The following is a 142,655-nucleotide window of genomic DNA, read 5'->3' as shown; positions in this document are numbered from 1 at the left end:
AATTGTGGTATTTTAACAATCCAACTACAAGATAAAGCATATATATATGTTGCTCAATAATTAAAGACAAAATGTGCTGGTTTTGTTGACCAACCACTTCATTTCCGGCTCATACAATTGGTGTATATATGTAGGTAAAATGACAACATCATTTATATTCAAATCTAGCCATACAAGGGTGGTACCTTTTGACTATCCCATATTGTTTAATCTATAGAATATTATTGGTACTTTGTATTCCTTATATATAATAATTGATATTTGTTAGATATATATAATAATAACTATTGCTTCAACAAAAAAAAATTAAAAAATTAATAACTAAGGAATATCTAAAACAATATAAATAATGTTTTCTAGATATTTATACTAATTTTATCATAATCGATGTTTATGTTTATTTGAATCTAAATATTTTCATCGAAGTAATTTTTTCAGAGTAGTTTAGGTCATAATCCTAGCTAGTGCACTATTTGGAGTACTCAATTTTTAGTGAAAGGTGGAAAATGATGGTGCATTAGAGATGGAGTTCTATTTCTATGTGGAATGATCATCGACTTAAAGATGACTTTACCTTAATACCTCTATACGATTTACATTCTTAATTCTTTAGCTTGTATGAAAGTTTCGGATTTGATGCTCGCGGAAATAGTAAAGTTTTTATTGAGGAGTCTAAGAGAGTGTCGTAAGTAATATTCAGTTAATGTTTCATGATCATAAGAGAAATACATCACATAACTCAAATTCTTAAACATTAAGTATGAGAATTGTTGGAAAAAGAGTACAATGTTGTGTGAATTAAAAATAAAATATGAATTAAAAATAAATTTTTAAGTGTCCCACATCGGTAGTAGAGCATGCTAGTATGTATAGCATACTAATGTTAATCGAAAAAATATTGTGTCATCATGATAATCTGATCTCAATCTTTATAGGGAATCCTATTAAGAAGAAGCATTACATGTTCCTATTAAGAAGCATATTAGTTATTTTCTTTTCCTATATATGTGTTAAGTCTTTTAAGATAAACCCTAGTTTTAAGAACATCACAAGTTTGAGCTGTGAAAAGGAAAAAATAAGCTCGAGACCTTTTTCTTAATAAGGTAATTGAGAATTGAGAATTTTGTCATTCAAAATAAAATTTTTTTTTTGGTACATCATTCAAAATATTAATCTTGTACATGATGAGAATGATTAAATTAATTTATATATGGAAAACTATAGAGTTTGGCTGGTGCTTTTCTAGTTCTGATTTTGGGATATAAGTCTAAATATATGATCTAATTAATCACATGATGTTAGCCTTTCCTCACATCATTCACAACGATAATTTGATCACCACCTGTGTTTCATTTGCAAATTTTATGTTTAAGACTCTTTGCAGTGGGGTCGTTTAGAGAAGATTATGTTTATTTTATGTATTGGGTAATACTAACATCAGTATTAATCTATTTTAATTATCATAGTCCGCAACCTAGTTTGCGACTCTTCCCAATAATCTTTTCGATGGTTGAAAATTATTTTTAACGGTATTTAACTCCGGTAACAACCATTTTAAGACGTTTCATATTGTGATGTTGCTAACTACGACAAACCATTTCGATTTGAAGGGAATTACTTCAAATATTGGCAACAAAAAATATATTTTTTAACAACATAAGAGTTGCTAATATTTTGAAGGAGTAGATTTCAGTTTACTTGAAACAGACGAATAAGCTAAAAAGGATAAAAAAAAATTAGAGAATATACCCTTAAAAGTCTGATAACATGTCTTCTCATCGAAGAAGAAACTAGAAAGGAATATCAGAAAAATGAAGTGTTTGTTTGTCTAAAACAACAATATTAGAAAGAAATCCATAGGTGATGTTCTAAAGTCAACTGTCAAACCTTTCAAGAATCATAAACACACCGTGAAAGGGATGAGATGGGTAACTCAACTGGTTAAACTAGTTGAGTTAAGGGTTAAGAAGCAGGAGGTCCAGGGTTCAAGTCTTGACAAAGGAGAAAAAACTAACATTGTAATACTAACAACTAACGTTGCTTATAAAAAAAAAACGTACGTGAATAAAAACTCAAGATCTTTGGAACAATAAAATGCGATATGAGACAACGAGAAAAATGAGTATATTGTCTGCAAAAATGCATTTCAAGGACAATTTATATTTGAAACAATTAGTGGATCATTTTACCTTTTTCACAAGGGATGTTTTGGAGTTTGACGCCATTTTTTTAACAACTCTAGAGTCAAGTTTACTAATAGGCAAACCAATGAAATAACTTATGCTTTAGCTAGAGCGTCCACATCTTTAGCTAGCTACCACCTCTTTACTAAGAGTCCTTATTGTATTGATTATATTAGAGAGGGTGATTATGTATGATGTTTGGAGGTATATTATAATTTATGTGATGACTATACCGCAACACTTTGAAAGTGACTTGAGTGAGCATTTTCACACCCTACGGATAATGCCTTATCGCAATTGTAAAAGATGAATATGTAAGAGAGAATAAAAAATTGGCATGTGATTCGCCATAGTAGAGATTTTCTTGATATACTACAAAACTTACAAGAGAGATGAAGTGAAGAAACATATGCTAGAATTCGAACTGAGTTCGCATTCTAGGATGAAGAGGGGAAGGATGGGCCTTCCATTGTCAATGTAGTATCCTTCATCAACGTCAACAGTGAGGTAAGCAGCATCTTTGAGGCTTGATAGACGACATGTTCAGGCCTTCCTGCTCCGTCCGCCAAGAAATGATAGCAGCGATAAGCAAAGACAGCTAAATGATAAGGAGTTGGATAGATTTGAAATATCTTTTATATTTCCCGAAAGCACATGAAACTTCCCTCTTATTCGATCTTATTGGCTTAGCCTGGAGAGTTAGACAAATCTTATATAATAGGGGCGAAAAATGGTGAAAGATACAAAAATATTAGATTCTATAAGGTTTGCATCCTAAAATCTAAACTATTTTTCTTCAGATTATATGCACCCTCTGAATTTGGTATTTAAGTAACGAGAATGATATTTTTGAAATTTATGGGACAAACAAACACCCGGGGCGAAAAAGAAAAAGTCCCATAATTATTATTATTACTATTATTATGTGATGTTTTCTCTCTAGGCCTCCCATGTATCTTTTATACCCCAAATATTTTAATTTTGTCCTTGCTAAAAACTTCGGTTCGCAGAAACTGAAATTTTTTCTAGTTCAAATTCAGGAAAAATTTGGTTAACAGAAACCAAATTTTATTTTCAAGGCAAAAAAATTCGGTTCGTAGCAACCAAATTTTTTATTAAAAGGCAAAAAAGTAAAATTCAGGAGAAAAAAAGAATCAAAGAGAGCCTAAAGAGAAAATATCATGCCGTATAATTAATGAAGTTATTGATGAACACGAAAGCCCAACTAGTCCATTACTCAAACAGTGAATTATAGTGGCCCCATATGGCCCACATCAAGCAACCAAAAAACGTGGCTGAAGATGAAGAGCCCGCCACCACACATCGCGTCAGAAAAGCCTACGCTACAAGTCGGCACAACAAGAATTTCACGTACATGCTATTATTAGCCTCACAATATCTTAATCTGCCACTTGGCACCAGCACGTGACACCATAGCGTACGTCATAGTACACCGCAAATCAGCGTATCCAAAACGCTTTGGCCAGTTAGGGCGGTTACGACATTCGTTGGCGCCTTGGTGTCTTCCACGTGGCGGTTCCGTTCCTCCCGCGATTTTTTTTCTTTCAATTCAATCAATTATTATTAAATAAACCTTACATCAATTAATTTTATAATATGCTTTAGATTGAATTATTGTGATGATTAATGATGAGTAATTATTTATTTTATTCTATAAAGTGGCTTTTTCTGTGGTTAAATGATTCATTTTTGTGAATACTGATTTTTAATTTTCTGGATTCCCTATTTGATTTTTACTCATTCACATTTCACGTCACACATTTTCGGTGGTGTGAAAGAGAAATATAAATAGTGGTTAGGAAAAATCGAAAATAATCACAAAACTTAGGGTTTTTGATTTTCGTTTGTTGCATTTTTGAATCAATTATTTGCACAAACGCACGTTCTTGTGAAGTAGAAGCAACGCGCGAGCCTTTGAATTTTAACTTTTAAGCCTCACTTTCTTCGTTTGCTTTTTCATTCAGCATTTTCTTATTCGCTTCTTCAACTAACTCTTTTTTCTCTCACTTTCATCCACACGAATTGTTCTGGTACGTTTTTCTTTCTCATTCTCTGAATTTTGTTGCTTTGAGTTTTGATTATTGCTTCATCATTTTTTATAATTGTTTTGATTATTGTGTTCGTGTTGTGTTAATTTGAATCTGTTTTCGGTTATGTGTGTTAATCTTTTCTTGTTTAGAGAGATAAGTATATAATTATATAATTTCAATTTTGTTTAATTTTAGTTGTTACTGTAGTGATAGTGATTTACTGAACTGCTTTTTAGTTATATTGATTTTTGTTCAATTTATGGTATGGAAATTGGAAATTGAGTAGTGTATTGCAAATTCGAGTAATCGATATTGTGTTTTGCAATTTATTGTGTTAATTTTTAGAATTGGCCTTTTCCATAAAATTAATGTAGTTGATTTTTGATGCGTTTTGAATATGGAATTTTGATTTGTAAATCAATTTAAAATATCAAGTTTCTCTGTTTCAAAAAAGCTGCTACATGAAAAATGAATTTGAATTCACTTGAATGCGATTGGTGATTCCAAAGACTATGTTAAGTGGGATATGGAATTTGTATAATTTATGTAATGGATGATGTCAAGTAGCGTTGCATCCTTGTATGAGCCGTCTTTTAAGCCATCCATAATTTGCATTGGGTTATGGACTTGGAATGTGGTTGACAATTTCATCACCAGTCAGTATCATTATTACTTTAAAATTTTATCTCAAGAACAAGTTGTATACTGGAATCTTCATAGGGTTGTACCTGAGATTTTGAGTGCCCTGTGCGAAATATAAACTTGTTATCCTATTTATTTATAAGCCATGCGCACATTTTAAGGTCTATTTGGGAGTTTAGGAAGGTAGGGAAGGGCTTTTGAAATAAGGGTGAAGTGGAAAGAATGGAGGACTTTGGGAGATGAGGGATTTGGGAAGTTAATTTTTCTCCATAATACAAAATCCCCTATATCGGAGGAGAATTTTAAAGGGTTTGGATAAATTTTTCAAATCCAATTTATGTTGTTACATTACTCACAAAATTAAAATATATTAATCATAAGCATTCATTCATCATTCTCTACAAAATCACTCTCTCAGATAATATGTAAATATATAAGATTTTTCTATATTTTGTTCTCCACTGCAAACTCCCAAACAAAGCCTTAAGCTTCATTTCTTTATCTCTCAGCATGTGTCTGTTAGCTTTTGACGTTGAATTTAACCGTAGTCCTTTTTCACTTCTGTCCTTTACATCTCTGTTCTGTAGCTTATTATTTCATGGTGAAAATTATCTCTAGTTACGGATAGACCTTTTGCTGCACCTTAATCAAAGAAAAAACAAATTTTCCAACGGTGCATTCCTGTATTTGTGTCCAGAGAAACCATTTTTTACTGAGGCATTGATTTGATTTTAACTCTTTCAGGTGATCGACACGATTTCGATTTCAAATGTCTTTCTTCATGGGTAATGAATGATATTTCACAGTACCAGGAGCAGGGATGGACATTGTTGCTCTTTTAACTTCTGCTGGAATTAACATTGCTGTATGTCTGGTGCTCTTTTCACTTTATTCTATATTAAGAAAACAGCCCAGCAATGTTAATGTGTACTTTGGACGGAGACTAGCATCTCAGCATTCAAGACACATTGATTTCTGGCTGGAAAGATTTGTTCCCACTCCCGGCTGGATGTTAAAAGCATGGGAACCATCTGAGAGTGAGATATTGACTATTGGTGGCTTGGATGCTGTAGTTTTTGTAAGGATAGTTTTGTTCAGGTTGTTCGGTCCTTCTAAAATTTGATTAATTTAAGTTCTTTGCCTTGAGTTATCTTGAGGAATATTGCATTAGTGAATTTGATTTGCTTTGTTATCTGAATCATATGTCAAGAATAAATATTTGATAGTATTCACATGCATCATGCACCATAAAAATATTCTGGTCAATGTTAGTTAACATGCTACTGCTGCACAACAATTTTATCACTTTGTAATGATTTTATGTTGTTTCGTTTTCATTAATAATAATTTCTCATGAGAGTCAATCTTTTGAGTGGTTGCGGCAAAGAGCAGACAAACATTGAAATTGGTTTGGAAATAAAAGATCCATCTAAAAAGCATACTTGATTGGATATTGTGTTTCTAGCTCTTGGATGGTACAAGTACTAAAAATCCAATATAATATAATTAAATTTTATGCTTTGATTTTATGATCTGTGGCAAATGTGTTTCTAGCTGTCTATCACCAATAATGATGATTTTCTGCATGAACAAGAATGCTTTTGCATCGTTAACCATTTATATATCCGTCACCACCATTATCAAGATTTGTGCTCACAGAGAAAGGAGCAACATTGTTGTTGAGTATGCATAATGCTTAATTGATATAGATATGCCAGTTGACTCATCAATTAACTAAAATAGTGATGCTAAGTTTGAGTTTGTATTGTATTCTGTATGGAATTTATGCATTTTTAACTTGATTACAGCAAATCATTATACCCAACCTTTGTTTACTTGCCTTGGTTTTACTGTGTTTGGTTTCACTCCATTATATGTTATTTCAAATCAAAATTCAGTTGCCATCTTGAGCCTATACTAACTGTCAATGATGCTCTTGACTTGAACAGTATTCGAGTTTTTTTCATTGCTGCTGTCATCTGCACTGTTCTAGTGCTTCCTGTGAATTACTATGGTACATACCAAGTGGATAAGAAAACTCAAAGAAGGTCACTGGAAGTATTTACCATTGAGAATGTCAAACAAGGTTCAACATGGTAAGAGTTATATCTTATTTTTCGATGTAAGTGCTAATTATGTGATGGAAATTCATACAACAATCATGTAAACCTGTAACTTCACCGCAAAAAAGATTACACAGTGAACTATTTCTGAACAATCTGAAAAAAGAAATGATAAAATTGAAAGTAAATATCCCACATCTCATGATTCCCTCCCACATATCCACCGCCTTGTTAGAAATAATTCTCCCTGTCTCCCATTCTCCCTCCCGCACCTTTTGCATGATTATCAGCCCTTGTACCTCCTTAACACATGAATATAACTCTTCTCGTTGTAGTAAACATTACAGAGCGTGGTGAATGACTTAGTTGATCCACTCCCTCCCCTCACTGTCACGAATATCAAGGCCTAACTCATCCTTACAAAACCGGCTTGTAAGGTGGGGATTTCCTCCTCTTTATAAACTCTTCTCAAGAGTCCTATCTATCCGATGTGGGACTAAATCCCACCGAGTGTTGGCCGCTAACACACCCCCTCACGCTTCAGCCCGGCCCAATGGGCCTGAAGCGTGAACGATGTCGGAAACCCAACGATAGACCCGATAGGCTCTGATACCATGTCACGAAAATCGAGGCCTAACTCATCCTTACAAAACCGCCTTGTAAGGTGGGGATTGCCTCCTCTTTATAAACTCTTCTCAAGAGTCCTATCTATCCGATGTGGGACTAAATCCCACCGAGTGTTGGCCGCTAACACTCACTTGGATATCTATCATTATATAATATTAATTTAATCAGAATATCCAATAGCATGTACAAGCTGACAAAGGAATAGAATATAAAAGGTAACTCGAAGTTTCATAGGCAGGAATGAACAATGCTCAAAGAAAATTGTAGCGCTGCTATGTTCTTTAATGGCAACTTTTTTCGTTTTCTCGTTTGACATTTCTTTGTCGCTGAATAAATTACTCAAGTCTCCTTTATTTGGAGTTCTTATGCTAATTTTTTCTCCACAATATGGAAGAGTTAGTTATACAAAAAAAAAATGTGAAATTGTAGTTACTATAGGCCCGAGTCATTCTACTTTACTTATTTTGTTATTTGTTTTTAAAATTATATGTTGATGAAGTAATAATTCATGTTTTATTCAGGAATACATGAGCAATCTGCAATTGATTACTTATTTGTGGTTTTTCTTATTTTGTATGTTAGGCTTTGGGCTCACTGTCTTGCATTATACATCATAACACTTGCAGCCTGCACTCTTCTTTACTTTGTAAGGAGCTTTCTCTAACTGTTTTAGCATAATATTGACCCACAAGTTTCTTTTTTTAGTTTTCTTTTCCAATTTTTAAATATGACTAATCAATTAGTGTTTTTGTTTAGGAATTCAAGAAAATTACTAAGTTGAGGCTACAGCATATTAGTGAATCTCCTCCAAGTCCAAGTCATTTTACTATTCTTGTCCGATCAATTCCCTGGTCTGCAGACGAATCGTACTGTGACACAGTGAACAAATTCTTCTCATATTACCACGCATCAACATATTTGTCTCACCAGATGATTTATGACTATGGCAAAGTTCAGAAACTGAAGGTGTGCTTCTTACCTTTTTCAAATATTTTTATATTGTCATTTTGTCATCATACTGTTTTTCTTTTTGTTGAAGTTATGGTGTTTTAAATAAAAGGAGAAGAGAAATATTAAGGAATTTGAATATGATATTTGTGTAATATATGATCAAGGTAGTTAAAATTGAGATTCCAGCATGGATCATAAGATCCTACAAAATTCGAAAGATAGTATATATATTTATATTAATCCATATAAATGTATATTTTTGGTGTAAACCTGGTATGCTTCACAGCACGTGCAACCGTTGAGACAAATCCCTCGGGTCGGTTGGACCACAAAACACAATGGATGGAAAAGCCTCAGTAGTTTTATTGCTGCTGCATTTCCATATAAATGTATAGCACCAATAAGAAAAAGACCATTTAAATCAATACTATAAACACTTAATTAAACTTTGTCAAGACATTGGTTTCTAAATCTATTTTTAATTTTACTGTTTTAACTTACATTCAATGAAATATTATTCTATTCAAAGCATCTCAACTCCTCCCCGGTTTGGGCTCGGATTATGATTCTTAATGTTTGAGTATACAACTTTTCTCAATTTTTATTTTTCATTAATATAAACTTGTATTACTATTCTTGTTGAGAGAACAGATTTATATATTTATTTATTTTATCTGGATCTTCTTTCCCCAGGACGATGCTGAACAAATGTGCAAGGTACTTAGAGATGCTTCATTGGAAAAGTCTTGTAAGCCAAGTTTTGTGCCATGTTGCTGTTTGGGATCTACAGATTCTTTTAAGTTGGGTTCCAAAGATATGGGTAGTATTCATGGGAAAACATGCTACACTGACATAGATGCAAGGAAAAAGGTATCAGTTCCACCTGAATTGGTTTATATAAATTTATATAATTACAACAAATGTGAATTTTCCTTTCCATGATTGGCATTGAACTACTGCATTTAGAACTTTAATATGTGATCAAGATCAGTTGATATTGTTGTATGAGAAGAGAATATAAACATATTTTCAACCATTCATTGTTGGATAATTTGTTACACAACTATCCATATATTTATTCTTGACTTGTCTCTCAACTCAATATAATTAGTGTTATCTTCTTCTGTGTGATGTACCATTATTTATTATCTAATGAAATGCAGGTTATTAATTACGATCCTTGTTGTCATTTAGTAGTTACATGAAGCATGCAAATAATTTCAGATTATTTGGTAACATTTTTTTTATGCTCACTAATTTATGCTAAAAGTTTGGATCTCTGACAGCACGAATTCCCAGCTGCTTTTGTGTTCTTTAAAAGTCGGTATGGTGCTCATATGGCTGCACAGACCATACAAACATCAAATCCTATGGTATGGGTGACAGAAGCAGCTCCCGAGCCACATGATGTTCACTGGTCCCACATTCGTGTACCATATAGGCAGATTTGGATCCGTAAGATGGCTACTTTTGCGGCTTCGGTTGCCTTCATGCTTGTGTTCCTTATCCCTGTTACATTTGTACAAGGATTGACCCAACTAGAAAAGCTTCAGAAAATGTTCCCTTTTTTGACAGGGGTACTTACAAAGTAAGGCATTTCTGCATATATGAGGAATGAGCATCATGGACTTATGTTGAATTCACATTTTTTAACCATTCGCATTGATCAGGAAGGACTTTGAGAAAAAGAATTATGCATGATATACAGTCTTGTACCATTTAAATGATGGTGTAAATAAGAAAATTACAGTCTTGTACCATGTAAATGATGGTGTAAATGATAGGGAAAAATAATGTCCCTACTCCTACAAAATAACAAAACCCATTTACGTTAAAATATACTGAAGTGAAAAAACATATTCATCTTTTTCTGGGGAGGAAATTATAATTTTCAAAATTAGATCGGAGGACGGTGTAATTTAAGCATTTTTCAAAAGAGAAATGTAATTTACCATAATAACTCAGACATGGAATATGGAGTTTTAGATAGGTATTTTTTTAATTTTTGAATTGCTATGAAGTTCACTGTAAATTGATTCTTTCAATCCTCTTTTGCAGTTCATATGTGAAACAGGTGGTGATTGGTTACCTACCAAGTGTGATATTGGTTTTATTTTTGTTGGCAGTTCCACCTGTGATGATGCTATTTTCAACAGTCGAGGGTTCTATTTCCCGCAGTGGAAGGAAGAAAAGTGCTTGTTGGAAAGTTTTGTACTTCACAATCTGGAATGTGTTTTTTGTTAATGTTTTTACTGGTTCTCTTATCAATCAAATTCTAGTATTTTCTAGCATAAAAGACCTGCCTGCACAACTTGCGAAGGCAGTGCCCTCTCAGGTGATTTATCTAGGCTCCTAGATGACAGCGTGTACTTTAAATCACATACCCTTTATTTCAATCTATTTTGTTATGCTTTAGGGTATTGTTGTATTTTCTTGTTGAATTTATTTTGTGTGCTTGAATGCATTAGAGATCTGAGTAACACTCGACAATGAACACTCTTTTTAACTTTTAGAAGAGATACAAGGACAGCTCTTCTGTGATTCATATGATTTACTAGGTTTTTTCATCGCATGCAGGCTACCTTCTTCACGACTTATGTTTTGTCATCTGGTTGGGCAAGTTTGGGATTTGAACTTCTGCAAATTTGTCCTCTTTTATACAATCTATTCCAGAGATTCCTACTCAGGGTTAAGGATGATACACTTAGTGGCATATCTTTTCCATACCATACAGAAGTCCCAAGGATATTACTGTTTGGATTTCTTGGGTTCACCTGTTCTATTCTGGCACCTCTAATGCTTCCCTTCTTAGTGGTCTACTTTTTGCTTGCGTACGTTGTTTACCGAAACCAGGTTAGTATTTTTATCACATGTTTGTCTTCTCTTTCTTCGTTATGGAATTCGTTGTTCTTAATTTTCCATTATGCACAATAAAACACTCCCTAATTTGTGCTTGGGGATTCTTTTTTATTTATGTTTTGTATTTTATTTTAAGAATTAAGGGGAGTTTGGGTAGATAGTTTAATTAAGTATTATTCAATATATATACTTATCATTTATTTTTTTTATCGAAAAGGCTATAATTTATAATCACTTACAATATAAGAGCTAATATATAAGATGTGAAGAGAAAATGGGGTAATCTCCGCATAAGCTTTGTATAAGATGTTTTCATAAGCTATCTTAGGGAGTTTAATGTAAATAAGATGAAAATGGTGCTCATGTGATAAGCTAAATAAACTCTTCCAAACACTTCCTTAATATCTAAAAAATTGGTCATACACAATTACTAGATTTAAGTAGTAATCATTTCTCACAGTTTTAGAGAATAGTGGGTTGCAGCATGGTTCACGTCACTTTGTTTTAACAAATGAAATGATACAATAAAGGAATTGTTAAAAGATGTTGAGAACTTGAACTTAATGCCTAGCTCTCATGGAACCCTACTAGTAAGGATATTTTACTTCCTTTTGGCTGAAATGGTCATACTGCTAGTGTACAAAATTTTTTGTCAAGGTCTTGAGTGCATGTTTGAGAATTAGAAAATGTGTGACTTGATTCTCATATTCTTATCTATCCTGGCAGTTTCTCTGCTTAAATCCACCTAGTCCTGTCAGTTTTCTAGCGATAGTCGGATGGAAATATAAAAAAAAAAAACTGTGATGTACATATCCATGCAATGATATGTGATCACATTTGATTTGTTTCTAGGATAATTTGCTAAGCAAAATACATGATGCAGTCTACTTTACCTCATTGAATGAATATCTCCATGATTTGTTTCAACATTTGGGAAAAGCTTCTGTAATGACATTACCCTTTTTTCAGATTCTTAACGTGTACGTTACAAAATACGATAGTGGGGGACAGTACTGGCCTATTGCACACAACACAACGGTCTTCTCTTTGCTAGTTGCTCAACTTATCGCACTTGGGGTGTTTGGACTAAAACGCTCTACAGTTGCATCTGGATTTACCATTCCCTTGATCATTGTTACCCTTCTTTTTCACCAGTATTGTAGGCAACGATTTATCCCCGTATTTAAAAGCAATTCAGCACAGGTAAATCTCCCTTTCTCACGGCTCCTTCTTCACTTCCTAGTCTTTCATTCACTGCTTTAAACTTAACTCTTTGTTTTAGATTCTTATTGATATGGATAAGAAAGATGAACAATGTGGAAAGTTGGAAGAGATTTATGAACAATTACGTTCAGCCTACCACCAACCCATGTTAGTGCCGCATGCCCCGACCCCATCCGACTGCCCCAGCCCACAAGAGGACAAGCGGTTTATTGAGAGTTCAGAAGATATTGAGAAAGGTTTGTTTACTTTATATAACGGTTGAGGTTTCAATTTTCAGGCAATGTTTTTTAATTTGGCTATGTTTTCTTTTCAATTTTCAGGCAAAGAAGTTGGTCAACAACTTAGACCGGGGCCTATCCATCGCACGGTGAGTTCGAGCTCAAATAAATCGGTACTTGGTGCAAATCAAATGAGCGATCCGGCTTGTACATTGAATAAGAATATTCCTGATGTGTCTGATCCAGTGCATCAACATCTAATTAATGATGGATTATGATGGTCTCTTGATTCATTGTTCATAAAATTTATTCAAATGTAAATTGTAAATAGTTTTTCCCTAAAATAATCTCCAATTAAAGATAAATAGACAAATCAAATAGACGTAATTAAAATTTTCCCGGATAAAATGTTTTGTAGTTGCAAACGATATTGTAAATTGAAAGCTGAAGTGGTTATCGAGGAGGTGATATACTTTCTTCATTTCTCCATCCATGTCTATAGTTCAAGGGTTTGAAGAATATTTGGAGTTTTTACAGTCATATTATCATGTTTATATCACTTAAACTGTGGTGATGAATAGAGGAAATGCAAGCGACCAGCAGCAGGAGTTCCCTGAAGTTTGGAACTTGTGATGAGTATGTTACCGGCGGTTAGGGGTGGAAATAAGTTAGACCGGCCTACATGGGCCTAAGGTTTGGCCTAATGAAACTGAATGGCTAGATTGTTGTTTAGCTTCAATTTAGTTTGTACATTTATTACAATTACAACGACAAAAATGAGAATGCACTGTTATTACAAGTGTGTTTGTTTCGAAGGTTGAAATTACAATTTTGTGAATATTATTCTTTGGAACAAATGTTATCAGAAATTATATTCTTGTCAACGTATTTGATAAATAGTTTATTCTCAAAAAAAAAAAATTATTGACAGAGGGCCGAAGCCCTTCTCAAGATATTTTAGAGGTATGAATAAATTGTATTCTTGAAATTAAAAAAGAAAACCTAAACGTATTTTGTTAAAATTTAAAACAACCATAAAATTGAAATATTCAATATTCATTAAATTCTAAATCTATAATATGTAATAAGCCAGACATATTTCTCTTTCTCTCTCCTCTCCTCATTCAACCTCATTCCTCACATTTATTTCCCTTTCTCATTCTCATTCACGTTAATTGATCATTCCTCACATTTATTTCCCTTTCTCATTCTCATTCACGTTAATTGATTCAACATTTAATAGTGGATTTGTCTAATTACTCATTCCCCTATTCAATTTTGTCCATATCATGTTATCGTTTACTATTATTAAGGATCGCATCAATTTACCATTTAATAGTGGATTTGTCCATATCATGTTATCGTTTCCTATTAAATATATTTCAGGAAACATATTTTTAACGTATGCTGAGTTTCCTGAAAAATATGTTATCGTTTCCTATTAAATGGATTTCTCTTTTAACGTATGCTGAGTTTCCTGAAAAATATGTTTCAGGAAAAATATATTAGTTGTCCAATTACTCATTCCCCTATTCAATTTTGTCCATATCATGTTATTGTTTACTATTATTAAGGATCGCATCAATTTACCATTTAATAGTGGATTTGTCCATATCATGTTATCGTTTCCTATTATTAAGGATCGCACCAATTTTGACTAATAATATTAATGATAGTTTTTGTATATATGTTAATTAAAATAATGAGTAAACCATTCAAGTTGGTCAAACTATCATTAATCTCTCCAATTCCGTTTATGGTATTAGTATTACTATTTTACTATTATTATTATTATAGTAGGATTTTATTTTTTGACAAATATTAAAGATTTAATTGACTAGCAAACACTAAATAAAAAAATTATGAGTTTATAATGATGCATGTTTTGGTTGTTATTGTCACGCAGCCTTGATATATGGTATTTATGCCACACAAAATTCAAATATTCTCATAAAATTGTCACATGGTATAAGGAAATGAATTTTCTTCTATGAATGATTTGACATTAATTTCTCATATGCAAATTTATTAAATGGTTGATCAATGTATAGTTGTGACCAAATTGTTCCTCTTCATGATTATATTTATCACATTAATTATTTGATCTTCATTTTTTTTGTTTTTTGTAACCGGATAACTTTTTAGCAACTTGAGGGGTACCAATCATTATAGCATTTTTTTGCATTCACATGAATAAAGGGGATTTTTTTTTTTACAATATAAATGAAGGCATTTTTTTTAAAACAAAATAAAGGATAAAGGGATGTTAAAACTTTTTTTTAAGCAAAAGGGAAGTTAAAACTTAAAACCGTGTATAACGAAAAAAAACTTAAAACCGTGTATATATTATAATTATAAAAGAAATTATAATAAAAGAAATAAAATGAATATGCCAAATTCATTGTGAATAAGTAATAAGTAATTAGCCTTTATTAGTTTATTACCATTTATCTCTTACCATTGATATGTGATATGATCCACAAATCACGATCAATTAAATATTAAATAGTTAATTTTTTTTATTGTGTTGTTTTCATCATGTCTCTATTAACCTTATTTTGCTATAAATATAGCTTTTAATCGTAAACATTTGTTGCAAAATATTGATCTTGCTTTAACCAATTTCAATTTTTCTTTCTCACAAATTTCATTTTTTTTCTTGCTTTTTAATTCTATCTATAATTATTTTTTGTGTATTGATTCTTTGTTTTGAGTTTGTTTGTTTATTTGATCTTTTATTAGAATGTTCAAAGTTGCAGGTTAAAATCGACCAACATGACACAATGAAAGATCTATCATAAGGTAAGTGGTGATAGTTTAGTGTCAATAATTAAGATTATTATATGCATCGGTTATTAAGATCATCACACATGAAATAAATGGTGATAGTTTAGTGTCAATAGTGATAGTTTTAATCCTTCTAAAAGTAATACCCATGAAGTTTTCTTCATTCAAGGATCCCAGGACCACTTGATCAAGCTAAATGCTTTATGATTTATATATGTTCCTATAAGATCAATATTTTCTTTATCAGTGTGTAATCTTCATTTTCAAAGGATTGTTTTAAAAAAAATACCAACGATTTTGACTTTCTCTTGCTTTAAAGAGAAATTTATATTTTCATACAAAAAAACTTATAACTAAATTAAGAGAATGAATAAACGGCAATGTAAATTTATAAAATAGCCGTTCAAATAAGGTACTAATTTTAATTTATGAATATATATGTATAATTTTTTATTTATTTAAAATATAATTAATGACATTGATCATTAAGGTACTAATTTTAATTTTTAATTCTATTTTATATGCAGATTCGTTTGCTAGAATGATGATGGTCTCATCTAAGGCACGAATTCAAGACACTGAATAGTAGTCCTTTACCTTCTTTTTTTTTAGTTGTGTACATGTTTTTCAATTTACTACTTATACATTTTAGAGATTTATGTTCAACTGTTGCAATGTAATGTAACTTGATTAATGATGTAGACATATATAACTTTTCTTTAATTTCAATGCTTTTGTCGAATGCATTATTTATGATAATTTTTTATGGCATAAGGTAATTTTATTAATCAAGACATAAGGTATATATGCTAAAATCGTAACACACACCATCCAATAAGGTCATATAATAGAAAATTAAAAGAAAAGGATCCCATCACAGTACACCGTGTTGCTGGAGCTAAACAACAATAACCCCAAATCTCTTAAAAACTCAAAATTAGAAAATTATGTCGCGCAATTAAATAACTGAAGACTATTAATGTGTACGATTAAATAATAAAAAATTATGTCCGAAATTTGTGACTAATTTTTTGGGTCGTGTTAACCTTAGAGTACATGTTAAGAATTCAAAGATCAAAATATTCTCTTCCGTTTGTGCATTTCATTTATGAAAATTTAAAAGTTGAATTAACTGCATGAATTCAACAACAGACGTTCAGCTCATTAAAAGTCCTGTAATCGCTCCATTTTTTCAATCGGATGGTCCATATCAAACTAACAGTTGACCGATCCTATAATCCTGCTATTTTCATTTTGGTCTGTCATTCATTTGATATTAATTGCCAATATTGAAATAATTAATAGTTAATTCTAAAAACAAGGTGATAAAATATACAATGAAACCGTGTCAATTAAAGAATGCATATTTCTCTTGATTCTTCTATACATTTTTTAACGCATGACATCTCAAAAAAAGGTATTAGAACATTTATCAATTATAGAAATATATGTATTATAGATGTATATATGTTGTTTATTTACAAGACCAAATACAAAAAATACAAAATAAACATAGTAATAATTTAGCGAACTAATTAGTAATATCAAAAACAGATCTTTATTAAGAAAAAATGCAAACATTTGAATGATCCGGTCTAATTTAATGACTATAAATAAATAAATTTTGGTCTAATTTAAAAATATTCAAATTAAAATGATTTGATACACCACAATTTTAAGTAGTGAACAAAACATTTTAAATTGAAAAAACAAGAAAAAAAATGTATCACTACTATTTAGGTAACTTATCAATACTTGATTCAATAATTTAAGAACAATTAATCTTTAATTTTGAATTTGTGAATTTGAAATGTATCCTTCCTTTTTTCAAAAAAAGAGAAGAAGTTGTATCCTTCCTAATATATATCTTTGCGCATAATATATACGTCTGGTGCTCATGTTTTTCTATCCCTTCTCTTTTTTTCTTTCTTTGATTTCTAAAATTTATTCTAATTTCTGATTTCTATTTCTAATTTTTCATTGTTTCTTTTGTAGGAGTTGCCGATCTATTCCACATCAACACCTCCAATGTGCTATAGGTTGTTTATCATCGATTATCAAAATTTTCCTCATCTTTGTTTTGTGTTTTTTATTATTTAATTATTTAATTTGTCCATAAAAATTATGTGTATTTCTTCTTTCTTTTTTGAGGAGATGTGTATTTCTTTTTTTATTGTGGAATTTTGTGGTTTGCATGTGTGCTATGTATATCTAATTATGGGTTGATTTTTCATTTTTTATATTGGTAGTCTTTTTTAACACTGATCTTATTTTTGGGATCATATTGGTTGATTTCATGCATATTAACAGTTATTTGGTAATTTGCTTAGAGATGATTATACATGTATCCACAAACATATGTAGCTTATGCCTATAAATATATATACACACACGTGTATCTGACCGAAATATGGAACAAAGAAACAAAATATAGATGTAATCAGTTAATGTTAGCATGTCTCTTTAGTTTTTCTACTACTTTGTTTAAGTGTCTAAACTCAATTTTTATTCCATTATTTTTACCGCATTCAGTTTATAACAAATACTATTTAATAACATTTTGCTGTTTAAAAAAAAAAAATTCTAACAAGCCAGCTATAATATAATGTGCAATGGTAGAGAGCTCCTACCTGGCTAACTTTGAGCCAATTAAGTATAGATGAACTTGAATACGCTCATATGCAACGGTAGAGAGCCACTAACTTTTAAATTGTTATTTGAGGACACACTTCCAAAATATGTATATACTGGTATTTGAGTCTTCATTTACCTTTGTTGTACCTCTTCCTTTGATAATGTATATTGTGCTTTTTTAATTGTTTCAATGTCTTTGAATTGGAAATAGAACCAATTCTCAGTAATGATGGGCTATACACTAACATGGAAACAAGGTAGATGACATGTAAATAAAAATGCATTCCATGATGCTTTAGGTAAATAAAAATGCATTTCATGATGGGCTATACACCGGATGATTTCATATCATGCTACTGCCATTTAGATATATTCTTTTGTTTTCTTCTTTCCTTTTTTTAAAACATGATTTGTATTTTTTTTATTTGCGCAACCTTGACTATTTTTTTAGAGATATACAATAACATATTTCTAATTCCACAACAATCACGGGTTATGGAACATTTGATTAAAATAATATTAAATTTGTTAATTTCGTGCTAACTTAATTCTTTTTGAAATGTGTAGCTTTGTTCCACATGAAACTTTTTTGCTGTGCGAGTAAATCTTATGTATCAACTAATAGGAAAGTTTCAAAAGTATATTGTCAAATGATAGTGCTATATCTTTAATATATATATGAGATGACCCTCCCATTTTCAATTTTCAAGGATTTACTCATATTCTATCCATGACTCAATTTCAGATTTTAATGGCATTTTAGATTTTACTGTTGTTGTTTCTCAAGTTTAATGCAAAGGGCTCGCCGATGTTATTTTCAAATACATTCAAGCCTGACGAGGAATTCATTTTTGGTCTAGCATTGTTTCTGAATGTTAGTATATGTCTATAAAATATTTGTGGTATTATTAAGTGGTTGACTGATGTCACTAGATTTACCCTATGTGAAGTTGTTTTTCCTATTGAATATATAAGTGAAGTGATAATATATGAGAACTACATATTGTAATGTCTCCGCGTATATTTATTATGAGTTATCGATTTTGGCTTACTTTTTACATTTAAAATTTATTGATCAATGCAAAGTTGTAAAAAGAAAATTATTGCAAACCATATTTTTAAAATTGACAGTGATTAAGCTAAAGTGGTTAATCAACTTCATCTAAAATGAAAACATTTGGAAAAATTTAAGTTGGATTCCTATATTTTTAAAATTGATAGTGATTTCAATTTTGTCATATAAACTTGCAAAAATATATATGATGATGATGTCAACATCGATCTACAGCGATGATAATTTCATAATTTGTGAAAAATTTAACTATAGAATTGATTGATGAGCAGACATGATTTCCTATTTCTCAAAAAATGAATAGAACAAAACCATTGTTGCACCAAACATCTTTGAGTGAGCTCCTTTGTCTCTATTTTTTTTTTTACAATCCCGTTTACCCCTTTTTATTTAAAATAAAATATAGTAATGCATGTTTTTTTTTTTTTTTTGATAAGTATAGTAATGCATGTTTAATTAAACTCTCTTAATAAAACAAAGTCTAGCTCAGTCTTCATAAAAATAAAAATTTGGTCCGTCTATTCCAAAATATCATTTTTTTTGTCACAAATTAATTTTTGTTTTGGAATTTTAGTCATTTTTTAATGATATGAGATGTCATTTCTAATGTGAAAAGAGGGTTCATGTTGCTTCTTATATATATATAACAAACATTGTATTAATAAGGAGTACAAATTTTACACTAATTTTACGTTATAATTTTCTTTTTTAAAACTAATTTTATACCGTTAATCAATTTTAACCATGTATTTCACCAAATCATTCCACTACATCCCACTTCAATTATATGACATGGAAAAATTTTAGATTCCTATTAGATGTCAATGTAAAATTAATTTACACCGACATAGCATATTCGTTAAACTCTTTTTAATTATAAAAAATTTAATATTAATATGTTATTTTTTAATTGCATTTTTACCCGTGCTTGGCACGGGTCCGGATACTAGTTTGCAAAACATACTAATAAAACATGTGATGAATATGAATGCTCTAGCATTACTTTATACATGTTTAAATGTCAAAACATACTAATAAAACATCACAAGTCGCTGCACATATAGGTTACACGAATAATACTGATAAATTGCACCATTAGGTTTGTTTCATTCACTTGAATAAGAAGGGAATAAATAAAACAAGATGATTGAAAGTGGTTATTGATGTATGATAAACAAATGAAGACCGATGAAACAAGTTCAAAAGATTAACCCAACCACACTGTTTACATATTTTTAGAAACTTAGAACTCTACTATTTGTCTACCTCCTCGAACCAAAAGGTGTGCCATGTACTCATTCAGTGTTTGTTCTTTGCTTCTTCGAAAAAATTTCTCCAATACCATAGTAACTGCATTAGTCCACCATTTCCAACATGCCAAAGAAACAACTTTTGTTCTTCTGAGAACCATTCTGTAGTAAACTTGAGCAACACTTTCCATTTCATAGTAAACTGGAGCAACACAAAAAAGCCACACAAACCCAAACGCCGCCATTTTAAATCATTCACCTGTCAAGTGGCAACACATGAGCATATACAACACAAACAAGATAGTGATAGAAAGTAATCAACCAAGAAATTGTGGAACAATAAAATAATAATGCAACAATATACCTCAGATCGATGACACAAATCTAGGGACATCTCCTTCAAAAAATGAGCCACCATGCAGCCACTAAAGAGGCCAAGAATTGGTTGCCCACTTGTAAATAATGCATATGAAACATCGAATAAAAAGTTAAAGATGAAATATCCGAAAAGCAACCACTTTAATGCATCTTGAACAAGAAATTGAAGTCTATCTAGGAGTGTATACTGAACTTTTCTCCCTTGAAATTCTTGAACCAGACTTGGCATTGCTTCTTTGAATTTCTCTACCTTAAACTCATTAGGCTCGTTATGGTCTGCTGCCGATGCTTTAATTGAAGTGGTATGAGTATAAATTGTTTGATGAGGAAGATAAATTTCTGAGCGTTTATGGAAATAACAAGGTTGACATCGAAACGGCAGAAGCTACACAAAAAAATGACATAAGTAGATTGACTTGCACATACATGAAGAATAACATGTGTATTCAATATTTCCATCTAAAAGACATCTCCATTAATGTTGCTCTCAATTGATAGCACCAATTATAAAATTATTCTATTTTGTACCTTTACCACTTCCAAGTTATACCTCTTAACAACTAATCACCCAATGCTTATCCCCAGTGCCGTGCTCCTGACAACAACAAAATTGTTACCGTTCTCCTAAGCCAATATCTCCTTTTAACTTTTAAGTATCAGCTTATCCCTCTTCTTACACTATAACACAACTCCATAGAAACAAATAGTTGGGGTGCTCTAATGTTCTTTCAAAACTGAATTTGACAGTATTTTTTATCATTCATTTCTCTCAAAACTGAAGTTAGGGTGCTCTATCAGTGTTAAGAAGTCTCACATCAGTTGCGAGATGGCCTGAATACGTGTTTATAAAGTAGAGGTAATACTCACCTTACAAACTGGTTTTGTAAGGTTAAGTTAGACTCAACCCTCAATTCTAAGATGGTATCAGAGCCTCTCTATGATCCGTTGGGCCACCTGCTATCAAGTTTCTGATCGGGTCATCACCCATTTATATCCACGCTCTAAGCCCAATAGTGATGGGCGCGAGGGTGTATTAAGAAGTCTCACATCGGTTGTGAGATGACATGAATATGTGTTTATAGAGTAGAGACAATCTTCACCTTACAACCCGATTTTGTAGGGTTGAGTTAGACCCAACTTTCGATTCTAAGAATTGGTTATCATTCATTACTTGATATACCTATCCTACATGTTATACTCCAGTTTACCGATGATATGAGAGCAAGTCTAAGACCTAAGTAGACACGAGGCACGACGCGGACATCGACACGTCAAAATCGATAAAATTACATAATTCAACATAATTATGTGTGTTGGTATCGGACACAGACACATGTTTGACTCTGGAACACGTTAAGAGTTTCGAGCTTCATAGCCATATACACATAGTTCAACCTTCTCTCTAATCTAAATATCAATTGTAACCAAATTTTTCTAGCTTGTGAAAGCAAGTGGCATTTCCTTTTTAACCCTTTGCATCAATATTTTCATCATGCCAAAACTTCAACACCCTTAATCTGAATCAATGCCTCTCATATATCAATATTTTCCTAACTTTTAATTTGTTCACTCAATTACTAAAAAAAATAGTTATTGATTTTTATGACACAATTTTTATTTTTGAAATCCATATCCTTAGGGCACAAGTTACACGACACAAATATAAAACCCTAAAAGAAAAAACCAACAGAAACGTAGGTAGGTAGACAGCTAGACAAAACCTAAAATCATACCCGAAATAGAATGTTTAAGGTTGAGAAGAAGAAGAAGAAGAAGAAGAAAATTATACCCGAAACCTTAGAGGTGAAGGAATTGCAAGCAAAGACTGAGTCGCCATCCTTAATTTTTTCTTCACGGCCTAAAACCCTGTCATCATCGTGTTCTACTTCTATTGAGTGGACAATATATGGGCCTGGCCCAATTCCTTGTTGTAATTTTTTTAATTTTTTATAAAGGTGAATTGGATTGAGATTTTATAAGAGAGATTTACTTTTATCACCCTATGTCTTTCCCATTTTATGTTATAAAAATGATTTTTTTTTTTGAAAAATGTCGTTCCCTACTTAAGTAGCGGACGTTATAAAGGTAGGACTTTTTGGGGGGTGTTCGCTAAATAGCGGATAAAGGTATTTTAATAATTTCATAGGGCACGCGACAAATGAAGTAGGTTGGCAAAAGTGAATCTCTTTAAAAGATTATTTTGAAGATTTTAAATTATATTTTGTGAAATTGTATTTGTTTTGTGGAATTTTAACAAAAATTGTACCAGATTTGTAATCTATTCAGAACACATACAAGGAGGTCCCGACTTCTTACCACAAGCCATTGTCAGGATAAGAATTTAATCTCAACAACCACCTATGAAACTGTTGCCCAATATTTGAATTAATTTTTCCTAGCCTTCCAAATCAACCAAAGAACCGTATGTCAAACCAACAACAAACCTTTCAACCCGAGAACAGATCCTCTCCCGTCACATTTTTGTACAGTGAAATCCTAACCATTTATTCATTTTAATTATTGTAGCATTAATATTAAAAGAATAAATAAAGGGTGTGGATGAGCACTAGACCTCATCCCGTGAATAACTCACGGGAGAGGATATATACGAAAAGTACCTAAAAAAATGCACGTAAGTTTTTTCCGTTGATTGATCAGTCCTAAAAAGAAACTACTCATTGGCATTTCAATCTAATTATCACAACATAATAAATATAATCGACAATGAATAATAAATTAATAACGTAAGGAATTACTTCACTTATGAGATGACCTAAGGTTTATTTAAATGCGATGCATCAATAACTTGGTAGAAAGGACCACGGTTCGATCCCCTGCAACTGCATTTGGGAGGGGACTGAAACCACTTGATACCAGAACTCGCCCCAAACTCTGGACTACTAGGGCCCCCTTCCCCTAGGAACCAGAGGGTGAAAACCCAAACAAAAAAAAAAATGCTTCGTTTCTTCTTTTTGTCAAAAATTTAGGACTAAACCAAGATATTTAAATGTCAAAACAAACTAACAAAACATCACAAGTCGCTGAACATATATGGTTACATGAATAATGCTCATAAATTGCAACATTGAGTTTGTTTCATCAACTTGAATAAGAAGGGAATAAATAAAACAAGTTCATATGAAGAAGATGATTGAAAGCAGTTAGTTGTTGTATGATAAACTAATGAATGATGGATTAAACAAGTTCAAAAGATTAACCCAACCACACCACCTACATATCTGTAGAAAATTGGAAGCTGTACGTTGTATTCGTTTCTTGTTGTCTTTTTTTTGCATCTTTCAGAAAATTTCTCCAATACCAGAGTAGCTGCAGTAGTCCACCAATTCCAACAGAATAAAAAAAATGCTTCGGTTCTTCTGGTAACGATGTCGATATAAACTTGACCAACACAAAAAAGCCACATAAGCCCAAACGAATCCATTTCAAAGCATTCTCCTGTCAAGTGGTAAGGTAACACATAAGCATATACAACACAAACCAAATTATTAATTATTAATAGAAAGTAATAAATCAAATAACAGTGGAACAATAACATAATAGTACAAAAATGTACCTCGGATCGATGAAACCATTCTAGCGATATCTCTTTCATGAAATGAGCCACAACGCAGCCACCAAAGAGGCCAACGGGAATTACTAGTTCGCGATTTACTGAGAACAAATATATAGTAGCGAAAAAGGTAACGAAGAAATTTAGAAAAAGTAACCACTTTACAAGAAGTTGAAGTCCATCTAGAAGTGTATGCAGAGCTTTTCTCCAAGTAAATTCTTGAACTGCGTTTGGCATTGCTTCTTCTTCTTCTTCTTCGTGTTTTTCCTTCGTGACCACAATCTGCATCTTAAACTCAATAGGCTCATTATGGTCTGCCAACGATGCTTTAATTGAAGTGGTACGAATAGAACTTGTTTGATGCGGAAGATAAACTTCTGGCCGTCTACGGAAATAACAAGGTTGACATTGAAATGGCTTCGCCTGCACAAAAAAATGAAAAGTATTGCTACAAATGAACAAACATTGGGATGAATCAATGCAAGTTTGCAAAAATTCCATCAATTTCCTGCATCAAGTTAAGTAACAAAATTGTGGAACTACAACTTAAGTGAATTCACTGGCACATACATAAGGATAACCATGTATTCAAATTGACACAAACTTGAATTAATTAATATTATATGTTAATAGTCTTTCTTTCTTTTCTTTTTCATTGATCAAACACTAACCTAAGCACAAGATGTGTAAAAATTAGGTAGTCTTGTATATCCGGGGACTAAATAAAACAAACTAAATCCATACATAGGAACCATTACAAAGATCACTGTCAAAACATTCCTGCTGAGAAATTGTCCACTAAGTCATAGAAACAAACAGATGGGTGCTCTAATGTTCTTTCATAACTTAATTTGACAATATTTTTAATCATTCAATTATATATCCTACATGTTACCAATTGTTAGTTGGTTCAGTGGTGATTGACATTGGACTTAGTAAGGAGGACCACGGTTCAATCACCCCACTTGATGCTAGAACTAACCCCAAACCATATTAGGCGGTCTAGTGGTGGTGAAATATATATATCCTACATGTTATACTTTGGTTTACAGATGATTGAGAGCAAGCTCAAGACTTAGGAATTAAGCACCAACACCGACACCGGGCAATACATCGATACTGACACATTGAGACCGATAATAATTTTAAAAAATTACATAATTCAATATAATCGAATGAGTTGGTGTCATATCTGGTGTTACGCACCAACACGTGTTCAACACCAAAATACACCTATTCCGAAAAGTATTCATCGAATAGGACACATAGTTCAACCTTCACTATAATCTAAATAAATCTCAATTGTGTATAGCAATATGAAAGAGGTTTTTATTAAGGACAAATTTTTTGCCAAATAACTGCTTATAATCCAAGGGATTTACTACTTATGAGATAGTACTGGTTAATTTAAATGGAATCAAGAGAAAATATAAAATAAATAAAAAAATTATACTTTTGTTCTCTTTAAGTTAATCTAAAATTTTGTTTCATTTTAGTCATTTAACTTACAAACGTTAGGTCTAGTGAAAATAGCTCAATTGGTAGGAAGATTATATGTAAAATGCCGAGACTATTTCACCTTAAAATAAAATTTTAGCCACTAGACCTAAAGTATAAAGAGTCGCTTAGTACATGTTAGTATGCTAAATAAAAAAATAAAAAAAAAACTCAGGAAATTATTTGAGTTGTTTTTTGTTGTCGATAATAGAATGTTTATTAAGGTTGAAAAGAAGAGAAAGAAGAAAATCATACCCGAAACTTGAGAGAAGGAATTGAAAGAAAAGACTGAGTCGCCATCCTTAATCCTAAAACCCTGCCATGCATAAATTCATCAATATATATATATATATATATCATCGTGTTTCTATTGGGTGGAAAATATACGGGCATGACCCTAGTGTTTTTTACGAATAGTTGTTGTAACTTTTTTTTTTATTAAACATTGTTGTAACATTTTGAATGGGTTGAGATTTTGAAAGATTATTTTGAAGAAAAAAAAAAGATTTTAAAATATATTATGGAATTTTAACATAAATTTTTAAAAAGGTTAAATATAATTTTAGTCCTTTAAATATTCAAAATTTCACTTTTAGTCATCTAATTTTTTTTCTTTCGAATAATTGTCCCTCTAAAATTTTCTATTTTCAAAATTTGTCCCTATTGTCAAGTAAGGCTAACGGAAGCTCACGTGACAAACTGACTAGACCAATTTTAAATGACTTGGATCTGACTTGTCATGTTTGGGTGGCATATCCTACTAAAAATTATATTTTTTATTAATTAAAAATGTTAGAGTTTTTTTTTTTGTCTTAGATGAATTGGTAATTTACTGAAAACAAAGTCACATATAATTGTGAGATCCTGGGTTCGAACCCGGATCACGACGTCCGGCCTAACAATTTTGATATTTTTGCGAGTTGAGTTAGGAGTTATAAGACTTTAAAATGTTAAAGTTATTAAATAAAAAATGAAATGAATCCATAAGTTTCTGAAATCGAACAAAATTTTGTTTTTTGTAACCAAAAGAACAAAATTTTCTTTTTCCAATGGATCTTTCCTATTGTCTACTACAATCTCTCAATTGCCCGGATTTAAACGTTGAGAGCTAAAAGAAAAAGAAAAGAAAAAATACAAAAAACAAAATCAATGTTTTTTTTTTAAGGAATATTTCTTCATCCCTAAGTGTTAATGTTGTGATATTTCTTCATCTCATCATCTCTTGCCCATTTAGAAACCAGAATCATCATTCTCACGAAAAAGAAATTAGAATCATTGTTGTTTATTGCAATAATAACAACTAGGTTTTAGGAATTAGGATTGATTTTTTGTTCTTAAAATGCTAATTTTGAGTAGTAACCTAGGAAGCACCGACACTCCTTAGATTTAGGCGTGTCCGTGGACACGTGTCGGTGTCCGACACTGAGACCTACGATTACACTAAATTATATCATTTTTCCAAATTTTTATCGGTGTCGGCGTGTCAGTGTCCATGTCGTGTCTGGTGTCCGTGCTTCATAGGTAGTAACCACATAATACAAGCACAACTAAGACGAAAGATTCTCATATAAAGATTCTCATATAAAAATGTTCAAAGCTTGTGAAGATACTATTTGAAGTCATTGCGGTGTTAAAGACTCCAATTACAATGGTTTTCTACCTTAGAAAAGACGTTGAAAACATTGTAACTGAGTCTATTAATTGAATGAATTTCTATTAGAGGCACACAAGAAACACTAATATCAATTTCTAGATTTTTAAATGGCAATACATATCATCAAAACAGCACAATTTGTTCCTCATCTATGGTTACATGAATGATGCTCATAATTTGCTCCATTAAGTTTGTTTCATCCACTTGAATCAAAAGGGAATAAATACAACAAGTTCATATGAACATGATGATCGAAAGTGATTAGTTGCTGCGTCTAATACTACTGAAGGATATACGAAACAAGCTCAAAAGATTACCTAATCACATGAACTACATATTTGTGGAAAATTGAAGTTTATGTCAAAAACTTAGAACTCCAATATCCATCTATGCTTCCAAACCCGAAGGTGTACTCATTTCTTGTCTATTTTTTGCATCTTCCATAAAATTTCTCCAATGCCAAAGTAGCTGCATCAATCCGCCATTTGCAACATGCAAAAGAAACACCCCGGGTTGTGTTGAGAACCATTTCGATGTAAACTTGACAAGTACAAAAAGACCACACAAGCCCAAACGATGCCATTTCAAATCATTCTCCTGTCAAGTGAAAACCCATCAGCAGATACAATATAGCACAAACAAGATCATTAATAAAATGTAACAAACAAAGAAACAAGTAACGTGATGGAAGTGTGGAACATTAACACGATAATGCAAATTTTACCTCGGATCCACGAAACAATTCTAGTGATATTTCCTTCAAGAAATCCGCTATAAGGCAGCCGACAAAGAGGCCAACGGGAATAATCAATTCTCGATTTATAGATAATGTATATACAACATCTGATAAGGTGCTAAAGATGAAATATACAACAAGAGACCACTTTAATGCCTCTGGCACAAGAAGTAGTAGTCTGTCTAGAAGTGTATGTTGAGCATTTCTCCAAGGAAATTCTTGAACCGAGCTTGGCATTGCTTCTGTGAGTTTTGGTATTGCTTCCCTGAGTTTCTCCTTCATGATCCCAATCTGCATCTTCACTTCATTAGGCTCATTGTGGTCCGCTGCTGATGCTTTAATTAAAGTTGTATTAGTATAAAATGTATGACGAGGAAAATAAGTTTCTGAGCATCTACGGAAAGGACAGGGTTGACATCGAAATGGTTGACCCTGCACAATAAAATGAACGAACATTGGGATGATGTCAACTTACAAAATTCCAATAATTCCATCCTATGCTAAGTTATAACATACTCCCTCCAGACTCCAGTCCTACGTATTTGAGAAAGTTGGGTCAATTGGACCAAATACATTAACTTTTGTTGGCCCAACTTTCTCTTATAGGACCAAAGGGAGTAATTCATAAACTGTTGGAATTGCAACTTAAGTGGAATCACTTTTACAAACAATATGGATAACCATGTGTATTCAAGATGACACTGCATTATATTTAAGAAGTAAAGAGTCACTTTGGTTTTTAATATAAGACGCTATCACAACAGTCCTTAAAACCATGTATCGAAATTACAAAAATATACATTAATGTGTCTTCTGTTAGTCCGTTTGGTCCTCGAATATGTCTTATATTAGTCAACTTGGTCCGTATATATAATTACTAATAAAAGATACAGTTATGGATGTTTTTGTAATTTTAATGCATTTAAAGACTATAGTGACATCGCCTCATAAATTAAGGGATTAAAATGATTGTTTACTCTATATTTGCCATATATTTACTCGTGATATGGTTAAAACTCAATTTCCCCCAAATTTTCCTAGCTTGTGAATTTAAGTGGCATTTCCTACTTAACCCTTTGCATCAATATTTTTCATTATACCAACCAAAACTTCAACACCTTTATTGAATCAATGTTTCTGAATTCTATGAAGTACAAACAGTCCTTGGATTAGGCATGTGTCCGACACCGACCTAACACTTATGATTACATTGAATTATGTCATTGTATCATTTTCTCAAATTATTATCAGTGTCAATGTATCAGTGTCCGTGTTGTGTCCGGTGTCCGTGCTTCATAGCTTACATATCTTTTTAGGATACTTGGATTAGGCGTGTGTCCGACACCGACCTGACACTTATGATTACATTGAATTATGTCATTGTATCATTTTCTCAAATTATTATCAGTGTCAATGTATCAAGTGTCAATGTATCAGTGTCCGTGTTGTGTCTGGGGTCCGTGCTTCATAGCTTACATATCTTTTTAGGATAATATTGCTAATCAGTCCTAAAAAGACACTACCCACTTGCATTTCCATCTATCCACCATTGTATCAAAACTAATATAGATGACAATGACAATTCATAATAATGCAAGGAATTCACTACTTTTTTTTTTTTTTTCTTTTCTAGTAGCCTAGTGGCTAGTGGCTAAACCCACACACTATAAGTGTGGGAATTCCGAGTTTGAACCCCCGTGTGCCAGCAATAATGTCACTGTAGCTACAAATTGAGCTACACTTACGGACGGAATTCACTACTTATGACCTAAAGGTTAATTTAAATGGAATCATAGAGAAAAAAAAACAACACAGAAAGAACTTAATTTCAATAATACAATTTTGTATGAACAACAGAAACTTCAAACATTATTTGACTTGATTTTTGTTCTCAATAATACAATGTTTTAAGGTTGAAAAAAAGACATAAGGAAAACATACCCGAAATTTGGGATTTGAAGGAAGTGTAAGAGAAGAGAGAGTCAGCATCCTTAGCTTCTTCAGCAACAAAGTCTGCAACGCAATTCATCAGTATCGTGTTTCTATCGTCTTTGGTGACAAGATATGGGCCTGGCCCAATTTAACTGCTCTATGTCTAAAAAAACATATGCTAATTGTTATACACACACCCTACAATATTTAATGACACCCCGTGCTATTTTTTTTGATAAGTTAGTATAATTCACACGTGACTGATCGAGGTAAATGAGAAATCTCTCTACAAATTTTCTTTCATATGCACTGATTAAGATATAAACACTGAATCAAATGATTAAGGGATAATATTTACTATGTGTGTTACACATTTGTTGGTTACCTCATGTTTTTATTAAACTAACGGTCCATTTAATTAGTAAAATGATCATGTTTACATGTGTTATAAGCGCACATGTTAAAAATACTTGAAATAGTAATTAAGTTTTGGATAAGACAATCTTTGACTTCTAAAGTGATAAAGTTAGGGGTGGCAAAACGGGTCAGGCCCGCCGGGCCGACCCGTTTGACCCGCCATTTTTTGCGGGCCGGGCTGAGGTTTTCGGCTCGCTACCTTAAGGTGGCCCGCCCCCGCCTAACCCGCCTAAAAAACGGGGCGGGAGGGGCGGGGCGGGTTAGCCCGCGGGCTTTTAAATTTTTTTTATAATTTTTTGCTTTAATTGAAAATTGGGCTTGGAATGAAAGTCCAAATCTCAATCCAATGTTCTCTCATATAAAACTTCACTTCCACCGTATGCTCCCTTCTTCCAAAATTAGGTTTCATTCATTTCATCCGCCGTTTTCTCCCTTCTTCCACTTCGCCCCGTGATACTCAATCCACTCCACCGTCGTTCTATTCCATCAAGCCACCGCTTTTGTTTTGTTCTTCTTCCTTCTCCCTTCTATCACTACGACATCAACTGAAGCATCATATGTTTATGACATAGATGATGATGAAGATAATTGATGAAGTGTTTGTGATGGAGAGCTTTTGAGATTGATTAATTGCTGCTAGTTTTTTATGTTTTGTGTCCCTGAATTTCCTTAACTATGTTGTGGTCTTTGGCTTTTTGGTATTGACATAGTTGTAATTTTTTGAGCCATGTTTTGGTGGAACTGGATGCATCACAGGCTGTTTGCTTGTTTCAAATGGGAATTATCACTTGCTAGTATTTATCTTTTTATCTTATATTGTAATGAATTATTTATTAACTTAGTTGATGTTTCTATTAGTTTAATTAAGGGTAATTGTAAGAAATTACTTATTAACGTTTCTTGTAGTATTTTTTTTAACATCAACTAGGAGGTAAGAATTGTGAAGTTATAATTCAAATAGTTAAAAAAAATATATATATTTGGCGGGCCGGCCCGCCAACCCGCCAATAAACGGGCGGGCTTGAGTTGTTGAGCCCGGACACCTAAGTTGCCCCGCCCCGCCCCACTTTTGGGCGGGCTTAAACGGGGCGGGCCTAAACGGGGCGGGCATGCCCACTTTGCCACCCCTAGATAAAGTGCACAATTTTTGATATAAAACTACTATATTTATACACTAACAAGTGCCTTAAGGACACATGTTAATTTTTCCCTTAGTAAATATATATTTCTCCCAATTTGTTTTAATTTTACTTAAATGCATAATCTCAAAAGAGCTAATTTTTTTTATAATTTCCTTAAATACATAATTTCAATTTGATGTGAATGTATATGTCCCTTTTCCTGTGGGAGAGTTTTATAGTCATTGTGCTACTAATCGTTGCGAGAGATTGATCTTTATAGTTGTGTGTATCAAATATCTAGATTACATAGAAAAAATTAGTAAATTTTAACAATATCGCCTAAGGTAAAGTTTGATTAATGACAAAACTGGGAGAATAGAATAGAACCTTTATATATTCTCTATGCTAGAAATAAATTTCCTTCTGTTTAATTACTTTTTTCTAAATTAAAGTTCATTTCATTAATATCATTGATAGTCTATATTAATTGTTCTCTTAAATTCTTTTGTGTTACTTTGTCCAAACTAATTCAATTTTTGTATTTGTTAAGTAGTTTAGTGCTTAAATTTTCTAACTCTTAAAATGAATAAATAAATAAATAATTCATATTTAAATTCTAACTCTATATACTATAATATTCATACCAACTGCGTTATGGTTGACGACCAATTGCATAAATAAAAATATTTATAAACAAAACAACCAAATAAACCAAATCACATGTGCCATCGTTCTCTGAACTTAAAACCATCTACTTCATGCCTATGACATAAGAACACAATTTATTTAAATTTTAGCATGCATAAATGTAAAATATTCACATAAATACAAAAATCAGAATGACACAGTGTTGAAATTCTTACTCTATTCTCCTGTACCTTTCTGTGTTAATTATATTTTAAAGACAAATATCCATCAGGTCTTTATATTTTAGATTTTAAGTCATTATAATGGTGGAGATACGAATCAATCACAATTTTAATTTAGGTGTTATATATTTTAATATTTTTTGTAAAAATGGCACTTGGCACAACAAATAGAGTGGACCACGGTTGGTAACGGTACAGTGCTGACAATGTAGAAGATGATTTGGATTTCCCACCGTTAGGGAAATTTGCCATCAAAGACACTGTTGAATTAAAATAGGAATGATGATTAGAGTTTTACTTAGAAGTTAGAACTCTATTATTTGATTACCTAAAGCACTACTCTCTTCGTCCCAAAATGAGTGAGTCATTTTGACTATATGCATTATTCATATATATTTTTTTGGCCCTATTTTTATACTAATAAATAAAAATAAATATTAGCATATAAGATGTTGTTGGATTCTTCTCGATGAGTATTTTCAAAATATAATATTTTTATAATTTTTACTATTATACAATTAAAAATATTAATCGTCAAAGTTATCCATTGACATGCGTGACGCAGTCAACTGAGTCACTCATTGTGGGACGGAGGGAGTATAGTAGTTTATAATGGAGAGTTTATGATCGGTAATGTCGATGATCATTTAAAGGTTATTGGATATTTCTAAACAAAAATTATATATTTTTTAATTAATTGATAAACTATCATAGTTATAAGAAATTGTTAAGTTAATCTATAAGTTTTTATATCCAACTGTCATAAATCTTAGAATTGAGTATTGAACCTAACTCAATTTTACAAAATTGAATTGTAAGATGAGGATTACCTCTACTTTATAATAGATGTTATATGTCTACTTTTAGGTTTAAGTAATGTTGTTTCTATTTCGTATTGGGTCAATGTCCATTTTTGTATTGGAGCATGTCACACGAGCAACTGAAGTTTAGGTTAACTACTATAATATAGACATGTCTTGTAGACACATTGAAATCTTCTTTAGAAATAAACTTAGATTAATCGAGAGTCTTATTTATCATTACTTACAATGTAATGGCCATGCCCACACCAACACGGAAAAAATCGAGAGAGAAGAATACAAGATAGCCAATCTATAGTTTTACCACAGCCGTTTGACGAACGAATATATAAGTATCTTTAAAAGAGAGAAAACTTAAAATCATAGGGTTCGATATGAACTTGTCCTGACAAGGGAATGTTTTGTTGAAGAACTTCCCCGGTCAACCATCGATACTTATGCCTGAGGATTAGGCACAAGACAGATCAAAGCACCAAAAGTTTGATGATAGGATGCGTAAAATTCAATGTTTAAAATAAAATTGTTAAACAAGCTAAATCATTTTTTTTGTCAGTGTAGATAAAGTGGTAAACACAATCCTTTTTTGTCGGTGTAGATGAAGTAGCAAACACAACCTAAAATTCAAAGACACAACTACGAATCCAAATAAAAATATCCAACATCCCATTTTTCTCTATGAGAATAATTTTGAATAGGATTTATTCAGAGTAATACAAGGTAAGGTAGAATTGGGAAATTAAGAGGAATAATTTAGAGGCCCAATTAGTAGTTAGTGTTTTATAGGTAAATAGGATTAGAATTAAAAAGAGTTAAATATTTGTCCAATAAAACACGTATGTCAGGTCTAAAGGCCAACTCCTAAAGTTTGAAGAATGTGCATGCTAGTTAGTGTCATATAGAAGAGTATCACACACAAACATGAAAAGTCACTCCAATTTACTAATAATTTTCTTGTTTCAGTGTTTGATTATATAATTATATCATTAAGTGCTAACTCACTTGTATTTCTAGTTTTGAAGTATATGGTATTTTGTGGTAGGATTGTTCTTTCCCGTTTGTTCTGCCTTTGGGATATTCCCTTCTACTTTACAGAGTAAAATTATTCACACATTAATAATTTAACTAACTTTTTCTTATCATATAATTATTATATGATATGATACTATTATATTTGGATTAAGCTTAGAAGTTTCTGTTTATAGCTGTCTGGTGGGCTACAACAAAGTAACGTGTTTAAATAATTAACAGTTAATTAACCAAGTTAGTTTAAGGCTACAACAAAGTTAATTAACCAAGTTACTGATAGCTATAGTGAACTTGCATGTGCACACGTTAGTAGGCCTAGTTTTACCCATGTCCAAAAAAAAACATTTAGATAAAGAATAAAATATTACTATTACTAATAATAATTAGCAAATGATGGGGCCTAAGTCCTTGCCTAGTTTGCCTTGATTGAGTAGGTATGAGTATGACAATGGAATTGTATTAAGTGCGGTCAGTTAAGTATAATCAACACTTCTGAATCATTCAATCAAGATATTTAGATTTAATAACAATTTTTTATTTTTGTTTAACATAACATTTTTGAGGTTGAAATTTGAATCATTCGATATTGATCAATCGGATGATCATGAGATGATTGACTACATTGCACCGACATTGGATCGCACTCAAATTCTATCTGAATGACAACGGTGTGAGGGTAAGTTTACCTCCCCACCCTGTCCCCGACTTTGGATATCGAAGAAAACTCTAAGCCCACGTCAAATCAAAGTATGATTTCTCCCGTCAATGTCAAGCCGGATACAAGAGATATTCCCGAAGTTAAATTATATACTACCACGATATCTAGGTTAAGTGGTTGATGTGCAAGATATATATGTATATTATGAAGTATCGAATTTGGTTCCTAATGGTAAAAAGAATCTTTTTAAAAATGACATAATTACACTCTAACATATATTATTATTTTTTTGACTAATTACACTCAACATATTAAGTAGAAAATAAAACTACAATTTTTGAGTGGCAAACTAATCATGATCATACCTTACCAAACTATCAAAATAAGTCAACTATAATTCATGTAAAATATTACAACCTGTAATCAACCATACATATAGTAGCAGCCAATTCATACATATATTCTGACAATGACTTATTTCACCTCTTGATCAAATTAACAGTCAAATTGAGAGGTCTACATAGACTATACATCTTAGGGGGGTTGGACAAACTTAAATGTGATAATATAAACCTAAATAACTAATTTTTCTCTTTCACACTTAATTTAGAAACTAAAATAAGATCAAGTGAAGTCATTAGAAATGAAAGAAACTAAAGTATGTATGATTATCTTAAGTTGTTTTTTTAGAGACTAAAAAAAAAAATTATTTTTTTTATTGACCAAATTAAGTTTCATATAGTTTTTACATAGAGACTAAAATATTGACTCTTCACTCTATTTTTATTTTTTAATTTCATCATACATTCCCCTGTTTTCTTAAGAGATACTAATTATTTATGGTGATCTCAAGACCATGACATATAAGTCATTAAGAACACATTGAGACATTGTAGACCAAAATAGAACGAAAAAAAAAACAACACATTGGATTCCAATATATTCCATTCCCACGATTTATTTATTATTTTTTTTTAAAAAAAAAAGGGGTATATGTAGACCATATATAGGAAGACTTTAGACATTAATTTTCAAATAATTTCAACAAATAAAATTGCAAAACATATGCATTGGATGGGACTAAGATTTAATCAAACTTGTCGTTAGGATACATGCCAACTATATTTGACCAAAATTGACGACTTCACTATAAGTAAAAAATTCAATGATATCGCAATATAAAATTGATATGAACATTTTTCATTGTTATTTATGGTTATTAGTTTTGAACATATGGTTAAAGGTCAAAAGGTGTGGTAATTAAACAACATTACTTTAAGTAATGCAAAGCTGTGTCGTTCTTTTGTGATATTGATGGAAACCAACTGTTGGAATTGTGATACTCAATACTCATGCAACTTTTTTACTATATTATTGGTACGAGATTTCAACTATTGTTTAGCAGTAATTAATTTTCATCGGAAATCTGTAAGATACAAATGCATTCTTTACTTTCAACAAATTTTTTTGATACACGAGTGAATTATCGAACTCAAAATCACTTGTTTAAGAAGCTCAAATCCTTTACCACACTTGCACCAATTCATTATTATTAGTGTCATGTGACTTAATTCATTGATATGTGAAGTAATGTGACTCAAAATCACTTCAAGAGAATTTTCATACAATGAGTTTGAACTTTATGCCTTAAAATTTCAAGATTAATTTTTTACCACTAAATTAATACTTTAAGGCTCTGTTTGGTAACACAAATAAGCTAGCTTATAGCTTATTATATGAGCTTATAAGCTTGTTTCAAAAATTTAGAGGTGTTTGGTAACAAGCTTTTTGTACTAGCTTATAGCTTTTTTCCAGATGCTATTTCAAGTAGCATTTGAGCTTATAGCTTATAGCTTTTTACACTTTATTCCATTTTTACCCTTTAATTTAATAACTACCCACTCTAAAAAATAAACTACCCACTATCAATTATGTAATTTTATATTTAATAATCACTTTAAAAGATAATTTTACCAAACACTTTAATTTCAATAAGCTAGCTTTTCAGCTATCAGCTATAAGCTAGCTTTTCAGCTATCAGCTAGCTTATCAGCTATCAGCTAGCTTATAGCTTATTTTTACCAAACAGACCCTAAGTATATATACATTATTAAATGGATATACTTGCCACTTAAATTATGATAATTTTGGACCATGGCTTTTCATTGTTTTGACGAAACCAAATTCAAAGCTTTCAACTAAATTAATTAATACTGATCTATATAGGATCTATAAGCCTTACTCCAAGCTAGACCTACCTAGGGAGAGAGTGGTGGCTAATAAAGGGAGAGGGAAAATAAGAAATAGTCTTTGAGTTATAATTCCGGCTTAATCAATACTATTATATGGTGAATGCATTGTTAGATTACTGTTGATCAAGAGTAATTGAAGTATTACTCAGGAACTACAAGTGAATATATATTCACTTCCTAGCAAATGGAGATATAATATAATTAATGATCACTAAATCAATTGCAATTTGATTTTGCAAAAGAATATAACAAGATAAATATTTAAGGTATTGTGCGATGGAAATTGAATTTCCGTCTGTTGCAACATGCCGCTAGCTGTAATCGATCGAGATCGTCTAATTTTAAACTATGATTGTGATCTCTTAGAGTGTCAAATAATGTGATCATGTTGTTCTGCTATCTTAGAACTGGAAGTTGGGTCTAACTCAACCCAACAAATCGGCTTGTAAGGTAAAAATTGTCTCTTACTTATAAACTCTTGTCCAGATATGGTGATATCACCTTAAAATTGAGAGTTGTACCTAACCCAACCTTACAAAACCAGCAAGTAAGGTACTTATAAATTATTGTTCATGCCAATTCACATCCTGATGTGGGACTCCTTAACATGCTATAGCGGGCAATCCACATCCTTGCACAATTTATTTTATTATACTTTATTTGATCGACAAAATGTTATTTGGTATAACTTGAGATAAAAAGTTGCCTCCACAATTCTTCTTTTCTTTCTATCACATATCTCAGCCACATCTTTATCGTCATCACACTTTTTTTTTTTTTACAATGAAGTTGATGATCGAACTCAAAACATCTAACATACTACTGAAATCTCTTACTACTGAATCAGACTTAATGGCTTATAGTCTCCATTCACGCAATTTTGGTTACAAATATTTTGGACCAGTGCATTTCAGTCCATGATCTTTATTTAAAAACATCAAATGAAGATCGACCATAGCCATGCATGTTATTATTTGGTGTCTCTTAATTACAGTGTATGCTATATTAATTAATACAATCAAATGTCTCAAGTTCTTTTGAATGGTATAGATTGAAATTACACAATTTCACACTGTTTTGTACTATGGCATTTGGATCTTCTATTGAATGGTATAGATTGCAACGTCAGATCATCATCTTGTAATATAAATTGATCTAATAGTTGATAATAAAAATGTTAGATTTTCTACCGCACCAATTCCATTTCCGTATACAAAATTCATTACTCAAAAATACATCAACAGAGTTTGTACATCATTTTTAGAATGACGTACACTTTAATTTACTCACCCAACCTCAAATCACCATCTACCAAATTGTAGATGTCTCACTTTTTCTTTTTCAAATATCCCATACAACTAAGTGCCACAAATGAGGGGACAAACCCTTCCTCCCCGTACTTCATTAGTAATTACAATAACTCTAGGTCTCTAGCTGTTATATGCCATGGCACCCCATTCTAATTTATAAGTCAATTCATACATTGTAATTATCAAACTATATGTAAAAGAGCCTCAATTTTTTTTTTCAAAGGGGAGTAAAAACACTAGTACTTCATTATTTAAGTAAGTAATTTAATTAATTTATGCAAATTAATGTTCCGTTTCAAACAAGACTTCTTGAATCAACCCAAAAGAAATCTCAAGGCTCCTTTATCTCCATAAATAATAGAGAAATTTTATGTGTAATAAATGCTGCTACCTTAGGCATATGTAGTAGAAAGTGACTCCACAAAGCAATCATATTAACAAGATAATGATGGAGATAAATTATTTTCATGGCATGTGCCTCTCTATTTTCTCAAGATGAATCATTCATATATATACACACCAACCACATCTAATGCATAGAGAACACTATGTTAGATATTGATATTGATATTGATATTGCCTTCATTTCCTGTCACCATTTCTTTCTCTTTTTTTTTACAACGGAGCAAATGATCGAACTTAGGACCTCTGGTATATTACTCTAATCTTTCACCACTAGAGCAAACCTAGTGACTTCGATTTCTATATCATGTGTCAAGTCCAACATTGAATAAGAGACGACATGAATATGAATTTATAAGTAAAGACAATTTTTATCTTATAAATTTACTTTGTACGGTTAAATTAGATTCAACTTAAATCTTTAAAATGATATCGAAACAGCAAAAACTATTTTTAGTCAAATAGTTGATTTTATTATAAAAATATAGAAAATGATAAAATATTTTATTAAAATTTATTAAAACTAGTTAGAATCCAACTTTAAATTTTTTTAGAGATCCATACACTTAAAATTGGCTCAAAATATAACATATAGTGCCAGAAATTCTCTTAAGTCTTAAGTACAGTGGTGCCAACATTTCAAATTATAATCGGAGGATAATTTAATAGCAACCAAAACAAATATACAAAACAATAGTCAGAGACAACACACTGCCACTAACGGATTAAAGACTAATAAAGAAGAACATAAATATGAGTAGACATATATCCAATTTTATTGTTTGTAATAATAAACTTCAAGCAAACAATATAATGATGACCAGTACCAGAAATTAACAATAATGTACACAATATTATTAATTACTCCGAATTTATAGTCTAATTGCAGTATGCAACTATTGCGACAGCAAAATAAAAGATTTTGAAGTCTCTGCAACGGCATATATTGTAATTGCAATTTCAACCACATCAGTTGCATGCATTTTTTTCATAATATAAAAGTTTACAGCGTAACTGTTTAATTGCAACCGCAAATTAAAACCTTAACTCATAAATCACAACTTAATTAACCTTGGTATTTTGAATCAAGAGGATGATGATAACTTGAAGTTGTAGCTTCATCACCCCAATTAGTACTTGAACCTTCTATCTTATTGTTAATACTCATGTCTTCTTCACCAAAAAAGAATTCCAACCCATCAAATCTTTGTGGAAAATTATTAGTAGATACCATATGATCAATTTCTTGAATAAATTTTCCTTGTTCTTCTTGCACCGAGTCAAAGTATTGACCATTTTGTACAAATTGTACTTGGTTGTTATTATTGTTACCATTGGAAGAATTAACACAAGTAGAAGATCCAATATGTTCTTGATCATAAACTTGTTCATGAGATGAAGAAGTAGCATTTGAGAATGGAAGATTCAAACCATCAAAGTTATTATTAGTACTAGGATGATAATCACCTGAAAATCTTCCTCCAAGCTTGATAAGTAGTTTTCTAATAGAATCTTGATCATTGAAGCCTTGGTTTGTGTATGATGACAACATTGGCGGCTGTGGCTGTGGCTGCAGCTGCGGCGGCGGTGGAGGTGTTGATAGCATATTTTGCATTACATGTGGCAAAAATGATTGTTCTTGAACCAAATTTGACAAGGAATATTGATCACTACGATTCATATTGCATTCTTGCTTAATCATAACACCATTGTTGCCTCTATTACGCGCTTGTTGTTGTTGTTCTTTACGATGTTTTCCCAAAAGCTTCTTTTTCAACCTTGTGTTCCAATAATTTTTTATGTCATTATCTGTTCTTCCTGGCAATTGTGCTGCAATTATCGACCACCTGCTTTCCAACCAAACCAAAAAGGCAATTAACTTTTCACATCTACATATATAAATAATTATCTATATAGCTATAGTTAAAGAAAAATCAAACTCTACTATTGGTACGTTGCACCAAAACAAAAAGTAACATAGCTAGCATAAGGTTTGAAATTACATAGTATCCTTGAATTTAAGACAAGGTTTTAAATTACAGTTACAATTACGTCCTGATCATTCTTAATACAATGGATAAATACGAGTGAGATTAATTGCAGCTTCGATTACGGTTCAAACTATATTATATAAAGAAAGCCTATATATTTATATGAGATTATATATGCATATGTACCTGCTTCCAATACTAATGTAAAGACTACAAATAATGTTATCTTCTTCTTCGGAGAAACCACCATGTTTGAGATTAGGGCGAAGATAGTTTAGCCACCTTAGACGACAACTCTTTCCACAACGCTTCAAACCTAAGAACACCCAAAAAAATGAGAAGAAAAAATTAAATCTTAAAAAAAAAAAAAAAATCTTAGTTGGAAAAATCATAAGCTTCTAGCTATCTTATAAGTGGAAGAATAACAAATTAATCAAGGAAAAGAAATGATATACTATATAAACATATGATGATAAAAAAAATTAGGGTTAAGAATTAATGAGAGAAATATGAATAATATTACCAATTTTTTGTGGAAGAGCAATCCAATTACCACCAGTACCATGTTGTTCTATGTAAGATTTGAGCTTAGTATCTTCTTCTGGAGACCAAGGACCTTTCTTCACGTTTGCTTTGTCACAACAAGGAGCTCTACCCATGTTGTTGTCTTTTTTTTTTTTTGGTTTGTGTGTCAATGTTTTGAGAGCTTTTTGATTGATTGAGGTAAGCTATACTCTATCTTTACAACCCTTAGAGTTAGAATTATAGGAGAGAGAGTAAGATTTATTAATTAATATTTAATATTATTGTTTAATAATGTGAGAGGATAAAGATGTTACTAATTTTATATTTAGTGTGGCAGGAAAAAAGAAAAGTATTTGTATAGAAAATACAAGGAATTTAGTATTGCCAGAACAGGAGAATAAGGTTTGTTCTTCTTGTCTTTCTTAAACTGGAATCATTTATATATGGGTTGTGTTTTTTTTAATTTACAACTTTTTGCCTTTTGGTACGTTCACTAATCTAGGATGAGAAACTAAATTAATTCTCTTATTATTTTATTTTTTATGTCGGTAAATTTAACTAAATATATACGGATTTGAATTGTGCAGTGTGACTACATGCGGTCAACAAATCTGGACCATCCGATCAAGGTCAGATGGCTCAAATTTTAAGATCAACGGACATTTTCATTTTCCAAACACAATTCCAAAACATACATATTGTTTAAATCTCCACACAATAAAGTGTTTATATCAAAACTAAATTTACATATTAAAGTGATAGTCTAATATATAATTTTATATAAACTAAATTTACACAATAAAGGAGTAGTTGTTATAGTATTTAGAGTTTAAAGTGATCAAGACTCGGATGTCTCAGCTCAACCCCATAGAGATTCCATTGTATGTTTAGTACTCTCGAAAGCAGTTTAAAAGCATGTAGTTTAAGTCTTAATTAAAGCAAATTAAACAGGTATTTTAGAGCTAATAATAGCTGACATGAAAGTAAAAAGTTTGCAAAAAATAAAATGAAACCAAGCTAAAGTTGGTTTCAACTTTCAAAATAACCAAATCATAGAAGGGAGTACTAGGTGTAATTTTATAAAATAAAGCTAATACCATAAAATTAGTAGAATGAGTGGGACATGATCAAATGTCCAAAAAAGTTCAATACTATTATACTTTTTTTTTAAGGAAACAAACTTATAGCATTTAATTACTTATCAAGTGTTCAATACAATTTGGTATATCAATCAAGATTTAGGCTTTGTTTGGATTGGTGGTATGAGATGGAATGGAGTGGTATGTGGTGGTATGAAGTGAAGTTCCATTGTTTGGATTCTTTAAAAATGAATGGAATGGAGTGGTATGTGATGGTATGGATTCCATCCCATTCCATCATTTTCTCTTATTTTTCTTCCCCTCCAATTTGGGGTGTATGGGATGGAATACAAAATGCCCAAACAATGGAATACATTTTATGCTCCATTCCATCCCGCTCCGCTCCATTCCATTTTATTCCATTCTGTTCCATTCCGTTATGTACCATCAATCCAAACATAGCCTAGGGACTAGCTACACATGTGGCCGCCTTAACTAAGCTATGAGCAACCTCATTTGCTTCCCGTCTGACAAACTCAACACTAGAGTTATTATAATGAGAGAATAACAGACTTTTACAATGAGCAATGATTTCACCAAACTCGGTATTATCAACCTTATTTGAGTGAAAATTATCCACCACTTATTTCGAGTATAATTCAAAATCAACCGGACCAAGGTTTAACACGTGCACCCAGTTGAGAGCCGATAACAAACCAAGAGCTTCTCCGATCCGAATATCACATATGGGCGTATATTGATCATACTTGGCAGCCACATAAACACCAAACTCATCTCGAATGCAAATTCCAATTCCTACTGGATTAAAATTGGACGAAAAAGCTGCATCTATATTGTACTTGACTCGGCCACTAGAAGGCTTTCTCCATATGTTCAGTCTTTGTCTGTTGCACTGTCGCAATACCTCTAGCTTCCTGAACAGCCCGCCACTCTGTCAAAACTGTAGCAGCACGCGAGTAAAATTAGTAGAATGAGCGGGACATGATCAAATGTCCAAAAAAGTTCAATACTATTATACTGTTTTCCCTAAATATTTTTCCCTCAACTTAGGTCACAAGCGAGCGTTACCAAGTTATGCTCCCTTTATACTTATAACTAATATCTCTATTGTTATTACTTATTAGTAAAGCTAAAGCATAAGAAAAGAAGCTAATTAAAAACATGCATTCCGTGCAGTCGTGCAGTCACGATATTTTTGACCATCCAATTAAGATTGGACGATTAAAATAAATGCATGTTATTTAATATATATATTGTTCTTAAATCAAAACCGTCCGATTAACGCTCTTAATCGGACAGTCTGTGATATCTAACTGCTTGTTGACTGCATTGAATTTTCGACTGCACTGAATCATGAACCCATGCATGAAGCCTAAGTATGTTTTGGTTATGCGGTAAGTTTTCAGCATTAGCTCTCAAAACCACGCCAACATTTTCATGTCTGTGTAGAAACTCTGGTTTCTATTGTTTCATAAAATCAAAGCAAGTTTGAATTGTAACGCGATAAAACCAATTTTATATTGGATTTCAAATTTCAATTAAGCAAATTATATTGTAGGAGAATATTTTGTGTAATTTTATAAAAATAAAGGTGAAACCATTAGTAGAAAGAGGGGGTTGAGTGTGATGGGATATATATATGAATGTCTAAAAAAGGAAGCAAAATATAAATATCCATGTTTTTTTAATGTGTTTTCTTTCTTTTTTTCCTCAAAATTGGAATAAAGTGGAAATTGCTTGCACACATCTTAGACTTTATTACCACTAACTCTATTTTTTTATGATAGTAGAGTTCTAGCATAAGAAAAAGCTAACACGATGTGATAAATTTTACACATTTCCTTTTGCACATTATTCAATTATGATTTAGTTTTTGTCAACATTTTGAAAAATTTGTTAAAATGAAGACTGTCTAACTGTCTTAGTTAATGGTACATAAACATATTCCCAACTTCTAAGTTGACTGGCTGATCAGGAAAAGAAGATTGTACGAAATCCTTGACAAAGGTACAATATGTAGGCACCACCGCTCCTTAACGTTCAAAAGCAAAATTAATTTACTCTTTTATTCAAGATTTTTGAAAAAACAAAAGACATATACTAGTATTACCTCCCTCCCTACAAAAATTTATTATTCATTTATTATAGTTTGACCGTATTTTTTTAATAATATATAAACGTAAATATTAATATATAAGATCTTGTTCAATTTGTTTTGATAAGTATTTTTCAAATATTAAATTTTTATAATTTTTATTAATAGACAACTAAAGATATTAGTGATCAAAATTGTGCATTGGCGTACGTGCAGTGGTCAAACAGAGTCTTATAATTAGGAACGGATATAGTATAAATTTACATAAATATCTCTCATCAATCGTCTTAATCTTAAGATACAAACTTTTACCAATATAATGACAAACTTTTTTATGTAATGTTTCTTTATTCCATCCTCAATAAAATGTATGTTTCTTTATTCCATCCTCAATAAAATTGTGTTAACCTGTTATAACATGTTGTCTGAGCACACATTTTAACATATTTGTTATTTTGACACTTTTTTCTACGCATATTTCAGCAGAGTCAACTTAAACAAATTCTACGAGAGCAGATCCTCTCCCGTATGATTTCCATGGGAGGGAGTAAATTTTTCATCCTGACCATTGATTCATTTTATAATTATTAAATATTTATCTTGCAAAAGTAACAAACATATGATCAAGATTAAACTGCAGGAAATTTACACAGCAAAGAATCCACTCAAATTCTACTATATGCATGAGACCTTTTTGTCTACATATTGGATCATTTTGTCTAATAATAAAAATAAAAATAAGTGAAAACCTAAAGCAAGAGATTCCCTTACTATTAAACTGACTCTATTTTTTTTTTTTTTTACACAAATCGACTCTAATTTTATCAAGTGGTGTTTGTCGCTCTGTTTACATATAAACCAATATGTGGTCAATAAAGTGAAGTCATGAGAAGGGTGATAACATTGTCAATGTTTAAGAATATGGGGAGTGCGAAACAAAAGTAGTACTGTACTTTGGTTTAATTTATGTGGAACAATTGTTGTAGTAGTTGCTGGTTTTTTGGTTGGTGAACAAATTAACGACCAACAATAAGATAATAAAATTGCCGTGAGAACCGATGTAGTAGGCAGCCAAGTAGGCATGCACTAATAATATGCTGTTAATTTCCGTTTCCTACTTCACTTCAAGCCATAAATCATAATAATAGAGCATGTTTCATGTTTGAACTTGACCATTGACCAGAAATATAATAGATCATGTTTCAATTTTTGTTTGAGGACGAATTTGAGTTAGTCTGGACAATGATTTATAAGTAAGAGACAAAGGAAAAACGGTTTGTAAGGTAAAGATTGTCTCTTACTTATAAACTCTTGTTAGGACAATTCATATCCGATGTGAGACTTCTTAATAGTAAATTGACTCCCTCCCTCTAATTCTAAATTTAGAAGAAAGTGTGATAAATAAAAGTGAATTAATTTTATTTAAAATTTAGAATATAGTGTATTTAAATCTAAAATTGAAAAGTGTAGTATATTAAAATCTAAATAATTTATTCTAAACTTTTAGCCAAAAATTAATACTCCTATATCGCAGAAAAACGGGATGAGAGACGAATAATATTTCTCTTCCCACTCCCCGTGTTTATTTTTTACCTGTTTTTTTCATTTTTGTCCTTGTATAAAAACATTGGAACGCATTTTCCGAAATTTCTGAAGTTTTTCTAGCTCAAATTTGAAAAAAAAAATTGGAAAACACATTCCGAATTTTATTTACTAGGCACAAAAAATTCAAAAAATGTGTTCCAAAATATTTATTTAAGGGTAAAAATGAAAATCTGGGGGTAAAATAGAAACATGGGAAGTGGGAAGAGAAAACTTTCAAAGACAAAGAAAATGAGTCGGCCTTATTTGTTGTAGACTTGTAGTCGAAAGATAGAAGTTTTGGGCTTGATTGAATAGCTTATTGGGCTTCCACGAAGATACATCTTTTTACCCCTTAAATTGTAGTTTTTCACCAATTTCTTTTTTAAATCAACCCCCAAAATTTCTTAAAAGTTAAAACCTAAATTTGTATCGACAGACTCAAGTGGAACTATACTATTGACAAACTCATAAAAATTGTTAAAAAAAAATTGTTATTTTCAATTGAAAATATAAATGATAATGCATGCAGGTAGGGATCATGTTCCCTGTCGTCCAAATCATACATAAAAAATCAGCTTTTTTTTTTGAAGAAACTAAAATGGAATATATTAACACAAACAGCCTCCCCAGTACAAGGCATACCGAAGTAGACTACAACAAGTTTACAATAGAGTTAAATAGATGCAATCACAATCAGATCAAACAAAACCCAAACACAACAATGGACTAGACAACCAACTATGGTAGTTTAAAGCTAACGTGATACTCGTCATCCTCAACCATTTAGGTAGGAATGATTTTATTTTTTTTGTAATGTATGTCTGATATTTTTTACGCAATAATGTATGTATAAATCTTGCTAATTACTAGTAGTTTCTTTTAACGAAGATTGGCATAAATCAGAGAATAATTTTTCGAACTTTGTGAGACTTAAATGAGCACCAAACTCTTTCTAAAAGTTTTAATGTGATGCATGTTCAAGTCAGAGATCGAACTCAAGACTTTGATTAAGTTAGAATAAACATGCATCACATTTCTTTAAATTTAGAATTCAAGATTTTTTTATTAGGTCCAATTATAAATTTTTTTACTAATTAATTTTTGAATTTTCGGTGTTTCATTTCATAAAAATATAATATTTTAAAGGGTAAATAGTGTTATACCCCCTGCAAAATAGACGAGTTTTGCGTTACCCCCCCTGCAAAATATTTTTTTGAGATTACCCCCTGCAATGTCAAGATTCTTTGCGTTACCCCCTGGCTTAACAAGTGGGCATATGACATGGGAAGAATATTGACGTGGCATGACACGTGGAAATTAATTTATTTTTTATTTATTTTTAATTGCCAACTCATTAATTAATGTGGGTTTTTAATTAAAAAAATGAAAAAAAAAACTTAAAATTTTTTATATTTTTATGAACTTACTTAAAAGAAAGTTTTGTTTTTTTTTTTTGACTAAAAGTTGTTATTATATATAAACAAAAATTCTTATATATATATATATATATATAATAACTAATAATAGAGTAACAAAAAAAAAAAAACGAAGATGAAAAAAAACTAATAATAATAATAGTAACCAAAAAACTAATAAAAATAATAATAGAGTAACCAAAAAAAAAAACTGCAATCACATATTTTAACTAATAATAATATTAGTTATTATTATTATTATTAGTTTTTTGGTTACTATTATTATTATTAGTTTTTTTTCATCTTCGTTTTTTTTTTTGTTACTATATTATTAGTTATTATATATATATATATATATAAGAATATTTTTTTATATATATATATAATAACAACTTTTAGTCAAAAAAAAAAAAACAAAACTTTTTTTTAAGTAAGTTCATAAAAATATAACAACTTTTAAGTTTTTTTTTCATTTTTTTAATTAAAAACCCACATTAATTAATGAGTTGGCAATTAAAAATAAATAAAAAATAAATTAATTTCCACGTGTCATGCCACATCAAGATTCTTCCATGTCATATGCCCACTTGTTAAGCCAGGGGGGTAACGCAAAGAATCTTGACATTGCAGGGGGGTAATCTCAAAAAAATATTTTGCAGGGGGGGTAACGCAAAACTCGCCTATTTTGCAGGGGGGTATAACACTATTTACCCTATTTTAAAATAATTTGAGACCCAAGTACAATTTTTTTAATTAGGATTTAATTTTTAAGATTAAAACTTAATGTTCAAAAATATTTAAGCAGCTAGTAAAATTGTGAGAGCAACATATATGAAGCTAAGTCTAAGGGGTAGGGATCCTGATCTGCCATCTAAATTGTTTGAAGTGGAATCTGATCAATCCCTTATTTATGTCACATGTTTATTTAAAGAGATTTAAGAGGTGGATGTGATAGCTTAATTCTTCCTTTCTCTGTTTATGAACAAATAAATTCAAAAAGAAGCATGATGTATTCTAAAAGGATATGGATTCAGTGAATTCATAAATATATTGACTGCAGTGCAGTCGGCCACATATAAACCGTCCGATCAAGATCGGACGGTTCAGATTTTAAAATAAGATTTTATAATTAAAATCTGACCTTAAAATCTGAGCCGTCTGATCTTGATCAGACGGTCCAAATTTACTAACTGTATGCAGTCGACATCAGACGGTCCAAATCTACTGACTGTATGCAGTCGACTTCACATAATCCAAATCTATTCTAAAATGATGTGAGACAACATTTTGGTAATAAGTAGTTCCAAGAAGAATGATCTGACCTCAGTGTGTTTTTGCTTTTGATAAAGATGCTACCCAGCGCTGGTGCAGTACTCTTGTGTTTTTCTGACTAGACCTTCTTGTCTCACTTTCAATTAACATATATATATATATATATATATATATATATATATATATATATATATATATATATATATATATATATATATATATATATATATGTATGTATGTATTCCATCAATAAAAATTTGTTCACATATATTCTCTATAATTAATGCTTAACCGCAGTATTGATCGGTCTCTTAATTTCAACCACTCATAAAATTGATCCTTCTGATTTTAAAATTTTAGTTTTAGTCAAAAAAAAAAAATTTTAGTTTTAGTCTCTCACGTTTTTTTAATTTTAAAATGGTGATGTAACATATTTTAAATAACATAAAATAAACATAGTCAAAAAAATTGTTTTAAATAACATGATGAAATACATAAAATTATCAACACCATAAAATAAACATTTATGACTTTTGTTTAGAGAGAAAGAAAAAAAATGTATAACTTTAATTGCTAAGCAAAACTTAAAATCGTTAAGCAAACAACATTAAAATTCTTAGGAGAGTTTACCGTTCATTTGAGTTTCACAAAATTTGAGAAAGTAATCTTTGCAGTTACACATTGCCTTTTTGGGTGAGATACAATATTGTCTCAGTTTTGTTAGACGGAGCTTCCTTGATAGAGCAGGAATTGAGGTCAAACCAAATTCTCAAGAAGGGATAAACGCAGGACAATCGACAATTATTGTTTCTGCTATTTATGTTTATGTTTTATGTTTTTATTGTAAATCTTGATTGAAAATTTTGTGAATATTAACATAGTTTACATTTTTGTAATTTTAAAATTAAACAAATTATAACTGAAATTGTATGGTACAATTACTTATTATTTAAACAAATAAAATCCACTTGAATAGATGAAAGAAAAATACTTGAATGATCACAAATATTTGAACACTTAATTTAGTCACACATAATGATACATATCATTTAACTAATTTAATTTAAACGTACACAAATTGAGTGTCTAAATGTTTGTGACCATGCAAATATTAGTCGAGAGTTATTTTTTCTGTCCCATTTTTTCTTTAATAAGAATAGTTGTTTTAATTTTTCAGTTGTGAATCACGTCTCTTAAAGGAAATTTAGGGGTTACAAGTTAATTATTTGCAACTAATTTATCCTAGTTGCATTGCCATATCCTGTTAAACTCAATAAATGAAAAGGTCAATAAACTCCAAATTAAGATAGAGAATCTTCTAATGCTAGCTGATCAGAGGCAACAAGGCATGGTAGTAAAATGAATGATTACGTATAGATTAGACTCAAAACTAATTAATTAATTATGTGTATTCTAAATGCAGACAAAAGTGTTGGCTTTGAGTTGACATGGGCGGTTTGGTAAGGAAGAAAAGAAAAGAAAATAAAAGGATGTGGAAAGGCCAAACAAAGAGCACAAACAAATATTCCAACTGGTCGATTGCCCTTAAAGCACGGAACACATCACAAACCTTATCATCAACACCATTTTCACACCTCTTAAGAGTTAAGAGTGTACTAATTATACAATACTTTCCTCTGCATTATCATAACTTCAACTTTCCATAATCATCATCTTAATAATCAAATACCTAATCATACCATATTATTTGTTGGTCCACTTTGCCAACCAGCTGGCACCCTTTAATTGACACATATATAGTTATAGACTATAGTGGTTGTCTCCAAAGGATGGCCGGAGTGATGGTTGGCGATAGTCATAGTAGTACGTAATTGGTGGTGCTTGAAATGGTGATTAAATTTAGATGGAATATTGATTGACGATAATCAGAGTGATGGTCGGATTAGTGATCAAAGGTGGTCACTGGTCCGATTAGTGAGTGGTGGTGGTCATAATGGTAATAGCAAAGTTATATTGGAGACTAGAAGGGGTTGTATTGGTGATTGTCAACCGTTACATAGGTGAATAGGAGTGATCAAAGTGGTAGCCAGAGTGGTGGTCGATGATTAGAGTGATAGCCAATCATAATTAGTCAATTGCGGTATGGGCTCGATAATGCTTCCTCGTAGTTGATTGTGGTTTTACTCATAATTTAGTACATGGACAATTTAGGGTCAATAATATATATGGTCCATAACATTACCGTAGATAAATAGTTGATTGTTTCCTACCAAAAAAAAAAAGTTGATTGTTGATACCACAATGTCATTTCTACTTTGTCACAGCCACCATCACCACCATACTCATGATGTTTTGTGTTGTATGTCGCACTGGCACGTTTTAGCACCCCTCTCTTGTTTTAGATAGCTATCTTGTCTTTGTGAAATCTACTTTTATCGACATTTATCAATCAGCCAATATGTGGTGTATCAATATCCAAACACGAAAATTGGACCCAAGGTCAACCTAACTGTCATAAAATAATAAATTTGTTAGAGAGATATTCGTCCCAATTCAATTAGTTAGTATGAGAGCTCATATTCTCTTGATCCATGTTTAAACTTTAGACTCAATTAAGATTTAATTTGAGATATTTTTTTATTTATTTTAACAAATTTTAGTATTTAAATTATTTTAAATCTCTAAACATGTTAGACCAACACATGCAAAAGAAAAAAATTAAGTGACTGGATTTCAATTCCATTGTGTAGTACGTGTAGCTACATTACTGCAGCCATGGCTGAGTCCTTATAAATATTTCACTATTAAATCCAATGACTTTGCAATCACTCGTACGTGCACATATCCAAATATAGTCTAAAGTTGATGAGAGCAAGCAAAAAATTAATTAATTGGAAGCACCGTCCTTAGTAGAGTCATGGATAGGGACATCCTTTCAATTTTAAGCTCTTTTTTTCTCTTAATTAACTAATTGACGTCTTTCTTGTCTACCAAGTGACTACTATTTGTGCAATCGAAGTCCTAAATACTAATTGCATTTTCTACTTTTTTCTTTATTCATTTTTCAAAATTATAAATTTATTTGAAAACAATTTAATCAGTAGTATTGTTCGTTTGTCTTTGGATATTGTCTATTTTATACGTAATTCTTTCATGGTTTATTTTTTATAAAAAGTGTTATCTATAAATTACTATTGCCTTCGATTTTCAAAAAATGTGAAGATTAAAAAAAAGTAAGAAACTTTTAAGGTCTATGCAGAACATTAACCCTCCATTGAGGTTAAGGGTGAGTTTGATATTTATAAATTATCATTGATATCGATTTTCGGCCAATTTTAAACTTTCAAAATGTACCTCAATAATATATTTTTTTTACCAACCTCAATAATATTTTGAAAACTACGATAAGTTTATTGGACATGTTACATTAATGTAAAATATTTTTATACGAACGTTCAATAAAAATTAATTATTTTTCACATTATATTATTAGAGTGAGGTATAATAGAGTAATTTTGCGGAATATATAGTTGATATTAAAAGGTAGAGAAATAATTGTCTCATTTTCTCAAATAGAGATTAATCAAAAGCACAAAAGATTAAAAAAATATTGAAGGTAAGTGAAAAAAAGAAAGATTAAAAGGCTTGAAATATTCTCTCCGATTATATGTTCTACCCACTTTTCACGTGATTCCACGTATCCCATATACAATGTACACTTCATCATGCTTGTTATTATGCACAACTTGTTCTCCTTGTAAAAAGGGGTGACTCATTAACTTTCACTTAGTCAACCCATGAGCCAAAATAAAGTAGAAATGGTAATTTCACAACTTCCACAAAAGCTAAAAAAAACACATTTAGATTCTATTTATGAATATATTTATTCTTTTAGTTCATGCCTAATACTAATATAATAAACAAATAAATGAGTCCCCACTAAATCCTAATAATCATAAAAGAAAAAATCTTCATTTAATTCACACATTCACACCATCTTAAAATTCTCTATCATCCATTCCAATCATTTCCTATTTCACATCTTTTTTTATTTATTTATAACTTAGAATCGAACCTACAACCTCCAACATATATACTAGTGAAATCTATCACCAGATAGACATCTTTTTTCATATTATATATATAACATACTCAAAAAGATTGCAAACTACAAACTCCTTCAAAAAAAAATATATCAATGATGAATTTTGATGATAGCTCCAACACAAGTTTTCATGTTGATCTTGATCTTGGTCTTGCCCTTCATGATCAATATTTTGATGGCCATAGGAAGAGAGAAAGCAAGAAAAAAGAAGAGAATCCATCAAAATATAATATAGCTTATCCATCTCTTACATTAGGACCATCAAATGAAGAGGATGAAGAAAATACTAATTATATTATTCTAGATTCAGCTTCAAAGATCGAGTCTTGTGATCAAAATTTACTTACTTCACTAAGCATAGAGTCTTCATTTTCGAACTCAACAAGCATGAAGAAGGAAACATGTGAGGAACTTGAGGTTGAGATTGAGAAGGTTCCAATTCCAAAGGTTGGAAATGTTGATGAAGATGGTAATCCAAGGAAGAAACTTAGACTCACAAAAGAACAATCAGAAGTGTTGGAGGAAAATTTTAAAGAGCATTCTACTCTTAATCCGGTACCTTAATTCATAAATATTCATCGAAATTTTTATTGTTTCAAATAACTCTTTATTTCTTATACCATGTACTTTTTTCTTTCTTCTATTTTTTTTATGAACCCTCTGGATTTTTGGGAAGGAGTTCCGATAATTCACAGTTGGACGAATAGTTGTTTTCACTAGAAATCGAACTCGGGTTCTCTTGAAATATTCGTCTAATGTGTTGGGTAAATTTTTACATATCATGTCAGATTATAACTTAATTTTAACATTAAAAAAATATAACTTTGTACTTTTTTTATATAAATCAAAGGTATCCTCCGTACGGCGGAGACTAATCCCTTTGAAAATTGAGATTTAAGGTCCGACAAATGTTTTTTATATAACTTTGTACTTTATTGGATAGACATATCGTTTTGCTTATATAAAAAATTATTTGGATTTTTAAGTTTACAAATTATTGGATAAATATAACGTTTTGCTTATTAAAAAAACTTTGTGCGGAGAATATACTAAGGCCCCGTTTGACCCTACTTTTTTTTCACTTTTTTTTTCTCCTTAAAATAGTAAATAAGGAAAAAATTGTGTGTCAAATACAATTTACTACTTCTCTATTTCTTTTAAGGAGAAATAGAAAAATAGAAAATAAGTAAGGACAATCGGGACCTAAGTAAGATTAAAATCACTTTAAAGCAGCTAGTTTTTATTTCTTTATGATGATATTTGATTTGATTAAATTAGATCTTTGTCATATGGTTGATTGTTGTGTTTGGTGGTTTGGGTTTAATTGTTTCTTATTAGTGCAATTGTTACATCCAATCCAAATCCAAATGTATTAAAACTTGTGTCGATATTTTCTCTCGCCACCCCCCATGAATCTTTTATCCCCATTGAATTTCCAATTTTGCCCTTGAAAAAACTTCGGTTCGTAGAAACCGAAGTTTTTTTTTGCCTTGAAAACAAATTTCGGTTTCTAAAAACCAAAATTTACTCTGAATTTGCACTAGAAAAATTTTGGTTTCTGCTAACTGAATGTTTCTGCAAGGGCAAAATTAAAATATTAGGGGTATAAAAGATTCATTGGGAAGGGGAAGAGAAAATATCAACTTGTGTAGCATGAGTTTATGTTGTTTAGTTGTGTCGACATGTTGAAGCACCTCTAATGTTCTCTTCAAAGCATTTTTATTAATTAAAAAAATCTTTCTCATTTTCTTCAGAAGCAAAAGCAAGCATTAGCACAAAAGCTAAATCTCCAGGCAAGGCAAGTAGAGGTGTGGTTTCAAAATCGGAGAGCCAGGTAACTTAACTTACTAAGTACATGCATTTTTTTAATATAAAGTGATAAGTATCACTAAAGTTTTGGGTTCGAACCAGAATAAAGGTGTCTATTTTAGGAAATATCGACATTACAATTTAAGTTAGGTCTATCAGACACTACTCCTAAAATAAGTATTTTTATGATTTTTTTATATAAATTAAGAAAAATTTGTATATATAATAATTTTATAAAATTGTCTACACTTAATTATTGACCGTTAAGCAGGTCCGACACAATAGCAAGTGTCGAGTGTGCGATGGCATTGAGTTTCAAAATTTTGGGGAGATTTTAGCGTCTCAAAAATTTAGAGACTCTACATTAATAATAGATTTTTTTTACAAGTACAGTAATAATTATATATTGTCAATCTTCATTAAATATTATGTGTATCAATGAATTAGTAATTGACAACGATGTTTGTATGTGTAAGGTCCTTGATTCAAATCTCATCATTGCCATTTTTTTGCATAATGTTAGTTCTAGTCATTTCAAATTAAATTAAAACCGTTGAATTTGATCTTTGTAGCAAATGTAATTCTTGATTAGATATCTGTCTTTTATGTTATTTTCAATTTAAATATAGGATAATTCTTTTTAAACAATTTGATAATTTATTCTTTCTTTGATATAACATCATTTATATACATATATGTTCACAGGACAAAACTGAAACAAACGGAATCAGATTTTGAAGAACTAAAGAAGTGTTGCGAAACTCTAACAGAAGAGAACATGAAATTGCAAAAGGAGCTACAAGAATTGAAGTCAATGCAAACAGTGGCAACAACTACAACACCTTTTTATATGCAAATTCCAGCAGCAACACTTACAATATGTCCTTCTTGTGAGACAATTTGTGGTGGTAACAACAACAACAACAATGGTACCACAACATTGCTTATTGGCTCAAAGGGTCATGGTCTCTATAAAAATAATGATGATAATTATCAATTCCCTCACTCATCATCTGCAGCATGTTAGCTAGTTAGTTTGTAAGGGAGGGTATAGACTCTTGTTCATTTAGGAAAACTTTTATGTTTGATGCATTATGTATGAAAATTAATTTTCAGCAACTATGTAGTTTGTTAGTTGCCTACATTATGTAATTATAGATATACTCCATATTGATATGTAGATATAGATTTATTTATTTTTATCAAAGTAAGGTTTGAGTCACAAGCATTGCTCATGATATCCACACTTTTAGAATTTAGGAGTTTAGCCTAACTATACTATAAATCCAATTTGTAAGATGAGAATTGTCTCTATTTTATAAACTCATGTCAACACACCCCATCACACTCAGTACTATTGAGTTTGATGTGTCGATATAAACAATGGTTACATTATAGCAGGTGACACAACAGATCTTAGAGAGACTTTAATATTATCTTAGAATTGAGAGTTGAGATTAATTAACTCAACCCTAAAAAATTGACACTCTAGCAACATTTAATTGTTTGCAACACCTAATAAATGTATATTATAGATTTGGCTTAGCCTCAACTTAAGCGGATGCTACATAGTGTCCATTGGACGCAACTGTCTAGCTTGTGGCATTTAAGCATCTTATACGACACAGACTCTAAATCATTGGAAGTCGAAACCACACCTTAATTTACTCGAGTTATCTATTAAAGAAATGCTCATGGAAATCAAATTGAAGGCAACCTGATTAGAAAGAAGAGCCTCAAATAAACATGTACTGAAGTAATGATCCACTTTTTGGGACAAAAGAACTTCAATGTGCAAAAATATTCTTTCATCATTGACATTTGTGTGATATGTCCAAAATCTCACATTTTTGTTTACTTGGAAACATAGATTAAAAAAAATTATTCCAAAATATTTTATTTAATATAATTCTAATTTTATTGAAATCCATAAAATAAAATAAAAAGGTAAACAAATACTTGGGAATTACTTTGGGTTGGGGGTGGGGGGAGGGGGGTATATGGAAGAATTTCCTCGTAACAATAATGCATTTAGTTCAGACGTGTAAAATCTTAAAATTTTTATATTAGGGAGGATTCTTTTAAAAAATATCCCATTTTTATAACATCTCATACTTAAATAACGAACAAATATATTTTAGCAATTTTGTAGAACGAGTTAGAAAATTCATATGGTAAAAGAAATTATCTCACTTTAGCCCAGCATGATGCTGACTTAATTAGGCCATTCTTATTGGGTCTTTTAGAATATGACTTTTAGTTTGTTTTTTTTAAAAAAATAATAATAGAATTGAATAAGTTTTTAAACTCTAAATGTAACGAATTTTATTTTTAACCTCTGTGTCCACTTTTATAAATATGGGCTAGACCAGAGTAGCTTCTAATTTTAGAATTTTTACATTCAAATTTATTGTTCAATTTATTTTTACAATAATATATTCAAATATAAATTACTTTTTCTTTAACTCAATTTTTACAAGAATTAATTTTCCTTTACAAAATCAATTTTGCTTACATATCTTACCAGGATAAGAACAAGATAATAAGATATGTTTGCTATCACATGAGTTTAAACTTGAGATTTCTTAACGTGATCAATTTGGACTTTCATACATAAACTAGCTTTTGACATTTCTTATTTATCATGTGAATATTATTTGTTTAGAGTCACATTGAAAGATATAAGGTGTCAACATAGATTTATAAGTAGGATCGTCCACATCTTACAAAAGACCAATTTTATGAGATTGAGTCTAACTTAGAAATTCAAAATTTTAAAATGATATAAAAATCTATTCAAGATCTTAAACTATCTGCTATCAGATCATTTAAATCACATTCCAATTAAAACATGAGAAGAATTTATAAAGGGTCTTACATTGAAAGGAGTTGTTTTGAGGATGTGCCGATATTTTTTATTCGAGATCGGGAGTTAGTGTCTAGTGACAACTCTACGGGTCGGGATACTGTCTTCGTGTGGTCTGGGAGCTCAAGAGTGTTTTTCTAAGAATGGGATTAGAAGTTGACCTCTTTTAGGTGGTGTCTGTTTTGGTATTTTCATTGATGTTCCGCTTATATACGGTACATTTGTTTTGTATCCCCTCTTCTATCATGGGTCTATGTTCGTCTTATGCGAGACCTGATTATTAATAATAATATATTTGCCGTTAAAAAAAAAATCTTACATGGAAAGATATATAATTTAAACATAACCTTACAATCAGTTTTGAAATGTTGTGTGAGGTCTAACTCAAAATTTTAAGATTACTCATGATAATTCTTAGTCCTTAATTATAATAACAAAATAAAAATAAAAATAAAAACTGTAAAATAATCTATGTAGCATGACTTCAACAATACACATTGTTTTGTTTTCATATACATACACTTAAAAGCTTGATAGCCATAACCTTAACCTTCAAATTGCAAATTTCTTCTGGCTGCTCAAACACCACAAATTAAAGTTACATACACACACCTGACTCATTTAGTAGAAGTAACATTAATCATATAGAAAAACTGCATTGCGACCAGACATATAATATGACATTTATAAAATCCAACAAAATACAACATAATGAATTTTCACTACCTGACATGTACTACTTAATTACATAAAACAACATAATAAAATAGAAGCAACAGACACTGATCAAGGAAACAACTAATATTTGTCACTATGACAAAAACTCAAACATTCACTGCACAACCAAGGTTTATGGTATGCCTCCATGATTTTTGCTGACTGTTACAGTTTGAACAGTCTAAGATTGTTTTACCCTCCACTTAAACTCTATAATATATAACGCGGTGGTGATGAAGCACAATTTCTGTAACACCGACACTTCATATTGCAGGCGAATCCAAACACCGCACTGACACGTGTGATTACGTTCAATTACTGGCGTCGACGTCTTAGAGTCGTGTTCATGTGTGTGTCGGTACTTCATAAATCATGATTATGGCCCTAGACGGTAGGGACCATCGGCCATGTAGTGACCATCCATATAAAGAGCAGCACTCTGAGGATGCAGTCCATCCATCACCATAAACTGCATATCTTCAGATGGTTTCCAGTGCCTCTTCCTTTGATTGATGAACCAATTATTTATTTGCTTCTGATCCAAACCTGTTGATTCAGCCAATGCTACTTTCTCTGATTCCTATATAGTAATTATGTATATCCAAGAAAAATATATATCTTAGAAAACAAATTCAAATTTAAGCATAAGAAATTCATTTATAAAACGATTTAATTCATATGCACAGACAGTGACGCTAAATGTGGGTACGTCTCAACCGGATAATGAAATTAATATCATATGAAAAGAGTGAATGATTTAAATCGTACGCACCGAAGGATATGGCCATTTGTAATGCAATTCCCACCAATTAAGTAGCTTTTGCCTAGCTTCTTTAGGCAATTTTCCTTTCTTTTTCTTCTTGGAAAGTTCTTGCTTAAGACTACTTAAGTAACCACTATATTTTTTCAGCAAGTGGTTTTTCAGTTCACGGTCTTCTGCTCGAGGATCAATCTCGGGAAGTTGATCCGTTTCTCCACCACTATTCTCTTGATCTTCTTCTGATGAACCAGCGCCTTCATTTTTATCTTCTACTCAACGATATATCAACCAACATTAAGTAATTTGATGCATATAGAACAGATACACTAATTACATTACATGCATGCTAATGATAACATGATTTCAAATATGATCAGTTTGGAATTATGATGCAGTTATGAAATTATAGGGTCACATGATACATTAATTAGTTGCTACAGCTGAACCTTTGGTTGTTGATAATGTTTCAACTTGGATTTTGGCAATGCAGGATTAGTGAGGGAGGTATGTTTACTATGAAATAGACCTATAATTATTTATGTCAAATGTTGTTGGGGAGTTCTAGGAAGTTCCGGAGAAATCCAATGCTCTAGGAACACAACAGCAGGGGAGACGCCACATCCACACACAAAATTTTAAAGCATTAGGTTTATGGGTTAGTTACCTCTCTTATATATTTAACATTCTTCTAGCTCATTCGTAGTTAATATGTGACTTAACTACTTACACTTTAAACCCGACAAATGTTTCTAACTACTTCTTTGGGTTGGAAGAGTGTCGGGATATGGAAATATTGTGGGATGGAGGTGTGTACCATTAGTTATTAAGAGGTTGTTTAATATGGATAGAATTCATTAGTAAATTTTGATAAAATATTATTTATATTTTCTATTTATTATTATAAAATCCATTTTTATTTTTTTTATAAGTAAAAGCCGAGGGAGTAAAATTTTAAGGTAAATTTTTATTGGAATTTGGTTGCTACAAGAAAAAATTGTTCAAAATCTGAATAATTAAATGTGGATACATATGTTGTCAAAAAAAAATGATGGGTACATTTTGAACTAAATTATTCTGTAATAGAGTGATAAAAAATAGTTGATAATTGATAAATTAATTTAAAATAGATAAACTAAACTAATTAAATTTGTAAAGTTTGATAAAATTAGCAGTTGATCTGACTTTAGAATCTGAATGACATAAAATATATGTTATATGAATATTTAATTTCTTATTAAGCAAATTGACAAGGTTAAAATTGAGAGGAAAAAATAGCAAGCTTTAAGCTAACTTAAAATAAATTATAAATTAAACTAATAAAAATAAGATATAACCACATAAAAAATGACCTTTATCAAACATATAAATATTTATTTATTTTTAATCATATGAATTTATAAATTATATACTAGTACTCTGACTACTCTCATTGATCTTTATATATAAGAAAAAGAAAAAACAATTGACACAATGTATAAACAAAAATATATTTTTTAGATTTGTATATGAACTAAATACATTATAGTTATTCAATGGACTGATAAAATAATATTTGCGTATATATGAAACCATATGAAGTATAAACTAAAAATGTGTCTTGTCATCAAGCGATGTATATAATTGTTGAAATGATGTTGTTAAAAAATTGTGTATGGTACTAGGCAGTACTACTAGACAATGGGATGTTGGGATTGGATTGGAAAAGCATCCAATGTGTATTTCATTTTTTATTAAAAAAAGTGTTTTAGTTAAAGAAATATGCAAAAGAATACTACTAAGTAACAAAATGTTAATGCTGGTATTATGAAGAAAAGAGAAGGGTACCGTTAGTAAAAGTCAAGAGTATTGTTGCTATTATTAAAAATTCATACCAAAAATTTATGTATCCGGTGAATTTTTTTTTCTTAAGGGGATTAAGCCCGTAGAAAAAATTACAGAGCAACGATTTGGGAAGCATTAACTCTCAAACTATCAGCTAAACATAACTAGTCTATCTCTACTGGATATCAAACATAATGCATTCAACTAACTGACACTCAAGCCAACGTATCAGCCACTTTATTTGCCTCGCGATATATAAGTGGAATGTGAACACTCCACCTTTCTTGTAACAAAAATCGAATTCTTTTAATCAAACTCCTTCCCCATTACTTCCGATGCTCTCTCCTTCTAATTAAAATTAATGTATTAGAAAAAATATATCGATATATAGTACCAAAAAAAATAGATATTTTATTTGACGGTAATGTTATGGGAGAGGATCTCCTTCCCTTTTAAGGCCATATTGTAGAGCTGTCAAAAATTGATCGAGCTGATGGGTCAGCCCATTAGCCCACGGTATTGGATGGGCCAAGACTCAAATACATGGCCCAAAATGCAATCGGGCTTTTTTTTACCCAAATCCAAGTAGCTCATATGAATATCAGGCTTGACTTCAGACTGGGCCACTATAAACACAATTATATAATTTTTGTAAAAATAATATCAATAAAAACATAAAAAAATTATCAACTAATTATCAATTATTATAAAAAATATATTTAAATGTGTAAGCTTAATAAAAATGAGTATATTTACCAAAAATTAGAGTTTAATTGATATTTAGTGTTGATGTAAAAATTATTTATACTTGCATCAAATAATATCTCTATAAAATTGATAATTATAAAGAACTAATACATCAAAATGACATAAAAAAAATTTAAATAAACATGGAAAATATAAAATGAAATGGGCTGAGCTTGATAATACACAGCCCAATAATAATTGGGTCAGGTTAGTCTGGCTCATTTATTTTGTTTGGCCCGGTCATTTATTTTGTTTAGCCCAACGGGCTGGACCAGCTCAGCCCATTTGACAACGATCTATATGGGAGTATGTTAATACGAGTTTGCATCCTCTTATGCCGAATGTGTTTTGTCATCTCTTCTATCTTAATTTATTGGTAGAGATCGTAAGGGAAAATAAAGTGGTCTAGCAGGAGAAATAACATCAGAAATCCAACGGTTGCAATTATAGTAGGCAGACAGAGAATTTGAATCCATGTTAATACTAGTAGTAGTTATGTCTTCTTATTTTACAAAAGATCAGATAATCGAATCTATAATCGAACCCAAGACATGATACATATTACCCAAATCTCTCACAACATTTTGTCTAAGTAAACATACTCATAGTTGTTGATTAAGACGCCGAAAAACTTACCACTATAATGATGAGAAAGAGTGTTAGTTGCCACAAAACCCAATGAATCCACAGCTTGAAACCAATAAACATAACATGAGATTTTAGTCAGCAAAATAAAATTGATTAACAAAAGGAAACCCTAGAAGAATAATTTTGTCAGAAACTCAGGAGCTTGGGAAATAGAAGCCTGCAGTATAGAGACGCCAACGTGTGGATTTGGGTTTTATCAAATCATAAAATATTCATATCAAGAATGAATAGGACAACCTCTCTAGTCTACAAGGAGTATATTAAAAAATGTAGGTCTTGTTAATGAGTGAGTGTTACTGTGCACTTTAAATATTTTATTTAAATAAATTATTTTTTAAATAGTTAAATAGTATTATAATTTAATTACTAATACATTGTTTTTAAATATTTTTGTAGTAGAGAATAAATAAAAATAGGATAGTACTAGTAGAGTAGTAGAGCAATTAGGGTTCTGTAGATGAAAGAAATATGATCTTCAGTAAAATCTGGGTCCCTTCCTTTCTGCTTCTGCTCCCACGATTTGAAAGCATGTGAGTGAGATTTTTGGTCAAAATTTACTGCCTCACTCGAGTTTACTATTTTCAAGAACTTCATTCACATCCCATCACTCACACATTAATTACCATTTCATAACTATCCACAATTATTTATACTTAATTAATTTCACTGAAATTATTTATAATAATAATAATGAGTGAAATAAAAAGATTGAAAAGAAAAGAAAAAGAACTTGAGCATAGAGCAAGGAATGAGAGAAAGATTTTGATAATAAAAAAAAAAAAAAATAGTAGTATATATAAAATGAGAAAGAAAAAGTAGTAGTACTACATACCAGCAGGGAAGATACGAAGGGGTCCATTGCCATTGCAAAGAGTATTTAGCTGAGTTTCAATTCTCTTCATGAAATCCATAGCTTCTTGTATTGGCCTTGTTAATTCCTCTCTATACTTCACAAGCATGTCATAATATGCTTCCTATTCCATTAATTAAAACAAAACAAAGCAATATCAAATTTATTCTATTAAACAAAAATATCATATAAATTTAGCCATTAATTTATACGGTTCAAACATAGTTCTTGTATATTACTACGGTTCATAAAGATTAAATATATTTTATTCCATAATATTAAATACTAGTATATTCTATTAAACATTTCAGCATTAATATATCATGCTACATCAGTTGTATATTAATAAATAAATAAATTGCAATATCAAATTTTATTGTTGATCTTCTAGATAGGAGAAACAAAACTTTGATAATCTGAAGTTCTGACTGAGAAATAAATAAAACATGAACCATAATTATCTTTGTTAATAGTATTCAAACTCAGATTCTTCTATCTTTCATAATTATCTTTGGTAATATTCAAACTCAGATTCTTCTATCTTTCAATAAAACTCGTCTTTAACTATAACTCATAAAACACACGAACACAATTGCTTTGTTGATCAACCATAATATAGAACCCAAAAAAAAAAACATTAGACCAAAACAATATTAAATATTTTGTACCATGAATTGATCTAGTTCTGGATCTTTGGAATTTTCTCTGGATTTAACTGAAGATCTTTGCCGTGCTTCAAACTCTTGCCTAGCCGCAACCATACGCGCCACCACATCCGGTGGAGCTCCAACCTACAAATAATTTGTTTAATTAATTAGAGAGAGAGAGAGAGTGTGTGTGTGTGTGAGAGAGAGAGAGAGAGAGAGATTAGCAATTAATTAATCTATAAAAAAAAACATGGGTTATATGCATAATTAAATTATATCTATAAAAAAAATTATGACTTAACAAAAAAGAAAAATATGATGATGAAAAAGAATAAAAATTGATTAATTAGCAAACCACCTTTTGACAATCCATGTAAGCTTGTAAAAGACTTGAGTATTGAGGATGAGCAATTATTTTAGCTTTTATAGCTTCAGCTTCATTACTAGAACTGCTTGGACTCCCTCCTCTACCTCCTTGATGATGATGATTATGCATAATATTATTATTGTGAGGATTAATAATATTTGTTCTCATTAAATTAGGGTAATGAAAAATTGGAGTGTGAAGTTGTGAACTACTATTTGCTTCAGTTTTCACAGCAGTATGTTGTTGTTGTTGATGAAAACAATGATCTGATCCACTTGATTGAACATGAAACATGTTCATTGGAATTTGATTATTATGGTGTTGGTTTTGATGTTGGTTGTTTCCACTAGCAATAGAATACAAGAAATTTGGCCTTGAACTTTGATTTTGATTGGGATTATTTGTGTATTCCTCCATTATCTCTCAATCAATAATTTTAAGAAACTAAATATTATTGGTAGATAAATTCTCAAATATAGGGAGAAAATTAAAATAAAATAAAAACCCTACTTTGGTTTTTTAGGATAATAAAATGAAAAAGAAAAATTATGGAAAGGTGAAGAACATAATTGAAACCCTAAAGAAAACCATATTTAAGATTGTTTATATAATGAATAAGAATGTTAAGGACAACACAAGTGTGATAATTATGTGTTTGTTGGGTTTGAAGGGTCCAAGTTGAAGAAAGAGGTTGCAAAAGTGTTTTTTTTTTAATCAAATGAGGTAGCAAAATTTATAAGGATAGATTTTGAGCATTGACAGGGTGGAGAAGGTAGAAACCAGCAAAAATCTCACATGATGTGTTGTACGGAGAAGAGAAAATGGGAGAGAGAGAGAGAGAGAGAGAGAGAGAGTGTGGTGGCTTTGTTCAAACTGGCAATGTCTTGGAGATGGGGTGGTTGACAAGACTATGTTTTGTTGATGGAAATATATAATAAATAAAAATTTAAACATACATTATAAAAGGAAAGTGTAGTGTAGTATAGTGTAGCTAGGTTTATTTTTAATTTGTTTACTTTATTTGTTAAAGTATGTTTTCTTTGCTTTAATTCTCTGTAGTTTGTCTCCTAATTGATTTTCCTTTTTGGGCTCTTGATTATTTGTTTATTACTAACATTATTCAAACAAAATTGTTGAGTGGTGTCATGTGTGATGGGTGGATGCATATACTCCTATATTTTTATAACAATTATATATTATATATTGTTTCAAAAAAAATAACTATTATATATAATATGGATTGAATTTGATTAATAGACATTAACACTTGTATATAAACAAGCTCTCACTTTCCAAGATGATTTATTATTTTAGATATGAACAATCAAGTATTTTGTCTTGAAGAAAAAATTGCTTTAGAAAACCTTTTTTTTATAAAGTAGAAATTTTTCAATAATCAATTCTATTATGCAAGAAGGGTATGATTGTGTGTTGTTTATGATATTTATTTACTATTTAATCAAACATATATCCATCAAATTTGGTGGTACACTATTCACATCAAATATATATCTTATATAGTTACATCCTCCTTAGTCACAATTCATAGTTTAATGAACATTTGGGGTATTAATATACCCATCCTTTTTTTAAGTGTCATTTTACATCATTATGTCGGTGTACAATTTTAATTGCTAATATTTTAAATTATCTATTATAAAAAATTATAAAAATTTTATATTTTAAAATGATCGTCATTACAAATTCAAGAATATCTTATATATTAATATTTATTTTTATATATTAATAAAAAATTATGATCATAACAGATTATGTGAATATTGCAAAGTGGTTAAAAGCGACACTTAAAAAAGAATGGACGAGTAAAACCTAGGTTTTTGAAATTATAAATAAAAATAGTAAATTTTTTAGGTGGAATAAAGAAATTTTTGATATTGTTGACTTCAATATTGATGCCATTGCAGAAGAATTGCATAACTTAAACGTTGTTTGATCCAATAGTGAGATTGTGGATTCACACAATAAAAAGATATTATCCTATAAATTTTGGCAGCAATTTTTTTATTTTTTGTTTTTAAACAAGAGCAAAAATGGGGACAAAAACCAAAATCCTCAAGGAAAAGAAAGGCAGAAAGTAAAAGATAAAACAAAAAAGAATATAGGATAAACACATGAGGAACAACATCCTTCTAGTTAACTAACAGTTGAAAGCACCTACCTTGAACTCTTTACAACCTTAGTTTGTTGCTGCTTGAACTTGTTCTTCCTTATATTGGGGACCACCAACTGAAATTGTTGATTGTGTTTTCAACTGAATCGACAATCTCTTCATTTTAAGTCATATATGTTAGCCCAAAGATTTCTTATGAAATCCGATCCATAGTTTGTTAGGGCCCATTATGAGCGCTTAGAAGCTCTAAAACTAGCATGTCATGAACAACATTTGCAAAGTTTGACAAATCTGATTTTGGCACCACTATGGACCCATCATGATTTTCTAAAGGAATTGAGTCTGCTACCAATTCATCGTGCAACTCTTCATAAAAAACTTCATTCTCGAGGTTTATGACATCTCTAATAATAGGGGAAGTTATGTCACTATAAGAAGATGTATCTTGAATACAAACAGGATCTGCTTCAATGAAAATAAAATGAATCTATTTATCATGATTTAAGACGTCTCCCACAAACATAAAATACATGTCATCTTTAGACCTTATAAAGTTATAAGAGGATCTAATATCTACGGTTGTCAACATAATGTCCAAAAATTTGCATGAGTCACATAAAAAGGATACTTTAATTATAGAAATATAGATTAATAGGCAATTATAAATCCAAGTTTGAGATAATCTTATAGCATAAATTAGCATGACTAAAAAAGAAGTACAGAAAATGAAACACATACATTTTACTCATACCAGTAGTTATTTTGAGGCCATGATTTGGCAATTCACACAAAGGGACAAAGTGAGAATTTTAAAAGACCCCACCGCACTCAAAAAGGACTTCATTTTGAAGCAGCCCCCCGAGAGTCTCGCGCTCTTAGTCTCTCATGGGTCCATACTTTCTCGTATCTTTCTTTAGGGCTCTACTATTCACTGCAGAGAAAGACAAAAAAAGAACATATATACGAAATTTGGACTAGGAATTTTAATGAGAGAGAGAAAGAATTATTGAATTAATATTTTATTATTATTTTTAGAGTTTAATAGGTATGTAAATGGTTATCACGTGATTTAACTCGGTTGATAGGAACATCGCATATATTATGCAGGAGTCGAAGTTCGAACTCAGAATAGTCCACTTAGCATAATAACTCGGTCGAAAGAAACATTACGATATATAATCGTAATATCATAGTTATCGGGTAATGTTTTGCACTCTACAATTTCTTTTACATTGTTTTGCTTAAATCAAGTATCTTCTACACGTAATTGCAGAGACTAATTCTTCGAACCTTGTGAGAATCAAATGAGCGGTAAACTTCTCTAAAAGTTTTAATAAGAACATTGGTTAAATTAAAAGTAACTCGTATCATCTCATCTAAATACTCAAGTTACATTTTGCAATTTGATACAAAAAAGTCTTCCAATCATATTTATCATTGTACGATTTATGATAGGTTTAAATATCATAATCTCTTTTGATCTAAAAAAATATCATAATCTCTAATGTTAAATGTTGTTATTTTCCTCTCATCTTGCTAATGTGTCTCTTTCTCCAATTACAAATAATTACAAGTTTCCAGTTCATTCTTCATTTGTCATTCAAGTTCACTATTCTTCGCCACTTCCCCATGCACTACCTTTTCATCTATACCTCAACCCTTACTCCTTTAGAACAGAAAACTAATAAACAAACATGTCTATACATTAAACGGAGTAATATATTAGCTAAAAGTGAAACTGTGAAGGATTCTTTCAAAAGTTCAGAGGCTTGGTTTGTTATCAAATTAAATTAAAAATCACATACCCTCATTCTTTTCAAGAGTGTGTGGTTGTGAAGAGATTGTGAAAAGATAAAAGAGATAAGATTGGGAGTGAAAAAAAAATACAAATAGATTATACATTTTAAGTATTATCAATATAAACATGTTATTGAAATCGTAAAATCTTTCTATTCAGGTGTTTAGGTATGTCTTTTGAGTTTAGTCGATTTTGAAAAAATTAACTCTTACTTTTTTGGATAAAGAAAAAAGTAAGTGATGTATAGTTTAATATAAGTTTATTAGAATGTCGTTTTTTTTTCACCACTAGTATCCGGCTACATGGACCGCTAAATCTGGTTTCGAGATTAGTTATGGCATCAAGTGATTTCAGCCTCCTCCCAATCGTAGTTGTAGGGGATCGAACTGTGGTTCTCCCTACTAAGTTCAGCGTCAATCACCACTTAACCAACTAACAATCGGCGAGAATGTCACTTTATTATGATGATTTTTTGTATAGTATTGCTTAATAATTAAATTGCGACTTTTAATTATTAACTAATTTATTTTGTGAATTAAGAGCATAATTACATTAAAGAAAATAAAATATGTGTTAAGGATAACACAGCTCGTAAGCTATAATTCCTTGCTAAATACTTATTGGGGGGTGGGGGCACAAAATAAATACTAAGGAAATCTTAAATTAGGTAATTTAAAACTATTCCAAAATAATCAACTTGAATAAAGTTGGTGAATGAATCGACCACCAACTGAAACGTCTATGCATCATCGACTCCCTGCAACAAACGACAATAAGCATAATATGACTCGTCAATCAGTTAGAACTGATACAAATAACTGACGAACCTTCAATCGATCTTGAGATAAATTGATATTTTAAAAATTAGCGGATTCCAATTAATTTTGGCGGGAGAACCGCCAACTCGCTACGACGAAAATTCGACACTAGTAAGCAACAATGGCCACGAATGAAGCACAACAAAGCATCTCAATCGCGAAGCCAAGTCTTTTGAGCCAACAATCCAGAAGCAATAGCTTTAGATCAAACCACGTCGGATTGTTAAAAAAAGAAAGATCAAACCACGCCAGAGCCACACCTCTCAACCTATAGGCTCATAGCTTCTAGGATCAGCAACAAGAAGAGTACGATAAGCTCCTTCTTACTTTATTCATCAACATATTTCTGGTAGTCAAAGCCCGGACGAGAATACATAACAGATGAAGACCCAATACTCATTGCTAGAAGCTAGAGCTCTTTGGTCAAAACTGACGATGCACTTTCAACCCGTTTAACTACCAAAAGGGGTTGGAGGAGGTGATGTCGCGATCGCAGGAGATCGATCGCACCACCAAACTTTGGTGCTACATCGTGACTCTAAAGATTTGGATGAGGGGGAGGTTAAAGTATAATTTTGTAAAATTTAAGAGGTCAAAGTGTGATTTAGTCTAAAAAAGGAAAAAAAGAAAGAAAAAAAAATATTGTCATTGTAAAGTAGAAATAAGAGAGTGATCTTCCAAATGCAACAAAAAAACTTTCAACGTCCTTCCAATAGACTCTCGCCAAAAGTTCTTAAAAGTATGTTTGGATGGAGGAATGATTTGAGGGAAATTATTTTTTTGAGGGAATTAAAAAATTTATATCTAAATTCTCTTGTCTTTATGATTGATTTGGAGAATTTTTAAACCGGTGGAAATTTATGACATATTTTATCCAAGTTAAATTTAAGAAATTTTAATTATAAAAATTAGGGATTCGAAATTTTTTCCTATCGTATGTTATACAATTTTCAAATTGGCCTCTATAAATTTTTTAATAATTGTAAATTGGTCCCTATTCTTTAAATTTTAAATTTGATCCAAAAAATTCAAAATTATAAACGTGACAAAAAATACTCACATTAATTTTTTTATTACTCTATCCAAACATACATTTAAAAATTAGAGTAATTCAAATAAAATTATTTAAATCGTTTAGAATTCAAAATCTTTAAAATTTCTAATTACTTTCATCCTAACACTCTAAGGTCTCACTAATCCACTATATATATAAAAGGACACCAGCATTTTAGAAATAATGTAAGCACCACATTCCCCTACGTATAACTCCCTCGATTTCTCACACTCGAGCTTCACAGTGTTTAGTGATACCCCCTCAACATTAAGGGAATAGATATTCCAACTCTTGCTAGTCTATAGGGAATAGATATTTAAATTTACACAGAATCAATTTATCTTTTAGAAAGAGCTAGAAGTTTATTGTTTGGTGTTAGCACTTAAAAGCCCGTTGGATTTACACAAATCAATTTATAATTTGTTTTTAATATTCTCTTGATGAGAGGATGTGCTTTTGTTGGTAGGGGGTGAAGTTATACCCTTCTTTTGTGCCTGCCACTATCAATTGTAGCAAATCTTAATAGTATAAGTTAAAATTAAAAAATTTCAAGAATATAATAAGCCAAATAGGACTCTATATATCCCTGGAGGACCCATGTCTGCCATTATAATCATATCAGATGTGTTTAGCATGCTACATAATTTGTGTCTGAATTTCACTTTTAAGGTGGATGAATGGAGTGTTCGAAATTCAAATTTCAACTTCTACTATATATATTTCACTCTTAATGTGATGTCTCTAGTATCAACTGAATTAAGTCAACCATGACTTATTATATCTAATTAATAATTTAATTCAATAGTAAAATATTTTTAAATTTAATAGTAGAAATTAACTTGTGCATGATATAAGATTTATTTTACTTATTTATTTAGATATAATATATTTGATAAAAAATTTATAGATAAAAAGGACAAAGCTGAAAAATTATAAGAGATATAAAATATTATCCCATTATATTGGTTCGGGTGAAATTGGCTCAAATCTCTTTACCTAAAATATATTACTGTTGTAAGAAAAGACCCTAGTAAAAGTGAACTATAACTAAAATAAATTACTTATTGACAAAGTGGATTGATATTTAACTAAGATAGTGAACTAAAGTATAGTTAATTGTTTGGAAAAATCTGAATTTAATTTTTGGTAAGAATAATTTTTTATTAGATTTTATTTGTCTCGCGTTCGAATTTTAAATTACACCTTCTTCTTTTAGAAACAGAGGGTTAAAATAAAAAAAAAAAAATAATGGGTTTGATTTTTTTCAATGTTAAAAGAGGGGGCTAAATATTATCTTTAGCTTAAGTACTTGTTAAGCAAAGCATTCAACCTTTATAGTAGTAAGAAAGAATCCGAGGCATTAATAATGTTTAACTTTTGATTCACAAATTTATAATCAACAACTTACGAATGATGTGGAACAATATCATCCACGTTCCTTGCTTGGTTGGAATAAAATCAGAACATAATATATAATAATGAATATTTTTTTCTTGTAATTATTGCTAAGAAGAATTAGATTGCTTTATTAGGTAAAATTATTATTCCACTTTGCTGTCAAACAATGAACGTAAAAGGATAAACAAGCGTGATTAGTCAACAAAATTGTGTCATTTTTCTATTAACTTAATGTGAGAACAGTTACAAGTACTATCTATTACTACTAATCTCATTGAAAAGACTGAAGATGTCAATTTATTATGGAGATAAGCAGATTGATTAGTGGGAAAAAGACACATAAATTCGCATATATCATCATTATAGATTTCAAGTTAAAAGTAGTAAGAAAACATGTTAATTTGTTGGGGAAAAATTTAGTTCTTTCTTTTACAAAGTATGCATGCTTATTTTCATCATAAAGTATATATATATATACATGGTTATCCCAAATAAATGAACATAGGTGGAAATACCCTTCTTACATCAAGGTCGACAATGGATAGAGTTGGGTAGGATATTATGTTGGACTTAATTTAATAATTAATCTAATATAAGACATGCTCTATTTAAAGATTAAAAGTTATAATCATACTTTAATGTGTGGAAGTCAAATAAATTAACGAGCATATATTTATAAATTAGGATTTACGATATGTTGATTTATAAAATATCAGGTATTAAGAATATTTGGATGAATGAACCTTTGATTGTAGGTCTTTCGATATAGTAGTTCTGAATCACAAAGAAGGACAGATAGCTGGCGAACATTCGCTGACTTGTGGTTTTTTTCCTCAACTAGAACTCCTCATGTCTATATGAATCTTCAGATGGGGAGACGAGCCGGTATACGTTGTGTCTGGGATATTAGTGATGATAATCTAAATATAGAGTGACAAAACATTAGAGTTTCCATTATTCCGAAAGAATCATCATGACATTTACCCATATTGAGCTCATGCTTTTATTTTTAAATCGAAAAATATATTATAACACTCAACTATAAATATAAAAGTGCAAAAAAAAAAAACAGTAAAACACCATACCAAAATAAAGAGTAAACTGTCGAATACTCCCTGAAATTTTAAAATTCGTCAAATACCACCATGAAATTTAGAAATAGGCAAATACCCCCCTGAAATTATAAAAATTCAATCAAAATGCCTCATGTCACTACCAGTCAGAGTCCACGTCAGGAGGTAATTTGATTGACGTTTTATAATTTTAGGGAGTATTTGCCTATTTCCAAATTTGGGGGTATTTGACGAATTTTAAAATTTCAAGAGTGTATTTGACAGTGTACTCCCAAAATAAAATAACACATCAGTTCAAATTTTTGTATGAAAAATACAACATGGAGAGATTTAATTGAAACTGAGAGTTGTTATTTCTATGTACAGTACTAGCTACTTTGTTTGCATTTTTCATATCATGAGGGGATTACTCAATATACTACCATCAGTATCAAGAAGATTAGAAAACACATAGCATATGGAACAGATATACTTTACTGTACTTCAACTATGAGTTTGAGACTTTGAGTTGAGTCTTTTTCTGACCGTGCCTTTTTTTTCCACTGTCACCATCACTATGTTCAGTCAAATAACTAATGATAGGGGACGAATTCAATAATTTTTAACAGTAAATGAGATTTAAAATAAATTTTATTAAAACATTTTTTGTCTGCACTTAGGGGTTTTTGATTAATAAAAAAATTAATTTTATTGAAAATCCAGAAACAAAGTTTTAATAATCTTGATTTTAAAAAAAAAACTTTAATAATCTTGATTTGGTTTAAGTTAAACTACTCCAAACAAATATTTTTGTTTATAAGAAGTTAACATCTTTAGTGGAAAGACTAAAAAAAAAATCTTAAGTGGAAATTTAATTTTTTTTTATTATTTAATTAATATATCAACCTAATTAACGTCAAATTGAAATAAAATATATAAGCAGTACTTGAAATGTAGTCCATAAATTGATGTTTAGACGTCGTTTTAAGGTTATTTCACAAGTCAAATTTATAGTGTCCAATTATTTGACCCAGCTTTTTTTAGAGCTTATGCAAACAGCTTATGCAATATAAATTATGTTTTATGTTATTTTATTAGTTTATACTAGTGAAAATTGTAATTTTATAAGTTATTTTATCATAAACTACCTTGACAAACTTATAATAATATATAAAAATTGTATAAGCTGTTTGTATAAACTCTAAAAAAAATTGGGTCAAACAAGCCCTAAGTCTTACACTATGTAAAAGATTATATTTTCTATTATTAGATGAATAAGTTTTATTATTGGATCAGATATGTTATGATGTGAATTATTGATCTTTATTACTCCCTCCGATCCTTTTTATAAGGAACAATTTGAAAAAATCACACAGACCAAGGAATCACATTTAACATAATTATTTTCATTTAATACTTTTATAAATTTAAATTTATTCCATATATACCCTTATTTAATTACTCTTTATTCAACTAATTTACTTATTTTTAAATTCTCTCTCATAATAAATAAGGGCATAAGTGAAATTGAACATTTGAAATATTTAAAAATTGGTCAAAGTTTCTTATAAAAAGGACCAAATTTTTTGCCCTAAGTGTTCCTTATAAAAAGGACCGGAGGGAGTAGATGTGGACTTTGAAAAGGCGTATGACTTGGTGGATTGGGGTTTTCTTGAGTATATGCTTCGGAGATTTGGTTTTTGTGACAAATGGGTAGGGTGGATGCAGGCTTGTGTGTTTGCGGGGAGTATGTCGGTTCTTGTGAATGACTTGCCTACAAGAGAAATAAATATTCAAAGAGGGCTCAAACAAGGGGATCCTTTGGCACCGTTCTTATTCATTCTTGTTGCGGAGGGCTTAGGGGGAGTTATGCGGAAGGCGATTGAGTTGAATTTGTTTAAGGGGTTTACGGTGGGAAGGGAGGGAGTTGTGGTGTCTCATTTGCAATATGCGGATGATACTTTGTACATAGGGGAACCGTCGGTGCAAAATTTGTGGACCCTTAAGGCAATTCTACGGGGTTTTAAAATGGCGTCGGGTCTTAAAATCAATTTTTGGAAAAGTTGCCTTTTGGGTGTAAATGTGTCGGAGGAGTTTTTGACAATGGGGTGCATGTTCCTTAATTGTAAGCGAGGTGTTGTGCCGTTCAAGTATCTTGGGCTTCCGATTGGAGCGAATCCTCATAGAGTAGCCACTTGAGAACCTATGTTGGAGAAAATTAGGGGCAAGCTAAATTCTTGGGGAAACAAATTTATTAGTTTAGGGGGTAGAATTGTGTTTCTTAATTCAGTTTTAAATTCTATTCCTATTTTCTACATGTCATTTATGAAGATGTCGTCACAAGTGTGGAAGAAGTTGATTAGTATTCAAAGAGATTTTTTGTGGGGAGGTGCTAGAGGTGGGAGGAAGATTAACTGGGTGAAGTGGGATGTTTTTGACAATGGTGGGTTAGGTGTGAAGGATGTTAGAGTTATGAATTTGAGCTTGCTTGATAAGTGGTGTTGGCGTATTCTCCTTAATGAGCGTTGTTTGTGGAGGGATGTTATTGTTGCGAGATATGGGTCTCAAATTTCCTTCTCTGCTGATTGGTCGGAATGTTCTTTCCCTTCAAATTCTTCAGCTTGGTGGAAAGATGTGCGGCTGTTGGAGGGTAAGGCAAATTCGTTGAACTGGATTTTCGGGAGCTTTGGAGCGGAGGGTAGGGAATGGGAGGACTAGTAATTTTTGGTCGCATAATTGGATTGGAGGGTTTGCGTTAAAGGATCAATTCCCTAGATTGTTTTCTTTGTCGAAACAAAAAGATTTGCCTATTAGTGAGGTGTTGTTGAATTCTTTTGAGCGCTCTAGAATGGTTTGGTGGCGAAGGCTTTTTTAATGGGAAGAGGACCTCCTTGGCCAGCTGGAGGTTTTGACGAGGGAGGTCACCCTTGGTCCCAGTGAGGATACGTGGGTTTGGAATTTGGAGGTCATCTCCAATTTTTCCTCATGTTTTATTTTCATTTTCTTAATTTAAGGGTTGATAGTAAATTACAAAAAATAAAAAGTAGAAAAAAAAGGCCTTTGATTTAAAAAAATGCGGGAAATTTGGAGAGCATCAAATGATCCTATTTATAAAATATACCGTAATCTCTTCAGACATAAATATAAGCAAAAGTGTATTTTTTAGATTCATTCAATAACAAATATACTATTTGGACTATAATATAGACCAAATACATCTGTAATTCAATGAATCTAAAAAATGTATTTTGCTTATATTTGTATCTGTATCCGTATCCAGTAATATGATACATGCATTTAAGGGGACCCTCCAACTGTATGATTTGGGAAGGGCGCGCGGGAACAACGCGGGAGCTGTTTCCCAACGCACTGCCAGTAACTGTGCTCTCTCACTCCCTCCATGCATCTATCTATCATTACACTTACACATGTGTAGTAATTCAGTTTTATATTTCCCTCTTGTCCATTTCATTTCTAGGTACATAGTACTCTCTGCATCCTCCCTGCATTATATAATTTATTTTCTAACTATACATACTACTACTATATCATATTCCGACAAATATATTGTTATTTAGATTCTTAGTACTAAATAATACTAATAAATAATTAAATTTCAAGAATAAATTATATGTATTGTTTTTGTTTTCACATTTCAAACGCAAAAAATAAACCTTCAAACATTAGTCAAATAATTCAAACAGAGCCGGCCTGCATACATGTGCGGGAAGTGCGACGACATCGGGCCTCATAATTTTGAGGGTCTCAAATCAAAATTTTGAGGTCCTATAATATTACTTATATATTATTTATACTCATAAAATATCAGATGTATATTAATAGGTTAAATTTTAGGTCCTAAAATAATAGTTATATATTATTAATGTTCATAAAATATCATATGAGTATCAATAGATTAGTTATCTATACTCGGAAATATAGTTCTAGTCCATTTTAATCTTTGCATAAAATTTAATCTTAGATTAAGATGTTCTTTTTTGACGTTATATACAAAGATAATTATTTTGTATTTCTTGTTCTATTTGATTTAATGCAATTGGTTTAATATTGATAATTTATATGATTACAATAATAAAAATGATTTTTTTTATATTATATACAATTTAAATATATTTTTTTTAAAAAGAAAATTATTATATTTTATTAAGGGGTTACTTTTAAATTTTGCACAGAGTCTCCTAAAACTCAGAGACGCCCCTGAATTCAAATCAAGTAGTTACTAAATTTTAATTAGGATAAATGTTTGAGATAATCTGAATTCGAGTCCGAGTTAAAATATTTTTTTGTCAAACTTCATAGTCTACGATATGCTATGGACAACTACTATACACAGGTCAGTTTGGTTATTTGTGGATGAAAAAACTAAACCGAATCCACCTACTACTATCTGCAAGAAACCAATTTGTGGACCTTTGAACCTATTTTACAGATTAATCCCGACCCATTTTGAGTTTTTTTATTTCGATTTTAACGAATTGGATCGATTTTCGGGTCCTTATCCAACCCTAAGAATGGTTATGAAAGTAAAAATAAAACATCCCTTCGATTCAAGCATGATATTTTCTATTATAAGAAAACTTCCAAAGAGTTTAAAGTGGAAAGTTTAATTCTTAAGCTTAATGAACATTTTTGAGGATGTTTTAATTAAATGAGGCCTAAGGTCCCAATACAAATCATATCAAACTTTAACTCCAATCTGACAAAGACCCATTTTCTGTTTGAGGAAAGCAATATCCGGCAAGGGTCACTATGAGACCATGTGGAGAGTGGGTTCCATTAAATGGTGCAACTTAAGAAGAGAGAAGAGAACCTTCAAGCAGAGATGGGATGGAATGGAATACGACTTCCCAAACAAATATGGCCAATCATAGCCTTCTTATATTCATATTTTATTTTAAGTTTAAATATAATTTCAACTACCAACAACAAGTTGATCTAAATAACAAGAAATTAATGGTGCGTTTGATCTGCTAAAAAATAAGGGACTGAACAATTTTTTTTAGTTACTATATCAATTGTGATGACGTTCGGTTCATTAGTTACTTTAAGATGTAAAAATTTACACAACATTTTTTTGCTACATGGTTTCACCACTCTGCAGATTTGCTAGGTAGTGCATGTAATGTGTGCGTATTCGCTTCAGTTTTAGTTAGATCATTTTTGTTGTATTTGCATTATTTGTACATCTGTTTGGGTTGAATATGTGGTTTGACTTTCAACACAAATTTATGGGTTTAGAAAAACATGATTTTTAGGTTTAGAGAAACAAGAAGAAAAATATATTTTTGGGTTCAATTTCATTTTTTTGGATTTGATCCATTTATGCATTCTCTCTAAGTGAATAACTGAACATCATCTTTGACACAACATCCTCATTTACTACGTCACACACTATTACGTCAGCCTCCATTTATCATATATATATATATATATATATATATATATATATATATATATATATATATATATATGCATTTTTTAACTGACTTTGGCGCTATATAGAACAAAACAAAAAAATTGATCATCCAAGGACTGTTTTAAGAAAAGAAAAAAAATACAAACAGGAACTTACATGAACAAATTAGATATTTAAGGTTAAAATTTATTATGGTGTAATTTGTTTTGTTATATGACACATGTACGGTTACTTTTTCCAGTGAATACCCACGGGCTGATAAACATAATTTTATATTCCAAGATAAATAAATAGATAGTATGATTTGAATATCATTGTATATAATATGTAATGTTCTTTAACTGATTATAGAAAAAAAACATATATATTGGTAAAAAAAATGTATAAATACTAGTAGTATTTTTCTCTTTTGATATTCGTCACTAATTTAATCTGATTTGGGGATCAATTCTGATATTAAGTAGTTTCAATTTCATCCTAATCGCAGTTGTGACGGATCGAATCATGATCCACTAATCACTATAGTATATTGAATGTTGATTTTATATTGATCATAAAAATAAGGATGATGTTAACACGTGCTTTTAACAATATATGTTAAAATCTTAAAATAGAAATTTTTGTCTAAAAAATTATCAATTCAATTATTTTTTGACACGACTCTAAAAAGAAAACCTTTTTTCTTTACTTCTCTAAAATATATAAAACCTTATATACATTTATTTACTGATTTACATATATTAATCATTCTAGGCATTGTAGTGATTGACCACCATTGTACGTGATGGATGGAGTGTCTTATATTGATCACAAAATAAAAACAAAACCTTATTTATTTATTTATTTACATATATTCATTTTAGTCATTAATCACTATAGTACATAGTTAGTGGAAGGCTGTCAAATTGATGTGAGTGGGTGTCTGATAGTGTCTTCTTCTCTATCTGGATCTGACCCATCTCACTATTGGATTTGATGGCTACTTAATTAATAATAATTCTTTTCTTGTTAATTATTAATTAAATAAAAAAAAACTCCATTCATTTTGCCATTCTATTTGGAACCTCAAACTAGGCTCTAGGGATGGCAGAAAAACCCAAACCCGTGAGACCCACCCGAACCCAAACCCAAGTCAACGGGCGAAACACGAATTGACTGAGTTTGGGTTTGGGTTTGGGTGACACCCGAAAATATGGGTGTGGGTTTGGTATCACTCAAACTCACACCCGAAACCCATACACCCACCCGAAACATGTTAAAATTACCTAAATACCCCCACATATATATATAAGTGTAAAAGTAAAATTAGGTTTTTCACAAACCACAAACCAAAATTATGTTTGAATTTTGCTTGAAAGTTGGAATAACTTAATTTTAGTTTAGTTGTAATTTAATTTCTTGAAAGACTATTTTGTAATTTTAAATTCCCTTGTAATTTTAAACCTATGTTTTTGCTAAGTGATTGACAATATGTTTAAATTCCATTGTTTTTGCTTAAATTTACCTTGTTTTGCTTAAATTTGCAAAGTAGTACAAAATGTGTTGTGGGTTTGGGTTTGGGTGTAAAAAACCCGAACCCAATGGGTGTGGGCGTGGGTGTGATTTTGCCACCCGAACAGATTTGGGTTTGGGTTTGGGTGTTGATTTCGGATGTAGGTTTGGTATCACTCAAACCCGCACCCGTGGGCGCCCATTGCCATCCCTACTAGGCTCTTCATTTCCTTTTCACATTTTCACTCACATTTTCACGAAGGTTTTAAACAGAGCCAAGAAAATGAGACTTCTAATATTTTAATCAATAATGTAACGGATCACGGGATTAGCATTTCTTTTTCTTTGACAAAACTGTATTAGTATTTTGTTTTAACTAACTGATAAATACTCCCTAAAATTTTAAATTTCGTAAAATATTCTCTAAAATTTGGAAATAGATAAATACTCTCTGAAATTATAAAAAATCAATCAAATTATCCCCTGACGTGGACTCTGACTAGTAGTGCCAGAAGGAAATTTGATTGACTTTTTATAATTTCAAGAGGGTATTTGCCTATTTCCAAATTTCAGGGAGATATTTGTCGAATTTTAAAATTTCAGAGAATATTTGACAGTTTACTCTATTTTCTTTTGTGCAAACTTTCTGATTTTTTTAAAATTTATTTTAGTAGTTTGAAGTTTGACCCCAAAATTTAAAAAAATGATAAAAATAATTATTTTAACTAAATTCAATTTTTTAATAATTTATTTTTAAAAGAGTTTATTAACCACTTAAATATAAATTAAAATTAGTATTTAGTTGCGTGATTATTGTGAGTTTTATACTAACATTTTTTATATGAGAAAATAAGACATACATGTACCGATAGTATAAAATATTTTTACATTGTCATTGTCATTCAATAGTAATACTAATCATATATTTTGTCAAATCATTCTATTACGCCCAACTTTTATACTTTTATGTAGGGGTGGATAAAAAACTAAGGCCCGTCCGAACCCAACAAAACCTGCCTAAAAATTAGAGATTTGAGCGGTTTATAATGGATTGCGGGTTAGCTGGTTGAAAAATTCGGTTTAGACATAGTTGATACGGGCATGTCCGGGTAGAAGGAACTGGATCGACAGTGCCCGAAACTCGCCCGCATGAGTCAATCAAAACGCCGAATCTAAGCTCTTCTCACGTCTCCTCTTCACACTTTCTCACTTCACCTCAAACCCACATAGACTGAAACAAATCATGAAACATTTTGAAACTCAAAACTTATCATTTTTCATCTTGTTTGTCTAACTTCGTTGAAATCAAATGTTATATTTTTAATTTTATTTGAGATTTTAATTATTTTCTTACTTTTTATGTCGATTTAGGATTTTTAAAACTTTCCGTTTGTGTTTGTTTCATGATTCTCTCATCTCTGGTTGTATACTTTGTGGATCTAAACTCCAAAATTTGGGTTTGTTATTGTTTTTTTTTTTTTTTTTACGTCTAACCGCTTCAAACCGCCCAACAACTCGCTTAAACCGCAGATCCGAATCCGTGAAAACCGTTCTTCATTTTTCGGGTGGATTGGGCCTTACTTTTTGACTCTGCGATTTAGACCGGGTGACAACTTTGGGCCCGGACCAGCCCATACCCGCCGACTGTCCACCCCTACTTTTATGTATGATGTGGAGGAATAGTTAATTTTTTGGCTTAAATATGCAATCAGTCCTTGCAATTTTATCAACTTTTAGTATTAGTCCCTATACTTTATTTTGTTTGGTTTAGATTTTTAGGCTATGTGACACTCCGTTAATATCTACAATTTTTTTAAGGTTTGAATAACAGAAGGATTAAAAACAAACTTATTTCAAACTGTAGGGATCTAAAACAAACAAAATAAAGTATAGGAACTAATATCAAAAGTTGATGAAATTGCAGAGACTGATTGTATATTTAAGCCTAATTTTTATTAAGCACTTTTATACTTTTATTTTATGTATGATATGGAGGAATAGTTAATTTTTATTAAGCATTCATATAAAAATATTTTACACTAGGTCCATTAAACTCATTTTATATTACTGTAATATTATAGATAGGGTACATGCAATAAATGCTTGACTATGGTCGTGTACGTAATCTGAATGATCTGGACTTTAGTATATTATTCTCTAGTTCTAGCTTGTTAGATCTCTTTCAATATGTTTAATTTTTATTATTAGAGTTGGGTGATTCTAAGAGGTCAAGAAAATGAAAATCAATCATCAATCATTCTCTCCTAAGTATAAAATAATCACTAAATATACCAAATCCATGCTTCATTAATTTTCATCACCAACTTCACTTCACTTCAATGGTTCTTTCTTGGGTGACCTATAAACATATTTTTTTTTGCTTTTGATTCCCCTTCCGGCAAACATGTTACTTTGGGATGGAGGGTTGTTCTCTTCAAAAAATTTATTGCATTCGTAGTCACTTAAAATAAAAACATCCAACATATAAAAATAATTTATTTGTTAGTTTAACTGATGAAAATATCGAAATTGTTAGGTTGAATATCTTGACCGAGGTTCAGGAACTCTAACTCTCTTACTTATGTGTGTGAGTTAATAATAACTATGTCATTTCATCTTCTATTTCATCTAGCTACAAAAAAAAATTCATTTGTTCCTATTAATATTATAAGAATATTTAAAAGATTAAAAATAATCAAATAAATGGATCATTGGACAAAAAATAACACTTAAAGAATAGCTGATCGAATAAGCAAATGACTTTTGGTTAGATATTATAGAAAGAAATGGAATATATGCGACAAGAAGAAAAAACAAAAATTGTAGGGGTCAGCAACAAATGTGATATGGGAAAGAGAGACAAAACAAAGAACCAAAACTTTATTCACAGTTTTCATATGTGTACCAAAAGTAATATCATTTTAGATAGAATATGTAGAGATTTTTAAGTTTGATGATTAGATTGATTCTTTAAGTTTTTTCTTTTTTCTGCATTTAAAAAAAAAAATATAATATGTTACCCAAAAAAATGAAAAAAGTATAATTTTTTAATTGATCATTTATGGTAAATTATATTTGCACTACAGTCCTTTTAAGAATTTCAATTAAAAAACACATGTGATATTTTAAAATGGAGATAATTCACATAGATATATCATATTTTTTTATTTTTTTTGACTAATAGATATGTCATATTTGTTTAGTTCCTTTTCTCCCTATATTTTTTCATTTAAATCTAAATTTATAAATCCAAAAACTATAGAATCAGAGTACCTAATTGTTCACAACAATCTCTATGGTACAAATGATTAAACAAAAGTTGCTAAACAATGCAAAATAACATAGCTTAAAACCTAAATATATGCATGAGAAGAACATTGTATTATACATGTAGGAGTCAGAATTTAAATCTAAGTATATCCTATTTATTTACATTAAAGATGAAATTTTTAATCACTATTATTTAAAAAAAGAAAAAAAAAACACTAAATGCCCTCAATCACTCATCACCTTAAAGAAAAAAAAAACACTAAATGCCCTCAATCACATTTCATCATCACCTTACACTACTCAATCACCTGCACATATTTTTTTTCTTCTTAAGTGTGTAACCTAAATTTAAAATAGGTGAACCGGAGCGGTCATCGAACCGGCGAGTTCATCGGTTCAAGGTTCAATTGGTCAGATCGGATTCAATCGGGGCTGAACCGTTTTTAATTAAATATATATATTTTAATTAATATATAAATAAATTAAAAATACATGAATAATTGCTCAAAATTTCAAAATTTCACACATTAAAAAGATAAAATATCACAAGTCAAAATAAAATAAAATTTATAATTCAAACCAAATGAAAAACAGATGAAAAACAAAAATCTTTCCTATTCGTACGACGTCGTTGTTTTGTTTCAGATTTTTTTTTTAAAAAAAAAGTTAAAACTACGTCGTCTTGCGCTATTTTTTTTTTTTTTTAAAAAAATCGGCAAAACCGCTTGAACCGTCCCGGCCAGTTCGTCCCGGTTCGATCCCGGTTCACGCATTTTTTTGCCGATCGATTTCCTATCCGTTTTTTGCTCAAAACCGAACCGTTTTCATGACCGGTTCACAGTCCAACCGGTCCAATCGGGCGGTCCGGTTTTAATAACCTTGCTAATATGTAAGGGTGTGGGTGTGGGTGTGTGGTTAAAAAGTATGGAGTTTTACAAACCAGACTTAAATTTAACAAAATGTGTTAGAGGTATCATCACATTTAATATTTGTCACCTTCAAATAGATTATCTTCAGTAGAGAGTCTATGAGAAATAAAATAAATACAACATGTAGAGGTAAATTTATCATTTCCTTTGAAGCTTTCTTTGTTTAACTTTTCCTGTTAAAAATGTCATAAACTTCAATAATTGTTATTCTCCCCCGTGTTTCTCACATAGACAAAATATACTAATAAAAGATTTCTTCGAGTGATAATTGGGGGATTTTAATCAATACCGAGGAGGGGTAAAGAGCAATTACCACAAGATGCTTTATCTCCCGATCCCCGTGATTCCTTTATACCCCCAATATTTCAATTTTGTCCTTGTAAAAAAATTCGGTTCGCAGAAACCGCAATTTTTCTAGTGCAAATTCAGAGTAAATTTCGGTTTTTAGAAACCGAAATTTGTTTTCAAGGCAAAGAAAAACTTCAGTTTCTACAAACCGAATTTTTTTCAAGGATAAAATTGGAAATTCATGAGATATAAAAGAAACACGGGATCGGGAGAGAAAACATCTTACCACAAACCTTTTATGTGCAAAATTAGTCAGGTAGATAATATTAGCCCACTTATGTGGTACAAGCCCAAATGATTGATCCATGAAGTAAAATTTGCTCTTTTGCAAAAAAAAATATCTTTTTGGTGCTGAGCTTCTTTTTTTTTGTCTGTGGATAAACATTACCATGTAAAATACCAATTAGAATACCAACAACAAGAAGTAATCAAGTTTGTCAAAACATAAAAATTAATCAAGTGGGTGTGCTCAAATGTAATTAATGAAAGAAAAACCATTTTAGAGAACACAAGTTCTTGCGGAAACAATCCTTAGCACCAAGCCACCAACAAGTAAATATCTATGATCTATCACTTTGGCAATTAAATATTTACCTTTATTTAATATTTAATTTAATTGCCAAAGTGCTAATTAAAATGACGCAGAAACAAAACCATATTTATGTAATAGTAGCATGCAGAAGCAGGACACAGTAGAGACAACAATACATACAGTATACATCGCCATTGTGTTTCATCAAATCCAATGATAAAAAAAAGTCACATTATTTTTTTCAAAGCGATATACTATTTGCTTATAAATTAATAGGTACAACCAATGAATTGTCGCCTTTATAAAGCACAAATGACTTGGCAATTTTCTTCGATGGTGTAACAATTTCCACATCATAAGTTCCATAAAAACCTTTAAATTTGAAATGACCTTCCTCATCGACATGACCATGAGTATGCGATAGCCACTCTTGTTTTAAAGCTAGAAACCTTTTTCCAGCTTCATTAATGTCACCTTCAGCATTCACCAAATGTGCATTTTCCCTACACATAAGCAACTCCCAAAATCCCCATAACATTATCCCTTCAACAGCAGGGTGAGCATAAGCTTCTCTGAGCATAACTTCAAGATCATCAGCTCTCACATGTTCATTCATCGAAGACACATCAAGTTCTGTAAACCATATAGGTAAACCAAAAACACCTAATTTATCAAGCGAAGAATGAACAATAGGCCCAATTGGACTATTTATATGACCTTGAATTCCAATTCCACCAACGGGTGCATCTTGTTTTAGCAAATCCAGAATGTGTTGAATGTATTTCTCAGGACATGATGTTGTGTCGCATCCATCTTCAATATGATAATCATTCACAAATAATGTAGCAGACGAGTCCAGTTGGTGTGCAGTCTTGAACATGTTTGCCCTTATATCTTTGCCTAACCTATCTTGGTAAAATGAACCATGCAGCATTTCATTGTTAACATCATAGTGATTGAACTTACCCTTGTAGCGAGTCAGAAGACCGGTTAAACGGTTTTGAACAGCCGTCATCAAATCTTTTTTATTCAGTGACTTAATCCATTGCTGAACACTTTTATCCATTTCCCAGAAGATGCAATGCCCACGAGTTTGGATATTGTACTTTTGACACAGGCTTAAAAGATCATCAGCATCCTTGTAATTCAATATCCCTTTTTGTGGCTCAGTCACTTCCCACGTCAACTCATTTCTAAATACAGCCCAATTGAAGTGTTTCACAAGGAAGTTAACAAAATCTTCATTGTCAATGTTTGATCTGCTGATGCATGTTCCAATCTGGAAATCGTTCCGTGTTTGTGTAACGTTCACTGTGGTGTTAGGGTAGCTGCTAGAGTCTAGCCCAGAGAATTTTAGTGTAACTTCACGCTTCCGAATCTGCAGTTCCAGAAAAATTGATATATAAACTAAAATTCATATATTGACATATATAAACAATATAAATCATAACATATCCTATCAATGAAGAATGAATATAATAAAACTTATTGAACATTTCATTCTGAAATATAAACTTCTGTAGCATAATTTTTCTTCCACGAAACATTCTATTTCATTCATAATAAAAATTGAGCTTTTAATAATTATATGTAAAATAGAATAAAACTCACCTTGTCTGTTTGCGTCTTCAAATATGTAAACCTTGCCTGCCTATCAACAGGGAAAATCTGAAGTCCAGCAACCATCAAGTCGATACCTGAAGCAGGACCTTGAATGTAAACCGTAACCTTTGACGGCTGCTTCTCAATTCTGAATGACCCATTAAGGTCATGCCACCTATTATCTGAAACCTCGGTTTGTCCTCCATTGATCCACTGGTTGTCAGCACTAATGGCAACATTCACATTCTGTTGCCTATTTGAACCAGAACCAATCCGGACCCAAGCAGATACTTGGTAAGTCACAAATAGCTTCAATTTCTCAGTGATCACCTGAGCAGGACCATTCCAAGTTTGTGCTCTATTCGTTACAAGTAAGTAGTGACCACTTAGGGTTTCGTGACGTCCAAGAGAGTCTCTTGCTATAGGTGGAACTATAAGAGGCGATTCAGTTTTAACAGTTAAAGTACAATCGCCTAGGGTAAACCATCCACTGGTGTCATCTAACAGATTGCTGTTCTCAATTATATTGACTCCAAAAGCAACATTCTGCATAATCAAATCAAATTGTTAGGTGCCTGAAAAGCATACAAAATCAACGGTGCAACCAAAGTTTCCTAAGGATCTGTTTCAATTGACTTAGTTGAACTTTATCTACTGGCATAAGCACTTGTGATATTGTTTGAGAGAGCTTATGACATGTCCATAAGTTGTTTTCAGCTTATTTCCATAAGCTCTCCAGGATAGCTTATGAAAACAACTTATATGAAAATAGTTTGACTTTTATTGTATTTTTTCTTATAGAAATAGCTTCCACATAAGCATATATATATGATAAGAGCTTATGCTATAAGAGCTTAATTACACTGTTTATCAAACAGGGCCTAAGGCAGCAGCTTATTTCTTAACCAATGCTTGTGCAAAACAAAAAACTTAAGATATAACAATCATCAATAATAATAAAATACATAGGTAATTTTACTAATGTAATTTACAGAAAATGTCGAACATATACGTTAAGTGGTGTTGAAGGAGTTGCTTTAGCAGCATGTTTTACAACCAAAGTATTGACAAGAATGTCTGTTCCAGGTGGAGGGCCCTCTAAATAAAGGACCACTTTTGATGATGAACCATTTAGAAGGAATTTCCCCTGCAGCGTCACCCAATCTGTATCTGTTGCCTGCACACTTAAGAACACACCAGTTCTGTTTAGCAACTACTATAAATGTTAAGAAACGTTTTTTATTATCACTAACCAATAAAATTCATGGATGAATCATTGCTTAAGCAAGTTTGTTTTCCGCTTATCAAGTTTCAAGAATGAAAAACAGAAAAATCATGGCTGAATCATATACTTGATTGACAGTATAAAAAATCTTTATATTGACATTGTATATATGAATTAAATACATAGCAAGAATAATTTAAAGACTAACTTTGCAATGCCTATATACTGCTCTCGGAGATCTGGTGTTTGAACCCACAAAGTAGCCTTTACATCAGCACTAGTGACATTGTTGCCATATATCCGAACTAAAGCAGTCATCTCATAGGCCAACTTGCGCTGCACGCGTCCAGTTATCTCCTGCTGAATTCCATTCCAGGCTTGTGTTCGTTCTGCTGCGCTTGCAAAGAATTTTCCAAACTTTGGGACAATTTTACCATTTGCCATGGAATCAGTCAACACAATCTTGCAGGATCTTCCAAACCAATTATTCAGGGCATCCTCAAATTGAGGGTTTATTATGATGTTTTCATCTTCAGTAGAAACACATCCTTCTGTGTGTGTGGCCTTCTGAAATAAGAGGAAACAGTACACAAGTTAGTGTGTTATTAAAACATAAAGATGTCACAAAACAATTAAAGAGTGAAACCATCATAGGCTCATTGCAAGTTCAATTTAACCATTATTGAAGTAATAAAGACTTTGACAATGTGTAGAATTGCATAAAGAAAAATAACAATATTTGAAATGCATAATTTTATTCATGATATACTTTGTTATTTGGACTGGAACAATTGATCACTACTGATTTTATAAGCAAGTCAACTCCAGGAGCAGGTCCTTCCAAATAAAATACAGCCCGATTCGGGACAGTAGACAGCGAAAATGTTGCTTCCAACTTTTCCCAGCTACCCTTTACAACTGAAGTTCTGTAGGAAATAATAGTAAACATGTAAGGGCATTTTTCTCAAATTCTTTAAAACAAGTAAATGTAATGAAATTGCAACTTCTTTTATACCTTCCGATGAACAAATATTGTGTAGCTGAATCATCATATTCTAGTTTCAGTGTAGCTTTTACTTCAGCAGATTCCTGTGAAGGGCCAGATACTCCAACAAAAGCTGAAACCGTGTAAGTGAAACCAATGGAAATTCTGTCCGTTATATCTTGCCCAAGACCTTGCCAGCATTCGTTTCGTTCGGTGATAACAGTATAATTTTGATCCGAGTCCATTGAAATTCCACCTTGATCACCGGCACTGGCCGAAATCACGTAGCCATTGCAGCAATTGAGATACCAATAGTTCAGGCCATCAGAGAAGTCGTGATTCATCAAAATATTAGAAGCATTGCTCCAACTTGCACTAGAGATTCTTTCTGCCATTATCTGTCAAACAAAACAATATTATAAAAACAATGCTGCTAAATACTAAGAAGAAACTATTGCCTCAAATGACACAACTTGTGACGTGTTTGCAAGTGTTTGAGACCTATATAGAACCGATAGTTCAGATTGAAGGCGCATCTGGTGTTTGACAATAACAAATGTGTCAATGTGTCAGTGTCACTGTTGTGTCTGGTGTCTGTGCTTCATACATTAACACATTTGGAAGAACTCTCCCATTTGTGCTATTCCATAAATAGGACAGCAAAAAGGGTAGGAATTCAACACTCATACTGATACTGATCAGTGTGCATCAGATTTTATATTTTTGCTGAATATTTATTACCATACGTACAATGATACAAATCACTTAAACTAGTGTCTCATTTATTATATGTTATTTCTGCCATCTTAATCAGTTGCAGCATTGGTCCCTTCTATTTTACTACCATCTTAATTTTTTAATATTGTTCAATCTAACAAGCCTTTTTACAAACAAATTAGCTGCAACCAGTAACCATAGGTACATACACTTCTCAGCAAAAACTAAAAATCTACATTGAAGCTTAAAACATTTATCTAATAGGCTTTGATCTCTTATTCCATCCACTAATAAGACCAGGGATTTAATAATGGGTTTTAAGAACAGGTCTACTATTGCAACATTGGGTTTTTTATATCTTCGTAACCCTAATGTGACTGCCATTGAGGTTGCATCAACCACATTTATTTAACCAATCTTTTAAAAACCACATCAAATCGGCTAAACCTAGGCATCAACCACGTTTATGTAATTGATCTTTTAAAAACCGAACATCAAATCCGCTAAACCTAGTCATGAACCACATTTATTTAACCAATCTTCTAAAAAACCACATCAAATCTGCTAAGCCTAGGCATCAACCACATTTATGTAAACAATCTTTTGAAATCCGGACATCAAATCGACTAAACCTAGACATGAACCACATTTATGTAACCAATCTTTTAAAAAACCGAGCATCAAATCGGCTAAACCTAGGCATCAACCACATTTATGTAAACGATCTTTTGAAAATCGAACATCAAATCGGCTAAACCTAGTCATGAACCACATTTATTTAATCGATCTTTTAAAAAACCAAATATCAAATCGGCTAAACCTAGGCATCAACCACGTTTATGTAAACGATCTTTTGAAAACTGAACATCAAATCGGCTAAACCTAGTCATGAACCACATTTATTTAACCAATCTTTTAAAAACCGAACATCAAATTGGCGAAACCTTGTCGTCAACCACATTTATGTAACCAATCTTTTTAAAAACCAAACATCAAATCGGCTAAACCTAGGCACCAAGCACATTTATTTAACCAATCTTTTAAAAACCAAACCGAACATCAATTCGGAGAAACCTCCGGATCATTGTTCAACTACTTTAAACTGTTCAAACAAGGACAAAACTGCGATCAAATAATCAAAATCATGGATAAATAAAGTAAAATAACTGACGAAGGTAAGGTACCTCAGAATCAGAGTGAGATTTATTGTGACACTTTGAGAGACAGCATGTGAAGAAACTCTTCATGATTATATATACACTCTCAGTAACCTAGGAGATTTGAGAGTGAAACCTAAGGAAAATTGAGAAACCAACCAGCAAAGTTCCTTCTGAATCATATTTATAATCTAAATATTGGGATTAATTAATTTTATGATTAATTAGTATTAAAAACTTTATGATTTCTGCTTTTTCTTGTGTTTTTTTTTTGGGTTGTGGTTTTTTCTTTGGCTTACAGATTAGTAAGCTTGAATTAGAAAAAAAGGCTAAGTAAAGATCAAAAAGGTAAAGGTGGGGGAGGATTCATTTTGTGTGAGACTTTGATTGCAAGATTTTGTAGTGTTAGGTTAAGATGAATTTTCTATCCGTAAGTAAATAGCTTATTGGCATTTGAAAAATATACTGCACTACACTACATACACCTTCAATTTCCTACGTATTGGAATTGAATTCAAATAAGATATGTTAGAACAATGAGAGTAAAACTACTGCAAGAACACACTCTTGACACTTGAACACTTTCACAAATTTCGATGGAAAAAGAAATCGGAATGGTGAAAGATTTTCGGCTGTTGTTCGGTCAAATCCCTTTTGGGGGCTTAGTCACCCTTGATATGGATCCAAGACATGCCCCTCCCTCCCCCTGGATTCAAAAGTAGAAGTTTTGCACTGAGAAAAAAAAATTGACTTTTAAAAAATTGAATGCACATCTTGTAAGATAAATGTTATTGAATTAGAATTCTCCAATATTTTTAACCACTTCCTGAATGTCATACAAAAAATATAAACAATGTATTGGTAAATTTTATTCTACTCACAGTTATTTGTGTCGTCAAATCCCTGTCATATATATTTCGGAGGTACATCACCGCCGCCGCAAAATGCAGTTACCATATTTCGCTTTCTAGATCCTTGCACAACTTTGTCTGTCGTAAGGGAGACCAAGAGTAATCAAAACCTTGAAAAGAAGAAATGAAATGAAAAAATCAGGTTGCCCGAGGAAGACATCCAAAATAATGGCATCACCATTTATGCTAGTATAAAAGCTTGCGAGCAAAGGTAGAAATCAATCTAACCATAGCCAACAACGCCCCAAACAAAAAAGGTCTCCATTCCGAGGCTTCTTAATAGATCTTTGGTGGCAAAATTAGATTATCTACTTTGAACTTTGAAATGAAAGGCTATATATATTAATATATATGTTGGGAGTAAAGTCACTACTATTAACATCTCATAAAATTTGTCAAAAAAAAAAAAGAAAACTCATAAAACTTCTAATTCTATAGAGGTCAGTGTAAAAGAACATATATCATACTATAGTATAGAGGTCAGGAAACCTCTAATTCTCTAAATGGCACATATAACATACACACCTCAGATTAGAATAGCTACTTCCAAGTTACTTCACACTAGCAGGTTATATACCTAGAGCAGTAACAAATAATGATGCTGTGCATAGTGAAAATTGTTTCGTTTCACTCTAGTATTCCTTCACTTCCAAATCTCAAAACTTTCAAGCCAGAAATCTCTATACTGATTCCCCTGTTTTAATTCCCACCACAATCCTCTAAAACAGATTAAATCAACTGAAATTCTATAACACTTAAACAAAGCAAGTATCCTAGAAAATTCAACTTCCTCTAAAATACTGTCAGCAAATTCCATATTTGCACTCTCAATTTTGTAGTAATAATCAAGAACACCCTGGGAATTCTGAACTATCAGTAACAGGGTCTGCTAAATAGGACTCAATTAAACATAACAAAATAAGATTACATTGACATCTTAATATAGATTATAAACACCTTAATACCCCTTAATACAGGCTTAAGCACACAAACACAACTTATATAGGCACCTTAATACCCCTTATACAACACACAATCATTAAATCCCCCATCTTGTGCTTAATGTTCATATTTGGCATCTTTTATTAGTTGGTTAATACCACAAATAAGAAACTACATCTTACTCCAATGCAAAAAGCATAAGTAATGCCCCTACTAGAAGTCAGAACACAATTTCAAATAGTATACCTACAATATACCCGTATCTGCAAATACAAATCAGAATAAACAATCAAAGCAGAAAAATAGCATACCTGCAGCATATTGTAGCTTAATATCTTAATGCTTTGGAGAAACATCAAGGAAGTTTACTTACACCTCATCATGAGGCTTTCTGTTGGCCAGAACATGAGGTTGAGAGGCTTACATACCTCATCTTGTATTCTTAAGAATTGAACAATTTTTCCTGTTGTAATCAAGTCTTTCCATCTCTGCCAAAACAATTATTATATGGAACACATTACAGATTGGACCTCCAATCTATCTTTGACATAATTGAACTTTTGATGCCATAACAAAAACAGTTTATCTAGCTGGCATAAAGTAAGAATTGGTTAATTATCCAACATGCATATGGTGATGTGTTAGCCAAGGTAGTTTAGAGTACAACATATCATATTGAATTGCAAATTACATTTCTAGTTACGAAAAATTAAGGTGTCTTAACTATTTGAAGTTTTACTTACTCATGCAACTGAGCATATAGAAGAAGCTAACCACTAGATACTATGCTTGAGATATGGGGTTATAGGCTCCTGAAGTATATCACTATTTGAAAATATATGTAACTATATATTACTAGTCTTAGTTAGGTAATTCATTTATCTTGATTGGTGCTATGAAGTATATGAGGATGGGAGCACATGTTCTTGATAATAGACAGCCTCATTTTGGTCATAGTTATCCCACCTTGGGAGAGAACCTGCATTAATCATGTCAATCATAACTTAAATTGGAAACAATTCTTAGCACCAACAAGTAAATAACTATAACTTTGTTAATAAGAATGACGCATAAACAAAACCATTTTATTTATTTGCCAATAGTAGCATGCAGAACACAGTATAGACAACAGTCGAGACAACATTACAGTATACAACACCACTGCGTTTCATCAAATACAATGATAAAAAGAAATTCACACATTAATTCTTTCATAGTAATATACTTTCTTATAAATCAATAGATACCACCATTGGAGAGTCGCCTTTATCAAGCACAAATGTCTTAGCAATTTTCTTTGATGGTGTCACAACTTCCACATTATAAGTTCCATAAAACCCTCTGAAATTGAAATGACCTTGCTCATCAACATGACCATGACTATGAGATAGCCACTCTTGTTTCAAAGCTAGAAACCTTTTTCCAGCTTCATTAATGTCACCTTCTGCATTCACCAAATGTGCACTGTCTCTACTCATAAACAACTCCCAAAATCCCCACAACATTATCCCTTCAATAGCAGGGTGAGCCAAAGCTTCTCTAAGCATAACTTCAAGATCATCAGCTCGCACATATTCATTCATAGAAGATACATCAAGTTCCGTAAACCATATAGGTAAACCAAGAATACCTAATTTATCAAGCGAAGAACAAACAACAGGCCCAATTGGACTATTTATGTGACCTTGAATTCCAATTCCACCAACTGGTGCACCTTGTTCTTGCAAATCAAGGATGTGTTGAATGTATTTATCTGGACATGATCTTGTGTCGCATCCATCTTCAATATGATAATCATTCACAAACAACGTAGCAGACGAGTCTAGTTGGTTTGCAGTCTTGAACATGTTTGCCCTTATATCTTTGCCTAACCTATCTTGGTAAAATGAACCATGCAGCATTTCATTGTTAACATCATAGTGATTGAACTTACCCTTGTAGCGAGTCAGAAGACCGGTTAAACGGTTTTGAACAGCCGTCATCAAATCATTTTTATTCAGTGACTTAATCCATTGCTGAACAGTTTCTTCCACTTCCCAGAAGATGCAATGTCCACGAGTTTGGATCTTGTACTTTTGACACAGGCTTAAAAGATCATCAGCATCCTTATAATTAAAATTCCCTTGTTGTGGCTCAGTCCAATACCACTTCAACTCATTTCCAAATACAGCCCAGTTGAAGTGTTTCACAAGGAAGTTAACAAAATCTTCATTGTCAATGTTTGATCTACTGATGCATGTTCCAATCGGGAAATCGTTCTGTGTTTGTCTAACTTGCACCATGGTGTTAAGGTAGCTGCTAGAGTCCAGCCCAGAAAATTTCAGTACAACATCACGTTTACGAATCTGCAGTTCCGAAAAAAACTGATATATAAACTAAAATTCATATATATAAACAATATAAATCATCATTATGTTTAACTAATAATAAAAATTGCGCTTTATAATAATTATATGTAAAATAGAATAAAACTAGTTTTCACCTTGTCTGTTTGTATCTTCAAATATCTAAACCTTGCATGTCTATCAACAGGGAAAATCTGAAGTCCAGCAACCATCAAGTCCACACCAGAAGCAGGACCTTGAATATAAACCATAACCTTTGATGGTTGTTTCTCAATTCTGAATGATCCACCAATTTCATGCCACCTGTCATCTGAAATTTCGGTTTGTCCTCCATTGATCCACTGGTTGTCAGCACCAATGGCAACATTCACATTCTGAGGCCCATTTGAACCAGAACCAATCCTAACCCAAGCAGATACTTGGTAAGTCAAAAATAGCTTCAATTTCTCAGTGATCACCTGAGCAGGACCATTCCAAGTTTGTGCTCTATTTGTTACAAGTATGTAGCGACCACTTAGGAGTTCGTGACGTCCAAGAGAATCTCTTGCCATAGGTGGAATTATATGAGGGGAACCAGTTTTAACAGTTAAAGTACAATTGCCAAGGGGAAACCATCCTTTGGTGGCATCAGACAGATTGCTGTTCTCAATTATATTGACGCCAAAAGCAACATTCTGCAAAATAAAATCAATCGTTAGGTGCTTGAAAAGCAAACAAAATCAACGGTGCAACCAAAGTTTGTTAAGGGTCTGTTTGAATTGACTTAGTTGAACTTTATCTATCGGCATAAGCACTTGTGAGACTGTTTGAGAGAGCTTATGACGTGTCCATAAGTTGTTTTCAGCTTATTTCCATAAGCTCTCCAGGATAGCTTATGAAAACAACATATATGATAAGAGCTTAATTACACTGTTTATCAAACAGGGCCTAAGGCAACAGCTTAGTTCTTAACCAGTGCTTGTGAAAAACAAAAAAAATTAAGCAATAACAAACACCAATAATAATAAAGTAGATACATATGTGAATATAGAGGTTCCACTATACTTCACAGTGCTTGTTGACCACTTAAAACAATCTTGACATTAACTTTACTAAGTAATTTACAGAAAATGCTGTACCTTTACGTCTATTGGTGTCGAAGGAATTGCTTTATCAGCATGTTTTACAGCCAAAGTATTGACAAGAATGTCCGTTCCAGGTGGAGGGCCTTCTAAATAAAGGACCACTTTTGATGAGGAACCATTTAGAAGGAATTTTCCCTGCAGCGTCACCCAATCTGTTTCTGTTGCCTGCACACTTAAGAATACACCAGTTTTGTTCAGCAACTACTACAAATGTTAAGTTCATGGATGAATCATTCCTTAAGCCAGTTTTTTTTCCTTCTCCATTTATCAAGTTTCAAGAATAATAAATAGAAAAATCATATGCCTTAGGAGTCGATCGCATATTCATGGCTGAATCATATAGTTGATTGACAGTATGAAAAATCTTTATGTTGGCATTGTATATGCATTAAATTCATAGCAAGAATAATTTAAAGACTAACTTTGCAATGCCTATATACTGCTCCCGGAGATCTGGTGTTTGAACCCACAAAGTAGCCCGTATATCAGCACTTGTGACATTGTTGCCATATATCCGAACTAAAGCAGTGAGCTCATAGGCCAACTTGCGCTTCACACGTCCAGTTATCTCCTGCTGGATTCCATTCCAGGCTTGTGTTCGTTCTGCTGCGCACGCAAAGACTGTTCCAGACTTTGGGACAATTTTCCCATCTGCCATGGAATCATTCAACACAATCTTGCAGGCTCTTCCCGACCAATTATTCAGGCCATCCTCAAATTGAGGGTTTATAATGATATTTTCATCTTCAGTAGAAACACATCCTTCTGTGCTTGTGGCCTTTTGAAATAAGAAGAAAAGTTACACAAGTTAGTGTGTTATAAAAATATAAAGATATCACAAAACAATTAAAGAGTGAAACCATCATAGGCTCATTGCAAGTTCAATTTAACAATTATAGAAGTAATAAAGACTTTGCCAATGTGTAGAATTGCATAAAGAAATAACAGTAATTGAAATGCATAATTTTATTCATGATATACTTTGTTTTTTGGACTGGAACAATTGATCACTATTGATTTTATAAACAAGTCAACTCCAGGAGCAGGTCCTTCCAAATAAAATACAACCCGTTTCGGTATAGTAGACAGCGAAAATGTTCCTTCCAACTTTTCCCAGCTACCCTTTATAACTGAAGTTCTGTAGAAAATAATAGTAAACATGTAAGGGAATTTTTCTCAAATTCTTTGAAACAAGTAAATGTAATGAAATTGCAACTTGTTTTATACCTTCCGATGAACAAATATTGTGTAGCTGAATCATCATATTCTAGTTTCAGTGTAGCTTTTACTTCAGCAGATTCCTGAGAAGGGCCAGATACTCCAACAAAAGCCGAAACCCTGTAAATGGAACCAATGGAAATTCTCTCTGTGACATCTTGCTCGAGACCTTGCCAGCATTCGTTTCGTTTGGTGATAACAGCATAATTTTGATCCGAGTCCATCAAAATTCCACCTTGATCACCTGCACCACCCGAAATTACGTAGCCATCGCAGCAATTGAGATACCAATAGTTCAGACCATCAGAGAAGTCATGATTCATCAAAATATTATAAGCATTGCTCCAACTTTCACTAGAGATTCTTTCTGCCATTATCTGTCAAACAAAACAATATCATAAAAACAATGCCTGCTAAATACTAAGAAGAAACAATTGCCTCAAATGACACAACTTGTGACGTGTTTGCAAGTGTTTAAGACCTATATAGCATTGCGTCAAAAAAAAAAAAAAGACCTATATAGAACCGATAGTTCCGATTGAAGGTGCGACTGGTGTTTGACAATAACACATGTGCTTACATTCGATAACTTTTATTTTCTAAAATTGTCACGTGTGTCAGTGTCACTGTTGTGTTTGGTGTTTGTCTGTGCTTCATACATTAACACATTTGGAAGAACTCTCCCATTTGTGCTATTCCATAAATAGGAGTATAGGACAGCAAAAAGGGTAGGAACTCAACACTCATACTGTTCAGTGTACATCAGATTTTATCTTTTGCTAAATATTTGTTACCATATGATTCAAATTACTCAAACTAATGTCTCATTTACTATATGCTATTTCTATCATCTTAATTGGGTATAGCATTGGTCCCTGCTATTTTGCTACCATCTTAATTTATAAATATTGTTCAATTTAACAAGCATTTCAACAAACAAATTAGCTGCAACAATTAACCATAGGTACATGCGACATACACTTCTCAGCAAAAAGTAAAAATCTGCATTGAAGCTTAGAACATCTATCTAATAGGCTTGATCTCTTCTTCCATCCATTAATGAGTCCAAGGATTCCATAAAGGGTTTTCAGAACAGGTCTACAACCAAGTATTAAGGTTTTTTATATCTTTGTAACCCTAATGCCGACTCTGATCGAGGTAGCATCAACCAGATTTATTTAACCAATCTTTTAAAAATCAAACATCAAATCGGCTAAACCTAGGCATCAACCATATTTATTGAACCGATCTTTAAAAACTAAACATCAAATCGGCTAAACCTAGCATCAATCACATTCATTTAACCGGTCTTTTAAAAATCAAACCGAACATCAAATCGGATAAACCCCCCGTATCAATATTCAACTACTTTAAACCGTTCAAACCAAGACAAATAAAGAATATAACTTTAGGAAGTAAGTAAGGTACCTCAGAATCAGAGTGAGATTTCTTGTGACACTTTGAGAGACAACTTGTGAAGAACCTCTTCATGATTATATATACACTCTCAGTAACCTAGGAGATTTGAGAGTGAAGCCTAAGGAAAATTGAGAAACCAACCAGCAAAGTTCCTTCCGAATCGTATTCATAATCTAAATATTGGGATTAATTAATTTTATAATTAATTAATATTCAAAACTTTAGGATTTCTGATTTTTCTTGTGTTACTTTTTTGGGTTGTGATTTTTGCTTTGGCTTGCAGATTAGTAATGCGTGAATTAGAAAGAAAGGCTAAGTAAGGATCAAAGGTAAAGGAATGGTACTTTGGTTAACTTAATTTAATTAATTAATTAACTTTGAAAATTTGGGAAGATTCATTTTGTGTGAAACTTTGAATGCAAGATTTTGAAATGTTAGGTGAAAGATGACTTTTCTGTCCATTCGTAAATAGCTTAATGGAATTTGAAGAATACACTACACTACATGCACCTTCAATTTACTACGTATTGGAATTGAATTTAAGAGACTTTAGAACAGTGCAAGAAGAATTTCAACAAAAAATTCCAAAATAAGCAACCTACTGCAAAGATCACAGTATCACACACTCTTGACTTGAGACTTGAGCGCTTTCACAAATTACGATGAAAAAAGAAATCAGAATAGTGAAAGGTTTTGAATTGGATTCACTTTTTCCTTTTGGGCTGTTGTTGGGTCAAATTCCTTTTGGGCTTGGTCACCGTTGAGATGGATCTTTTCTATTCATGGGCTTCATACCCCCCCCCCCCCAAGAACCCACTTACAATCCTCCGTTTTCACAAAAAAAAAAAAAAAAACCACATTGAATCCGTCTCATTCGTCAAATTACAAATATCTAAGCAAATGTTAGTATACATTTTCTCTAATCTTTGATTTCCATTGCACCATTTTTTGTCTCACACAATGATACTGTTTGGATTTTAAAATTTGAGCATGTTTTCTGTTGTTCGGATTTTAAAATCCGAAATGTTCCCAAATTTGATTTCTCTCGTTCTCTTGTTTTCTGTGTTTTAGAAATGGAGAGAAATTCTGATAATGTCGATAGGATTAGGGGAATAGAGTCTCTGACACTGCCTCTGCTCTCCAAGAGCGGGAAAGGCAAGACTTGAAAGAGGCCAACTGTAACACCCAATCTTCTCTTAATAAAATTTAAAGAATTAACTTTTCTTAGTGCAGAAGAAACAAGAATAACTTTGAAATCTTAAATAACTTTGAAGAAAAAGTTGCTTTACAATCTTGAAATGAACTTTAGAGAATGCCTACACATAATTTATTTTTTCTTAGGGCCACAAAACAACAATATCCTAAAATTCTAGACTCTGATGTGATCCGGTTCAGACTCAATATTGAACGGATGATGAGTTACTTTTGTACTCCTCAGTCCTCCAATGGCTGACGAGTTACATGGATACCTGAAAACATCGCCCCAAAAACATAGTGAGTATGAAACTCGGTAACATAGAATTTATATAAGATAGTTTGATGTTTTCAGTTATGTCGCTAAGCATGGAAAAATCCTCTCTATTACCATACTCATTACCATGCCGACAATAATGTCTTAAAGACCATGACGGATTTCCCCATCACCGTGTCATGTTGGTGAACATTCTTGAGTAATATTGGACATAATTCTGTAGGTAGTACCCCTACTTACCACGCCATACCCATAGGGTAATATTGAACGTATTGTCCAGCAAGTAGTGTCCTACCTACCATGTCATACTCACTATCATGAGAATTCACTTAGCTAGGTGAATTTTGAACATACCTCACTTCACTACATTACTTTCACACACATACATATAACTATAATAAGTATTAAGTATATATATCATATACTATGGATTAACGAGTAAACACTGACTCCATTCACATAGAGTTGTCTATATTGATGAGGTAGAATAAACTTATCAAAAATAGTAAGAAAAGATTGACATGGTTTACTACTCTTGCTGGGTGAAGGCTATTTTGATTTTAACTGTTGAAGCTACCGATAATGTTGTTTTGATTAGAGAAAAAAAAATTCTTAGAAGAAAACATGGCAATTACGACTAGAAAGTACGGTAGGAAACCGTCCGTAATGATATATTCCTATTCAAGCATAACATCAAACACTTTATGTGCATGCAATGCAACATCAAACACAAAAAACCATACACATTGTAAGAAGAGATTCTATATGTGTTGGGTTGATTGCAATGTAAGTCCTACATTGCTAATGAAGAGAAATAAAGGTCAAAGAAATTATATTGAAGAAGTCCCGCATCGCTTAGAATTGTGAAGCAATGAGGGAATCAAGGTTATATAATGGACCTAAGTTCTTTGTTTATAATTGCACCAAGCAGTAACACTTGTAAACACTTTAAGTTTATATTTGTGTCTTTTTGCTTTTCTCTTATGCTCTTGTTTAAGAGTATTTGAGATGTAGTTCAAATATTTACTTTGGAGAGTGTGGGTGTATTGGGGCATGGGGCGATTGAGAGTGAAGTCTATGTGTTGTAACAATTTTCACATAGTGTTTATTCTCTGGTTGTCGGTTTTGACAACGGCCGTGGTTTTTTTCTCCGGTTTTGGAGTTTCCACGTTATATTCTTGTGTTGTTGATTGCGTTCTTTTATTTTCTCTATGCCGGTTTTTCCCAACAACTGGTATCAGAGCTCTTGGTTTGATTCAGGAGTAGGGAGTCCGCTGTGAAGTTTAGGCTAGAGAAAACTAATGGAAGAATCACGTTTGGCTTGTGGGAAATCAAGTCAAGGATATGGTGATGCAATTTGGGTTACACAAGGTCAGCCTGGAGAGGCGGTGGTAATAATACTCAACATCAGTCTGGAGAGGCGGTGATAAGAATACTCGGGTTACGTCTGAAACAACAACTTATTATGATGCGGAGATGCTAGTGGAAGTTGGGAATCAGTGGAGTGTTGAGTCATGGACTTTGGAAGCTCCTATCACATGTGTTTGAAGAAGAAATACTTTTGAATCCCTAGAGCTAGTTGAAGGTGGAGTTGTTCATCTCGGTGACGGAAAGCTTGTGAGGTTCAAGGTATGGGTGAGTTTCTTTTAACATAATGCGAGGTATTTTCTTGAACTTTGATGCATAGATAGTAGGTAGATACTTGTTAGATAGTTCAACTATTATTGGTTATGCATCTGTTACTAGTGGTGATTCTCATGTTTTGGTTAAGTTGTGGATCTTCGGGTGGGTACTTGTTAGTGACATGAGTTTAGTTGGACTAGTGAAACAAGGTTTACTAGGTGATGTAACTAAACTGGAATTGTTGGAGCCTAACAATGGCCTGAGGTGATTTCATAGATGTTTGAAGTTGTTCAAGTGACACATGGGCATCGGTTGACATGGATGCAAGGTGTGTGATGGTAGCGTGCGAGCATTGGTTGGCATTGATGCAAGGTACGTGGTTATCTCGATGGCTGATGAACTTCCAGAGAAAGCCAATATGGAAGTTGCACCATAAATTGTCAGTGAGGTTTCGAGAAGAAATTCTTGGGATGACTTGGTTCCAAGTGAAGAAAAATCTTGGGATGGTTTAGTTTCAAGTGAAGAAAATTCTTGGGATGATTTAGTTCCAAGTGGAGTATACTCTTTATGGTGGAGTATGATAATTTAATTTGTCGGTATAGACAATGAGAATTATGATTGTCGGTGTAGACAATGAAGATTGAAGACCATTACAATCAAGGTGGAGATTGTTGGGTTGATTGCAATGTAAGTCCCACATTGCTAATGAAGAGAAATAAAGGTCAAAGAAATTATATTGAAGAAGTCCCGCATCGCTTAGAATTGTGAAGCAATGAGGGAATCAAGGCTATATAATGGACCTAAGTTCTTTGTTTATAATTGCACCAAGCAGTAACACTTGTAAACACTTTAAGTTTATATTTGTGTCTTTTTGCTTTTCTCTTATGCTCTTGTTTAAGAGTATTTGAGATGTAGTTCAAATATTTACTTTGGAGAGTGTGGGTGTATTGGGGCATGGGGCGATTGAGAGTGAAGTCTATGTGTTGTAACAATTTTCACATAGTGTTTATTCTCTGGTTGTCGGTTTTGACAACGGCCGTGGTTTTTTTCTCCGGTTTTGGAGTTTCCACGTTATATTCTTGTGTTGTTGATTGCGTTCTTTTATTTTCTCTATGCCGGTTTTTCCCAACAATATGTTACCTTTGAATCTCTTGATATGAAGGTGATGAACCCTGGATTTCTTCTTGTAAATGTCTTCCTTTCTTCAATTCCTTGTTCTTCTCTTCAACCCGCGGAAAATGGAAATGGAAAAGGGCTTGAGTTGTGTTATGAGATTAGTTAATTACAGTTTTATTCTCATATTTTAGGTCAATCCCGAAATAAGTGTCCCCAGTCACAAAATAAGTAAAGGTGTTGCTAGCATGTGCCCTAGAGATATATGTTAAAAAACATTATTTTAAAAAATGTGTAATTAATTTGTGAAAGTTTAAAAAATTAAATTAAATGTATTGATTATAATAAAATATTTTTTAAATCACTAATATGCGCCCTAAAGGCATATGTTAGCTTTTTCCAATAAGTATTTCTATTTGAACGAAAATAAAGGGCTAAAATTAAACTTAAGTCTTTTTTTTAGCCTGATATTACGACATCACTACATAGGTTGTGGTTAAATGATGTGCCATCTTAGGTTAGTATTTTTGGATGGAGGCTCTTGTTATCAAGATTGCTAACGCGTGCGGCACTAGCAAGCAGAGAAGTTATCAATAACCCATATGAACTTTCATGTGTTTCCTGCTTTAGAGAGGTTGAAGACATTCATCATGTACTATTTAATTGTCGACTCTCGCAACAAGTGTGGAGGAAAATTTACAACCGGATGCAGATGGACAATATATTGCTTTCGAAGATACCTATAGTCACTTCGATCATTTTGACAACTTGGTAAAAGGTAACAAAGTTCCCAAGGTGAGACATTTGATTTGACTTGCTACAACATGATGCATTTAGCGGCTACAGAATAATATTATGTTTAGAGGTGCTTTGTCGAGTTTACTTGTAATTGTTGATCAAATTAAGTATATTTTGTGGTTTTGGTTCCTAGTAGAATTCAGACTAATACACCTTATGTTTATGTCAATTGGTGTAACAACCCTTTAGCATGCCTTCATAGCATCTAAAGGTGTTTGTGAATTGTAAGAGTTGAGTACACCTTATACTCCTTATAATTCAATTTTGATTATAAAAAAAAAAAATTGAGTCTTTTTTTATAGAATAAAGACAATGAAATTTGTATCATCCAAAAAAAAAAATGAAATTTGGATTAAAAAATCAAGTAAACTATTTAAACTTCTCATCACCAGATTTAGTGGTTAAAACTTTTTTTACTTATTTTATGTTTGCCAACCTGTAATTATATTTCAATTTTAATGAACGAGTCCAATTCACCAAAATGAAACTTCAAAACGGCGACAATGTAAGAACCATAATTTCTATGTTTGCTCAAAATAAATTTAAAATGATTCAAAGTTCAAAAGAAAGAACTTTGATGAAGAAGTACTATATATCAATAATGTTGTTTTTGTGCCTGCCAAGTTCTTTTACTTCATTCATAAAATCTTTTCCGTCAGACGACTCGTAGGAGGTGAGAAGGGCCATTACTCCGTTCCACATAGTGTACTACTATCAACCCTACCAGACAACATCTACCTACACAAGCTCGATCAGGACATAGGAAGGATCTGACAAAAGTACGTCCCCTACATATATAATGCAATGTTTCTATCAAATGAGTTAAGCTCACGCAACAATACTATATTTCTTTTACTAAATATATAATATATAATTATATATAAATTGAAAAGTGGCCATCATCCATTAAAGACACGATAGTTCATGCTTTTTTATGAGAAAAACAAAAGGGCTAAAGTTGAATTTTTCAAAATATTATTTTTATTTTATCATAAAGTGTAATTAAACGGTAATTATTCAAATTCATTTGATTTTTCTAAATTGAAATTTAGGGTTTGTTTGGTTCAATTGAGGGGGGGGGGGATTTTTATGGAGGAGGAGGGGAGGGGAGGGAATGAGTTTTAATTCATACTCCATCCGTCCCAAAATATAAGGAAAAATTGGTCAAAGAAACTTGATGTATTTAATTAAGAATTTGGACTAAATACATCAACTTTGGTTGACCAATTTTCCCTTATATTTTGAGATGGATGAAGTATATGTTTGGTTCACCAGAGGGGAGGAAAGGGGAGGTGAGAGATTTTAATTAAATTTATATTTGGTTCATGAGGGGAGGGAAGATATTTTATAAGTAATTTACATTTTTATCTTATAAATGTGCAGGCTCAAAATAATAAATCATACAATAATCATATATATAATCATATAGTGACATTTTTTTCATACTATTTTTTTTTTCATTGTGCAGCAGTCTCAAAATAATAAACATCTTATAATCATATATGTAATGTTAATTTAAATGAAAAAAAAATAGACGCAAAAGTAAAACAAATAAATGAAAGAGAAAAAAAAATGCTATTATGAAAATAAAGAAAAGAAAGAACATTTTTTTTTTCTTTCTAAATATGGTTATTTTAATCTAAATTGAACTTTTGGACTTTAATTTTTACAAATTTGCAATTTTACTTTTATAACTTTCATAGTATATAGTATTCGTAAAAAAAAAAACTTGCATAATAGTACTTTTGACCTCTTAACTTTAGCTTTATTGTTAAAGGATAGTCCACACTGATTTTGGTCAAGTCAACGCACACGTAAACGATAACTTACATGCTACGTCAGAAGTCAACGCACACACGGACAGTGAATTGAATGACATGTTGACGTTGCATCTGAGTCATTGTCCATGTAAATTGAATTGGTTAAAATTATTGGAGGATCAAAATTTATAAAAGTGGCTAAAGTTAAGGGGGACAAACATGCTATTATGAAAATAAGAGGTTAAAATTATAAATTTCTAAAAGTTAAAAGTCAAAAATGCAATTTAACCATTATTTTATTTTATGAAGTTTTCAACAATAAAGAAGGATCAAATAGTAAATAGCCTTTGCTCAATTATATATTATTGAGGTGAGGTTATACATTCATATGAATAGTGTGATTGAAAAATTTACTATATATATAAGCTGCACAATGTCAATGGGCCAACTTGAATATCCATATTTATCAACAAAAAAAAGTGAAAATACCTCCTTCGACTTTAATTATAAGCAAATTTTTACTTTTTAAATTCATTAAAAAATTAATGTCTCTAGTCTATGATTAAACCCAAATGCATTAGTTATTCAATGAATCTAAAAAGTAAAAATTCGTTTATAATTAAGGCCAGATGGAATACATAAACATCTTTTGACCAAAAAATAAGTAATATACATCCAAAAACAAATAAATATTACTCCAACAATAAATAAAAAGTCACAATAAACTTTGATAAAATAAATAAAGAAAAATGTCCTCCAACAATAAACAATAAAATAATATTATATTTTTAGACCAACAATAAAATAATATTATAACTCTTGACAAAAAAAAAGTAATATTATAACTTTAGACCAAATTAAATTTTATTTTACTAACTTTTTGACAGGTTCATATATGACTTATTAATATTTGTCACAATGCAAATTACACTGTTTTGTCCTGTTTTGTCTTATTGTTGACTAGGTTCATTTGCTTTAATGTAACCATAGCGGTGGCACCAAGTTTATAACAATCTTCACCAAATTGTTTCAAGATCATTCTTGAGAGAGAGAGAGAGAAAGAGAGAGTGGCCATGGGAAGAGCTCCTTGTTGTGACAAAGACAAAGTTAAGAGAGGGCCATGGTCTCCTGATGAAGATGCAAAACTCAAGAATTATTTAGCAATTCATGGCACTGTTGGAAATTGGATTGCATTGCCTAAAAAAGCTGGTTTTTTTCCTCTCTTATCATTGTTGATTTTTTTTTTATTTTTTTATAATTTCTAGTAAGAGTTTTCTTGGATACCCTTTTTCATTAACCAAATTTGTGATCTTAATTACATTTTTTTTTATCTTGTAAAAGAAAAAATTCACGATTTTTATTCCAATTGAAGGGTAATCAACATACATGAAAGTGAAAGAAAAAAAATGTCTTTTTGTTTTCTTTTCTCATTTTCATGAGTAAATTGTTAATTTTTTTGTAATAATATATTAATTGTGGAATATTATTGAACTAATTTTTATTTAATTGATGATATTTGCAGGCCTTAAGCGGTGTGGAAAGAGTTGTCGTTTAAGGTGGCTGAATTATCTCAGGCCTGACATCAAACATGGTGGCTTTACTGAAGAAGAGGATACCATCATTTGTACCCTCTATGCTCAAATGGGTAGCAGGCAAGTATATATTTCCAAATTATTTAATTTTTTTTGTCGGATAGTCTAGCGGCAGAAATTCGTGAATAAATGAAGTGTCTGGAGTTTAAATTTCGGCTTCTACGATATTCCTATCAACTTAGCTAAGCTCACGGGATAAATTATTTTAATTTAATTTAGTAGTAGTATTATCATTATATAATTTCCAAAATATTATTATTGTAAAGCTTGATGATTGCTAAGTGCTAACTATAACAACTTTATTTAGCTTATTAAAAAAAACATAACTTTATTTAATTTAGTACTATATATATTATTTTCTTTAGTAGTTGATGATTTCTAGTTGTTACAAGTTGGAAGATTTGTTTTTTTAAATGAGTAGATAGTAAAGCCATAAGTTATAGGAGTAATCAATATTATATTGGTGCAAGGGAAACTGAATTTAGATTTTTTTAAGCAATGTCTTAGGTTTGAATATTGTCTATGGGAAAAATTATGGTTAGAATGGAAGACTTTATTTAGATGGTTAGTTGGGTTCTTCAATAGAAATAACTTATGGACAAAGTTGGTGAATGTTAATCAAGTGACTGAATCACTGAGTTCAAATGGTTAATGAACTTCGATTAAAATTGAATCAATTAATAGTACCCGAGTTTAATCCTAACCGCAACAATCACTAATTTAACTTTACTTAAATCTCAAACCAACCCTTGATATTTTTACATGTATCATCAATTATTCTTTTTTTTTTTGTTTAGTTGATGATATTATTTACTTTAATTAAGCTATAGTTTTATAAGTACTTAAAGAGAAATATACCTCAAAGTTTGAATACTCATGAAATTTGTGATTTGGTGCAGATGGTCTGCCATAGCATCAAAACTACCTGGGAGAACAGACAATGATGTAAAAAACTACTGGAACACAAAACTGAAGAAGAATTTTATGGCAGGAAAAGTTGGTCTCAAATCATTGACTGAAAATGACAATACTATCCCTTCAACCCCATCACTAACTCAAAGTTGCAACACTTTTGATGCTGGTTATGGATTCAACGACAATGAAAAAAACATTGGTTTTGATCAAATTCATGATGTTGGTGTCTCAGAAATTGGTGCAAGTAACAACAATATTGATATGAATCCTATGGTGTCAATGTCTCAAGATAATTCAAGCATTGGAGTGAACAACAATTGTGATCAAGCTGGTGATGATGAATCTTTGGAACCACTAATGGATTTTGGCTTTGGAGTTGGTAGTGATTTTGCTTCAAGTTGTTGCTTTCCTGAGTGGGTTGATTTTAGTTATGCTGACATTAAGACAAATTGACTCATTCAAAATGTTGCATTGTCTAGTTCTCTAGTAAACATGGGATTACATTACATAGGTGACATATTTTAGTTTTGCTAAGTATTAAATTTAATGTTTCTTTCCTACCAATAAGTGATAAATGTTTTGAGTCTCTTAAGTAGGTGGTCAGAGGTCGTGCAGGTTCTTCAACAAAATTTATTCATCGTTAGCGGTGAAAACTTGATATTATATTATGGTAACAATTAAAATTGAATATCAGTATATTGTTTATTGTGTGTTATTTCTATAGATACAACGATTACATAGTTTCTTTTGATTAAGTAATATAGTGACCAAATTTTTACTTTTAAATGAATAGTGAAGTGTTCGAAAGTTTGAACTTTCATTCTTATATATATAATGAAATGTTCTTACCAACACCGACGACTATGTAGTTTATTGGACTAAGTTTGGATTAAGCAATTTTAAAAATTGGCTATTAAACATTACAAGATAGATGCTTCTTTGTGAGTCTTTGTTTAAGATAAATGTGAGGCATGAATAATGTTGTTGTGGGGTCCATATGATTTTGTTATTTGCTTGTTGTTAGGGAATAAGGATTTTATATAACATAAGGTGGCTTATTTTTTATGAGTGGGTCACGAAAGTTGCATGGAGTTGTGTCCAATTCAAAACTTGTTGGAGTTGAATATTGTGTCTTTCTCTCTCATTCAATAACCATAAAAGATTCTCTATCTTTCTTTCTCTCTCTTCACGCTTCTTGTGCTGCATTTTTTAGTAGTCATAGTAAATGATCGTTTTTGAACTCTCAAATAATCATTTTATATACACCAAAAAAATAATCATTTTTTAAATAAATTAAAATTTCTAGATTTTTATCTCAATAAAAGGTATAGGTATAGAAACCGATACTATTATTAGATGAGTTAATTAAAGTTCGAATTTAGCTTCTTCACTTTTTCATACTCATGAATATGATTATATGAATCTAATCACTAAGTTTTTGAAAGAGAAAAAAGGCTTAATTAATAAAATGGTCCCTTAAAGACATTTTTGGTTTCAGATTGGTCCCTTAAAGAAAAAAAGGTCCAAATAGGTCCCTTAAAGAAAAAAAAGTCTGAATAGGTCCTTAAAGACATCTCAGTTAATCAGTTTGGTCCCTAAAAAGAGGTCTAAATAGGACCAAACTGATTAACGGATATGTCTTTAAGGGACCTATTCGAACATTTTTTTCTTTAAGGGACCTATTTAAACCTTTTTTTCTTTAAGGGACCAATATGAAACTAAAAATGTCTTTAAGGGACCATTTTATTAATTAAGCCGAAAAAAAATCAGTTATGTTTCTACCACAGGAAGGGTTAGAGACTTAGCTACATTGATTTGTCACACACAATGAATGGAGCAAAGATGTCAAGAGTAGAGCTGTAAAAAGGGCCTTAAGGGGCCGACCCTTTAAGGGGCGGACTCACTTATTCCTGATTATTAATTTTATTTAAATTTTAAACACAGTTTTTTTAGGGTGCCGATCGTGGACAGTGCTGATTGAAGAAAAAGATAATAAGTTCACGACACTAGAAAAATTATTTAAAATTTAAATAAAATTAATAATCAGGAATAAGTGGGTCCGCCCCTTAAAGGACCGGCCCCTTAAGGCCCTTTTTACAGCTCTAGTCAAGAGAACATAAGTAATTTAGAACACAAAAGATAAAAATTAAATCAATATCCCAAAAAGATAAATAATGTTGATTGATTTTTAAATATGAAAATTATGCCCAAAATTTAAAGTAGCCTTCCAATTATGCCCAAAATTATGTACAAAAATTGGAAGGCTACATACTCACTAAACATGGCCAAACAAATTGTTTGTTCATGCCCTTGCTACGGCAGCCCCATTTTTAGCTAGTGTTCAAATTCTGGTTGATATACCAAATTGTATTGAACATGTTTTAATCAATAATATGCTATAAGCACTTTTTCGTAAAAAAAAATTGTTTGTTCACACATGATGCTTGCAATATCAAATTTATAACTTGGTCTTATGGCCTCCTACGTCTGCATTGCACATGGCATTATAATATTTATCTGTACGGATGAATATTCCTTGACAAAGTCGCTTTGAAAAAGACCTAAAATATCACCATGGTCCATGGCATAACACACAGTGGACCATCACCTAATTGTTAATCTTAATTTTAGCATAATCATTTTTATCACTTTGACATTAGTAGTTTATATCTATAGAGGAAAGAAATTTGAAAATAAGGATGTGACAAATATATAGTCTTTTTTAAGAAAAGATAAAATGGCCTAGGCATAAGATATGCCAAGTCAACATAGAAATATAAAGTCCGGCAAATACAAAAGACACACTAAAATGATTCCCTCCCCCAACACAAACAAGGATATGCAAGCAACTCAACCACTACTACTCAACAAAAGTAGAATTACAAAAGACAGCCACAAATCACTTTAGCTAGAAGCAACGAGCTCATTCTGAGAAGACAATTATCATATAAACGAAGACCCAGACTATGATCACTATTAGAGCCGGGTTAAAGACTCCAATGTGGGTATTTGACCCAGGACCATGTTAGGCGTGACGGTGAGTGTTGAATGTGTTAGTTGTGATGTTGGAGTTTGTTTGAAGTCCCGCATTGCTTAGGTTCCCGGGATGTGAAGTGTATAAATATGTGAGGGCAATCTCACCTTTTGAGCTAGCTTTTGGGGATGAGATCCAAACATATTTAACAATCACAACACATATTAGCAAGTGCGTCCGCACATGCATTCGCCTCACGGTAAGAATGACACCTTTATGTCCCAATCCAAAGCAAGTAAGTGACGGATCTCCTGGACAAGCCGCCATCCAACAACGCTCCCACCATTAGTGCTATTAAGTGTCTGAACTGCAACACTCGAATCAACATGCACCTTAATCTTTGTTACACCAATATGACGTGCAAGCCAAAACCCATCATAAACGTACCCCAAAGCTTTGCTAGAAAATCACTACAACATCCCAAATTTCTGGAGAAACCACCAAGCCACTACTCTTCAGAGTTTCTAATTGAACCACCACACCTAGCTGATACATCTCCTCTACTAGGCCCATCCCATCTTTATAATAAAAATATTCGCTTAAGATGAATTGCTCCATAACCTAGAAACTTGATTTATTCGTTTTTAAAGTCTTTTGCAAAATTAGTTTATAAAATCTGTTAAAGTAAAATTTGTTTAGAGATCTCTTTAGAAAATGGAAGTAATTTTAATTAGTTCATGTAAACGATAAAATTAACACCAAAGATTTATATTTTTTCATTAATTATCAATTTGATAGACATGTTTTGTCCCTTCAATTTTAATTTTTTTTGACTAAATAGTCTCACAGACTAAAACCACCAGAGTATAATTCTTTCAATAGCAAACAAACAATAGTATTCTTGACTAAATGTATCGATGACTAGCAAATGCAAAAGAGATAACCTTTAGATAATTATTGAAAAATTGAAATTTGATAATTAAGATCGAGCATATATGAAACTTAAAAGGACAAAAATATAATTTTTTTTTTGGTACATTGGACAAAAATATAATTAAATATATTATAATTCGTCAAAAGACGTATAAAAAGTGTGAGAATTATCTCTATATATACATTAATACATGTGTCTGGGGGGAAATTAAACTTTGTAATTTAAATTTGTTGTTAGAAGATCAAATTGTTCTCTAATATTTTTATAAGGGATTCAATTCAATCCACAACTTATATATAGAAGGATTAATTTGTTCTCTATATAAAAATATCTATAAACAAATTGTTAGTCAATGGATCTATATTCACTTGGTAGGGAGAATCACGGTTTGATTCCCTGTAATTGAAATTGGGAGGGGCTAAAATGTCAGAACTGACCTCCAAACTAAATTAAGCGGTCTAGTTGACTAAATACTAGTAGTGGAAGAAAAAAATGGATCTATAGTCACCATTACTTTGGTCAAGATCTCTAGTCATCTTTTTATTTAAGAGTCCAGGTTTTATCTATATCCTAAATGACAAATTTATCATTCAAAACAATAAAATGTCTTTCGTTATAATTCATAGTATATTCAAGGAACTTTATCATAGTAATTTATTTATAGAAATTAACAAAGTCAAACTAGAGGCAATAAATGTGAGGTTAAGGATTTGTCACCAAAGTCAAAGGCTATGCTCAAAAGGAACTAGACGATCTATAGTGAAACAAATCTTCACCAAAGTAGTACTATATATAACTAGAGGAATGTAGATATTTTTTCTCTAATTGCTTATTGCTTATCTTACGCACTTAACAAACATTTTTATGATCAAATGTCAAAACGAATTGTGAGATACTAGTATATTGTACATTAAATCAACTTGGCTCTTAGTTACACCTTTGAAAGTTATTTCTTATATAAGTGTATTTATGATTAGGAAAATGTCAAACAGTGTTTCTGGGACACTGTTTAAGGAAATAAATATAGTAATATGACATCGGAACTTGTGCAGTCAATTTATTGAAAGTTTAAAAAGTTTATTTTCAACTTAAAACTTTCTTTTTTTGATTTTCTTAACCAGTGTCTCGGGGCATCGGTCAGCATGACCTTATCCCTTACGATTAATATGAGTTATAATTCATGTTCGAGTGCTTTGATACTATTATAATTAAGGTGCTTATGGCAAAAAGTGTTTAATATATACCACCATGTCTATGAAAGGAATCAAATGTTGATATCCAATTCCTAGGAGACAGCCCTTCACTTTGAAAAGTTTTATACATATTAGTAATATTCAACATGAACAAGTAACTAAAACTACTAAAAACTTGGGAAAAGGAGAAATATGCAATGCAAAGACAACTTAGTTAACATAATTATTAATTAGTTAACAATTTCACATAGTGATTATTTCATTATTATATTTATTAAATTTATTAACACATTGGACCATCACCACAACAACGGCAATGACAAGCTTCGTCAGGGCAACATCTTCCATGTGCTTTGAATGATTGACATAGATCCTTGCAATATAGTTTGCACATGAATTCCTTCCAACGATAACAATAACGAGTTACCACAATACTACATTGTTTTGCCTCTAGCATTTGCATCTCATTTTCTGCACACAAGCACAAATCTCTTATGTATCAATAATATATATGGTTATTTAAAGAAACACAAACCTGTGAGTGAAATTTCACACTAAATAAATCCAAGTATCGTAACATGCACGTACCACAATAAATTGAGAAAACAAGCAAAAGAATGAAGAGGGTTTTCATAACTTTGATTTTGAGAAAAAATGTTCAACATGCAATGGTGATAGTACTTCACCAAGTGGACATCTATCTATATCTATCTATATCTATATACATACTAAAAGAAGTACTCGTGCATTAATTCCACGTGTTTTATTAATATTTTATACAATATTTCATCTGTGACATTTTATAAGCAAATTTCACCTTTTTGGATGCATTGTATAATTAATGCATCTAAACTATAATAAAGTATAGATATATAATGTAATGAACCTAAATCGAAAAAAGCTAACCGATTAAAAATTTTGATTTGATTGACTACTACTTGGAGTATTTGGAAGCTTAGAAACAACATGATTTTTAACGAGTATTGTCGAATGCCTCCCAATTATTGGATGATATTAAAACTATCTCTTGGATTTGGTTTAGCGGTCGTTCTGGCCGTAAATTGTTACTATCTTTTTCTGAATGGTGGAATGATCCTTTAGCATGTATTCAAAGCCTATAATAATATGCTTTGTAAGGAATTAAATGTTAAGAAGTCCCACATCGATTTCAAGATGAACTGATGAATGTGTGTTTATAAAGTAGAGGCGATCCTCACTTTATAAGTTGGTTTTGTAAGGATGAGTTAGGCTCAACTCAATCCTAAGATGGTATCAGAGCCTCTTCCATGATTCATTGGACCGTCTGCTATCAAGTTCTGACCGGGCCATCCACCATTTATATCCGCGCCTCAAGCCCAACAGTGCTAGGCGCGAGGGGGTGTGTTAAGAAGTCTCAAATCAGTTACGAGATGGTCTGAATATGTGATTATAAACTAGAGACAATCCTCACCTTACAAGCCGATTTTGTAAGGATGAATTAAGTCTCATACTCAATTCTAAGATGGTGTTAGAGCCTCTCTAAGATCTATTGGACTACCCGTTACTTGGATAACCCGTTATTGTTAAACCCAAATTTCAGCTTGTTCAGTCCTAGACGTGTTGAGGTGTGTTAAAAAGTTAGCTTGTTCAATCTTGGACGTGATGAAATGTGTTAAAAAGTCCCACATAAAGTATATGCAATCATCACTTTACAAGTCGGTTTTGTAAGGATGAATTATGTCCAACTCAATTCTAAGATTGAGTACCTCTTATGCTGATTATAATATATATTTGCTTATAAAAAACAACTCATTATAATAGAGATTAATTTGTCCCCTATATAAAAAATATCATGATATTAATTTTGATATTATTTTTGTAAGTAACTAAATTGAAATATAAAAATTGTTAGGCCAAAATGGATCCAAAGTCACGATTTTTTTTGCTCAAAATATGTAGTCATCTTTTTATTTAAGAGTCCAGATTTTATCTATCCTAAATGACAAATTTATCATTCAAAACAATAAAATGTCTTTCGTATTCATATATTTAAGGAATTTTATCTTGTACTACTAGTTATTTATAGAAACAAAGTCAAACTACTAGAGGCAATAAATGTGAGGATAAGGAACTGATATCACCAAAGTCAAAGGCTATGCTCAAAGAAAATAGACGATCTATAGTGAAACAATTTCAAACAAATCTTCACCAAAGTGTGTAACTAGAGGATGTAGATATTTTTATCTCTAATATAGATTATCTTACACACTTAACATACATTAGAGAATCAATTAGAGAGTCAATTGTTTGACTTTGAATCATTTTTATCATCAAAACAAACTGCATTTGTCAGATTTTACTTATCTTGCACTAGACTCTTCACTTTGAAAAAATTTATACATTAATTAGTAGTAATATTCAACCTAGTGATCGATTGTCATCTCTAAGTGAAGACTTTATCATAATCATAACAGAGTGGCGTATCGGGCTCAGTCCCTTCAGATCAAATGAAGGGGTCAGACTAGCAACAGACGAAGCGGGTGAACAGAGAACAATAACTACTACTAAAAACTTGGGAAAAGGAGAAATATGCAATGGAACCACTTCATTAATATAATTAATAGTTAACAATTTCACATAGTGATTATCTCATTATTATATTTAACTCTATCTAATTATGGAGCATCACCACAACAACGGCAATGGCAAGCTTCGTCAGAGCCACATTGTCCATGAGCTTTAAATGATTTACATAGCCTCTTGCAATATAGTTTGCACAAGAATTCCTTCCAATGATAACAAAAGCGAGGTACCATAATATAACATGGTGTTGCCTCTAGCATTTGAACTTGATTTCCTGCACAATATAGCACAAATTTCGTTTATCATAAGCATGGTTAATTAACGAAACTTAAACCTGTGAAATTTCACCCAAAATAAATCGAAGTATTGTATCACTTACCACAATAAATTGAGAAAACAAGCAAAAGAATGAAGAGGGTTTTCATAACTGATTTTGAGAAAAAATGTTCAACTTGCAATGGTAATACTGTACTTCACTAAGTGGACATCTATATATACTAGCAGAGGCGGCTTGGAGGCATGTGCAAGGTGTGCGATGACATAGAGCTTCAAAATTTTGAGGGTCTCAACTCAAAATTTTGAGGTCCTATAATATTACTTATATATTATTAATTATACATATAAAATATCAGATGTATATTAATAGATTAATTTTTAGGCCCTAAAATAATAGTTATATATTGTTAATGTTCATAAATATCATATGAATATCAATATATTAGTTATCTATACTCGTAAATATAGTTCTAGTCCATTTTAATCTTTGCATAAAATTTAATCTCAGATTATGATGTTCCTTTTTGACGTTATATACAAAGATAATTATTTTGTATTTCTTGTTCCATTTAATTTAATGCAAGATTTAATATTGATAATTTATATGTTTACAAGAATGTTTTTTTTATATTATATGTAATTTAAATCGATGATTTTTTTTATTTTTTATTAAGGAGCCACTTTTATATTTTGCACAGAGCCTCCTAAAACTCGGAGACGCCCCTGTATACTAGAAGAGGTTGCACCTGTTTTATTAATACCAGAGGCCATACAGACTCATTAAGTTATCCATATTTTCTATTATTCAAACTTATGTAAAAAATATATATATATATATATATGTCTTATGTTATGGTGAATTTGTTTTTTTTTTTTTTGACTAAATAAAAGATATATGTTATGGTGAATTTGTTAATAAAAGATTTTTTGTGCAAAAAAAAAGTCAAAGGTTGTTGGTATTATGAAAAGTTCACACCAAATTTTTTTGTATCTTCTTTATATATAGGTATAAATTTTATACAATTATATATATATATATATATATATATATTAACAATAAATATATTATTAAAAATCATGTCTATGCATAAGACGAACAGAGACAGGTAAAAGAGGAACTACAAAACAAAGACGCTGTATATAAGCGAAACACTAATGAAAAATACCAAAACATACGTCACCTAATAGAAGTCAACTTCTAATCCCATTTTATATATAATCGATTTTATTAATACCGCAAATGAACAGTGAACCTCATATTAGGCGATCCCTATATCGGATATCGAGGGAAGAAAAAATATTTAATAAAATATTCCAACAATATTGACATTTAAATTTTCAATAGTAACATTAATATTTAGATAGGGTCATACTAACAAACAACCATAACCTTGTTCTCCCCTAAGAGGACATCACTCAAGCAACCAAGAAGGGTTGAATATAGTGACTAAACTTTCACACATGATGAATCAATATTCAAATATTCTTTTAAGAGAAAAATTCATATTTAGCCTCTAACAAATTTTAAATAGAATCATCTTAAGTAGAGAAAACCTAGGAAAAACAAAAACAAAATATTAAGTCGTACGTACATGCACGAGTCATATATGCCATTTAATAGTGTTATACCGAAAATATAAGTTTTTATTTTTGAAATATTTTTACATTTTTTTTGTCAAGTAACGTAGTACTAGATTAGATTGTCAAAAAAAAACGTAGTACTAGAATACGTCGTTTAAGGTGAACAAGTAAGGTGTCCGAAATTTGAACTTTCAATCGTGCGTATATAACTACTGAACAAAAACACTACATGACAATATAAGACAGAACAACACAAAACAACCGTTTAATATATTGAACAAATTTTGTGTTGTACGATGTTTGATGGACAAAATATTATTTTTGTATTTTAGGCAATTTATGCAGACGACAAAAAGTTGTCATGTAGTTCAGTGAGTGACAAGAATTTCATATTTTGTCCTCTCCCTTGACCCTCAGTTTATCAAGTATGAAGAACAATTTTAAAATCAAACACAATACAAAATTTTCTCATCCTCATTTTTTGGTATAACAAACGCACACATTATATTTCTAATTAAACTCGTTAAAACATTACTTCTATCAAATTAAAAATTAAAAAATGTATTTTTTCATAAACTAAATTAAAAAATGGGATAAAGGAAAATAGATCTAAAATCGTTGCTACTGCAACAGAATCCATCGAATTTTTGCTTCAGAAAAAACTAACGCTACACCTCTTCATAACCATTCTCTTCAGATCAGATCTACAATCTCTCGTTTCGCAGATCCACCATGGATTTCATGAAAGTTTTCGATCAAACCGTTCGAGAAATGTATGCTAGATTTTCTATTCATCCTTTTTTTTACATTTCAATTTTCATTTTCGTTTTTTCATTTTTTGATATGATCGAATTCGATTATATATTTCAATCTTCATGTTTTTAGTGATTATTTGATTGTTTATGTGATAACAGAAAGAGAGAGGTGAATTTGAAGGTGCTTAAGGTTCCTGAAATCGAACAAAAGGTGAAATTCTAATCGTTGTGATTAATTTTTGTTTCTTAGAAATTATGATATTTTGTTTTTTGAATTTCTATTGTTAGTGTAGAAGATATGTATCTATTGATTAATATATTTTTCTCGATCAATTTGAATCGAATGTGTACGAGATTTGATTGTGGCAGCATATTATTGCGAAATTTTTGAATAATTTGTTGATGCTTGTGTTCATACAATCACAAAATTTAAGAACCTTTGTTCTATTTGAGAATACATTTTGATTCCGTCTCTGCGAATGTAAACTGTGGAATGCATGTATGTTGGGATTTCGAAGTATACTTTTAAATTTTAACTATGTTTTTGGTTGCAATTTGTTTTACTTATCCTTACATTTACAATAGTTCTCATGGAAGCAACTCCAACCATTGTGCCAAGGCTCATCTTCTATATATTCAGAATGCCAAAATGTTTTGAAGATTTTATTTTATTATACTTTAACAATATTTTATATTTATAACTAGATACGAGTGAAAAATAAGAATATGGATTGATTGTCATGCTAGTGTTTCACAATCTGCAATTCACTGGTATTGTTTTGTTGATTTTATCTGCCCTTATTCATAATTTAGGTTTTGGATGCAACTGATGATGAACCTTGGGGTCCTCATGGTACTGTGCTGGCAGAGATTGCAACGGCTACCAAAAAATTGTAAATAGATACCTATTGCTTTTTAATTTTTGAATTTCTTTTGGTTTTTATAGAGGAAATTTCTGATGTAAGTTAGTTGATTGGTTTTTCTGTACCCTTCCAGTACTGAATGTCAGCTGGTTATGAATGTTCTTTGGACAAGATTGAGTGAAACTGGAAAGGATTGGCGATATGTATACAAGGTAACATTATCTAAATAACCATGTTATTACTTAAAACTTTAAGGTACAAAGAGAAGGGTTTTATTTTGTTGCATTTTCTATGTTGATTTGATACATCCAATTGCCACTTTTTCTATTTGATGTCAGGCATTAGCTGTTATAGAGTATTTGGTATCACATGGATCTGAACGTGCAGTAGATGACATTATAGAACATACTTTTCAGATCTCTGTAAGGGCTAATCTTTTGTATTTAGTTTGTTTTCTTGCAATTCTCAACAGTGCTGACAAATAAAAAAACATAAGAGCCTTTTCTTACATAGACATCATTTATTTTGATTGGTACAGGCACTTTCTAGTTTTGAATATGTTGAGCCTAGTGGGAAGGATGTAGGACTCAATGTAAGGAAGAAGGCAGAAAACATTGTAGCCCTTTTGAATGATAGAGAAAAGATACATGATGTCAGAAATAAAGCTGCTGCAAATCGTGACAAGTAGGTTAAATTTGTCAATATTTAAATCTCAGAATGATTAGGTGAATTAAGCCACTATTATGTTCTCAGCAAATAATTTTTCTGTTTTTCTTTTGGGTGCTTAATTTAGGTATATTGGAGTTTCATCTAGTGGAATGACATACAAATCCGGGACAACCTCATTTAGTAGTGCGAGTTCCCATAGCAGTAGTAAATATGGAGGCTTTGGTTCAAGTGGCGATAGGTTTAGTGATAGCTACGGAGACAAGGGGCGCTATGATGAAGCAAAAGTAGACAAAGATTACTCAGGAAAATCACGCTATGGTGTCTCAAGTTACGATGAAGAGAACTCCTTCAAAAAGGGTTCTGCACGGTCTGTCAGGTAAGGCGTGTCTAACTGCTATTATGGTTTGCAAATAATGTATTTTATGCTTGTTCAGTAGTTCATACTATAGAGTTGGATTGTATTGCCATACATAATCCTTGAAAAATTTGAATCTGGAATATCTAGTAACTACTTTAGCATTTACTACATAGATTTAGTTATTGCTGTATGTATTGTCATGTTTCGACAAACTTGCATATAATTAACCATTTTTTGTACATTAGTTGGCCTGATTGAAAATATTTACTAAATAATATCTCATTCATTAACCATATGGGCATGCAGTCTCTTGTCTTCACATTTTTATAAAGGCTTGAACTTCGACATTAGTGCTTGTACTTCATAAAGGAACTGTTGAAAATATGAATCAATAATAATATTATTATTATTATTATTATTATTATTATTATTATAATAGTTTAATAGAGTTTATTGTAGTTTCTTAGGATTCCTATTGTTACAAGTTTTAACTATAGGAGTTATGAGTATTAGTGGGTTTGTTACAAATTTAAGGTAGTTTAATTTTGATTTATGTTTATGTTTTTTATGTTATGTTTTTCATGTATTTAAAGGATGATACAAATTTAAGGTAGTTTAATTTTGATTTATGTTTATGTTTTTTATGTTATGTTTTTCATGTATTTAAAGGATGATAGTATCAATAAAATCGTGTGAGTTTCATTCCTTCCTCTAAAAAAATCAATAGGAACTTACTATTTAATATTAATTATCTTCTGAAAAGGATTAACTTGAATAATATTCATAAGAAGGGGACTAATTGTAATTTGCTCCCCTTTTATTTTCTTAAAGGAACTAAGTTCTTCTAATAGCTTCTTTGATTAATTCAGATAGAAATACAACTTCTTCAGACAGAGTCTTAATCTTTAAGTTAACTTCATTCACAGATTTCTTCAAACCATTAATCTTTAACATGTTTTCCATGAATTGTTGAAGATTTATGTGTAAAGATTCTAATGATTTCTCCAAATCATTAGAGTTGTCTAAGAATTCTGATGATTTGGAGAAATCATTAGAATCTTTACACATAATTCTTCAACGATTCATGGAAAACATGTTTAAGAAAATGAATGATTTGGAGAAATATGTGAATGAAGCTAAGCTTGAAGATTAAGACTCTGTTTGAAGAAGTTGCATTTCTATCTGAATTAATCAAAGAAGCTATTAGAAGAACTTAGTTCCTTTATGATTTTATGGATTCATTTCCTTGAGATGAAAATGAGTCTTATAGTTCTATTTCAATTAAAATGCTGAGAAGCGCCCATAATGAAGATTTCTAATTGATTAAAGTTATATAAAAGCTGGAATAAATTTGTACTAGTCAAAGACAGGCTACATGAGCATGATACATACTGCATGCTCATCACAGGACAGATGTCCAGACTCAAACCTTTAATACTTGTTTGTCATTGCCTAGTTCATCAAGCTTATTTTGACTTTTGAAAAAATAATGTAGGAATTTTGCTAATGGTCGAGATGCTTATCTCAACCCATTCTTTTACTTTTACTTGCTTTCATTTTGTACATGGATAGGCACATGCTTCTGCCTCACTGTACTGTAAACATTCTATTTTGTTACCCATATTCTTATTCCGGAATGTCTGCCTTGCAGCAAAAGTAATGAGAAGATATCATCTAGATCATCAAAGTCATCTGCTAATGCAAGTTCAGTTCCTTCTCAAAGTTCAAGTGTACCTGCAAACAATGCCGAGGATGACTTTGATGATTTTGATCCGAGAGGAACATCTACTAGTAAGTCTTCTGAACACAGTCTTTAACATTGTTGTCGTTGATTCAATTCATTTAAGAGAAGCATTAAGCTGAGTATAAATTACCACGGTGCTCATTTTACTGTTTTATATGTGGTGCACTTGCAACTTTCACACACAAGCTTTCCCAACTTTCACACATCAGTCTTACAATCACAGGGCCGCCAGATAATAAAAATAAAGAAAAATCAAATTTAGCAATTGAGTGAATTTTACCTTTTAAATTGTATCATTTTTTTTCTTTCGACAGAGGCTTCAGCTGGAAGCTCAAACCAGGTTGATCTCTTTGGACAAGATTTGATTGGTGACTTCATGGATGCTCCAACATCAGTTTCTGTAGATAAGCCAGCAACTAGTGATGTGTCTGCGGTTGATCTCTTTGCAGATGCGGCATTTGTATCAGCACCATCACATTTGGACAAAGGAGCTAGTTCTCAACCACAGGTTAGACTTTGTTACAGATAATCTTAGTGTTGAGTTTTTTTCCCCCCTTGTCAGCGGTACCAATCATTCACATGTTTAATGGCATGAATCTCCACCATTAAGTAGGTCCAATCCCAAAACCTCTAATTTCCACATTCATTGGTGGTCCAAAAGCGTGAACCAAAAGCGTGAATGTTGCCAATATGGAATAGGATTGTTTGACTGCATTCTACTCCATTGATGTAAATATATTTGGTCTATAATTCCTTATGATGAATTATTACCGAACTAATGTTGAGACCGAAACTAAGGTAAACTGTAAAAGTTAGCATGCTAGAATTGTCTGGGAGATCAAGGTACAGCATTGGCAGCCATTGGTGGTGTGTGCGTGTGTGTATATATTCACATGAGAGTGTGTTAATTGCATGTGAGAAAAATTATTCAGCTTATTAAATTGTGATAATAAATTAATCATATGAGAAGATAATGAGTTTGGATGTTTGTTTAGAAGACTCTCAGAAATACAAAGAATAGACCACATGGAGGATGGTGGATAGTCCAATAATTGAAGATTCATGTGAGAGATTTAGAATTAAATTATCTATCATTGGACTTAATTCATGACAAGATATTATGTCGTTGTTGGATTCTTGTGATCAAATACTCCTAGTAGTGGCATAAAAACTTTGGTTGTTGGCTTTGGTAGTTGTTGAAAGAATTATGGATTTACCTATTTTTCTTCTTTCTCCACATTTTCATTCACAGTGCTAAAATTCCATTTGTGTGTATCTTGTTGATTTCATGCACAGGATGAAGTGGATCTCTTTTCTTCACAACCAGCCATTCCTTCAGTTACACCGACAGTTGACTTGTTTTCCATTCCTGCACCAGCTGTGCAGCCTGACAGCAAGTCGGAAAACTCTGCTCCTGTGAATAACAGCACTTTTGATCCATTCGCTTCCGTTCCACTTAATAATTTTGATGGATCTGATGTTTTTGGTGATTTTACTTCTCAATCTGATTCTGTACCTTCACAGCCCTCAACTAATGTTGTCACCGATGGTAGTGTAAGTGCTAAATCCTTGGCAGAATCTAATGTTTCAACTAAAAAGGATGCTTTTCAGGTGAAGTCTGGCATTTGGGCTGATTCACTAAGCCGTGGATTGATTGACCTCAATATATCTGCTCGTAAGTTTTTATGCTGACTACTTTAACAGCTTTTCCACAGCATAATACTAATACGTTGTGTTTAGTTCCTGCTTTATATCCTGTACCTGCATGTTTTAAATAATCTGTACTTGCGTGGTCCTTTTCTTCCATATTACATCGGAACAGAATTTATATCTTAGGGTTTTAGCGTTTTTGGGACTCAATATTGTATCTCAGGGTGATTAATGCATCACATTCTGGTATGTGTTTAGTTCCTGCTTTATATCCTGTACCTGCATGTTTTAAATAATCTGTACTTGCATGGTCCCTTGCTTGTATTTAAGTACATGAATGTGGTTGGAGGATCTTGGTAAACTAATTGTGTATTCGTCCATCATGACTCACAAGTCAATCAGTTAAATGATTTTCTCATGAAATAAATGCACCTTTATAGGCCAATTATTTTAGCAGCTTCTGTAATTAAATTATTTTATATTGTTTTGCAGCCAAAAAAGTATCCCTTGCAGATATTGGAATTGTGGGTGGATTGAATGATGGATCAGATGAAAGGGAGAAGGGCCCTCCAGCTACATTTTACATGGGGAGAGCCATGGGTTCAGGATCCGGTCTTAGTATGTATGGTGGCACTCCTTCACAGCAAACACCGGAAGACGACTTATTTTCAAACTTTGGCAGCCAAAACTATCAATTTGGTGGGTTCCAAAAGTAAAACTAACATTGTATACTAAAGACTCAAGACACATTTTCACTCATTCTTTGTGTGTCGGCTTTATCAAGACAGTTGAGCTCTTTGGCATGGTGAATTTTGTTAATATATATTTCTCACACTGTTGTGATTATATTATTTTAAATTCATGTTACTTTTGCATGCATCTTTGTGCCCAAATATCTGGTGACACTGCTTTGAGTTGTAAAATTTGTGGTGGTTGCCTTGGCCGTCAGTTTTTTATCTTCGGTCTTGTTCATTCCTTAATGATGTTGGATGCTGTTTGTCTAAAATTAGTGAGCTTCTTTGCTGAGTACAATGGAAGGAGTTGAAAATCAATGAAGCAGTTCATGTATTCAATTTTTCCCTTAGAAATTTATTACTTGTCTCTCATACCTTTTGTTCTTCATCCTCCTTGTTTGTTTCATTTGCTTTGGACAGAAAGAGCGCAGAGAGAAGTGAGTGGGTTTCTACTTGAGGAATAAAGGACCAAAATAATATATTTTTATTTCAAAATTAGATTAATCAGTGATCTATTGACAAATATAATTAGCTTTTCGGTAAAATAAAAAAAAAATGGTGGACTTGGTACTCCCTAGAATTTTCCTAAGAAAAGTACTGATTCTACCGAACCAATTGATTCCTACAGTTGAATTAATATTTACAATTCCAAGTAAAATTAATTTCGAAATAAAATTCAATAGTTTTCAGAAAGACCTCCACAAGCACACACAAAATTGTTAACTACATTCAATGATTCAACTACCGCCTCAGAGTTAAATTCAACTGCTTTTCATTTTTAAAAATCATAAACAAATTTGGGTTAAATATACAGTTGAACCTTTTCATTTTTAAATATATTATAGATCACTCTTTTGGTTGTAACAAAAAAAAAAAGATCACTCTTTTGGTACATTACCTTTTTTCACTTTTAGTCTTGTAAAATATTTTTACTTTTTGAATACTTTGAAATTGGTACATATAAAATGTAGAATATTTAATTAGTATTTAGTACTTTGATGAGTGATATAAAGGACTAAAATAAATATCATACGCATATTACAAAGAAGATCAATATCTATATGAAATGAACAAACTTTGATGACAAACACGGACAAGAGGCAAAAGAGTACATTTGTAGAAACTAAATTTTTTAAAATATAAAAATTGACAACTAAAAAACAAAAAATGGTATATTTACAAAAACCAAATGTATATTAAACCAACAAAATTCAATATGGACCCAAATCACTATTCTTCTTCCAAGCATAGCTCAAATGGTGGAGCAAAGAGTTTGAAGAGGTTCATAATTCAACCATAGCTACTAACATAGTAACATACTATTAATAACTAATAATATTTGCTTATTAAAAATCTTTTTATTTATTTTTTTAATTTCAGATTACTACTTGTTAAAAGCTAACCAATGGTCTATTCTCTATTCGATTCAACAACAATCTATTTGAGCAAGTTATGTATGCCTAAAAATAGTCTATTAGCATGTACGACAAATTGCATAAAATAACAATCAAAAAGCGGGGGGAAAAAGGACATCCTCCAATTCAAATATTGGACCTGCCCAAACGAGAGAATTGAAACAGTTTATTCAGTTTTGATTTGGGACGAATTTTGATGATTTTTTGTTTGGTTTTTCATTTTGTGTCCAGTTGATGCAAGTAGGGGAAAAGGACTCTCAAGTATTAACAATTCCTATCCCCTTAATCATTCCAACTATCATTGGCAGCAAGTCCCAAAAAACTGACTTATTGCAGAAATTTTGATTAGAGAGAGAAGTGAAGAGTTTTCCCTAGAAGACAGGCAATAGTCTACCCCTTAACATGGCCTCAGCTTTCTTCACCTGCTTCACTGGTCCAATGATGAAGACCTACATAAAAACATGAACATTTAAGACAGCCACAAAGTTAAATAAGAGTGTTCTCATATAAATTATGTTAGAAATTCAAAATGGAGACTATCGTAACAAATTAAAAGATAACGAGTTATAGAATGGCAGGCTGCCAAATGCCAATGCACTTCTCAAAATGACAATAAAAAAAAGGCATTCAGAGATCATTAGAGATTCTCAATCACATGTATTGTACTCTTTAAAGAAAAATAAGGTATTGTTGTAAGGGTGACATGCAACATCAGGTATAAAACAATTTTTTACATCATATAGACCATAAAGACTGTCATTCAGACCACTGATACACCAAAGAGAAAAATAAGTATATACACCAAACCACCAACTGCATGTTTTAGAAAATAAACCAAAGTAGCTGAGAAGGTGGAGCTTATGGTACAGTATACGGATATACCAACCTTGTCAGGTGGACCCCTGGGACCTCCAATGAGAATTTCCGCACTGCACAAACAATGAATTTAAAAGTTTAAAAAGAAGACTGGAAAGGAGAGATTTGAATTATTTCAAATCAAAGGGATACTGATTGACTGCAGCCCGTAAACGTTAATCGTTTGATGGAGATCAGATGGTTTGAGTTTTAAATTCTGAAATCTGGTTTAAAATACTGCTTAAAATCATAATCATCCGATCTTCAATGCACGACCAAAATTACAACATAAATAAATGTTGATTGCCTGCAATCCATTTCCAAAACAAAGTGTTTATTTACTAAACTTGGGGGGGGGGGGGGGGGGAATGGAAATGATAGAAATGAATCATTACTTGCAAGACTCCTTAATTGCCATAATCGAAGCCCCTTTTTTGCCAATAATGCATCCCATCTTTCCTGGAGGAACATCAAGAACTGAAAGAATTTCTTCCTCAGGACCATTTCCATCAATGTTCAGCATATCTACAAGAAAGAAGCAGACATTCCTTAAAACAGTGAATAGCATGAACTAATCAAACAAGCTTTCCTATTACGTTATGCATCAAAATAGCAGATTGATATAAAATGCTAAAAAAATAAAAGTGAAATATTTCTTATCAGTTGTAATGAAATCAAATGAACAAAGTGGACCAAAGTTTCACTGAACTATATTCTTTTTGCATGAACCTCGAAGAGAAGTAACAACATAAAAAAATGAAAAGAACCCAACCCCCCATCCCCCAGCCTCACAATGAAGTTACAGTTCATAGTTCCTGTCAAATGCGTCCCTTATGTTTACATAAGAGCTACATATATTCCCGTTTTCGAGGTAATTTTCAACAGGAAAGTTGTGTCATTACTATTTTGAATAACATCATACATTGTATTATTTTAATTTCAAATTAAACTCTGTTGGTGCAAAATGTAGGAGGATTTAAGGGACAAACAGCATATCACACTGGCAGTATAATGTGTCTAAACAGTCTCATAATATAAAAACAAGAAAATATAATTTGTACATAATATATTGTCGACCAGATTTTGAAGACCTGGAATTGGAGGTAGAGACGGCCAATCAGCATAGTCATTACTGTTTACACAGAAACACCGGCAGTACAAGGCACCACGAACAGCAAGATGCCATAAAGACCTTTCATTTAATTTTGCCATCATTTGGTGATAAATGTAGAGAAGGAAACGGACATCATCAGCAGCAGAGTGAATCATTTGTTCAGATAAAGGTCTGTAAGTCCAAAAGTTGGGATCCTGACAAAACATTTAGAAATAGTATCACTAGCTAATTGAGTTTAGTGCAGATTACATAAATATTTCATATTTCTTCTTTCATACCCAATGAAACTCTTCCACAAATTAATTCCAAAAGTGGATAAATAAAGTTTGCAAGTTATCGTATGTAAAATGAAACCTATGACAAAGATTAATGAAGTTACACTGTTTCTTTTAGTCAAAAACTTTCTAGTTAGTCATTTGGTATCAGAATCAGATCTTTAACACACATGAAGAAATCAAGCATAAAATTATTTTAGAAGGAAAGTGAAAAAAATTCTCTGAACAACAAAATATCATTCTAAAAGCCAACCTGTCGAAGGAGGACACGAACTTCTTCCTTGTCAACATGTGATAAGCCTGCATGCAAACCCACAAAATGATGAATAATGAATATGGAAGGAGGAACCAATCAACTTGAGAACTTATCAGAAATTATTAATCATCTATATCTAGAATAATATGGTCAATAATAAGAAACCATGACCAACAAATATATTTTAATTGATACCACGACGCATTTAATACCACAATAGCGTGGATCTGCAAGGAGACCGACAAGTGAAATATAGTCATCTGGCAATCTCTTTTGTCCTTCTTGCTCTTCTAAAAGCGAGTAAGCAATCTAAGCCAAAACAAGAACTATGATTAATAACTCAATAAAACATAATGTTCATCAATAATACTAATGAAGAAAAATACAGGACAAAACATGATATTGTCAGTTATGGAAAGGCTGTCTAGTAACAAGATAGCTCACCTGGGTATCCACCACGTTGTTTAACTTGATGCCGAACTGAAAGTACAATGCCTAGAAACCAATAATATGTTTGTAAATTGTAAGGACTTGAATCATCTGGTGAAATTGGGACTTGCTGAGATGACAAGTTAAGTCTAAAACATTTTTTTATTTCAACAAAATGTTTTTTTGTCCATGAAATATTTCTTCAACTTGTCTTCAACAGATACAAGAAGTGGCAGGAAAAAATAAATCAAATAAATCAGAAACCTCACTGTCGCGTTTGCAATCATGAATCACTTTAGTGATAAAATCAGACTCAAGTGCAGGCTTACAGGCTTCGATAAGTACTTTTCCCCCTTCTATTGCATCAACCAGGTATATAGCATCAGGAAATGCAAGCTGCAGAAACATAAAAGTTAATCCTATGCTAAGAGCAAACATACTAATTATAGCATAAAATCATAATCCATTATAAAATAAACAGTTTAATCGGTTGCTAGTATATAAACAGTTCAGTTAAATTGCTTAGTCAATAAATTAAGATCTTATTCACAAGCTAGTCTGGAAACTTTGAGAGCTTATTGAAATCAATAACCAGAATACAAATTATGATTTATGACATTAACATTCAAAACGCTCCATATTATATACTACTATATAGCGTATAAATTTTCATCGTAATTACAAGCGTCACATTGCAATCATAGAAATTTCGAACAATTACCGAATAATGAGTTGATGAGTTGAGAACACAGTTTCAAACGACGTTATATCGTTCATACAAGAGTTAGAACACAAGCACAACAAAGAAAGAGAAGAAAGTGAAATTAACCTCTATAATATATACTATACACATGGCCTCTAGTACATTTTCACGTATAAATCCAATTTAGTGCGTGTCTATGCCTATGCCTATACCGTACAAAGGACATTAACGTCCAAATTCAGTGTGTCTATGAAATTTCAAACAATTACCGAATAATGAGATGAGAAGACAGTTTCAAACCACATTATATTGTCCATACATGAGTTAGCCTCTACTACCGGCACACACTCAAAAAAAAAAAGTGAAAGTAATCTCTATATTATATACTACTAGCACTATACCGAATTCAGTGCATGTGTGTCTATCCCTATACCGAATTATATACTACTAGTACTATATACTATAGCTTCTACTACATTTTTGTGTATAAATTCAATTCAGTGTGTGTTTATGCCTATACCGTATAAAATACTACTGGTACTATATACTATAGCTTCTACTACATTTTTGTGTATAAACTCAATTCAGTGCGTGTTTATGCCTATACCGTATAAAGCACATTAACATCCAAATTCAGTTATACCGTATTATATACTACTAGTACCTATATACTATAGCTTCTACTACATTTTTGTGTATAAATTCAATTCAGTGTGTGTTTATGCCTATACCGTATAAAATACTACTAGTACTATATACTATGGCTTCTACTACATTTTTGTGTATAAACTCAATTTAGTGCGTGTTTATGCCTATACCGTATAAAGCACATTAACATCCAAATTCAGTTATACCGTATTATATACTACTAGTACTATATACTATAGCTTCTACTACATTTTTGTGTATAAATTCAATTCAGTGCGTGTTTATGCCTATACCGTATAAAGCACATTAACATCCAAATTTCAGTGTGTGTCTATGCCTATACGATATAAATTTTCATCAAAATTTCAAATCCTCATATAGCGATCACAGAATTTTTGTACAGTTACCGAATAATGAGTTTCAAATCACGTTAGAACACAAGCACAAAAGAATGAGTTACGAACCATAGTTTCAAAACCTAAGTAATAACATAAGAACAAAAAAATGAAATTAACCTGTATTATGCAAAGAGTTCCATAACGACACAAGTCAACAGCCTCACAATCAAAACCAATAACAAGTTTCGCTTGAGGCGAAGGTTCAAGAAAATCTACTGGAAGTTGATAGGCTTCTGTAACGATATGAATCGGAACTCTCGGCTGCTCTTCTTCCAGAATCTTCTCACCTAATTCATCAAAATCCAAAAAACCACCGATCAAATTACTAAAACAGTTGAAAAATTTAATCATCGGTTAATTTCATTGCAACCAGAGAAAAACGAATCCCTAAATAAAATCGAAACACGAAAACGAAGCAAAAATAGAACGGAAAAAGCGAATCGAGAAAACTTACTGGAATGAGAAGGAGAAGAAGGAGCAATGGGAAGATGAGTGACGTAGGAAGTAGGAGGAGTTGGAGAAGAAGATTGCGACGGAGAACGAGGAGGAGAAGAAGCCATGTGATCGGAAACACATCACAGGGTTCTTTCTCTCTCGTTGCAGTTATAATGACGACTCTCTTACTCTTTTTCCTTTGAGTTTCTTTCCCTCTTTCTTTTTTTTTTTTTTTTCCTTTTATATTTATTCACCAACAAATGCTAAATTCAATTCAGTGTACAGTACTTTTATTCTTTTAACCCGTTTTCACGTCGAATATTCAAGATTTCGGACATTTTCTTCGACTAGATTTTGGCACGGAAAGAGTAATTCGTTATTTCTAAATAATTTTTATTTATTGGTCAAAAAAATAAATTGTTTTTTGTAAATTAAAAATTGCAAGATAATTTTTTTATGTGAAGTGATAATTAAATCATGATGTAAAAAAATAATAATATGAGATTAATTATGATATACTTTATGCGTAAAACATATTTAGTTTTCACATATTTTTGAGTTCATTTGAGATTTTCATCTTTGTGATTTATTTATCTAGTGTTGTTTGATTTGAGTCCCGTCTTGGTACGATGTTTGTTTTGAATCCCGTCTTAGTACGATGTTTATTTTGTTCATTTTTGCAGATTTGCTTCGATCCAGATATAATACAGATTCAATGACTCTAGTGTCTTCAATGTTGCAAATCCGAGAGCATGATTATTCCGGACACTTGTATTTCGTCATATCAATTGTAGGCTTAAAGATAAAGTCGTTTTATGCTATTAATTCGGATGCTATGAGCTTGTTCGCAGATTCATCCTTTTTAGTTTTTAGCGATTTTGAATATGTAATGATTTTAATTGATGTGCTATCTACCGATATGAATGAATACTTTTTTTTTGTAAAAAAAATATATTTAGTGTTTCCTTGATGTCTTTTTTGACAATTTGATCCTTGATGTCTTGGTGATCCTTACGATTGACTAATGATGTAAAAAATATTCTATAAATCAATTAAATCGTACTAATAATAATAATATTCCAAAATATATTCGATGATGTCATAGTCTAAAATAAGTATGACTTGGGGAATGCATCATGCATGGATGCATTAGGAAATGGAGTAGTACTATTTTATATTTTGTTTCTATGTTAAAAGTCTATATTTGAAATTTAAAAGTAATAAAATGGATAATAAATTAATAATGATAAAATAAATTATTTATCAAGGAGTCTAGTGACTAAAAGTTTTACCTATGTGTTTAGAGAGAAAGAAAGAGGGAACATAGAAAAACACGACAACCAATAAATATATTTGTATATATAATGCAATGTTCGTACCAACTAAGTTAGGCTCACGGGACAACGATAAAATATATTTACTTGTAACCAAATGAGAAAAAATTGTAAATTTAAATCTAAGTGATAATTAGTGCAAGTTAAGAATTCAATTATTATTTCATTACGGTAACTCACTTAATAGTTTTTAGAGACATTATTAGAGAGGTCGAGATTCGAACTTTAAATTTTATATGAGACTAGTCCTTAGACTATTGAAAAGAAAAAGCGACATTTAATACAATGAAATCAGAACGCACAAAGTCAAAATTGTATCATGCAACAACTCAAAACATCATTAAGATCAGAAGATTTAAGGGATTGATGTGGATAGCTCAACTAGTCTGAGCTAAGAGTTAAAAGGTGTAAAAGGTTAAGTTTTTCTTTTTGTTAAAGCTAAGGTGTTAAGTTGGAGAGATTTAAACTTTTTTTATATATAGAATGGAGATATTTAATTTTTTTTTATAGAGGGAGAGATTTTTTTTTTCCGGCTTTTCACCACCAGTTGAATCTGGTTCGGGGGTCAGTTCTGGCATCAAGTGGTTCCAGCCCCCTCCCGATCGCAGTTGTGGGGGATCGAACCGCGGTCCTCCCTACCAAGTTCAGCACCAATCACCACTGAACCAACTAACGATTGGTATAGAAGGAGAGATTTAACTTTTTTGAAAACGGGAGAGATTTAACTTTAAAATAGTATTCTTTTTATTATTATTTTTTTAAAACATTTATTCCTTTTTATTGAAAACTATTAAAAGCTAAAATTTATTTATACTATTTTACTCTTTTTTCTTCATTTTTGTCTTTTTTTCTCCACTTTAAATAATTTAACTAAATAACTCGCGTAAATATTTTATCTCTTCTCCGTTCCTCCCAAACCAAATACACTCGTCAATTAGTCACATTCACGTCATTTGCTCATAAACCAACTTACACTAAGTTGAAGAAGAAAAAAAGAAACAATTCTTTTATCCTCTATTTCAACTCTATCGAAAAATGTAGATACATCTCTAAGTTGATATTAAAACTTTAAGTTACTTGTTATCGTGATAATTTAACCCGCTATGTTTCTTTTTGTGTTAATTCTTTGGTTTTAGAAAAACTAGACCCTTACCCGTGCGATGCACGGGTGTGATGCGATTGTTTTTATTTTACAATTGCATAAAACTGAAACATTAAATATTATCAAAATAATAATAATAATAATAATAATAAAATAGAGAATTCGAGATTCAAAAGATTTATTTTGTGGCATTGTAAGTGACTGATGTGGTTAAATAAAGAAATATTATTGGTTTAAGGATTATGGTTTACTTTACATGAGTAACAGAATAACTATCTAAAATTTATATATATAGGAGTAATATGATATATCTCCGCACAACATATAAATCTATTTCAAAACACACAAAGGATTGGATGAAAAGAGATGCGGCAAAATCTAAGTCACACAATTGACATATAAATAGTGACAGAATTAGAAAAAGTCAAATAAAACAAATAAAATTAAAGGGTACATACTTTTTAAAAATATTCCAAAGGGACATATGTGAAGAGCATCAACCTCACAGTTAAGTTCTTTTAAGTAAGAGATGATGACCCAAAGCCTAAAATCAAATATTATAAAAATAAGTATTTCAATTAAAAAAATGAACAAATAAAAAAGTAAAGGAAAGGAAAATAAAGTAAAATAACTATTACATAATTCAATTAAAAATAAAGTATATATTATTTAATTTGTATCATGATAGAATATGAATACACATATACAGTAGCACTTAACTAAACCTATAAATGATGTGCAACACAAAAGTTGAATGTATGATCTGCAACAAACAAAAAATGTTAGCGACTTAATTTTATTTGTTATGCAAAAAGTTAATTTTTGCAAAAAATAAAATAACTACAACAAATCATGGTTTTAGAAAATACATAAGTATTTATACCTGATGCACAAAAGATGAAGAGGCAAGATAATGGAAAGAGAAATTGCACATATAAGATATGAGAAAATCTATTCTCACATTCAATTGAAAAAATAAATGGTAATCTTGTTAAGCACATGATTGAGCATCAGGGGATGAAAATATTTGTTTATAACATTCGTAATGGTTAGTTAGAAAAATATGAATAGGATCAAATTAAAACAATTGTAACCTGTATATTAAAATATTGGTAGAAGAGTCGAAGAGATGAAAATTGAATGGTGACTTAAGAGATGAAAAATATATTACCGGAAGTTACAAAGTTAATTATTGTGTATTTTTGTATTCTCCTTATTATAATATAGTAAGCAAATGTTATTATATTCGCCAAAAAAAGTAAAGGCTAAGTAAAAGTTTGAGTGAGTGTATATTAAAAAGCCATAAGTATATAAATGTAGAATATGAAAAGTATAGAGATGACAATAATAAAATAATAATAATAATAATAATAATATAAGTAGAAATGATGTGGCATTGTAGAGTGATTTAATTGGATTTAAATGGATAATGTGGCTAAATGAAGCAATTTGATTGGTCTAAGTGGATTAGGGTTAGGAGAACTATTTAGGAATTATATATATAGATGACTCATTGTAATTCAATCCCTTTGACAATAAAACAAAATATAATCGCATCAAAATCTATATATAAATCTGCTAGTACAAAACACCTTTGGTGTGTTTGATTTGAGAAAAAAAAAAAAAAAAGTAAGAACCTCAGTGTAAACTCATAGAGACATACACACAAATAAATTTTTGCTTATAATTAAAAATAGAAAGTATTTGGCTATGATTATTAAAAAGATCGTGTTAATATGTGTACATGAGGCCAATAATAAAATATCTTAATATAAAAATTTAACATTTAATAATACAAAATCCACAAAATTTCTATTTTTTCTTGCTTATTAAAAACGGTTTTAGTTAGAACCTGAGAAGGATCAGGGTAGCTGTATTGTCTCGTGTCAAGGGCCCCCACAACACCATAAAAAATTTTTTTGCCGTTTCCTTTGTTGTTTTTGATTTCACATAAACTACTACTTTTGCTCACACACTTTCATTTTCTTCACTTCAAAATTGAGATAGGAAGAAGAAGAAGAAGGAGGAGATGAAGAGAGGAAAAGGTGATGATGATGATGAGAAGGTGGGACCCATGTTCCCAAGACTCCATGTCAATGACACAACGGACAAAGGAGGACCAAGAGCACCACCCAGGAATAAGATGGCACTATATGAACAGTTTAGTGTTCCCTTTCAAAGATTCAATCCTAATTCAAATTCTTCTAATTCACTTCCTCTAACACCTTCCTCCATCATGGTAAAGCTTTGATTTATGTACTTTTAATTCCCTTTAGACTTGGATATGATTTTGGACAATAATCAGGTGTTTGTTGATCTATAGACTATAGGTTTAATTTGTATTAAATGTAAAATGGTTCTATTTATATGGTTGGATACACAATCCATGAAACTGACTTGTAAGGTGAGGACTTTTTCTACTGTATGTGGATATAAATGGTAATTAGCTCAATAGAGGTAAGAGAAACCTGATAGCAGGTGATTCAACGGATCTTTGATAGGCTCTGATACCACCATCATAGAATTTTGGGTTGGGCCTAACTCAACTCTACAAAACCGGCTTGTAATGCGATGACTGTCTCTGGTTATAAACTCATGTTTAGGACATCTCCCATCCAATGTGGACTCGTAACATAGAACAATAAAAATAACACACAAGGAACTACACTTAAGTTTTCTCATTAGATTTTACTTTTATCTTATATCTGTTTAGTTGTTTTGTAGAATAAGAAAACTAGACAAGATTGGTTTCTTTTAGCAATTTAGGGGATTCTTAGGCTTTTGATGTTGTACCTAGGAGTTTGTTGTTTTCTTACTCTATATATAAGTTATTACCAGTGTTTGATTTAGCTTCTAACTTCTTTATTGAGCTTCTCAAATACAGTTCTTCACGTATAGAAAGGTCCTAATAAGTTTATAGGTGTTTGTAGCGATGTGAGATGAAAGAGTTTTTGAAAAAATTGAGATGAAAAGCTAATTTGAACTTGAAATGAGGAGCTATTAATTTATTATTGAAGAAACTCGTAGCTATGATAAAATTCTTTTAATATTTCTTTTTTCATAAGTGTTTATTGAGAATATTTTTCAAATTGGCTCATTGTCACAACCCTAATACTTGCAAAAGCTCAATGATGTATTCGGATTGTAGTTGGGAAAGAATGAGCCAATCCATCTTGTTGTTGCTTTTGTGTTGATGAATCATTTTAGTGCACGTGTATTGAAAACCAAAGATAAATAAGTTGTCACCAAAGAAGGTGCATTGGTGTTTTTATAACCAAAAATAGGAGTCTATTAGGCGTGTACACCCCCATTTTATTTCTTATCGAAGTCTAACTTTTTATTTGAAAGAATGGTGTGACAATGATTTTGTTGTAGAGGCTTTTTTACTAAGAATAGCCTCTTCCAATTTTTATCCCCCACGTGCCCTCGCACATGCCCTTTTATCATATGCTGATATCCAACTCTTTATTTAAACGAATGGTGCGGCATTAATTTGGTTGTTGCAAGGTTTTGTTACTGTAACAAGAAACAACTCCTTAATTTGTCAAGGAAGAAGGCACATTACTGTTTTTATATCTTATATCTAATGGACTTGCTCTTTTTTTATCATGTACTGAAATCCAACTTTGAATTTGAAAGAATGCTGTGCCGACAATTGAAACTTACTATTTGGTTATAGAGGCTGTGTTAGCATATTAAGAATTAGGTCTCTCAAAAACTGAAGCTTTGTGCAGAATGTTCATGAATGACTTTATGTTAATATCTCTAATACGAATCAATATATTTGAAGGGAAATGACCCCGACAGAAGCTGCATCTTCCCAGTTCGTTTACCTTCACAAACGAATATACATCGAGCTGAAAGTGATATTTCTCACCAATCTAATGGAGCAAACTTAGACACTTTGTCAGCACAAATTGAACAGAGAAAAGATGTGAGAAAAAAGGGTGAAGGGCATCTCCAAGTAAGCTCAAGTAGACAGAAAACAGGAATGTCTGTCGAAAGCATATTGACAGGAGAAATTATTGACAGTCCAGTGAGGCAAACCAATAAGATTCTAGATGAAGAGGATCAACATTGTTCTGTGTCAAATATATTGCATAAGGGTGATGCTTGCGTACGACAGGAATCCAATGACATTGAACATAGTGACGATCTCCTTAACTCAGAAGGAAGTGACGATCTATCCAAGATCTCCACTCTAGAAAATTTGTCAAGCCTGAAACTTTCTCCTGATGGTGTCGCACAGATATTAGGTCAACAACTTTTTTGGAAAGCAAGACGAAGAATTACCAAGTAAGTATTGTCGACGAAAAATTACCAAGTAAGTACGAAAAATTACCAAGTATTGTTGACAGATATTAGGCCTCGAACTTGAATTGTTTCCTTTTGAACCCTTCACTAATGTTTGGTTAGGTGATTCTCTTATATGTATCAGACTGATTGGATTTTAGTAACTTGAGTTTTGTTAATTGAATTCAATAAATATATCTTAGAATTAGTTGTCATGTTTTCATGAATTGTTTATTACTTAATTCGGAGTATGAGTCTAATATTAGTATCAATAAGTATTTCTCTACTTCTTTGACAATATCCATCATTTCATTTGCATCAATATCAATTTATTATTCTCAGTATTCATTTGCGTTCCTCTATAAAGGAATAAACCATACAACTTAAACAATAATCGGAAAGCTTTGTGAATTTTATAGGTTAGTTGATTCTATTGGGAATGCTGAATGTACCATATTTGAATTGACTGTATGCTTAACTGATGGTTCATATTTGATAATTTGAGTCTCGTCTTTATTTTGAATTAGAAACAATGAAATTGCACAACTATGTTTTGTTTGGAATTCCCGAGTTTTCATGTTTTGAATCATGTAAGCTGTTGGTTTTGTTTCGATAGGTGTTGTTAGTCTTGTTCCTGCCAATCCTTAGTGTGTGGTGTTGTTGTGGGGTGGTTTTTCTGTATTTGTTTGGTGGTTTGTTTTTTCCTTTTCTTATGTTTCCGTGTGGCGGTAGCCGTGTACCTGCACGAGTTCTAGAACAGTAGATATTTGGCCTGATTGACCGGTTACCTGAGGTGACAGGAGAATCTTTGATTTTGTTAGTTATTGGTTTATATGTTTGTCCTTTCAACTGTTCCAAATGTATCATTTCATCTTATGTGTCTAAAATCTCATATTGGATGAGTTATGTGAATTTTTTGATTGAACTCCCATTCCTCTCTACAGTCAACAGAGAATGTATGCGGTCCAAGTGTTTGAGTTGCACAGACTGATAAAGGTAAACCAATCTCTTGCTTTGCCTATTTTATGGGAATCAGATTCATCCTTCAAGCATGTTCATACCGAGTAATTCATTAAATTGAAACAGGTACAACAGCTGATTGCTGGATCATCAGATCTTTTGCTTGAAGATGCTGCTGCTATTTTGGGAAAATTTCCTCTGCAGGAGTCTACTCCTAAAAGTCTCTCATTAGAAGTCGTTGTTGAACCTCAGACACAAAATCATAAACAGCAAGACCATTCTGAAAACCTAAACCGTAAATCGGAATGTTCTGCTGAAAATGGAGTAGGGAAAACATCCTTTACATACCAAAGTTATGGTAGCCACCTTTCGAATTACACCCCTTTTCCTGGAAATCCACAACAGGAAAATGCAGGTACTCAAAGTTTCAATCCGTCACCTGGACATCAGTGGTTAATTCCTGTTATGTCTCCTTCCGAGGGGCTTGTCTACAAGCCATTTCCTGGACTTGGATTTAACGGACCAGTGTATGGAGGATGTGGGCCATTTGGACAAGGTCCTCTAGATGGTACAGTCATGAATCCTACCTATGGAGTTCCAAATTTTCATCAAGCAATTGCGGTTTCACCATTCATTCCTCCAAGCAGTTATGCCTACTTCCCTCCTCATGGCGTGCCAGCAGCAATTAATCAACCAACATCAGGGTCAGTTGTTGAACAGGCGACCCAGTTTGTTGCACACGGTTCTCATGATCAAAACAATAATTCATCTTTAGTTGGAGCCGGTTTTGACACTCATAATCAAACCCCGTGTAATTTGTCAAATCAGAAATTTGGAACCATATCACATGTCACAAAATCTCGGCCAACTAGGGAGAGAGGGTTAGCTGGTAGTCCTGGTGAAAAGGCACCAGGAATTAGAATAGAGAAATCTTCTTCCTTTACAGTTCCATTGGTATCAGATGAAGTCGTTCAATCACTTGAAACAAGACAAAAACCGCAGGTAATCAGAGTTGTGCCACATAACTCACGATCTGCAACGGTATCAGCTGCTAGAATTTTTCAGTCGATCCAAGAAGAGAGAAAACAGTATGATCTAGTCTAGTGTTGTTTATGGATGTGTAACCTTTGAGTTGAGTTTATAAAGTGGATCGAGTTTTGTACTAACTTTTTCTTGTCATGTATTATAATTCTATACAATAACCAAAATTTGTCAAATGTATCATTAGTGTATGTTGTCTCATTCTAATAAATCAATCAAAGTTCTGTTCATCAAGATAAATCAAATTTGATTGAATAGTATTTTGTTATAATTTAAGAGACTAAATTGTTATTTTGTAAATTTGATGGACTAATTTGATTGACACTTATAATTTCAAGAACTACTGTCAAGAATAAATGATTCAACTAAAATGTTAATTTGCTTGTTAGAGTATTGAAAAATTCTTGTAGATCCTGTATCATTAAATTAATGAGTTAAATTGATACACCAGTGGAAACATAAAATTGCAAAGAAATAGTGGTAGCTAGCAATAGTCTTCTCCTTATTGTAGTTCATAATTTTTCTAAATGTCATTAAGGGCACCTAATATTTCTACCAGGTCCTCCATAATAGAATAGTGGATCATCAACATAATCTGCTATATATTCAACGTTATAACAGTTATATTCATCGGAGAATTTATCAACCCATTCTGGAATCTTCCACATCGGATAATTATCGTGAACTCTCATCCCTAATATGGAAGCCGCAACTGGATACCCCCACGAACCATAAAAACCGCTACCCATTTGTGTTTTTGTATGAGGAGTATGTCCAACAGCTGTGCTGTAAACTTCACCACCCCACTCCACTGATTCGGCATTGGAGCGCATTCCCATGAATAGCTCAGTTGGCCAATAACCTATGTTGGTCTTCTCTTCACCATATTGCACCCACCAATTATTAGTCATTTCGTCCTAAAGCAAATGAAAATAAATTGGAAATCTCAATTAGTTAGAGCTTAATTTCCATACACAATGTAAAAAGTTTTACACTATCAGCACGTTACAACTATTCATGTGTGTAATTTTAGAAGTAGTTAGGATAAAAGTCAAATGTTTTTAATGATCTTACGGTTATGATTGATTGACAAAGTAAAAACTTTTTACATTGTCGGTGTATGTGATTTAAATTCATGGTTATACATCATATAAATGTGTCTCACCTTCTGGATGTAAATAGTTATTTGGTATGGAAGACCACCAGGAATTGGAATTGGATAAATTGTAGCACCTAAGGCAATTTCACTGTTAGTTTGAATAAACCCAGGACAAGTCAGATCAAAGCAACCTGTTCTATGTGAACCATCAGCCTGTAGAAATTGATTTTCCAAAAAGTAGAACAAATTAATGAAATTTCACAATACTTTTACAAGTTACAAGTATATAAGGTTGATGCAGTTGAATATAGTTACCGTCCAATATACGAATAACCGGGTGTTCCTATCTCCGTATACACTGGGATTGACCTGTAGAAAGTTTGTTAGTTAAAAAGTAATTAATACTTCATTGATAGCCTAAAATGAGAAATAATATGAGACAATTACTTCTTACCGCCCATCCGGATTCAACAAGCTCGTAATAATCGTAAGATCCATTTATGAGAGAGACCTGAGCAGTGCTGTATTCATCATCCTTTTCAACAAAAGGATAGGCAACTCGAATATCTCCTTTACCTCCCACGTACCTGAATCCATATGCGAAGACTATTGCCTTCTGGCTCACATAGATATCAAATCAGCAAAGCACAAGAAAGAGTTTGTTGCTTCAACCACAAGCAAAACATGCTTAAGTTGGTTTCATAATGCTCAAAAAGGTTAGTAAGTATGAAAGCTACATTTATCAATTTTTATTTTATTCTTTTTAAATTTTATGCGGTAAAAATGTTTTCGCGGTCAACAAATAAACATTATAATAAAGTATGCATATCGCAGAAACTTACCGAGTGATTTTGTTGTTGTACAAAGGAATCAACATTTTGATTCAGCTTATCACTGACTTTTCTGTTTAAGATACTTGGTTTCTTCCTTCCATATTCATCAATTGAGTGAGCCTTGAGAAGCTCTCTCTTTCGTATTCTTCGAACAGGTATTGTTCCCTTTGGACAGCTTCCACTTTTTCGCCATACTTGTTGGGAAGTTAATTTCTCATTTGTTTTGGTAACTTCGGTTGTGCCCTTCTTAGCTGAAGTGTAACTTGGAGCCATCTGATTCAAAGAGTAGTGAATTGGCAAAATGAAAAACAATATCGGAATTAGTATGTTTTTGGTTTTGAAGTGACGAAATTTAATTTCTAAAATATTGGTTAAAGTTAAAAGTCAATTCGTGAATGTAAAATGATTTATATATGCCTTGATAAATTTACATAAAAGCGGGTTAAACAATAAGTTAGATACCAAAAAATCAAGTTTGAAGGCAAAACCTTTAATTCTCAATTCAAGTTAGATTCAACTTTTGAGGCAAAAAACATTTAACTCGAGAATATCCCAATGTTAAAGAACGATGGAAAGAACATTTACCTGAATTTTGTGATCTTTCAAGGCGGGATGATCAAAGGCAGGCTGCTTGTTAATGTCGATGCAATCAATAGTATCCCCATCTTCACTCTACAAACATGAAGTAAAAAAAAAAAAAAAATTAACCATGAAAATTAATTAAACTTAACACACCTTGTAACAATTTAGAAAATCTGAACAATAAATACTATCAAAACTCACTCAACATTCAACAATGTCTGATATTGTCTAGTACATTGCAGTATATAAATTCTAGTATATCTAATTTCCAAAGAGAAGTTTTTATACCAGAATGGTTTTTAATGAATGTTTTCTAAGATGTTGTAATTTTCTCTCAACCTCCAAAATCTTCTGTCTAGAGAACGAGCCATCATTGTTAGTACCATAAACTGAAATTGCCAGCACCAAGAGAATAATGAATATTACTATTACTTTGGATCCCATTCTAACTTATATAAATATATGTAACAACTAATTATTATTATTATTGGTATTGATTTCTTTGACACAAAATGATAGATTCACATATCTTAATTGAATGGAAGACAATGAAATCTATATATAATAATAATATGATTTATTGGTAACATGAATTACCACATATGTACATTTGCTTAACTATAAGTTAGCTAGCGATGTCTGCATGAGTTACCGTCTATATTTTTGTCATTCATTTTTTGTTTACATCACAATTTTCTTTGATAGTTGAAATTGAAGTGCATGCTTCACTTATTAGCCACCTTACCAACCAAAAAAATAAATTAGAGAAAAAAGATTTAAGGATTAAAAATAAAAGTTTAGGCGAGTTGGATCTGAATTCACTAAAGCCTAAAAAAACTTTAAGAATGTTCTCACATTGATAACAAAATTCGACTCCAATGCTTCTGGGATCATAGTTACTGAATCATTACCAACCTACCTACGATGGCA

General features: G+C 31.7%; 14 protein-coding genes and 1 long non-coding RNA gene across 18 annotated transcripts; 5 read left to right on the top strand and 10 right to left on the bottom strand.

Moving 5' to 3' along the window:
- Positions 1–3,503: 3,503 nt before the first annotated feature.
- On the top strand, positions 3,504–13,299 carry LOC123917201 (CSC1-like protein RXW8). 2 transcript variants are annotated; one of them, XM_045968871.1, is made up of 12 exons: positions 3,504–4,234; positions 5,621–5,974; positions 6,826–6,972; positions 8,149–8,212; positions 8,323–8,532; positions 9,211–9,387; positions 9,804–10,105; positions 10,576–10,852; positions 11,095–11,370; positions 12,346–12,579; positions 12,659–12,836; positions 12,921–13,299. In XM_045968871.1, exons 2-12 carry the CDS (start codon positions 5,697–5,699, stop codon positions 13,094–13,096), a joined length of 2,319 nt encoding a protein of 772 aa, XP_045824827.1. In that variant the 5' UTR covers positions 3,504–4,234; positions 5,621–5,696; the 3' UTR covers positions 13,097–13,299. The 2 variants fall into 2 exon arrangements, with proteins under 2 accessions (XP_045824827.1, XP_045824834.1); XM_045968878.1 differs by having other exon boundaries at positions 3,703–4,234; positions 9,807–10,105.
- A 6,959-nt stretch (positions 13,300–20,258) lies between these two features.
- LOC123917272 lies at positions 20,259–22,814 on the bottom strand. Its single transcript, XM_045968949.1, has 3 exons — positions 22,729–22,814; positions 20,926–21,324; positions 20,259–20,820 (listed from the first exon to the last, which is right to left on the bottom strand). Exons 1-3 carry the CDS (start codon positions 22,774–22,776, stop codon positions 20,611–20,613), a joined length of 657 nt encoding a protein of 218 aa, XP_045824905.1. The 5' UTR covers positions 22,777–22,814; the 3' UTR covers positions 20,259–20,610.
- A 1,170-nt stretch (positions 22,815–23,984) lies between these two features.
- Positions 23,985–26,307, bottom strand: LOC123917263. The gene is made up of 3 exons (XM_045968938.1): positions 26,263–26,307; positions 24,514–24,933; positions 23,985–24,395 (listed from the first exon to the last, which is right to left on the bottom strand). The coding sequence occupies exons 1-3, from the start codon at positions 26,305–26,307 to the stop codon at positions 24,171–24,173; spliced, it is 690 nt and encodes a 229-aa protein (XP_045824894.1). The 3' UTR covers positions 23,985–24,170.
- A 1,437-nt stretch (positions 26,308–27,744) lies between these two features.
- On the bottom strand, positions 27,745–30,436 carry LOC123917254. Its single transcript, XM_045968928.1, has 3 exons — positions 30,339–30,436; positions 28,386–28,829; positions 27,745–28,258 (listed from the first exon to the last, which is right to left on the bottom strand). Exons 1-3 carry the CDS (start codon positions 30,384–30,386, stop codon positions 28,049–28,051), a joined length of 702 nt encoding a protein of 233 aa, XP_045824884.1. The 5' UTR covers positions 30,387–30,436; the 3' UTR covers positions 27,745–28,048.
- Positions 30,437–39,957: 9,521 nt separating this feature from the next.
- LOC123917224 (transcription factor RAX3-like) lies at positions 39,958–42,132 on the bottom strand. Its single transcript, XM_045968895.1, has 3 exons — positions 41,720–42,132; positions 41,383–41,512; positions 39,958–41,052 (listed from the first exon to the last, which is right to left on the bottom strand). Exons 1-3 carry the CDS (start codon positions 41,853–41,855, stop codon positions 40,272–40,274), a joined length of 1,047 nt encoding a protein of 348 aa, XP_045824851.1. The 5' UTR covers positions 41,856–42,132; the 3' UTR covers positions 39,958–40,271.
- Positions 42,133–53,210: 11,078 nt separating this feature from the next.
- Positions 53,211–56,410, top strand: LOC123917233 (homeobox-leucine zipper protein HAT9-like). The gene is made up of 3 exons (XM_045968907.1): positions 53,211–53,808; positions 55,008–55,087; positions 55,768–56,410. The coding sequence occupies exons 1-3, from the start codon at positions 53,347–53,349 to the stop codon at positions 56,087–56,089; spliced, it is 864 nt and encodes a 287-aa protein (XP_045824863.1). The 5' UTR covers positions 53,211–53,346; the 3' UTR covers positions 56,090–56,410.
- Positions 56,411–58,372: 1,962 nt separating this feature from the next.
- Positions 58,373–65,405, bottom strand: LOC123917215 (homeotic protein knotted-1). The gene is made up of 5 exons (XM_045968891.1): positions 64,477–65,405; positions 64,140–64,262; positions 63,454–63,595; positions 59,418–59,674; positions 58,373–59,225 (listed from the first exon to the last, which is right to left on the bottom strand). The coding sequence occupies exons 1-5, from the start codon at positions 64,900–64,902 to the stop codon at positions 59,022–59,024; spliced, it is 1,152 nt and encodes a 383-aa protein (XP_045824847.1). The 5' UTR covers positions 64,903–65,405; the 3' UTR covers positions 58,373–59,021.
- A 19,166-nt stretch (positions 65,406–84,571) lies between these two features.
- On the bottom strand, positions 84,572–92,866 carry LOC123917195 (endo-1,4-beta-xylanase 1-like). The gene is made up of 7 exons (XM_045968859.1): positions 91,311–92,866; positions 88,586–88,953; positions 88,340–88,496; positions 87,779–88,137; positions 87,358–87,529; positions 86,355–86,891; positions 84,572–86,121 (listed from the first exon to the last, which is right to left on the bottom strand). Exons 1-7 carry the CDS (start codon positions 91,356–91,358, stop codon positions 85,006–85,008), a joined length of 2,757 nt encoding a protein of 918 aa, XP_045824815.1. The 5' UTR covers positions 91,359–92,866; the 3' UTR covers positions 84,572–85,005.
- Positions 92,867–93,346: 480 nt separating this feature from the next.
- LOC123917187 (endo-1,4-beta-xylanase 1-like) lies at positions 93,347–99,191 on the bottom strand. The gene is made up of 7 exons (XM_045968849.1): positions 98,398–99,191; positions 96,979–97,346; positions 96,733–96,889; positions 96,174–96,529; positions 95,746–95,923; positions 94,765–95,301; positions 93,347–94,627 (listed from the first exon to the last, which is right to left on the bottom strand). The coding sequence occupies exons 1-7, from the start codon at positions 98,458–98,460 to the stop codon at positions 93,512–93,514; spliced, it is 2,775 nt and encodes a 924-aa protein (XP_045824805.1). The 5' UTR covers positions 98,461–99,191; the 3' UTR covers positions 93,347–93,511.
- Positions 99,192–99,625: 434 nt separating this feature from the next.
- LOC123917180 lies at positions 99,626–102,673 on the bottom strand. Its single transcript, XR_006812395.1, has 2 exons — positions 102,623–102,673; positions 99,626–99,857 (listed from the first exon to the last, which is right to left on the bottom strand). It is a non-coding gene; the product is annotated as an uncharacterized LOC123917180 (long non-coding RNA).
- A 3,440-nt stretch (positions 102,674–106,113) lies between these two features.
- Positions 106,114–108,375, top strand: LOC123917171 (transcription factor MYB36-like). The gene is made up of 3 exons (XM_045968832.1): positions 106,114–106,362; positions 106,676–106,805; positions 107,645–108,375. Exons 1-3 carry the CDS (start codon positions 106,227–106,229, stop codon positions 108,111–108,113), a joined length of 735 nt encoding a protein of 244 aa, XP_045824788.1. The 5' UTR covers positions 106,114–106,226; the 3' UTR covers positions 108,114–108,375.
- Positions 108,376–117,707: 9,332 nt separating this feature from the next.
- Positions 117,708–124,292, top strand: LOC123917122 (clathrin interactor EPSIN 1). The gene is made up of 11 exons (XM_045968762.1): positions 117,708–117,953; positions 118,095–118,146; positions 118,749–118,828; positions 118,932–119,010; positions 119,137–119,220; positions 119,337–119,482; positions 119,592–119,843; positions 121,477–121,616; positions 121,884–122,077; positions 122,866–123,244; positions 123,712–124,292. Exons 1-11 carry the CDS (start codon positions 117,913–117,915, stop codon positions 123,933–123,935), a joined length of 1,671 nt encoding a protein of 556 aa, XP_045824718.1. The 5' UTR covers positions 117,708–117,912; the 3' UTR covers positions 123,936–124,292.
- Positions 124,293–125,291: 999 nt separating this feature from the next.
- LOC123917150 (piRNA biogenesis protein EXD1) lies at positions 125,292–130,757 on the bottom strand. 3 transcript variants are annotated; one of them, XM_045968801.1, is made up of 10 exons: positions 130,501–130,757; positions 130,164–130,333; positions 128,562–128,693; positions 128,313–128,363; positions 128,081–128,177; positions 127,866–127,912; positions 127,315–127,531; positions 126,619–126,748; positions 126,255–126,297; positions 125,292–125,817 (listed from the first exon to the last, which is right to left on the bottom strand). In XM_045968801.1, exons 1-10 carry the CDS (start codon positions 130,604–130,606, stop codon positions 125,740–125,742), a joined length of 1,071 nt encoding a protein of 356 aa, XP_045824757.1. In that variant the 5' UTR covers positions 130,607–130,757; the 3' UTR covers positions 125,292–125,739. The 3 variants fall into 3 exon arrangements, with proteins under 3 accessions (XP_045824757.1, XP_045824748.1, XP_045824764.1); XM_045968792.1 differs by having other exon boundaries at positions 127,285–127,531; positions 130,501–130,719; XM_045968808.1 differs by lacking the exons at positions 125,292–125,817; positions 126,255–126,297 and adding an exon at positions 126,319–126,530 and having other exon boundaries at positions 127,285–127,531; positions 130,501–130,720.
- A 3,993-nt stretch (positions 130,758–134,750) lies between these two features.
- On the top strand, positions 134,751–139,391 carry LOC123917118 (protein EARLY FLOWERING 3-like). Its single transcript, XM_045968758.1, has 4 exons — positions 134,751–135,156; positions 136,708–137,213; positions 138,155–138,206; positions 138,297–139,391. The coding sequence occupies exons 1-4, from the start codon at positions 134,947–134,949 to the stop codon at positions 139,272–139,274; spliced, it is 1,746 nt and encodes a 581-aa protein (XP_045824714.1). The 5' UTR covers positions 134,751–134,946; the 3' UTR covers positions 139,275–139,391.
- A 267-nt stretch (positions 139,392–139,658) lies between these two features.
- On the bottom strand, positions 139,659–142,238 carry LOC123917131. Its single transcript, XM_045968769.1, has 7 exons — positions 142,014–142,238; positions 141,729–141,815; positions 141,153–141,416; positions 140,765–140,926; positions 140,626–140,679; positions 140,377–140,523; positions 139,659–140,128 (listed from the first exon to the last, which is right to left on the bottom strand). The coding sequence occupies exons 1-7, from the start codon at positions 142,167–142,169 to the stop codon at positions 139,745–139,747; spliced, it is 1,254 nt and encodes a 417-aa protein (XP_045824725.1). The 5' UTR covers positions 142,170–142,238; the 3' UTR covers positions 139,659–139,744.
- Between the last annotated feature and the right edge of the window lie 417 nt (positions 142,239–142,655).

This window comes from Trifolium pratense, linkage group LG1 (genome assembly GCF_020283565.1).
Source record: "Trifolium pratense cultivar HEN17-A07 linkage group LG1, ARS_RC_1.1, whole genome shotgun sequence".
NCBI lineage: Eukaryota > Viridiplantae > Streptophyta > Magnoliopsida > Fabales > Fabaceae > Trifolium > Trifolium pratense.
This window is presented reverse-complemented; position numbering and strand designations above follow the sequence as displayed.

Bases quoted from the DNA above. Each gene is read 5' to 3' on its own strand.
- LOC123917201 (XM_045968871.1), top strand. From the start codon at position 5,697: ATGGACATTGTTGCTCTTTTAACTTCTGCTGGAATTAACATTGCTGTA. The intron at 8,213-8,322 runs GTAAGGAGCTTT...GTTTTTGTTTAG, and splicing joins CCTGCACTCTTCTTTACTTT to GAATTCAAGAAAATTACTAA. The intron at 11,371-12,345 runs GTTAGTATTTTT...CCCTTTTTTCAG, and splicing joins ACGTTGTTTACCGAAACCAG to ATTCTTAACGTGTACGTTAC.
- LOC123917272 (XM_045968949.1), bottom strand. From the start codon at position 22,776: ATGGCGACTCAGTCTTTGCTTGCAATTCCTTCACCTCTAAGGTTTCGG. The intron at 21,325-22,728 runs GTATAATTTTCT...TTTTTTGTGTAG, and splicing joins CTTCACCTCTAAGGTTTCGG to CTTCTGCCGTTTCGATGTCA. The intron at 20,821-20,925 runs GTATATTGTTGC...GCCACTTGACAG, and splicing joins ATTTGTGTCATCGATCTGAG to GTGAATGATTTAAAATGGCG.
- LOC123917263 (XM_045968938.1), bottom strand. From the start codon at position 26,307: ATGGCGACTCAGTCTTTTCTTTCAATTCCTTCTCTCAAGTTTCGG. The intron at 24,934-26,262 runs GTATGATTTTCT...TTTTTTGTGCAG, and splicing joins TTCCTTCTCTCAAGTTTCGG to GCGAAGCCATTTCAATGTCA. The intron at 24,396-24,513 runs GTACATTTTTGT...ACCACTTGACAG, and splicing joins AATGGTTTCATCGATCCGAG to GAGAATGCTTTGAAATGGAT.
- LOC123917254 (XM_045968928.1), bottom strand. From the start codon at position 30,386: ATGCTGACTCTCTCTTCTCTTACACTTCCTTCAAATCCCAAATTTCGG. The intron at 28,830-30,338 runs GTATGTTTTCCT...TTTATTGTGCAG, and splicing joins CTTCAAATCCCAAATTTCGG to GGTCAACCATTTCGATGTCA. The intron at 28,259-28,385 runs GTAAAATTTGCA...TTCACTTGACAG, and splicing joins AATTGTTTCGTGGATCCGAG to GAGAATGATTTGAAATGGCA.
- LOC123917224 (XM_045968895.1), bottom strand. From the start codon at position 41,855: ATGGGTAGAGCTCCTTGTTGTGACAAAGCAAACGTGAAGAAAGGTCCT. The intron at 41,513-41,719 runs GTAATATTATTC...GGGTGTTCTTAG, and splicing joins TGCTCTTCCACAAAAAATTG to GTTTGAAGCGTTGTGGAAAG. The intron at 41,053-41,382 runs GTACATATGCAT...GTTGGAAAGCAG, and splicing joins TACATTAGTATTGGAAGCAG to GTGGTCGATAATTGCAGCAC.
- LOC123917233 (XM_045968907.1), top strand. From the start codon at position 53,347: ATGATGAATTTTGATGATAGCTCCAACACAAGTTTTCATGTTGATCTT. The intron at 53,809-55,007 runs GTACCTTAATTC...CATTTTCTTCAG, and splicing joins AGCATTCTACTCTTAATCCG to AAGCAAAAGCAAGCATTAGC. The intron at 55,088-55,767 runs GTAACTTAACTT...ATATGTTCACAG, and splicing joins TTTCAAAATCGGAGAGCCAG to GACAAAACTGAAACAAACGG.
- LOC123917215 (XM_045968891.1), bottom strand. From the start codon at position 64,902: ATGGAGGAATACACAAATAATCCCAATCAAAATCAAAGTTCAAGGCCA. The intron at 64,263-64,476 runs GTGGTTTGCTAA...AATTATTTGTAG, and splicing joins CTTACATGGATTGTCAAAAG to GTTGGAGCTCCACCGGATGT. The intron at 63,596-64,139 runs GTACAAAATATT...TTAATGGAATAG, and splicing joins CAGAACTAGATCAATTCATG to GAAGCATATTATGACATGCT.
- LOC123917195 (XM_045968859.1), bottom strand. From the start codon at position 91,358: ATGTACCTCCGAAATATATATGACAGGGATTTGACGACACAAATAACT. The intron at 88,497-88,585 runs GTATAAAAGAAG...TATTTCCTACAG, and splicing joins CAATATTTGTTCATCGGAAG to AACTTCAGTTGTAAAGGGTA. The intron at 87,530-87,778 runs GTTAGTCTTTAA...TGTGTTCTTAAG, and splicing joins CAGTATATAGGCATTGCAAA to TGTGCAGGCAACAGATACAG.
- LOC123917187 (XM_045968849.1), bottom strand. From the start codon at position 98,460: ATGAAGAGGTTCTTCACAAGTTGTCTCTCAAAGTGTCACAAGAAATCT. The intron at 97,347-98,397 runs GTACCTTACTTA...TTTGTTTGACAG, and splicing joins AATCTCACTCTGATTCTGAG to ATAATGGCAGAAAGAATCTC. The intron at 96,890-96,978 runs GTATAAAACAAG...TATTTTCTACAG, and splicing joins CAATATTTGTTCATCGGAAG to AACTTCAGTTATAAAGGGTA.
- LOC123917171 (XM_045968832.1), top strand. From the start codon at position 106,227: ATGGGAAGAGCTCCTTGTTGTGACAAAGACAAAGTTAAGAGAGGGCCA. The intron at 106,363-106,675 runs GTTTTTTTCCTC...TGATATTTGCAG, and splicing joins TGCATTGCCTAAAAAAGCTG to GCCTTAAGCGGTGTGGAAAG. The intron at 106,806-107,644 runs GCAAGTATATAT...GATTTGGTGCAG, and splicing joins TATGCTCAAATGGGTAGCAG to ATGGTCTGCCATAGCATCAA.
- LOC123917122 (XM_045968762.1), top strand. From the start codon at position 117,913: ATGGATTTCATGAAAGTTTTCGATCAAACCGTTCGAGAAAT. The intron at 117,954-118,094 runs GTATGCTAGATT...ATGTGATAACAG, and splicing joins GATCAAACCGTTCGAGAAAT to AAAGAGAGAGGTGAATTTGA. The intron at 119,483-119,591 runs GTAGGTTAAATT...TGCTTAATTTAG, and splicing joins GCTGCTGCAAATCGTGACAA to GTATATTGGAGTTTCATCTA.
- LOC123917150 (XM_045968792.1), bottom strand. From the start codon at position 130,606: ATGGCTTCTTCTCCTCCTCGTTCTCCGTCGCAATCTTCTTCTCCAACT. The intron at 127,913-128,080 runs GTATTAAATGCG...GTTTGCATGCAG, and splicing joins TGCAGATCCACGCTATTGTG to GCTTATCACATGTTGACAAG. The intron at 126,298-126,618 runs GTAATGATTCAT...TTGTTTGTGCAG, and splicing joins GCAATTAAGGAGTCTTGCAA to TGCGGAAATTCTCATTGGAG.
- LOC123917118 (XM_045968758.1), top strand. From the start codon at position 134,947: ATGAAGAGAGGAAAAGGTGATGATGATGATGAGAAGGTGGGACCCATG. The intron at 137,214-138,154 runs GTAAGTATTGTC...TCCTCTCTACAG, and splicing joins GCAAGACGAAGAATTACCAA to TCAACAGAGAATGTATGCGG. The intron at 138,207-138,296 runs GTAAACCAATCT...AAATTGAAACAG, and splicing joins AGTTGCACAGACTGATAAAG to GTACAACAGCTGATTGCTGG.
- LOC123917131 (XM_045968769.1), bottom strand. From the start codon at position 142,169: ATGGGATCCAAAGTAATAGTAATATTCATTATTCTCTTGGTGCTGGCA. The intron at 141,816-142,013 runs GTATAAAAACTT...TCATGTTTGTAG, and splicing joins ATTCATTAAAAACCATTCTG to AGTGAAGATGGGGATACTAT. The intron at 140,129-140,376 runs GTGAGACACATT...CATTTGCTTTAG, and splicing joins TAACTATTTACATCCAGAAG to GACGAAATGACTAATAATTG.